This window comes from Spodoptera frugiperda, chromosome 16 (genome assembly GCF_023101765.2).
Source record: "Spodoptera frugiperda isolate SF20-4 chromosome 16, AGI-APGP_CSIRO_Sfru_2.0, whole genome shotgun sequence".
NCBI classification, from domain to species: domain Eukaryota; kingdom Metazoa; phylum Arthropoda; class Insecta; order Lepidoptera; family Noctuidae; genus Spodoptera; species Spodoptera frugiperda.
In genome coordinates, this window is record NC_064227.1 from 282,102 (window position 1) to 426,280 (window position 144,179).

General features: G+C 38.1%; 3 protein-coding genes and 1 long non-coding RNA gene across 4 annotated transcripts in view; 2 read left to right on the top strand and 2 right to left on the bottom strand.

Moving 5' to 3' along the window:
• Positions 1-7,886: 7,886 nt before the first annotated feature.
• Positions 7,887-35,947, bottom strand: LOC118280585 (dual serine/threonine and tyrosine protein kinase). Its single transcript, XM_050699512.1, has 23 exons — positions 35,691-35,947; positions 25,909-26,076; positions 24,899-25,059; positions 24,075-24,197; positions 23,171-23,605; positions 22,715-22,875; positions 22,285-22,406; positions 21,410-21,558; positions 20,798-20,896; positions 20,168-20,284; positions 18,306-18,420; positions 17,651-17,877; positions 17,096-17,258; positions 16,594-16,681; positions 15,813-15,980; positions 15,298-15,427; positions 14,831-14,949; positions 14,434-14,525; positions 13,569-13,701; positions 12,706-12,884; positions 11,850-12,075; positions 11,071-11,156; positions 7,887-10,702 (listed from the first exon to the last, which is right to left on the bottom strand). Exons 2-23 carry the CDS (start codon positions 26,021-26,023, stop codon positions 10,470-10,472), a joined length of 3,441 nt encoding a protein of 1,146 aa, XP_050555469.1. The 5' UTR covers positions 26,024-26,076; positions 35,691-35,947; the 3' UTR covers positions 7,887-10,469.
• A 563-nt stretch (positions 35,948-36,510) lies between these two features.
• Positions 36,511-87,665, top strand: LOC118280650 (protein boule). Its single transcript, XM_035600930.2, has 4 exons — positions 36,511-37,289; positions 79,018-79,080; positions 79,547-79,703; positions 79,901-87,665. The coding sequence occupies exons 1-4, from the start codon at positions 36,918-36,920 to the stop codon at positions 80,047-80,049; spliced, it is 741 nt and encodes a 246-aa protein (XP_035456823.1). The 5' UTR covers positions 36,511-36,917; the 3' UTR covers positions 80,050-87,665.
• A 15,090-nt stretch (positions 87,666-102,755) lies between these two features.
• On the bottom strand, positions 102,756-104,791 carry LOC126911599 (uncharacterized). Its single transcript, XM_050699527.1, has 3 exons — positions 104,779-104,791; positions 102,860-104,042; positions 102,756-102,780 (listed from the first exon to the last, which is right to left on the bottom strand). Exons 1-3 carry the CDS (start codon positions 104,789-104,791, stop codon positions 102,756-102,758), a joined length of 1,221 nt encoding a protein of 406 aa, XP_050555484.1.
• Positions 104,792-110,367: 5,576 nt separating this feature from the next.
• The window catches only part of LOC118280682 (uncharacterized), a 40,219-nt gene continuing 6,407 nt past the window's right edge, over positions 110,368-144,179 (top strand). The window contains exon 1 of the long non-coding RNA XR_004784132.2: positions 110,368-110,670. This is a non-coding gene — a long non-coding RNA (uncharacterized LOC118280682). The remainder of the gene's footprint in view (positions 110,671-144,179) is intronic.

The following is a 144,179-nucleotide window of genomic DNA, read 5'->3' on the forward strand; positions in this document are numbered from 1 at the left end:
AGTCAAACACGGCACCTCAAAACTAGCCAGTGATGGAGAAAGAATTTTCCTGACTAATTCAGAGGTACTGTGGACCGATGAGAGAAATGCTGGTAAGCTAATACTTGAAATTTTGCGGATTTTTTTTTTTGAATTTTCCGTCAGTTAGATAATGAAAAAATATTAGAAACGCATTTTTTTATTTGTCGTCTAAAAATACAATACTTACCATAAAACGAATCAAAGAATAGGAGTGGGAGCTAACTACATCACTTTTTAGTGTAAAATTTATCTAGAAGTGACGTCTCACGATATTTCAAATCGATATAATATCGTCGAAAGAAAGAAAAAAAATACGAAAATAAAATTTTGTAATCTATTCACCGAACGGCTTGTTCACGTAACTGCTCGACAAGGTTACTTGACTAATTTCAAGCCATGCTAGGGTCCTATAAAATTGCACTAGACTACTCGCGCCAAACCTTCCAACACTTAGATTTGACCGGCTATCCAAATATTATTCTAGCATCACATATAACAACATATACATATATATAGTATATAATATATAGCGGTAATAGTGCACAAATTAATAGGGTTTGATCAATTAAGCAGCTCGCACATTATACTAGTCAAATGTTTGTGTTCGCGATTGAGGTACGTGTTTGTACAACAGGCAGGTTATGTCGACTGCGGCAGGTTTACTCGACTACGGCAGCAGTTATCCAAGATTGTGTTTAATTGGCCAAAGTTTGGGGATTTTAGCTGTAGTTTGCGGTACCTTTCTGTTATAGCAATCGTGTTATTTTCTTTATGGAAAATCAGCAGACAGATCACGTAAGCAGCAATCAGCACCATGGGTAGGTATTCGCAATACCAGAGAAGAAACAAAACAGTTCTCTTCACCCTGAAGGTGACTATTAGAGGATCCATTAGGATTTTTTTTTAAACGTTGCCCCACACTATGATTTTATCCTGTGTTGTGGGAGCGTTTACAAACATACAAGTTCACATACACATGACACACAGACCCGAAACAACAATTTGTGGATCACACAAGAGTTGCCCCGTGCGGGAATCGTACCCGCTCCACGTTGCACGGCAACCAGTTGCCCAGCTACCGCGCCAACCGTGCAGTCAAATCCGCCAAGTCCGTCAATCCGTTAAGTCCGTCATTGTAAGATATTTAGGGTGACTGGTAATTAGTGAAGGATATTTAAACACGTGATTGTACTCATAATTACAAATTACTTTCTCATAGAAACTTTTTTTTGTATATTCATTAGTTTAATTTTTATCTCAATAATAACAAAACAACAAAATTTCATTGGCAAGTTCCAAAATACCTACTATAGTCTTCCGAAAACGCGAGCGCGGGTGTTTCGCTGCTAATAGCTGATCATGCCAAGTTTTGTAGGCACATGTTTGAAACAGAATGTTTAGGAATAAGGTCTTATTGCTCACATTTATTTAAAACATCTTTTACTTGAAGGACCAGAAAGTCAAAGCGAAACTCACAAAGTTGTCATTCATCATAATTATTTATTTTATTTGTATTTGCAAAGGTAAGAAGTACCTACAAACAGAAAAAAGGGTAATTATGTCTTACCTTACTTGGAACTGTGAGGCCAATATTTTTTCCAAGAAATAACGGCTAGCTTCCTAGCGCTAGCAATTCATTAATTTGTTACCTTTCTCGTTTTCTTTTGCCCTTTCGTAAGAAATGATGATATTGTATCTTTTTTTTATAAAAAAAGAAAATTATGTCGTTTCGCACATGAGTGCCCATCTTGGGCTAGGTACTACGAGTAGGTAATTTAGTTAGGTAGGTAGGTAGGTATAGAGGTGCTTTCTTAATAGCTCTGAAGAAAATAATAAGAACATTTTCCTGCCCCTATTTAAAAGAATAAAATTTAACATGTTACGCCATTGTTAGTAGTCGAACAGTAAGGCTGTTCGACTACTCAGATATTTAATGATTAAGTACTTAAACAATTCCTTAGTAACGATTTTGTTTCGAAAACAATTCCTAAGAACTGGCCTCTCCTAAGAAGTAACCATTAAATGTGTCTGAGTACGGCGAAAAGTGTTATGGACTGTTTTGTCAGCTGACCAAATGATCAAGATTGAAGACTGGATTACGAAGTCTCAGAATAAATTATTAGGTCTAGTTTTTTTTAAATAGATTACCAGTATTTTCAGTAGGTAAGTAGATTAGATTAGAATCATTATTAACTTAGGAAGCAACAAACAACTATCACATGTATGTAGGTACAAAGTATATAATATATAGGCTCAATAAACAACAACAGAATAAACGGGTCAAACTGTCGATGCCTAAATCACCACTAAATACCAAACAATAGACATTTAAACACGACTTTAATCCCAAAAGTAGTCGAGATTACGGCAGAGAGCTTCTAGGAACCTTTTTTAATTTATTCACTGTTGATTTATGGACCTCCCTCAATTACGTCAACCGTCCCCTTTTACTAAAAAACTAAAATTTTCTTTCCATCAGCTAAATCAACAAGTTGCGAAGTAAAGTAAAACAATAGAAGTTGGGACCACGCCCAGCCTCGTCAACACCAAATTTCTAAGCGAGAGGGAGGATTCTTGAGGGTATTTGCACAAAAATCGCACTGAAAATAATTTCACTTATTGTTTCAACAGAGCTAGTACTTGCCATAGACTAGGTGGCGGTATGAGGGTCCGGTTGGTAGTGTTTTTGCCTATTTTTTAAGAACTTTTGTGAGTGTTGTTTAGAAGTAAATTGTATGTAAATGAAGTTACAGTTAATTCGTAGATACTGAAGAAATTTTGTCCAGCAGCACGTCTTTAGGCTGTTGATGATGATGCTGATGAATGAAGAAATTCAGCACAGCTATTTTTCAAACAATTATATTTGATATTTTATTTTACCAAGTCATTAAACTTATGTAACAATTTTTCTTTAAAACAAGTTTTCCGAAAAAAATCCGTGTATTCCATGAAGGTTTGCATTTTGTTTTAATAGCATCGTGATACTGATCTTTTCACATCAATTCAGGAGTCATTGCAAAATTTAATTTTCCCACCTCACCAAAATCTTTATTCTAGAGTCACATCTGTCCTCTATTCCAAAGTTATTCCGTGGCGCGGGTCTCTAACGAGGGGTCGGCGCAAGGGTTATTTGAACGAGATTTGCCTGATTCTACCCGGCGCCACGGCGCACTGTTTCGTGTTTACTTTTAGACTTTTTTCCCTTTTTATACTTTTATAGGGGCTGTAAAGGACACTAGACATTTGTTTCAGATTAATTTGATGGGGGACATTGAGTGTTAATAGAATAAAAGCGAGTCTCGGGGTTGCGAGCCTATAAAATTATACCCCGGCAAGGGTTGCCAGATTCAAACTGTAAAAGGCCTACGCGGCAAATTCTGGCGTATTATGCGCTCTTATAAAAGTAATGGGTTGCCAGTATTAAAAAGTTTATTACCCATTTTGATTGCCTCGATGATTTAAACTGTTAACCATAAAGAATTGATTCGCAGTTCGCGTTGAATATTTCACAACGTTTTGTTATTACGTATTAAAACTGCGTCAACTTATTGGTAATGTTTTACAAGTGTTTTTTTTAACGTTGCACCTGTTTTCTCCTGTATCATGGTCTCAGGTGCTTATACAAATTCACAAACACATCACTCCCAAACCCGGAACAACAATTTATGGATCACACAACGAGTTGTTTTGTGCGAGAATCAAATCGTCGACACGTTGCGCCGCAGCCAATTGCCCCATCACTGCACCAACTATCCAATCAAATATGTGTCCGATTTTATAAAATGATTGTCATAAAGTGACCATATGTTCTAGTCATTAAACCAGTGTCATCAGAATCAAGAACGAGTATAACACATAGTAACACACTTACTATAGAACGTGTGTGATGCAGTGTCAGACAATAATACGTCCCCGCCGACGTTAGGTGTTTGTCTAAGTTAATTGCAGTTAGGATCTGAGACGCAGACTGACTAGGGGATCCGTAGTCACTTCTCAGCTATAGGTAGGTACTACATTTGGTGGCTCAATGTCATTTAAATTATACATGTCCTTTCATACTTCAATTTATAAATTATTAAATTATGCCCGCTGATTTGTTTGCGCCTTATTAAGGGGTTGGAGGCAGATTTACAAAAAGTAATGATGTACGATTTCTTAGTTAGTCACAAATAGACCGTATACAGACAGTCTTACTGCCATACTTAAATACATTTAAATATTACTTAACTTATTCCTTAGCAATTGTTTTCAGAACAAAATCATTACTAAGAAATAGTTTTAGTAATCATTAAATGCCTCTGAATACGGCTGTTAAAGTACTAAAAGATCTCTTCTCATTAATTTCGTATGCGGGATCCAACTAACTAAAGGACACCCATACTAATCACCGCACCAACCCAGCAATTAAATTGTTATTTAATTTTTTTTAATATATATCATAACGTCCATGGGTAAAAAGCCGACAGTGGGTGGCCAGCGCGCGGTCTCTCGAGTTGTAGGTGACGTGTCCGCCAGGTGCAAGTCAAACATTGTCGCATCGCGTGCTTGTAGCTCGCAGTCGGTGCGCCGTAAGCACGCTGGCAGCTAGGGGCAGCCACAATTCGAAAACACGCCGTAGTTGGTATAGTTATAGAGTTGATCTCTTCTGTAGAATGCACAATTAACATGGTTACAAAAGACTAAAAGCGTAACTCATTCTAAAGATTGTGAAATAGACATTGCCATGAAATCAGGGGCTTATAACATTAATTAACTTATTATTTATACATTCAGTGGACCGAGCCTTTGCAAGGCGTGTCAATTACAGCCCACAGTACAATTTTACAATGTCCACGCCTAACTAGCTGTTCCGAACATGAGTTGCCTAAACATTGTGCCCTGATGCCGGCACAGTCATTAACTCGGCGTGCACGTCATTCGGAATTATGAGGGACACATTATGCTAATCGAATAGAAGCAAATGTACCGCTCTAACACTTCGTTAAAGTCGAGGATACACACATATAGCACACATATACATGGGTAGTGTAATTATATTGGGTGACAGTTTATGATGTCTATGTGAGAATGAGAATGAACGTACTTTGGTTAGGTATTTCGTGTCTCAGCATTGTGCTTACGTACTTAGGTAATAAAGCGATTAAGACACTAGCAGGTGTTCCTTTATGTAAATCACCTTGTGATGTGATTGTATTCAGATTCAATGTAAGTATTTTTAGGGAACAGAGAGTAAAGTTCCTTAAAAAAAGGAGGATCCTCCGACCAGGCGAGGTGATCAGCCTGGCGGGCTTTCTGCCCAACTGTTGTTCGTTGGGATTTTCTATCCGTGTTAATTCACATGTAAACTTCATATGTGCGATGCAGGATATTTATGACGTCATCCATTGATAACCTCGTCGATAGTATATGTGCGACTTCTGTCATCTGTCACTTGTCAGAGTGTCGCAATTTATTCAATGGGAGAGCCATGCTTCGACACGAATGGACCGGCTCGACCGGAGTGAAACAACGCTTGCGTTGTGTTTCGTTGTGTAAGTGAGGTTACCGGAGGCCCAATTACATACCCCCTTTCCAATCTTCCCAACCCTGATGCCCTAACAAACCCTAATTTCCTAACCTCCGGTAAGGCCGGTAACGCACTTGTAAAGCCTCTGATGTTTTGGGTGTCCATGCGCGGCGGCGATTGGCTACCATCAGGTGATCCGTCTGCCCGTTTACCGGCTATGAAATTTAAAAAAAAATCTACTCATAGCAACCGAGTCTCCAATACAATACTGTAGGATGGATGGGTGAACTGAGGTACTGCCAGTGTTGACGGCAGATTATTAAACTTTAACTTTATGTTAGTTGTTAGTAACTGATAGACCAAGTAAACATCTATTTAAGTCATCATCATCATCAACACAGCTTACTTATAAGTGCCTACTGCTCGCCAAATGCCTCTACTCGCACGGGGAAAGTTTTATCACCACGCTAACTTACGGGTTGGCTATTTCAAACTTATAATTAAGAATTATAAGCACAGATTTCCGTACGATGTTTTCCTTCACCGTTTACCAGTGGTGTCTAAATAATCTCAGAAAGTACATACAACTCGGAAAAAGTCACATTGGTACTTGCCGTTGGTAGGTTTCGAACCCCCATGCATGAGAAACAGGGTCTTAATTCTCCGGACCACCATTGCCGCCATGACACTTACTATAATCAATGTACCTACCTATTCTACTCTAGAACAACAACAGCTAACTATATCAAAACACAATTATGTACGCACCTACACGAGTAGGTATAGGTAGGTACAACCGTACTATACTAATAATAATATCTATTTGGAAAACAAAATAATCAGACATGTAACAAAAGTGACAAGCCCATACATGTGCCTCCTCACTTCCGTACCCAGAGAGGGCCGCGGGACCCTCTGTCCTCCAAACGTCACGTTTTTGTCCCTCCCCCAAGGGTCAGCGCTTGAAGATGTAACATAGACGTGTTAATTTTCAACTTTGTGTAACTATTTTCGGCACATTTTGCGTAGTGACTGTATGAGGTAGGGATCTACTGTTAGAGAGTGTACAAATCCCTGGAAAATTTGCGTGGTAATAGTTCTCGGTTACTGTTTTCCGATTTTAGGTTACGAGACAGTCAAACTTCATTAAAAATTCAACTCATTGATAAGTGTGGGAGAGTCATAAACGGGCTGGCTCGACCGGAGTGATAACCATGGCCGAGCAGAAAACCGACTTGAAACAAACGCATGCATTGTATTTCGTTATATGAGTTAGGTCACTAGAGGCCCAATTACCCCCATCTCCAATCTTCCCAATCTCCAATTTCCCAATAACCCTTAAATTCCTACAGATTTTCAGAAAGCGCTGCTACCTACCCAGTTTCTGTTAGGTATCGCTTAATCAATTCTTACGGGCTTTGATGTCATAATTATGGGTTCCATCATGGCTCGAAAGTTGTCGAGTAATCTTGCATAAGAGTTACGAGCAAGCCAAACAACTTATTTATAAGATGCCGTAAAACGGGGTAGAAACGGGGACTAGAATTCAAAGGGTGGTGATACCCCGGCCTCATCTAGCTATTTGAAATATTGACGTGTAAAAGTGTATTATAACCAACTTACAAAAATTAATATCATTTCATCATTTCAATATCATTTCATTTCATTTCACCCCATTTTACCGTAGGTACCTATTAAGTGTACCCGCTAACACTGTGCCCCTACCAAAAGGGTTACTATTTCCATAATAATCATTTAGAGCAGCGTGCCACTAGCGCCAGTACCAGCGCCGGTACTAGTCGTCTCGAATGTCATTAGGTAACGAGGCAGAACACAAATTATGATAATCATTATAATTCTACGTCTCGACTACTCGTTGTATGCAAATTGTAGGCTCGTCGTACGTGCGTTGTGGCGTTTAGTAGAAACTAATGTCGTTTACTAATGTAGTAGTTAGGTATTTTATACATTAATATTTATAACTGTCTCGTTGGCTGAGTGGTTGTAAGTGCAAGGGGTGGGTTTCGGGTTCGATTCCCGAGTCGGGCAAAGTATTGCTGGGTTTTTTTTTCGGTTTTTCCAAAAAATCTCAGCACAGAGTCTGGAAATGTGCCCGGTATAATTATCTCAGTAGTAGTCTGGGAATATTATTATGGCAATAGGCTCACCCCCATTACATGGCACTTATAACATAAACTGTGAAATGTTGGTGTACATTGCACCTCTGCCTACCCCTTCGGGGATTAAAGGCGTGACGTTATATAAAAAAATATTTATGACTGCCTCATTGGCCGAGGGGTCTCGGGTTTGATTTCCAGGACGGGCAAAGTATAAAACTTCAAAAATAAAACCACAAGAATAATATAAAAAGCGTTTATTTCCAGTGTACAATAATATTTATGTTCTTAAAATACACAATCATACGGCTGCAGTAATACTATCATATAGACTGACAGACAGACAGACGGACAGTGCTTGCTGTCACTACTGAAATATTTACAAAGTGTATAAACTCATTATATTATGTTGTAATAGGGTAGATGACTAATTTTTATTTTAATGTCCGTCTTGTAAATAATTTTAAAACATTAGACACGTATTTTTTATTTTCTTAGGGAAACAAATACTTTCAAAGATATTGACGTCACTTCTAGGTACGTTTTATTCGTAGAAATGACGTATTTGCTCTCACTCCTAAACTTTGATTCGTTTTATCTAAGTATTGTTATCTTATATGACAAAATAAAAAAATACGTATTTTTTCATTACCTAACTGACGGACTAAATTGATTTTTATTTTCATGAATGACCATTTAATCAGTGTAACTGTGAATTTGTGACTGGTTTAGCAAACAATTGTGGAAAAATCGTGCTAATATAAAATATAATTGAGAAAAATGTACTTGTATGTTGCTTTAACTTATTTATTTTGATATTTTTCAAATATAAAGTGACTTAGTAGTTTTATGTATATGACTTAGTGTTTAAAAAAGTGTAGTATACACAAATTATTTTACATTTTATTCGAAATTCGTTTTAAAACTTCGTACAAACGTACGATATGATTATATTTCATATAATTTTAAGTTTTTGTTCGCGGTCGCTAAGCGAAAACCATGTTTTTGAATTTTAAAGACCAAAAAAATCAACATTCAGAATTCCATTCAACAATTTAACAAAAAAAAAAAGAAAACATATTTATCATTATAACAATTTGTTGATCACAGACGAATATAAAACCTTATCAACTAGTACTTAAAGTTTAATATTATTTGTCTCGTTACTGGGACATATTACATTTTAAAATTGTTAGCAAAAAATAAATAGTTCAATAATTATGTGTCTACTTACAATGACTCTTATGCTGTTGACATAAGGTTTATATTTATGAAAATACAGTGATGAGTTCAGAATATCGTATGACGTCATAGTTTAGTATACTTTGATACTAATATCAAGACGTGACAAGACCTTACTGTTTAATTTTAATGCATTTTTTCAAAAGTACACAGTAAAAAGTATTTTTTAAAGGCTACTAATTATTAGATCAAAAAATGTATACAAACTTTTTTATATTTGAGAATTTACTTTAATAATATTTCATATGTAATCATAGTATTTCATATCTGAAAATATCACATGTTTTAGATTTAATCCAATTAATTAAAATAAGAAAGTAACAATAGTATAGTTACTTATTTACCTTTATGAGAGTAATTAAATTACAAAAGAATATTATGTACAGTTTTCATTGATTTGATAATGAAAAAGTTTAATTTCAAATCAAAATCGACTACAAAAGAATTCACACACGACCTTCGAACATTACGACGTTCACAAGAAATGAGCGTATTCCTTTTTAAAAGGCCAGCAACACACATATGACTCCTCTGGTGTTGCGGGTGTCCATTGGCGGCGCTGATCGCTTACACCCATTTATTCCATAAAAATAGTATCTTTCATTCTAAATCGATTTTCGAAACGAGACAAGACAGACATCAGCACATCAAAATATCCTGGACAAGCCAAATTTTGCCAAGCAATTTTGAACACTATCACTCGACAGTCACAGTTGAAAATATTCAAACAACGACATTTTTTTTTAAAGTTACAAATCTTTTATTATTTGGGTACTTTGTTATGCTGATAATGTGTGTCTATACAAAATAATATTATGTAACAAAAACATAGAATGTATAAAACTTATATTTCTTCTATTATAGAAGAAATTCATAGATAAGCTCTCTTTTATTACATACTAGCTTCTACCTGCGGCTTCGCTCGGAATAAAAAGTATCCTATCACCCAAGTCAGCTCATACGCTGTCTGTATACCAGCAGTAGTTTCAGCGTGACTGACGGACAAACATCTAAACAAACAAACTTTCACATTTATAATATTAGCGTGATTATTATTGATCAGATTCGCTAAATAAATGGTTTAATGATAGTTGAATAGAATAGAAGAGATAGTGCATGGGATTGACACGTATAAAACTGGATAGTTGTAACTTAAGAGACGACAATGTACTTGTAACTTCTCTGCATAAAGAAAGTTCATAAATTCATTACAACCAAACGACGACTTGCCAAGTTAACAAATTATCCAATTACATTTCACGCCTTGGTTGAGGCGAGAGAAAGTGTCAGACTGTGTAGACTAAACACTACCTAGTTCCTATTTCTCCTTCGAGTCGGAGCACTGATAACCCGCTACGCCGTCTGCAGATCCGAGTTTATTAAGTTTAACGGTTTACTCATGTAGAGATAACTTCAAGCTACGACAGGGGCTCATAGTTATGACCAGCATAGCCCGATACACGACACGGCAAAAATGAGCTTTGTATTCTCAACAACTACTATAACCAATATCAATCCCACACACTAACAATTCTATTCCACCAATTAAACATTTCATTGACTTAGTCCTTCCACCAGACAACTCAAGTCCTATCAATCCCGGTCATGTCCAAACTGTCGTTGTCGGAGTCGTCGTACGCGGGCGTCCCTCCGTCGTCCTGCAGCGACGTGTCGGAGAGGGCGAGAGTGTGGATGTGCTCGAGCTTGGTCTGTATGTCGCCCAGCAGCGCCCTCTGGGAGGGCTCGGAGGCCCAGCACGACTCCATCACCTCCCAGCACTCGTCCGTGAAGTGGGGGAGGCGTTCGGGGCGAAGACCTTGGGAGAAAATTGGTGATTGAAGTAAGTAAATCGATTGACTGATTGTGATGCCTGGCATTTGAAGTTATTCCAATCCGTCGAATTTCTTAAATGGACTATCAACTTAATTATCTAACAATAAGGTTAAAATTAAAGAAAAATGACAAACAATTTTGGGTTAATTTCAACAGTATAAGGTTCTTAGGCTGGTCACAGTTTATCAATGATCTACCAAATTCGGGAAATGTATACTATATATTACTTCCTATTTTGCAAAAGTAAAAAAAATACTCGACAATTTTACCAATTTTGGTAATCTGATACAATTATACTTGCCACTTATTTACTAGACTTATCTACCGGTATATTACGATAAAAATACAAACCTCTTTTCACTTTACTCCACAGCTGTTCTTTATTCTGGAATGTCTCAAACGCTGATGGTAGCTTGATGTTACCAGCACACACGTACCTAAAATGCAAATTGGTATTAGATTATTTGTAAAATTGATTAGAGTTGAGAATTAACCTGATACCTCATACTTTTAATCATGTTATTATATTGAAATTCAAGACATTTTTTTCATGTCAATCAAAGTCAAAATCAAAGTCAAAGCATTTATTTCAATTAATCCTAAATAAGGTACTTTTGAAACGTCAAATTGAATTGTCCGTCAGTCTGTCTGTCAATGAAGCTAGGCTAATCGTTTTTCGATAGCACCACCGTCAAAGATCGCGAAAGACCAAATTTTGAGCGAATAAATAAATAAATATTTGACTTTTGAAGGGAGAAGAAGAAGAGAACCTACAAGTGTGGGACAGCCATGCTTCGGCACGAATGGGCCGGCTCGACCGGAGTAATACCACGGCCTCACAGAAAACCGACGTGAAACAACGCTTGCGTTGTGTTTCGTTGTGTGAGTGAGGTTGCCGGAGGCCCAATTCCCCCCTTCCCAATCTTCCCAATCCCCATTCCCGAACAACAACCCTTAAATTCCTAACTCCCAAAAAGCCGGTAACGCACTTGTAAAGCCTCTGGTGTTTCAAGTGTCCATGGGCGGCGGCGATTGCTTACCATCAGGTAATACGTCTGCTCGATTACCGGCATGTTTCATAAAAAAAAACCTTTTTCCATCTTTATCATTATAATGGTAATGCATCTTACCAGAACAGGATCCCGAAGGCATAGACATCGACGGCGGCGTCATAGTCGCCGGCCAGTAGCTCGGGCGCCATGTGCACGGGCGTGCCGACGACGGAGCCCGACATGAGCGCCTCGGCCGCGCAGAAGCCGAGGTCCGACAGCGCCGCGCGGTCCGACCCGTCCAGCAGGACGTTCTTCATCTTGATGTCGCGGTGCACCAGACCCAGCGAGTGCAGGTAGCGGATACCTGGGATCATAGAATGTACCTCATTCATTATTAGAACTTTGTTCTATATCATGTTATGAAAAAAGGAAATGATAAATGATATTTATTTCTGTAAATAGGTTATAAAATAACACTTTTACACGTCAATATTTCAAATAGCTAGATGAGGCCGGCATTTCCTATCCGACTACTCTGAGAAGAAATGCCGAAACAAACTCAGAGGTCATGGTCTAAATAATGTTGAAAAAGAAAAAAAAAAAATTTGGTAAACACACATTTTTTGGCCAATGGAAAGTAAGCAATCAGTGTCATTCATGGACATTTGCAATAGCGAGGTTTGCTATCGGCTTTTTGGTGGTGAGTGACCCTTAGTGATATCTCTTTATTCGTTGGTTCTGGTGTTTTCATGGTTGTATTTACTGATTGATCCTGGTGTACAGAAGTTGTAGCGGGTTTAGGAAGGGTTATGGCGGATTTGGGTTAAATCCGCCATCGAAGGCCCAATCTGAGATGAATGACTTATCTCTCTGAACCCCCATATCTTCAAAAGACCATGAGTCATGTCTTCATTCATGAAAGACCATGAATGAAGTGTCCATGAGCGACGCGTATTGCTTACTATCAGCATCCATCTACTCGTATCCCCCCTACCTTCCACGATATCCCTGGCGATCCGTATCCTGGCGACAAAGTTAAGCCCTGCCCTGACGGCGGCGTGCAGGTCCCGCACCCTGCGCTCCTGGACCAGCAGTACACACGGGCCCGCGCCGCTGTGGCGCTGTACCACTGAACCGAACAGACGGACTATGCGGGGGTGGGCCGGGATACTCCTGGGGGGACATAATAAAGTCATCATTTTTTTTGCCCCACACTAGGATTTTCTCCTGTGTCGTGGGTGCGTTTACAAACATACAAGTTCACATGCACATGACACCCAGACCCGAAACAACAATTTGTGGATCACACAAAGAGTTGCTCCGTGCGGGAATCGAACCCGCTACCCGTTGCGCGGCAGCCAGTTGCCCAGCCACCGCACCAACCGTGCATTAGTGGCCATTTTCACTGATATCTTTTAACTAAGAGGTACGTGACGAAGTACCTAAACTAATCCCTTGCCTGTACTTTTAGGTGTCCAAAAAATTGTAAAAAAGTTCAAAATTGGTGAAAACGGGTATTATTATGTTTAACGGCTTACTGTGACTATTTGACAAATTATCTTGTTTCAATTAGTTTCAAGTCACGGTAGGGATTCATATTAGTTGAGCATTGAGTTGGCTGCGCAAAACTCGTCACATCGTTCATCACACAATCCTGCTCATGGCTATGACGCCTACTGTGACTGGAAACTAGTCGAGTTACCTCGTCAAACAGTTACTTAAGTAAACCATAAAACATGATTAAGTTACTTTTATCAGTTTTTAATGACTGTAGACTGCTTCTAACAGTACTGGTCATGTAATTCAACCATATTTTTGCTTTCTCTCTCTATCACCAAATCTTCTAATATACGTTACCTGGTATAAAAGAACTCCATGGCAAGCTCCCGGTAGTGCCTGTCATCAGCCGGGAGCACCGACTTCACGGCGACAGGGCTCCGCCCCGCCCAGCTACCGCGGACACTGTACACTACGCCGTATTGACCGCGACCTGCATCAGACAAAACATAATAGTCTTAGATGATATTTTGATAAGATATAAGTAAAAAAAAATATTTGAGAATTATGTCACAGTGCGTTTTAATTTAAACTTAGCATGTAGTTTCAATATTTAAGTAATTTGATAATCATAATAATGGGGTCACTAGGTACTCTAAGTAGGTTTACGAAATACCTGTCTATTTTCGAGCCCGAATTGGAGCCCTTAACCATGAGCTACGCGCTCGAATAATCGTTAATTGGGTATCGTCGGTAAAACAATTTTTAAAAATAAGTAAGGAGAGCAAAATTTTGTAAATATTAACCTCTGTCTCTTTTTTTATGGAACAAGCCGACAATCGAGCAGACGTATTACCTGATAGTAAGCAATCGCCGCCGCCCATGGACACTTGAAACACCAGAGGCGTTACAAGTGCGTTGCCGGCTTTTTGGGAGTTAGGAATTTAAGGGTTGTTGTTCGGGAATCGGGGATGGGGAAGATTGGGAAGTGGGGGAATTGGGCCTCCGGTAACCTCACTCACACAACGAAACACAACGCAAGCGTTGTTTCACGTCGGTTTTCTGTGAGGCCGTGGTATCACTCCGGTCGAGCCGGCCCATTCATGCCGAAGCATGGCTCTCCCACACTTGATATATGATCTGAGACTGTCTGTTGGTATATGAGATACAATAGAAAACAGATTGCCTCACATCTCGCGTACGTCTGCGTTGTATAGTTACTCACCTATCTCCCTGCCCAGCTCCGGAGTCCCGTACATGAGCAGGTCACACATGGACGTACTCTCCAGGCACAGCCGCGCGAATGTAGGCGCGTACCTGCGACAAAGTTTGTGTTATAACATTGAAACATTTATTATACTGTGCAACGTCACGACTTTTATCGTTTGTCGAGTGGTCGCAAGTACGACTACTGGACAAGAGGACATCTCGGACTGGGAATTGTTTCCAGTATATGGCAATAGGGTCATACCCATTTACATGGGACTTATAACACAAATGGTGAAAAGTGCGTGTAGATTGTAAAGCGGGATTACGTACCACAATGTGCACCTCTGCCTACCCCTTGGGGATGAAAGGCGTGACGTTGCTTTTGCTTATAAAAGTAACGATGCAATACTTACTTCTTCCTGATGGCCAGTTTGATATCCTCAGTGTGATGCAGCCTGCCGGCCAGCGCGGTCTCCAGCGCCGTCAGCGCCGACTGGTACTTCTCGTGTGCCATGCTCAGTCTTTCTAGTATCTGATGTAACATATACCTCTATATTATTTCAAATAATTATATTTTTTTGCAATCCGTTAAATCCAAAAATAAGTGAAGGTTTTGGTGTTTGAAAGCTTGACATGTTAGACGAAAATTCGCTTGACATGTCGCGGGACATTGGTCCCTTGGTGTATCCTTGGCTTTATTGAATGTAGTAGTAGTTTGAGAACTATCTAGCGGGATATCGGGGCTCCGGCTCGTAGAGAAGGATTAGAAATAGGAATAAGGTGGTTTTTAGTCAGTAAGAGTTTGACATTCCCTCTCGCCTCACCTAAGGCGGAGAACTTAACCCGAGAAGACATTGGATGATTCCCCTCCTCAAGTTACCTGTGTGGAGATGAGCCGTGCGAGACTATGCGGTGCGAGCTGTGTGAGCGCGGCGCTGGCCACGCGGCGCCGCCACAGCGGGGACAACACGCAGCACGCCTCCTCCGCACCGCCGCCCACCAGCCGCAGTCTGGGGGGAGGGGGTGATTGAATTGGTTGGCCGTACCATACATGCGGGTAGGTGGCAAGTCAAAGTGTGTGCTACTGGTAAGCTAAAATGTACAGTATTGACCAAAATAGGAAATGATACCAATTTTAACAAAACCAATAAAACTTCGACTACTTTCCTTTTTGGTACGTATCGGACATCGAGTCAGAAATTAGAAGAGACAAACAAAACTCGTTCATAAGTTTTTGTTTTCAAACAACCAAACGATTGTTTCCCCAACATCACTCTTATAGAAAGTGTTCACATAATTCCTTAGCAAACAGACTATTTAGAACATCAAGGAATATTAGGACACTATAGTTTTAAGACACACCCGAATCTAAAAACGTCTTTAAATACTACTTACTTATACAGTATCCGCCTTAGAGACTCCAGCAGTGACCGCAGTACTGGGAAGGAGGCACAGGGCGACAGGTCGACAGTCCGGGCGACGCCCAGCAACTGTCGCATGGCCTCGCTGGCCGGACGCCCGCCCAGCTCCTGGCGACACGACGACTCCAGGGAGTCCAGGCATCTGAAACAAATTATATCGTCTTTATTTTGGAAAATGTTTACAGTAAATCTGCATTACACATGAACGTTTCTAGACTTACACTAGTAAACCAAGCGAACTCTATTTCGCCACCAATGTTTTCCCTATTTTCCTGCTTTCCTCTTGAATTTTCTTTGCTATGAACCTCATGGAGCAACCTTTCCAACGAATGCAAAACCGTGGAAATCAGTTCGTGCATTCTGGAGTTATAAAGTCAGGAAGGAAAACCTGACTTATTTTTATATAATAGATGAAATTCCTAAGTTAATAAAAGTTATCTTAGTAAATAGTTAAGCCTAAGTAAAGTTATCATTATTATTTTGCCTAAAGGTAACAATTCGACTAAGGCCAAGCTTCTTTAGGATATAGATTCAGAAATACTTGTTAATTAAGTAATTGTGAGATGGAGCTAGTAAGGTATTCCTAGTAAGGTATGAGACCCTACTGGCCTTGATATTAAGAAATATATTACTTTTGTAACGTTGAAATATTGGAACGTCTTTACTCTTTAACCATCATGCTAAATCACATTATAAACACACCAATAACCAACAATTACTTAAACTATTATTAACTGAACACCATAAATTCTTACCTCTGCAGAGTACCGAAGTACGTGTCCTTGAGGCAGTCCACAAACTTGGCTAGCTTCAAACTGATCTTCTGACTCAGTTTAGAGAGAACTGCAACAAATAATTACATGCTCATAACTAGTTTCCCGCTCAATTTCGTACCCAGTACTCAATTTCTCGATAAACTTTGCAATCTCATACAAAAATTCGTTCAGTAGTTTTTAAGATTATCAATAACAGAAAGATAGATGTAGGTATTTAATGCAGCAATTTGGCTTATTTCTATCTACTGAATCGGGAAATAAGGGACAGTTTCATGGAATAAAACGCCCGGTATTATGTTTATACGTTCAGTTTCGTTATGCGAGTGAAGTGAGAGTCCCAATCTCCCACGCATCCGCAACCCAACCCCAAAGCAACCAACAACTCACTTGTAACTCCTTTGGTGTTGCAAGTGTCTATTGCTTACCATCAGGTAAAGATCCATCTCCTCATTTGCCGACTTATACCATAAAAGCTACAAACCAGTCTGCTGTACATCCAGCGAGGCTTGCTTCATGGACAGATGTCCGCTGTAGGAGCAGGAGTTGAGGCTGGGCGCGGCGGCCAGCGAGGACAGTTCCCCCCTCTCATTCTCCACACGGATGTGGCTGTACTGGGCTGACTCCTCCGCTGACGACTCCGGGGGCTAAAGGGGAATAATATATGGATGTTAATTTGGTTGCAATTGTTGTAGATTTTGGATTTGAATCTTGGAGAAAATGTCAGCTGAGTCGAGAGATATTATATTGTTAACTTTTTTAGCTCTTTTATTGTGACCAACAAAATATATTTGTTGAGAGGTCGAGGCGAAAGTCAAATAAAAGGTCAGGTGTAGATAAATCAGGTACTTAACTTGATTTACAATGAATTTTTGACTTTTTTGGGAAAATACGATGATGCTCGACTATTTTCGAGCCTAACCGGAATTCAAAGTCATGAGACACGCCCATGGGAAAATGATAACACTAACTAATCAAACAAGAGAATCCAATTTTAAGTAAAACTTAAACTAAAAACTCTACATTTATCTCAACCCACCTTACTCTTCCCAAAAGAATCCGAGTAACTCTCATCATTGGCCCGTATGATCTCATAGTCGTCGAAGTTGTAGGTGTCGTAGGAGACGGCCTCCTCCCCGTCGGAGGGCAGGTCGGGCGCCGTGCGCAGGCGCAGCGACACGCGGTCCGGGGAGCTCGCCGACCGGGACGACGAGTAGAAGATCGAGTTGGATACTATGAAGCGGGGGTCCTGGTGCCAAGGGAGGTCTGGAGTGGACAAAAGTTATTAAAGTTAAGCATGTGTAATGGTCATGCTTCGGCATAAATGGGCCGGCTTGACTGGAGTTACGTCGCGACTTGCTGAAAACTCATCTAGTGTTGCGGATGTCTACAATTGCTTACCATCAGGACAGGGAGTTTTTGCCGTTCTATTCCACATAAAAGCTCTATTTAAGGTTGAGCTCGTTCCAACCAAGATCTATGACAGAAACAGCAAGAGAAAAGGCACAAAAATACTGCACAGCTGGGAATAATTGAATTTTTAAGCCGATAAAAGAGCAGACGGATCACCTGATGGTAAGCAATTGCCGCCGCCCATGGACACATGAAACACCAGATGCGGTAAGACAAGTACGCAACCGACCAGGTGTATGCACAAAATGAGTATAAAGTTGCAAACTACCAAAACTGCTCACCATCGACACTCCAGTCCATATTGTTGACCTCGGCCTTCATCTCGTCCAGCACCTCCTGCATGATCTGCAGCAGCTCGCGCTTCTTGTCGCCCTCCGAGAACTTCTCGTTTATCGTCTGTCGGGTGAAACATTGATTACAGAGTGATTCAAGGTTTCCAGTGACACAAGTTCTAATTCCGAGCTCGTTTTTATTCCCCGAAGGGTTTGGGCAAAGTCATGGTCAAAGTTAAAGTCAAAATTATTTATTTCAAATAGACCAGGAAGGCACTTGTGAATATGGGTGCACATATCACAAATTCAAAAGTGACATCCACTTTTAACGAGTTGTGTTATGAATCCCACGTATCACACCTTTTATCCCCGAAGGGGTAGACAGAGGTGCATATTACGGCACAAAATGCCGCTATACAATTTACACCCACTTTTAAAGTCTCATCTAATAGGGGGTGAGAAACCCATGTATTACCTACAAAATAAACCTATTGATAAGTACCGGTTATCATACCCAACTTCATCCTACTACTACTACTGCGAAAACCCGTTAAAACCCCACAGTATTACCCCGATCCGGGAAAATCTAACAAGTTACAACAAAATACTATAATTAGAACTTATGACGGGATATTTACCATGTTTATTGAATTTTGTGAGTTTCCGATATTTCGGCACTGTTGCAAGCGCCATGATCACGGATTAACTGGAGTAAATGCGGGTGGGTGTTCACGAGCAGACAAATCGGTCTACCCGCTTTCTCGTTCGTTTCTTGCTGACATCGCTAACACCACTACCATTGTCACTTGTATCTCGGTTTAACTCTCGACACACAAAACTCACTGTGTCCGCTCGCGAACTTTTTTCTTTCTTGGCACTTTTGCGGGTTTTACACAGTTGGACCACTGGATTCCAAGCCCTCGACAGTTGAAACCCATCCTCCCGGTTGAAGTTTTTGTACTTGGTTATCTCAATCGCTTCTCTTACCAGTCTAGGTATATAGTGGCGTTCTGTCGAGATAACTTGTGGGTTATGTAACTCAATCCAGTGGTTTGATCCAGCCTCCAGGATGTGTTGAGCTATAGCGGATTTTTGTGTGTCGTTGTTTTTCACCGCTCTGATATGCTCAAAAATTCTACAAGCCACAGTACGCTTAGTCTGACCGATATATGATTTGCGACAACTACAGTCCACTTTAGGTATAGACACCAGGTCTTTCTAGAGGGAAGCTATCCTTCGGCGAGCGCAGCATCTGGGAAACTTTCCGGAAAGGAGTGAAGACAGTCTTAATGGCGTATTTGTGGAGAATGTTTGCAACCTTATCTGTCACTCCCTTCACATATGGCATAAATGCTGGTTGCCTCTCAACCTCGCACCTCCGATGTCTATTAGTGGGTTTCTTCTTGTGCTTTGCAATCCTATATCCGTTACTCCGCAGCACCTTCATCACATGTGTCAGCTCCTCCTGTAGATGTTCCTCGTCGCATAAATCATATGCGCGGTTGGTGAGTGAGGTGACTACAGAGTTTAGTTGTCTGGGATGGTGGTGGGAATCAGCTTGTAAATATCGGTCAGTGTGAGTCGATTTCCTGTAAACCGAGTGTCCCAGAGAGCCGTCAGCACGAACTAAAATCTTCACGTCCAGAAATGGCAATGTCCTCTCATTTTCCAACTCGTAAGTGAAGTTAATCTTCTCTTCTAGTTCTAGTTCTAATTATAGTGTTAGTGACCATGTCAGTTTAAAAACTTATACAACAAAATAGTCTGTGATCTTACAAAATGGAACCTAACCGTTTTTCCATTAAACTAATGATCTAATTGATAGGATAAAACATTTATAAGACAATACAAAGAGCACCAATTCTCCCCACCTCATAGAGTTGTTGTTCCTGCGTGGCGACGTACTGTATCTTCCGGGGCACCACCTGCAGCTCCCGCGCCAGGTCGAACGACGCCAGGATGAACCGCTGCAGGAGGCGCACGTGCACCTGGGTACAAACCACAACAATAATGTATCGGTTTTGTGTGCGCCAATGCTTTCATGTGTGAGGTAGAGCCATGCTTCGATATAAATATTTTGGTTAGACCGGAGTGATACGGTCTTACAGAAATCAGGAAAACTACGTCGTGTTTCGTCGTGTGAGTGAAGAGACCCTAATAATTAATTCCTTAATTTCAAATTTCCAGATCCTCAATCCTTAAATCTCCCAAAAGGCTGGCAACACACTTATAACTCCTCTGGTATGGCGGATGTCATAGGTAGCATCGATTGCTTACTTACGCTATTATTAGAACTTATGACGGGATATTTACCACGTTTATTCACTTCGATGAGTTTCCCGTCATAAATTCTAATAATAGTGTTAGTGACCATGTCAGTTTAAAAACTGATATTGCTTACTTACGATTGCTTATCAGGTGATCTGTCTTTTTTATACCGCCTTATCTCATAAAATCCTGTTAGTCTAATAGATTTAACTTGTATTGAAAGTTCCTCTCACCTCGCTAAGCTTGGTACAGTACTCCAGTAGGTAGCTCTGCAGGCAGTCTGCTGCAAACTTCACTACAGTACTAAGCAATGTCAGTCTGGACTTCACCACCTACAGAAAAAAAACATCATCGTCATCTTCTAGACATGACAAAAGTTGCTATAATCTCCACGCTTGGCAACCGCCTTGGGTTGGGGATAGCAGTTTAAAAGATATCAATGAATGGTGCTGCCTAGTCTCTGTTAAATGGGTAATCCCTTAATTGGCTCGTCTTAATAATACAGCACTTTACTGTCTAGCCGCTCACCAACAACTTCACTCTGATCACACTGCAACTACACTCAGAACGGTTAGTTAGAAGCGATTTACATCCAGAGGCACCTTGCGACCTTTATCGGGTCATCTGTACCCTTAGTACAAATTTGCCTTACGTAGAACTAAAACGAAACGCCAGTTCGTTCGATGCTCTAATTGGCCGGCGCGAATTAACCAACCAATCAGGGCGACGAACGCGCTCTCGTTTCGTTTTCGTTCAACGTAAAGCAAACTCGTACTAAGGGTACTGACCACCTAATAGTAGTAATTCGTACTATAATTGATTATGCCACTTAAGAATAAACAAACCTTATCATCCTTGGACCTTGGGGACCCCTCCCCCAACTGCTGGGTAGCGAGCAACGGTGCCAGGGACTTGTGGTCAGCTGTGCGGAGTAAGTCGGAGTCGTCGAGCAGTATGCACTGACTCTTCACATTGTACTTTGGAGGCGGTGTGGCTGTAACGATATAATAATCACGGTTAAGTCAATTTGTATGTTTATTTCTCAATTAAAACACACCCAGGAGGGCCAAACGATAGCATTTTAAAACACATACGCATTGTTTCTCTTTTAACTTCTATTTCTATTTACGACTGCACGGTTGGCGCGGTGGCTGGGCAACAGACTGCCGTGGAACGTGTTGCGGGTTCCATCCCATACGGAGTAATTCTTTGTGTCATCCACAAATTATTGTTCCGGTTCTGGGTGCCACGTGTATGTTTATAAAGGCACCCACGACAGGAGAAATGATACACGACTAAGTTGTCCATACTAACTTGCCCCATAGCAACGTTTGAAAAAAATGCAGAAAGATTACTTTATGATTGACTGGTTTTGAGGGTCTATCAGCGCTTAAGCGCTTAATGTATTACTTTTAGGGGAGGGCAACGAGAGAATCTTGTTTCAAATGTTTAATTAGTAGACGAGGATCCTTTGTACAACATGAAAACCCTTTGCCCGACCTTGTATCGTCTCCTAAACTATATAAGTCTTTTAACTTCTAAGCTATTCTACTCTTCAGGAGAGGAAAAGTCAGTGACTGGTATATCTTAAAAAAGTAAAACTTTATTTAAATAAAATTGGACTTCATTTGCTAGAAGAAAGTGTACGTCAAAGTCATACTAAGCAAACTGTGGTACGAGTACGTCATCAAAGTCATACTAAGTAAACTATGGTACTCACACATGACCTCCCACTGGTCCATCATATCAGTCATGAACGCTCTCTGCTCCTCGTACAGTCTTGTTTCCTCTCCTTTTGCTTTGTTCTCTGTGGACTTCTGTGCCTCCTGGCTTTGTCTGGAACTACATTAAATAACATAAAACATCTTGAAGACACACGAGAGAGCCATGTTTCGGCATGAATGGGCCGACTCAACAAGAGTGATACCACGGCCTCACTGAAAACAGCCGTGAAACAACGCTTGTATAGTTTTGCCGTAAGAGTGTGGTTACCGTAAGCCTAATGCCCCTTTCCCCCAAAAGTCCGGCAACGCACTTGTACCCCCTCCGAGTGTTTGAGCAGCGCCAATAGCTTACCATCAGGTGATCAGTCTGCTGGTTCGTCAGCCTATTCCTTCAAGACCACTACATTATTTTATAAAAGCACCAACCTAAATATCCACTTTAGAGCATCGACATTGATCCTCTTCTCCGGCCTTTTGTTCTCTTCTGCGTCTTCTGTTCGGTTCATGTCTTCGCTGTTTGAGAAGAGAACGAACAGCACTTGTGAGTTCGGGTTGATCTCTTTAATTTGATGGAGATCTAGACAGTTCTGTGGACAATGTTCTGTATGAATGCATTGGATGCAATAAAGTGGTTTGTCAAGTAACTGATGGTTTTCTGTAGATTACATTTTACCAAAAAATATTCAAGAGCATGACGTTTTGAAATCCCCGTACTAATCACATGTATTAAACTACACTACCATTGGCAGCGAGCTAATTGCCAAATACTAGAACTGGCATAGCCTCTGTGCTATTTTTAAGAATTTTGGTATAAGAACACCAATAACAAAATGGTTAAAATCGAATATCTATACGAAATGAAGAAGAAATAAGAAATCTCACCTCACTAGAGAACACAGCCGGCTCTCGACTCTCGTTCCAGACTCTTTTCACTTCACTCTTATCACCATCCCCATCCCCACTGTCCCCCACTTCCCCACTACTCCCCACTCGCGCCATAGAGTACAAATTAAACGTGTTCCAAAAGTCCTCCTCACTTCGAGAAGTAGTTATATTCCCACTTATATTTTCACTAAAAATATTTTTACCGATCCTATCAACTCCAAAAAGGTACACTGGGTTGAAATTTTTCAAAATACTGTCTCTTTTTGAATAGAGGTCTGCGTGTGTTTTCTTGAGGTTCTGAATGCTGGATATCCCTGGGTCTACGTCCAGGTCTGGAGGTAAGATGATCCGGAGACCATCTTTGAGGAACTGGTTGTTGATTTCCACTTCTAATATCGTGGTGAGATCAGTCTTATCTTGTCTTATGAGGTCCTGGAAAAAAAGGGATATTTTGATTAGTAGTTTATGCTTTCCATTGTTTATTCTTTCATCGTTCTATCTATACTGTTATTATTTCCCTATAGGAGTAGTTAGATTTTTATAGGCATTTTGTAGCGCAGTTTCTGGGAATTACAGCGTTTGAGGGGTAGAATATCACCCAATGACTCCTCCCGCCTTGGGTGAGGCGAGAGGGAATGTCAGCGTCTTACTGGCTGAAAACTATCCCGTTTCTACTCCTGTTGTTCGGAGCCCCGATAACCTGTTACGTCTTCCGCTACACCACGATACCTTAGAAAGCGTTTGGATATGAACATCGTTTTGAGTACCACGACAATATAAATAGTTTTCATAGCCTACTCTCGTTTTTGGAAAAAACCTTTGAAGACTCAAAACTCTTCTAAACTGACCCCTACGAAGATAGTCATCGTCACTCACTCAAGGAGTATAGGAATCCCCTCACCTGAGCAGGCAGCGTGTCCCAGGGTCGCTTGTTGCACTCCAGCTCCTCCACCAGCTCGAACTCCGAGTTACCGAGCGACAGGTGCACCTGGCGCTGGGCACCGCTGCCATATTGGATGCGGATCTGAAGACCAGGGTATGGAACCATAAGAACTTTGAGTAATTATGTTACCTATAAAAAAATGTGTTAGTTACTATATATATATATTTTTTTTTGAAGAGTATATGGTCGGTGACATCCGCCGATTATCATTTTTTTGCCGATTATCAGGATATCCTGAGGACACGGTGGTGCTCAGCCCATGCAGGGCCCACCGCCACCGTATCCTCTGGGCGGTCCTCGCAGTGATGACACCCAAGCGTTTCGTCCCGCCCCATTAGAAACAGGTACCTCCCGAAACTCCCAAATCGGGTAAGCACCTGCGTCAGGCGGTAGGTGAGGACACCGTAGCGTCTCTCAAAGCACTCCTCAAAGAGGGGACTTACCGCTGTTATAGCAGCGGTAAGTCCCCTCTCGGATTACTAAAGTCAATATTTACAAGTGATTTGATGTGATTTGATTTGAAGTGATATCACGAGTGTGTTGACAATCAACACGCTGAGTCGAGCAAAAAGTATAAATTCCGGTGAATTATGAGTCGGACAAAATACGATTAGGCTTTTTATTAACTTTTTGATTCAATATTTTTGCAGTAGCTGTAATTTTCATCAGTTCACTTTCATTTAAATTGAGATTTTTAACATTAGTGTTGAAATAGCATGGCTACATGGTACAATGGAAAACTTACTACGTAAGTCTGTAAGACAATTTCTTTTTTGACTCACCCATCGGCACCCCCTAGGCGGGGGATCAGGCAGTAGCTGGTGTCCCAGCAGGCAGTGCAGGAGCCGCGCTCGCGCCGCCGGAGACGTGCCCAGTATAACCAGAGCCGTGCTACGCTGCGAGTGGTTGCCCACATCTTGCACTGTTGAGAATACCTCGGAATCTGGAAATTAATTTGGAAATGGTTAATTAACTTAACCCTACTATTTTAAAAACTGAATTTTCAAGAATAAATGGGAAAGTTAGTATGTTTGTTTGATTCTTTAATACTATTTTACACTTTATCTTGTCTATCTTACAACACAGTGATATTTAATTTTTCTCTGATCTACCTACACACAGAGACAAAAATCCTTACATAACGTACGACGATAAAAAAAACATTGCATAATATTTACTCAGGTAACTGATTTGTCACAAGTCATAACTAGTTAAACCTAAGTTCCATAGCGGTCTGATGACTGCACTATGACGTCAGCAGTGCATCCATAGTAGGTAGGTAATCATTAGGTATATTATTTATTAGATAATAATACAAGTGTTACGGTAATGTTTCTCAACAGTGAACAGAGTAATGACTATTACATTATTATAAAGGCTTGGAAGTAGTTAATTCGTGTATAGAGAAAGATACCTGTATAACTAGAGGTTTTATTACTTCATTGATCGGTATTATGAAGTAGGTATTGGTAGATTTGGTAGTATGACTGTACAGGAAAGTTTGGAATTATTTTCGATTTGTCTTTTCCTTTGCAATAATCGTTATAAGATTGCAACGATTGATTGTAATAAGCAAGTAGGTAGTATGCTAATCTCAGGTCTACCAAGTGGAAAAAGAATTATGATAATAGACCGGTGTAGCGTTGACTGCTTTTTATTGAGGATCCTCCGGCAACCTCACCGCGCTTTCTGTGACGCCGTGGTATCACTCTGGTCGACTCGGCCCCAAAACATGACATTCCTACATGAAAAAAGAAACAGAAATTATGTCATACTGTTTTCCAAAACCTACCGAAGTGCAATATATCAGCAACATCGTGCAACGCGCGCTGTGTGTCGCGGACGAGCCCGCGCAGCGTGCGCGTGCGCGCCGCCACCCGGCGCGACCACACGCTGCCGCCCGCCATCACGCCCCCGCCCCACCTGCGTGGGCGCACCCAGAGATACCATGCGGCGATGTCTGCAACAAGAGAAATCTTGATAAATAATATAAATATACACATAGGTAGGTACATCGCGGTTAGGTCACTTTTTCCACCCACAATAAAGGTAGTACATATACTGACCATCGTTTACAAAAAATACCTAACCGTTGTTTACAAAAAATACCTTACCAAGAGTTTCGCACGTCTCTTAAGTAGTATACCTACTGTGTCTTTTTTCAAGAAGGCAAAATCATCATATTATTATTATTATGACTTCTCCCGTCTTGGGCGAGGCGAAAGAGTGTCTACTCTGTTTGAAGTAACTTAAATACATAGGATAGCGTCCTATGTATTTAAGTTCGAGGGTGTGGGCAGAAATATATTCTGACCGCGAACCTCGAAACATTCACACTAAGTATATCCTTATTAATACAATACTCCTACATCAAAAAGCCGACTCTGTCGTCAGCTGAAGTGCTCCACATATTGATCGCTCGAGTTGTTATCGCCACAGAGGAACACGAGAGTGGGTCACGCCGTGAAAAGATTAGCCAGTCAGCAGTTTTCGTAAATAGTAGCAAAGGTACGGCTGGTACGGCTGAAATGGGTGAAACTAGAAATGGAAGTAGAGGCTTAGAGCCGAAGAATGGTTGTAATAACTATAGATCTTAGCTTTAGTAAGACATTGATATTGAAAAATGAGTGCCATTGCTCTATTCGTTATTAATAAACGTAGTACAATTCGAGTGTATAGTTAAAACTGCTAAATTAAATCGTAAGGTGTATAGCCTCGAGTGCACCGAAATTGTTATTTTCTGTATCGTATGGCTCAAGCAGAGCCCAGTAGCGAGCTATATTCAAAACCTATTGGATAGCACCGGGCTGATGATGACCTCATTGATTTAATATGGTGGCAAGAACCATATTTGACTACAAAATCCTAAATTAAAATTAAGTACATATTTAGTAATGCCGACATACCTACTACAATTTTGACTGCAAAATCCCTATTGTAAGAGTGGGCAAAACACAAACCCACCAACGGGGAAAAACTTGTCAGTAATTACGTATAACGCCATAAAAAGCAGTTGTAAAAATAACTGACCCAAAATTACTGTAACCACACATTACGACATCGTCACATAAACGTTTACAAATAAGTACAATCTAATGATTCGATTCATGACCCACCGTCAAGGTAAAATCGCTTTAAATCGTCAAATATTGTCACCATTGAAATAGTTATGTGACTATGCAATTAATGACCCAGTAACATATTATTTTTTACAACGTCACGCTTTTTATTACCGAAGTGGAAGATAGAGGTGCACATAATGCCACTGTACAATATACACCCACAATTTACAATTTATGTTGTAAGTCTCGTGTAATAGGTGTTAAGCATATTGTCATTCACTATACCGGACACATTTCCAAACTCCGTGTTACTACTAAGAAACGAAAAACGCTCAGCAATACTTCGCCCGGCAGTCACATTTGCAACCACTCGGCAGTCCCCAGCAACTTATAATTTATGAATATTATAAGAAAAACAGTTTAAGGTGGGTCATATTAAAAAAATTTCGATTGTACATAAGTACGTTCAGTACAGTCAGTACAATACAGTTCTGCGCGCACGCATTGTACGCAACATTATCGCGACAGCAAAAGTAATAATACTAATTTGATAACAAGCGGTCAATAAAAAAATAGCAGTTGTGTAATTTATCAACACGATTATGTCAAGAACATGGACTAGTGTGCTAGTGTACAGGTTTTACAGGTCTCTGATTAAGTTATCTGAAAGATAAGTAAGAAATAAGTTTAGTCCTATTTTTTATCTGGAATATCTAGACATTCTAGGTATATTTAGATAAAAGTGTGTGACGAACTATGTATAACTTATCTAGGAGTGTGATCTGTATCTGATTTTAAGATCTAAAGTAATTAGCATTAAATAATACTTTTCCTTGCCTTTATTAAACCATCCAACCGGATTTTAGATAACTACCTAATTTTAATAAAACTGTGGTGGACATTGCAATCCCGTTTAAGTTTTTTTTTGCACTAAATAAATCGTCTCACCACTCACATCACTATTAAATAGTAACTATTCAATGGAATCTATTATTTTTCTGACTTGAAATGAAAATGGTCCTTCGGTACAATTGTTTCGTTTACTATCAGAAGCCCTGTAAACTTTCTAGCTATTTGCTGCAAAAGTAAGTAGTTAGTATAAAACATATACCTATACTTGGTTAAGTAGTTTAGCTACGCTGTTGAATGCTGTAATGACTCGTACGTCGTCTACGCCATATGATTTCACGGACGAAAGGACCAAGTAATCATGTGTTAAACCAAATTAAACTGAATTTATTTACAGATATATATATTTTTAATGAATTGTATATTTTGCATACAGAAACGCCGGCAGCCGGTTGCCCAGCCACCGCGCCAACCATGCAGTCTATACTACAAACTAAACATACACACAATAAATAGTTAAACTTTCTCTTTTAACTTAACAAACCTGTCACATAACAACAGTACAGTCACTATCTAAACAAATAGCTACAGTTACATTAACCTCTAGAAACCCCCGATAACCAATAATCGTCGTGTTTACTTCATTACATTGTAATCTACTAGTTTCTGATTGGCGGCTTGGCAGGTGACGATCCTTCAAACTAAATTAAATAATAGAACAGACCACCATCTTAACTCTTCCCATGGGTGCTGTTAACACTAACTAAAGCCACTAAAGAACTAGGCGGAACAGCAGAAGTGGGTGATTTAAACACGCTTGCTAAGCGTAGTTTACGTGAGAAGGCCCATAGTCAAGCAGTGGACTGTCATAAGTTGTTGATGGCAATGGTCTACTATATCACCTAAGAAAAGCAGCAACCTCGAAAATTTCAGCAACTTAATTGGGACTCCCAAGCCTAAGGTAGACTAGCTATCTGTCCAACACCTTTCTTAAGAAGAATTTGTACAGAAGTTAATGTATTTGTTGATAACAATATACATATTTTAAACGACAGAAACCTGTATAATGCACCAAATGTCCCCATTAATACACTTTAATTTTGAGTAGTAGTTAACTACCATTTTTATGGCTATTGAAATTATATACCTACATGTTGTAAGCAGGTGAAGTCTTATTTGTTGTAAAGTTACATAAAAATAACCAGAGGTATTATGGTGTTATTTAACTATAGACTTTTCTAATTACCTAACTAAAGCAACTAGTGAAAGTGGTAGATCAGACGTTTTTGACGATTTCAAAATAATCGTTCGGTAACATCATCATCATCATCAGCCACGAGACGTCCACTGTTGAACAAAGGCCTCCCCCTTAGACCTCCATGTAGAACGACAAGCCGCCTGCATCCATTGCGTTCGGTAGCAGGAGACAAAAATATCATCCTTTTTCGAAATCGGTTAAAAAAGCATAAAATGATATCAAAACCAGGTCCTTTGGTCCCTTAGTCACAAGTCCTTTAAGACCTTAATAAACTTCTTTAGACATTTATTACGTGGAAACAAAGCAAGGTCAGGCGAGCTGGTGATAACCCTCAGGACAATTACCTTGGGAGGGCTCAGACGTCACTCCTCTCGGGTACAATGTAAACAAATTGTGTAGTAACCTCATTTGTAATCTTTCAAGTAGGTAGCTTACTGGCTGATAGATTATAAAAGGGTTTTATTTAGATTGACCTGTTTGTTTGATTGGGTCAAATTTCGTAATAGGAATTTCTTTCCCTACCTGATGAAAGATCAATCTGATTTTTTGGTACACACTAAGATTCTTGATGATAATACACATTTAAACCCTCTGACACTTATTTTTTTTATCCTACTACCCCAAAAAGGAGGATGTAAATTATTAGATATGTTATCGGCTTACTCACGTAACTGTTTGACGAGGAACTCGACTAGTTTCAAGTCATGCTAGAGGCTCATATTCATGAGCAGCATTCCGCGACACACGACGCAGCGATTGTCGCGCTGCTACTACAAGTTTACTACAGTAATAATTAATTTAGTATGTCTCACGAAAGTTATAATAAAAAGGAGGATGTTCTCAATTTGACTGTAGTGCCGCATTTCTTTAGGTACTTGTTTTAAGATGTGATGTGAGAAAAAAAATGTGGTAACTATCACTACTTATACTAGAAGACTAAATACCCATTATGGTATTATGATCAGGGTACGAAAATCACGGCTTTTATTTTAGGAAGAGGAGTGTAGGCTCTCAAGTAGAGGTGCATGCATTTGTCAGTTTCTAAAGATTCTTTACTGAGCAGGAAACATTTGACGAATAGTTATTCTAAATATTAAAATACTATAGTATCTAGACATTAATGCATATTGGGTATATTAAACTAAAACGGTACTAAAAATAAATGTCTCCGCATAACGTCACCGAATGCCTACTTAATATACCTATTGCGAAATACGTCAATGGATAGAAATGCGGTAGGTTTTTATCTAAATCGGTAAAGTAATTTAAATGAATTTAACTAATTTTTACATAAAATTCCAATATTACTCATATTTCTAATTGAAATATACTAAAATATAATGTATTCAAATACTTACGCGTTTGAATAAATTAGTTAGGACGATCCATTAGACTGTGACGATGAGCCCGACATTGCAAATTCCGAGCAATGGACCTGGTTGGGTTTTATACCAGACTCGGGCTCGGAAAAGGAAGGATACTTATTTAGGCATTTGGCATTTTCAAAATTAGAAATCTTCACCTCATAATTAACTACATACACCTAAGTTCTGCGGATAGTAAAAACTTTTTTTATGGAATAAGAGGCAAATGAGTTGACGTGTGACCTGATGGTAAGTGATCAGCGCCGCCAATGGACGCCGTCAACACCAGAGGAATCACAGATGCGTTGTCGGCCTTTTACGCTATTTTGTTGCTATTTTCTTGTTAGTTATTTATATTGGTAAGTATTAAGACATAGCTTAAGCTTAAACACAAAGGCCGGCAACGCACCTGTGACTCCTCTGGTGTTGCGGGTGTCCATGGGCGGCGCTGATCGCTTACCATCAGGTGACTCGTTTGCTCGTTTGCCTCCTATTCCATAAAAAAAAAAAAAAAAAACATTACAAATATAGAAACCTACTTAAATACTATAATTATGAATAATAATAACTAGAGAGAAACTAAACAGCGCCTGCGAGGACCACTTATGAAAACTTAAGCTAACTAGTTATGCGAAATACATCTATATATTAATACGTGATGCAAAAACTTTGGACCGCTTTTTACGAAAATTGCGCGGACGTAGGAGCATAAAATTTGGTACACTTATAGTTTATGTGTAGGAGAAGTGCACCCCGCTAATATTTTTCAAAAATTATGCTTATAAAGTACATCAAATCAATAAATAAAACATTACACACACATGCATAGTATCTGATCGTATTTGACAAAACGTCAAAATCGATAGACATTGCGATGATATTCTCACGTCTCATATGAATAGAGTTTTATAAAAGAGTTTGTTTGAGTTTGAGTTAAATAAAAATTATCCTTGAACGTATGTTAAGTGGTATTGTAAATTAAATCGTATATGGTTGAATTTCGACCACTAGGCGACCACTAGTATAAACAAACTTGCTAAGAGCTTCGTTAAGTACAATGTTCTCATTAAAGAACAGATTCGTTGAAATACCGTGAGTTCGCGATATTTTGTATCAAAATAGCAAAGAAAAGATAGCTACAGGTAAAGTGGGGATTGAAATAAGAGTGATACAACAATTATAAGACTAAAAATATTATAATTAAGAGGGGTAGTTTTTAGGCCATAGTAACTGATCTAAGTGCTTCAGAAGCACGTCTTTGTGAGATCGACAAATTGTTTCGGGTCTGAGTGTCATGTGCATATGAAATTGTATTTTTGTAAAGGCACCCACGACGCAAGAGGAAATACTAGTGTGGGGCAACGACATTTTTAAATCCGCCGCGGTTTTTTTTATTGTATTAAAATCAGTCATGGGATAAAGCCACAAGCGCGAAGCGATCCAAATCAGCCGCTGTTGCTCCGCAGCCTAGTTATAACTATTCGTTTCAGCTAAGCAGGTTCAATGCTGGTGCATAGAGGTAGTTACAGGCGAACTGATAATCTCCTCCTCTTTTGAAATCGATTAAAATAGTAACAAACTATTGTTTAACGTAGGTACTAACTATAATAACTAGCTAAAAGGCATTATGTGTCAGTAGAGGTAAAACACATTCGTTGATGTGTACCAGTCTTGTCTGTCTTTTGTTACACGGGACAAGGTCGGCCGCTGAAACGCCTTGAATTCACGACGCAGACGCAGCTCGCAGTAACTACCGGCCGGGGAAAAACATACCAAGTTCAACTTAGGTAGTTACTACAGTTTAAGGTAAACGATTATAAACTATATTCATGGTGTTTTAAAGTCGAAATTCTTTAAGCTAAGGTCCATGCGCTGGCGTTTTGGACATACGTACATACATTGTGTTAGTAAGTATATCTAAAAGAAACTTAATTTAGAATGTGATAGGTCACACATTTGCTTAGTATGAAATGTATTTTGTGATAAAGCCTTGTGGCTTGAAGTGGAAGTGGGCTGGTCACGTCTGCCGCATGTCTGACGAGCGGTGGGCAAAACTCACTAGTTACTGAGTTTAGCCCGCTTAATGCTCAAAGATTTAAACAGAGAGGAGTGGAAAGAGGGTATGGAGACCTTTGCCCTGCAGTGGGGCGGTCATGGCTGAAATCTAAATCTAATAATGACAATAGGCAAACCTTTATTACATAGGTCATAGGATACGACCTAATAATACAGGAAATTATACGCACAATAGTTAGGTTCTTCACAGCATACTAGAAAAACCCAGGCATAGCATTTATATCACAATTAAAATTAATTAAATTTATTGTTTTACAACTAATTTTATAGCACTAATGATACGACCATCGTACCAGTCAAATATGAGTCATAAAACCATCAGCAAAAAGTTGAAAATAACCAAATGACTCAGGTATTCATAATGGTCTGAATAGATTTCGTTCATGTAGGTATAGTAAGATTCAATTACTTTCAGTCTCTAGTAGATAGGTAATTGTGACAAATGTCTGCTGCCAAACGTTAGGCCTTGAGTTCTACTCTCAGGTTTAGTAAATTGATATTAGGCATGAATCATTACTTGCGATCGCCACCTGTACTGAGTTATAAAAATATTTAGGTATTTGAAGCAAGTGCATTGGATTTAATATGATGTAAGCAGCTTTTATTTTGGTAATATTGTTTGCCTAGCTTGAGTATACTGTAATGTAAATGTAGAGATACCTATTACTTACATTAACTTTTTAATTTTATCACACTGTTTTGAAACATTAACACTTTGATCATAACATTGATTTCAGTACATATGTACTTACATGTAATGGAGTACCCATAATTATTGGTACTATAGAAACTACCTAGTTATTATTGCCAAGTCATTACCACATTTATTTTCTTAACCATAAAGTTGATTTCAGTATGTACCTAATTAAACATAGGTGCCCATATGTATACTATAAAAATTATTGGTACAATTTCATTGAGTACAATGACTGATATAAACTATTATAGTAGTTATTGGGGAAAACCTGCACTAACAATAGTAAAGATTGCACAACTTCAAGTATGAGTCAGAATAAAATAATATAAACTGCAAACATCAAACCATTTGTTTATTATGTTTGTTGTTTAGTTTAATTAATTTCTGTTGTTTCTAAAGGTGTCTGTAACTGCATCAACTAAGAGAGAGGGACTGAAACTAGGTATTTGATACTCGGATCAGGCAAAGTATTGGGTAAATAGTTATTTTTTTTTTAAATTAACATTGCCTCATAGTTACTAGGACTTTTACTCTGGATTGTGGGTTCATTTACAAACATACAAGTTTATATGATACACACACCCGAAACAATAATATGTGGATCACATAGATTTGTTCCGTGTGCTAATCAAACATGTTGCATGGGAGCCAATTGCCCAGCCACTGCGCAAACCATGCAGTCAAAAAAGTTAATAATATTACATTACCTGTAGCCTGTAGGACAATTTATTATTGTCTAATATTTAATTATGTTTTAATAAGCATTGCAATAATTTTAGATGAGTGTATACCTAACTAGTTATAGAAAATTTGCAATATAATATAATTAGGTAATAAAAACTGTGGTAAACTAAAATCTGGAGTAAAGAACAGAGAAACAAGACAGACAACACCTATTTCACCACCTTCATATTATATTTATATGCCTGATAAACTTATGTGACAGACAGTTCATAAAAATATTCAAAGTTATCCTATTCATAGCAGCTATCCAGACATTGTGCAACAAGTCCTTAGTATTAAAAACAGAAGTAGTAACAAATTAGTAAAATATAATTGCAATTCACTATTTACACAGGAAGATCCAAGGTCCTACAATTAAGTAGGTAGTAAATAAATACAGTATGTTTCATATTGACACAGCTGTTTTGTAGCAATGTTGACATTAAGTAAGGTTACTGTAATTTGAAATTACTGATAACAAAAATAGCAACCAATTACATTAACTAGTATAATAAGCGAACCTGCGACTTTGCAAACAGGCAACCAGTTACCTAGCTACTGTACCAACCATACAATTTAACATATATATCATCTTTACAAGTGCTTCTTAAGTTTTAAGTACAGCCTTAAGATTTGATTGCTCATTTATAAGCCTTTATGGGCTGGTTAACAAGCAGACGGATCACCTGAAGTTAATCAATCACTCCGCCCATGGACACCCAAAACACCAGAGATGTTACAACAGTAATAGTGAAAGTGAATCATTTGAGCCTAAGATAAAGTTTAATTTTAACTGCCATTACAATATAAGAGACAATAGAAAATACATTACATCTTACTATGGTCTACGCTCTAGTAAAATATGAGTTAATAGATTATTTAAAGAGAATCAAATCAAATCATAACATTTTTTTTCAATAACACATAATCATTATTATTATAAAACATGCAAAAAGGTTAACAACACTTTTAAACTTTTTGTTTACAATATAAAGGCACCTTGAGGTCAATGCTCAAATGTACTAAACAATAGTTGATACAGACTAGCTTCATATTCTCTATGATTGACCATAAACAAACATTTATTTCTTAAGATTTTAATGTTTGTGTACAAGCCATTCACTATGTGTACCAATCTATGACAAAATCCAAACATATATGATTCTTATAACAATAAAATTGACAACACAATACTACCACTTTTACTTTTATGTAGGAATTTTAACAAATGTTACATGCAAACATCAATCTTAAGGCAAGTGCATGTGAACTTACTATGCTGTAACAAGTGCGAGTGCCCCCAGAACCAGTTTCCCCGTGTTATTTATACACAATACCGTCAACAAGTATAATAACAACCGGCTTGGAAAGGACACCTTTATATTTTTATCAAAAATTGGAGGTAAACAGGTAAAATGTATTCGAATTCGCGCCAATGAGAATTTTTACCAATTTTAATGCCTAACCAAGTGTAAGATTGTTGTTCGCACTCGTAAATATAATTGAGGATGTAACGGTGAGCTGTTACAACATAAATACACTTACCACGACTGTAGATGTGTTCAGAAAACTTTATAATCCAATTACAAACAAGTCTTGGCACATAACTTGATTATCTCGTGTTCAGAACGCCACAAACTGTAACCGTTATCACTACAGCGAGATGTTTCACCACAGTTTTACTGCTATAGCACTCATTATGTTTTGAAACGAAATTGGCACAAGGAAAGGAAATCCAAACACAAAAAAAAATAGCAAACAGCCTCCTCCACTCGACACGGTGACATTGACATTTCTGTGTTGCCATAGTACGCTTTTAAAACTCCCAGAAATGAAATATGACAAACTAAAAATAATAGGGAGTTTTATACTACTACTTCACTTTATCATCAAAAATTGCTTAACAACTAACTAAGCAATTTTTGTTGGCAAAATTGCTTAGTAATAACTAAGCAATTACTATAAGTATAAGTACTATGTATACTTATGTACAACTAATGATACTTATGTACTATAAGTATAAGTATTTCATTAGTTTTTACCCGAATGTGAGGTAATTTTATACAGTTACAACATTCACAAACGTCACATTACGTTTTGTTATTGCAAATATTATTGCATTATTGAAAAACAGAATTACCGAAAGAATTACAAGTAATAAATAGCTTTAGACTATAAATTATTATATTTAATTTTGTTCTTACCATATTGTGGTATAAGAATAATTTAGTTGGAAATTATAAAATCAACTTGGTGATAAAAATGACAGTGCGAAAAAACTTATCATTACAACTTAAATTATCAATAGATAAACAGCAGAGCAGCTGATTATCTCGATAGTGAGTGCGCCACCTATACTTAACAAATAGAAACTAAACTTAACTTAGATAAGAACCATTAAGAATATTCATCCGCTAGGTGTCAACCGCTGACCTAGTTCCCTCGCCTAGTAAAAATAGCGGTCGACAATAGCTCAAACACTATTTATAGTGCGTATCTAAAAAAATCTTAAATCACACACTGTTATCTCGCTTGTTTTTTTTTTAAACATCACTCGAATACCGTCCGTGTGTCAGTCACGTCGTGGCCCGTAACGCGCAACTCCCAAAACCTACCTATACAACATAAGTGCCACCGTAATCGATAAAACCTCGCGTTACAGACAATCAGTTGTTTTTTCGTGAATACCAGTGCCCTTTTAGTTGCCGCTAGAGATTTTAGTTTAGTAAACAAGGGAACATGTTATATTAGTGTTTTAAAGTGTTAGATACAATGGAAAGTGTTAAGAGGTACATAAGGAGTGAGTCTGCGAGTTGCGCTCATATGGTTGAAGAAAGCACTGCGAATAACAGGAAGACGGCAGACCCGCACGAGAAGCTGAAGGCGCTGCTGAACTCCCCCGAGGATGACACGGACGACACCCTGCCTCCGTCAGACGCCCCCAAGTTCGGGACAGTCATACACAATAGAATCTTCGTGGGAGGCTTCTCTCTGACCACGACTGACGAGGACCTGTGGAAGTTCTTCTCAGGTTTCGCGACGGTCACAGCCGCCAGGGTGATCTACGACCGAGCTGGTGTCTCCAAGTGTTATGGTTTCGTCACATTCGCCAGCCCCAGAGTCGCGAGGCTGATCGTCAAACAGGTTAGTCCTTTATTTCGTGTGTGTAGTATATTGGAAAAGTTTTCAGCAACAATGTGGCGTGTAGCAGAATGTTTAATTAAAAAACTGGCAGTTTTAATTCATGGTGTTGGTTGGGTGTTTCGGTTTGAGGTGGAAACTGGGTCGAAAATTGTATGATCCCATTGTTTCCAGTCAGTGGGTTGGGGACAATGAAGTCCCGAATTTGTGGGGCAGCTCCACGGCAGCTCGATATTTTATATCTGTGCGATCTTTAACAACTCGCTGTATTTCAGGCCCGGTTCAGGTATTTACATACTACAAAGTATGGCCACATTAACCTACGTACATAGGTGCCTATATACATATTCGGCTGGGCGATGTTCTTTGTTTAGCATTTTTCACTCACGTTACGATTTTTTGAAAGCGTTTTATTTTACGAGCAAATAAAGCACATTGTTGTGTAGACCTTTTATGTTGCGGAGAAAATACTACGCTCTGATTTTTTAAATTCAAAGATCGATATTGTTAGTCACGCTGAAATAGTACTGTAAGCGCGATTTTAGTTCGGTTCCCGGGTGGAGTTAACTGGCCATTTAGTTCCGAATTTCTTTCTTTAATACTGAAAGCTTTCTTTAATTCTTTCTTTAATAGTAAATCGACAAAAAGTGGGTGTGTATCGACGTCTCTATCATTTCGGATAAGATATGCCGATAAACTATTATGTTATAATTACACAATGATTATCTTCGAATGATCACAAAACAAAAATCTCATATTAAAAATAATAGTAATCAACTGCATTTTTTAAACTTTCGGCATTGAACTTCACACAGAGTAAGATAATATAATATGTGATAAGAGACATAGTATCTTTATATACTGATACATATACATAGTGTTATATATGTAGCTAGCACTGAGTGACATATGACTTGGTTAGAATTGGATCACAATGGCCGGGGAAGCAAATCATTGGATGCGGTCAACTTATTGTTTATTGTGCACTGGGAAGGGACCTAGGTACTTGTGTCTAGTCTAGTGCATTCAACTGATCATGATTTCCTGGTACGCCGAGTGGATTCTAACGTGATAATGGGTCAAAATATCGTGGGTTTCATTTCGGATTTAGGCACGGTATTTTTTCGGGGATTTCGAATTTCGTAATTGTGAATGAAAATAAGAATGGGATTTGAATCTGTGTTTAGTTTTATACTAACACTAGTTGACCCAGCAAACGTCGCCATTATTATTTTTTTCACGTTTTAAACTGGACTTTACAAATAATTCAAGACCAACATTTGCCAAATCATCCAGCCGTTTTCGAGTGTTAGCGAGACTAACGAACAACAATTGATTTTTATATACCTACTAGCTAACCAGGCAATCTTCGTACCGCCTTAAACATTATTTTCTCACTTTTAAACCATCCCTGGACTGCTACAAATAATTCAAGACTATATTTTATTATATCGGTCCGGTCGTTCTCAAGTTTTGCGAGACTAACGAACAGCTATTGATTTTTATATCTATAGAAGATTATAAGGTATGTGGGTATGTGGGACTTATAACATACTGTCGAATATTTTTTTAAACATTTTATACGCATCTCTTTCTAATCTTTCAGATGATAAAATGCTACATTTTAAGTGACATTTAGTGAGTAAACCTTTTAGAAACATTTCCCTCCGTACTCCCGTGGTTCGCGTGACTATAATGGCCATCCCTGACCTGCATGTTTATGGGACCATGCAGCTGTAGTTTGGCGGAAATTTTTAGGGTGTCGGCTTTTATTATGGCGTATTTCCTTAACCATAAACAGATAAACTGGTTATCAAACGTACCTAATCTAAAAATATGATGTAAAAAATAATCCTGATTTACATTATACTACGTTAAATAACGTTTTATAATTTTTGTGTAGGTAAAATTACATCTTATAACTGCATTTGCTAAACATAAAGTTTACGGGATTACCTACTATTTTTTTCTAAAGAAGGACCCACAGTCTTAGGAGTGTCATTGAGAACCACAATTTATGTTCGAATCAAAATACAATATCCCACTTTTCACACTGATATTATAAATGTTTGTCCGTCAATTACACTGAAACTACTGAACAAATTTTGATGAAATTTGGTATACAGACAGGTTATGAGCTGACTTGGATGATAGGATACTTTTTATTCCACGGAAACGCGGTCGAAGCCGATGGCAGAAGCTAGTATACCTAATGTAAAAGAGTTAAATAATTACATTACCGTCCCATGTTTTGCCATGCACGTCACGTTGTGCTGCCCCTAAATCCCCAATTAATGGTAACTACCAAATAAGCATTACCTGGCTAATCGTGCAAACACGTAGTGGTTCGCCCTCACCCCTTATTGTGAGAGGTAGCTAATTCCTTTTGTAGATCATTAATAATTAACTAATCACGTATCACGTCTTCTCTTAATCTTTGGATTTTTTTTTCTATACACAAGTGCAGAGCTACTTATATATTTTTAAATATTGTATGGTACCTACTTATTTGTATTGGGTAACGTTTCAACCCAATTTATCTGCATTACTGCCGATCATTTTTCTAAAAAGAATATTATCCACTTTTTATACCCTAATTTCAAAAAAGTAATATCACTTCGTACGTGTATAATGTATCTCTACGTATCTTCATTTACCTACGTGTGTAAAATATTTTTAATGAGTGATAAATCTCATGACATTTTCTCATGAAACAGAAGGTAATAAATATGCCTATGATCAGGGTATCCTAACAATACCTACCTATGTCAAGCAAAAATAGACGTAACATAAGAACCCAATTAGGTAGAATATGAGTTGATAGCAATACGTCTACTACATACTACATAGGACACGGATTGATTAGGGTTAGTCCCTGTTGTTAAAATAGGTCTCGCTTTTGTGTCTACCTATTATTTTAATTAACTATCTATAGTCTACGTATTGTGCGCAAAATCGAAGACTGGTCTGCAAACAATGGATTTTATTTTTAGATTTGCTTAGTGTCATAGGTGTAACTATTTGTGGATATAGGTAACAATACAATAACGATTTTTAATATTCTAAAATAGCATGTTTCATTGTACCTAATTGTGCATCACCGTATGTATGGTATTTTTGATTTTTTTAAAGGAGTAAAATCATCCAATTACTTCTCCCGCCTCGGACGAGGCGAGAGGGAGTGTCAGACTCCTGCTTTTCGAGTCGCAGCCCTGGTAAACCCGTTAGGTAGCCTGCAGCTCTGGACCGTATCTATGGCTACAGCTATGTTTTTGGGTACCGTACGCATTGAATCATGAAAATTTAACAATATTCACTTTTTTCCGATGACCTTTGACCTTTTTATTACTTTTAGACAAGTGAAAAAGCTAGACAATAACTATTAGGTTAAATATAAACAGCCTCTTTCAACCAAACCACTAAACTCAACAAAACAGTAATTCACCCAAAACTCTAACTCAAAAAACCACTTCCAATCTTTCCATTCCACCCAAAAACCCAGATCAATAAGCTAAGAGCTCACTCAATGTTTTTAGGTTATTCACAAACCATGAACAATATTTGCATGCGACGGAGCTGAGCGGTGCCCTATCTAGATTCCGATCAATCATATTTTGGATTTGACAGGAGATAACGTGCCTACGTATTGTAGGAACAACGGTCTGATGACACGGTGATAATCTTACAAGGTATTCAGGTTTTAAATTTAGATTTTTCTTTGAGCACCAGTTCTCAGATTATTTTGATTTTTTTCTTTTTGTAATGTTGAGTTAGTAAGCGCCTGTTTCACCACCTTCATATACAGGGTGTCCCTGAAATCGACGTCCAACGGGCGCTAGATGATCAGCAAGGTTCCAACTGTTATCAGAAAAATATAAAAAAATTCTAAGTCCTACAGTTTTTAAATTACAGTGACTTATGTGTTAACCACGAAAAAGTACACCCTGTGCCAGTCTTTTGACTCTTGTTGCTACAAATCTTTATTTTTTCGTCTGCAGTCTTCCTTACATTATCCTGAATAGTACTCCAGTAATATGGAATCATAAATTCCTAGCCAACTGCTTTAGATTGGAAAACATTGTTAGTTTTAGAGGAACCAAATACTCTGAATAAAATTTTCACCTTACTTTAAGTGACTGTACTGAATAAATTATGTATGGCGCTAATAGTGGCAAATTTCGCCAAAGTTGGCGCATTTAATAAGGATTATAAAATGGTATGGCACTTTGCAAATTATTTCTTAAATTCGACACAAAAAAAGATTTTTCAACGAAACTCCGTTTCGATGAATTTATTTGAAGTTACTAAAAATTCTTCTAGTGTACTCAAATCATACATTATAACCTCGTATGCACTAGACAACACTTTTCACGCGATTTGTTATCATCATGTTGAAAATCAGTGAGGATCTCTTGTCAAACAACATTGTCTGTTTACCCGTGATTTCGCTTGCAGCATTCGTCGGCAATATTATCGCTAGACGAACTGGTGTTGTGCATCTCGAGCCATCGTATCCGGGCTTCGGCATTTTAGCTGAGCACTGGCTTTTTTGCGCCGTATTGATTATTTATTTTTTAAATATTTTTTTTGCTTTACCTGCAATTCCTTGTAACGGTGAAAATAATTATTTCTCGACAAACTAAAGAATATTTGATGCTTCATCCCGCATTTGATCACAAGGCATGAACACGTAACTTAATCGGAGGATTCACCCATTTCTTTTTTTTTTTTTTGATGTGGATATGACGAGTAATTGTACGTAACGGATCATGTACACCATACCACTACCGCGTCGATATGCTGTGTACATGAATCTGCCGCGTCCGTTCCTTTTGATTTTACTACACATTTGATAATGTGTTTGATGCACTATGAACATCATATTGCAATCATTCAATATTATTTAGTGAAACATGATACTCAACATCAGTTCCTCTTGTAAGTCTAGTAATATTGCCGACGAAAGCTGCAAGCGAAATCATGAGTAGACATACAAAGTTGTTTGACAAGAGATCCTCGCTGATTTTAAACATGATGATAACAAATCGCGTGAAAAGTGTTGTCTAGTGCATACGAGGTTATAACGTATGATTTGAGTACACTAGAAGAATTTTTAGTAACTTCAAATAAATTCATCGAAACGGAGTTTCGTTGAAAAATCTTTTTTTGTGTCGAATTTAAGAAATAATTTGCTAAGTGCCATACCATTTTATAATCCTTATTAAATGCGCCAACTTTGGCGAAATTTGCCACTATTAGCGCCATACATAATTTATTCAGTACAGTCACTTAAAGTAAGGTGAAAATTTTAGTCAGAGTATTTGGTTCCTCTAAAACTAACAATGTTTTCCAATCTAAAGCAGTTGGCAAGGAATTTATGATTCCATATTACTGGAGTACTATTCAGGATAATGTAAGGAAGACTGCAGACGAAAAAATAAAGATTTGTAGCAACAAGAGTCAAAAGACTGGCACAGGGTGTACTTTTTCGTGGATAACACATAAGTCACTGTAATTTAAAAACTGTAGGACTTAGAATTTTTTTATATTTTTCTGATAACAGTTGGAAGCTTGCTGATTATCTAGTGCCCGTTGGACGTCGAGTTCAGGGACACCCTGTATGTATGAGTAAGTGCTCGATAAACTTATGTTACAAATTACGTTCTTAATTCAAAGTTATCTGATACATAGCGGCTATCCAGACAATGTGAAATAAGTCCTAAGTCTCGTATTTGATTATCGCTTTGAGTAGATATAATACCAATCAGGTACTAAGTAGTTGTAGGTCTAACCAACGAAACAAGGAAGCCTATAATATGACGGTCCAGCATCTTAACTATGTCAATAAAAACTAAAAACTCAAAATAATGGCAAAACACTCGTCATTATCGCCTTTATAATATTAGTATGGATGCATAGTAAAGATTAGATTTTAGGATAAGGGACAACAAACAGAAGAATAGTTTCGATTCAGTAAAAAACTCTAGATAGATAAAAACAACGTAACTAAATACCTACATAGAGTGAGTCAAATCGTTAACCAATTTCGACGAGTACTTATTTACTCACTTGTAATTTTAGTTAAAAAACAATCGCGATAAATTAATTGTTGATCACTACCGGATAATCAACTTTCAAGGCAAATCTCTCGTATAAAAAATATTCTTAAACAAGATCTGCAGATTTCTATCAATAGATAAATAATTACTCTTACTGACTAAAAACCACCCCGTTCTTACTCTTCCTTTTTGAGCCGGAGCCCCGGTAATCCGCTAGGTAGTCCGTAGTTTCGGGTATCAGCCCTGCTGGGCCCCATCTGTGGTGGTCTGGTGGATATTTGAGCGGACTGACGTACGATGCGTCGTACGTACGGGTCTGGTTACTGGTTCAGGTCGGGCGGCGAGCTTGCCAGGCTCACTGCAAATATATTTATTTTTGTTTATTTAAACTTAATGCACAATCACGGTACAAAGGCACACAATGACACAGGCATTCTTTCTTGTCAACCTAGGACAAGAAAAAATGCCTAGGTGTTGCAGGGACAGGGCCCAGTAGGGCTGATGCCTGCTCCGGAGCTGCGGACTACCTAGCGGGTTTACCGGGGCTCCGGTTTGACAAGCAGGAGTAGGAACGGGGTGGTTTTTAGTCAGTAAGAGTCTGACACTCCCTCTTGCCTCGCCCAGGGCGAGAGAAGTCATTGGATGATTTCCCCCCTCAAAAAAACTGCCCAATTAAACTTAGCCCGACCCAGGAAACAAACCCAAGACTCTTTGTCCGGCAGTCGCACTTGTGATCACTCGACCACCGAGGCAGTCGAGATGTACTAGATCTATGCTATAAATAGCTAGCTAACATACGCACCTACACACATACACACACGGAGACGTGCCATCAATACAAGTAACTAACTTACACAATTAAACTTAGCTGTTAACATTGCTTCGTTAAGTTCCCACTGTTTGACAGCCCGATGTAACTGGATTCTGTCACTTACCTGACATTTATTACAAGTAGGTACGTACAATAATTAATTACCTATACTAATTATTTATTGAGCTGATGGTTTTCCTTATAATAAAATTGTTTAAGTAGTTATTAGAGCCTCATAAAATAAATAATGAATTTGTTAATAGGTTAAGGAAAAATCGACCGTGTAATTGTCTGTTATTATTAAAAACAAATTAAGGTGGGATAGTCATCCAATGACTTCTCACCAGGCTGTAGCCTGGAAACTAAGCCTAGAATTTGATTAGTAGGAAACTAGCTTGACTAGTAAAAAATTCAAATTCAATATCTACTTTTTTCGAAACGTCAAAGATGATATTTTGCATGAAAATGTTTGTTATGACGTCATCAGATTTTTACATCAAATAACAGACTTATTTTAGCAGAAAAAAACTAAACATAAATGAAAATGATAAATTAACGAAGTATCATCAAATATGAATGAAAGTGTGAATATTTTATTGTATTGGAAAGTCGAAATAATGTATTATTGACTTAACAAAACATGCATCACTACAATCACATTTAGCAAGCAACAATAATATTAAAGTAACACACACACACACAAATCTACATACAAAATACTACCCCAAACAGCTCAATACGAAGCATGTAATTTGTACAGACACATTTTCATTTTAATCGCAGTATCCAGCCTCCACTCGCTGTTATCAAAATGAAAATCGTCGGCGCCCGAAATATGCCGAACGCTCCCGATGATTGACGAACCGTATCAACGCTGAAGGCTTTTGTTCAGGGACTGTAGTTTCATTTCAGAAACGAGATATTACGTTCCGTTTTAATTAGTCGATATGGTTCGGTGGTTTTGAGGGAGGCTGGTTATGTTGGGGTTGTAGGTTCGTTTTTTATAAGCAGGTGAAATGTTGTGATATCTTGATTTGGGATTAGGTGAATGATGTTTAAATTTAACTGTTACGTCTGGAGTTCCACAAGGATCCATTTTGGGTCCTCTTCTCTTTATTTTATTTATAAATGACATTAAACAATGTTTCATCAACTCTCGTTTTCTAATGTACGCAGATGACATTAAAATCTATACTCCTTGCAAAACGATAGAGGATTGTTTACACTTTGATGTTCACCATAATGCAATAATAAATAAAGCATTTCAAATGTTCGGTTTCGTCATGAGATCCTCTCGTGACTTTGTGCGTCCCTCTACGTTCTTACTGCTTTACAAAACATTAATCAGATCTCAGTTAGAGTACGCTTCTCCCATCTGGAATCCTTTATACGAAAAGTATATTTCTGGTTTAGAAATGGTGCACAAAAAGTTTCTGCGTTCTATGAACTATAAGTGTTATCACTCAAAAGCTCCATACACACAATTGTTAGAAAAGTATAATATATTGAGCCTACAGCACAGACGAATGCTATTATCGGTTATGATGCTACATGGTTTGTGTAACAATAGATTTGACTGTACTGACTTAACCAATAAATTATGTTATACGGTACCCAGAACTGTCATCCGGCGAGAGGTGCGCGCCTCTCATCTGTTTTATATTGAGTCCTGCAAAACGAATGCTGGAGTGCGTGTGCCTCTTCGCCGTATTGCGGACATATATAACTCGCATTTCACACAACTCGACATATTTAATCTAACTAATAATCAGTTTAAAATGAAAGCTGTTAAACTTTTGTCTGAAATTGTAATTAGAGGCTAATCAGCCGCGAATCTATTACCTTTATATATTTTATTTATTTTCTGTAATGTGTTTTCATACTTTCTTTGTCATTTCTTTTGTTAACTTGTGGACAATGGTATGGGTTGCATGATTGTTACTTAGTTTTAATACTTTATTTGTTATGTTTAATTATGCAACTGTTTTTTGTCCCTTAATAAATAAATAAATAAATAAATACATTGAAAAGTCGAACGACTGTATGTATGTAACATGCTGCTCATAAATATGAGCCTCTAGCATGGCTTGAAACTAGTCGAGTTCCTTGTCAAACAGTAATTACCTACGTGAGTAAGCCGATAACATAAAAATTAATTAAGTATGTCTCACGAAAGTTATGATACAATTAAAGATCTTATTTAAGTAATAATAAAGTTTTTGCATTATTTTACTGGGTCAATTTACCTATCTGTCCATGGGTTCCACTGATTATATTACTCGAGAAAAGTCAGGTAGCATCAGGTACCATAAAAATCCAGGGTCCCATTTGAATATACAAAAAGGCAAAGGTACTAGCTTAGATGTCTTAAGTACTTATTAGTTCAGAAGGCTTAAAAAATAATTGAACCATATTACATTTGTAAGAAAAACAGTTAAAAATAAGAACAAAACCTGACCTGCTCTTTGTTACAAAAGATAAAGCAACTCTTTTCTTCCATGACCTTTGGGAACGTTGGCAATATTCCGAAAAGTCCAAGGTTGTAAGCCGGGCTGAAGTAAAGAGCGACACAAACAAAGTGTCGCATTTCTTACATACTGCCAGTTGTTTGACAATTGAGCACTTTTGTTAAATAAATACATTATTGCTATTTACTATTACTTTTCACAACTTCCTCTTCCGCTTTTGATAAAAAGGTTGTATATGTCATCCAGCTCGGGGTCTCGGGTTCGATTCCATGGGCGATCAATTATTCTTTGAATTTAATTGTAAACAAATTCCGTTATTGGGGACTACTGGAATAGCTACTATGTCAATACATAGGTTTCCTGATAGGGTGTCTTCAAGGCCAGAGTGAACAGGTTGCTTATGGGCAGACGTACTCCATCGTAGGCCGCATCATCACTTACCATCAGGTGAGATAGCGGAAAAACGTCGAACCATCAAACGTAAAAAAAATTGGTGATATTCAATTTTACCTTTTTTTCAGCCATTGTCGTCCCACTGCAGGCCAAAGGCCTACCCTCCTTCCACTCTCCACGTCTCTCTCTTATTAGATTATTTTCTAAAAAATATAGTTATTCCTTTAAAAAAAACAGATATAAATAGGTACGGTACAACAACATTATCACAATCAAGTTTAAGTCTCACAAAGTTCAAACATTATAAACTAAAGGTCCTAACATAAGCTATTTCAAGACACGCGACATACTGCCATAATCTTAGAATTTAATGGAGACCATATTAATAAAGATTAGCTAAATTATTCCTCTACATATAACATAACAGTTACTTGTCCATGGTTTTAATGGTTAGTGCTTGAAAAGGGTGAGATATGAACCTACGACCTTTTGAGTCGGCAACTTGTATGGGGCTTTAGTTAGGTATGATTCGGCGATTTCGTGTATTCAATGGCAATACTACATTAATTCATGGTTTATGTTAATGAGTCTACCTAATAGGTGGTAAGCCCTGATCCGCACTGCTTAGAAAGGCAGGAACTGCGTACTACCTAGCGGGTTTACCGGGGCCCCGGCTCGAAAAGCAGAAGTTGGAAAGCCAGTAAGAGTCTCACACTCCCTGTCACCTCTCCCAAGACGGGAGAAGTCATTGGATGATTTTTCTTCCCTCGAAAAAAAGGGGTGAGCCAATTGCCATAGATCGAACATAACTAAACTCCATGCTACTACGAGAATTTTGACATTTAATTGCTTTACCCAACTAGGGAATCGAAATTGATATCCTGACTAAAATCTTTGATAAAAAAGTACTTTTATTCAATCCTATAAATGTTTTTGAAATAAATCTCCCTTTAACATAGTTTCGTGTCAGGTATCGGTAGTGGGAGTGTCGGTGTTGCCAGCCTTCTGAACACGTTTCCGGTTGCCAGTTAACTAAATATTTTCCTGAGCGAAATGTTATTTTTTGTGTTAAAGGATTCTTTTTTTTTGGCTTTTTGAGAATATTTTGATATTTATTTTACGTTTTACAAAAACATGTAGGTAGTCTTCACATAATTATTTGATTAAATAAATTAAAATCTCTCAACATATTTTTTAGAATAAAAAAGATCCATTAGGATTATTAAGTTTTTGGGGCCCAGTAGGGTTGATGCTCGATCCGGAGCTGCGGACAACGTAAAAGGTTACCGGGGCTCCGGCTCAAAGCAGGAGAAGGAACGGGGTGGTTTTTAGTCAGTAAGAGTCTGACACTCCCTCCCGCCTCACCCAAGGCGGGAGAAGTCATTGGATGATTTTCCCCCTCAAAAAAAAAAAGGATTATTAAGTTTAAGCTTAGTTAAGTCAATTTTGTACTTATTTTAAATATTATTTTTTATTAAAGAGATTTCCCCCTTTGCGTAAGAGCGTCATCACATCATCACACTCTTATTGACTAAAAATAAACCGTTTTTTTAAACCTCAAAATCGAACAATACCTACTTTGATCAACCCGGTATTAGACCAAACGGTAGCCATTAGGAATATTTGTTACTTATTCGATATTAGACACGCAGATAACAATAGCGGGTAATACCGCAGTAATACTGACCAGTTATTAGGCTTCCAACACAATATTACTAATTACACTGCCCAATATGAACACTGATACAGTGGACTGTGGATATTTTCTGGATACTACTGGGTTTGTAACTGTTTATGTAGGTAGGTTATACTATAGCATGATTAATGCAACGTCTCGCCTTTTATCCCCGAAGGTAAAGGCTGAGGTGTACATTACGGCTATACAATGTACACCCACTATTCACCATTTATGTTGTTATAAGTCCCATGTAATAGGGGTGTGAGCGTAAATTAATGTTAGAGGTTATTGAACATAATTATCATCATCAACATCAACGGCAAGGGACAATCCACTGACTAGCCTTTTCTCTTGGGCTCCGGCACAGTAGTAGGAACAAAGTGGTTTTTAGTCAGTAACAGTCTTAACTCCCTCTCGCCTCGCCCAAGGGTGGAGAAGTCATTGGATGATTTACCTCCTCAAAAAGAAAAAAGACTGAGCCTCTTCGGTTGGCTACGGCTCGAAAAGCAGGAATTGGAACGGGGTGGATTTTGTCAGTAAGAGTCTTACACTCCCTTTTGCCTCGCCCAAGGCAAGAGAATACATGAGATGACTTAGCCCTTAAAAAAAAGACTGAGCCTCTTCTACATAAAACACTACAGAAGAGTTTTCGTGCCACCAAAAATAAGTTTTCCAAAATCGGTTTATAAACTCCTGGTAAAAAATATGAACATAGAAAAGTGCTTAGAGCCAAAAAATGTAGCGACATTTTTAACTCCGATGATCTAGTACAAAGTTTAGACGGATTCGTTGAGTTCTTGCTCCTTATTTTAAAGTACTACGTAGATATTTTAATAATAACAAAATTACTCGAATTTCTCCTGAAGACGGAATTTCTATTTTGCTGTTAATTAATTTTTAACCTACTTAGAAAAAAGGAGGTGCTTAGTATGCACATATGAATGTTTGTGCGTGATAATCTCGCGTTTGGCTGAACAGATTGTAATGCGGTTTTCAAACTTAGGAGAAGGATTTACGTATATTATCCGACTTAATAAATTTCGGACTTTAACACGTATTTTACATATCGTAATTGAAACGGCTTTTTTAAAGCAAACAATATTGAGTGAATACGTGCATTACATCCAGTTTTAGTCGTGTTTTAGTCTGTTTATTTGGAAGCAAAAAGCGTTGTTTGTTCTTTATATTAAAGGCTAAAACTATAATGTAAAGTTTTTTACATATTTAAAATGGTATTACGCTATTTACCTAGGCTAGACAGCGGCAGCGTTGAACAGTATTTACATAGGTAATACCTACGAATAAGCGCATGTAATTTAGTTTGAGAAAGTTTGTTTGTTTCAATGTTTATCCGGCAATCACGCTGAGACCACTGAACAGATTTTGATAAAATTTGGTATACAGAATAGGGTATGAACGGACTTCGGCGATAAGATACTTTTTATCCCACTGGAACGCTGGTAGAAGCCGGTTAAGTATAATTGTTTTACATTTTAGTTTTATATTTTTTATTTTAGGTGATATTAAAGCACGGTGCGTATAATGACAATAGGTACTGCTTTAGCATATTAGGAGTATTTTGATTATTTCAATATTAGTTTGTCGTACCTACTAGAAAACGAAATAATCAACGTATAACAGCAATCACACGCAAAACCAAAAGAAAATCTCTTTAAAAAGCATCTTAAAAATATCACATCACAGATATTTTTACCCCAGAAAGGGGGAGAAAATGTCAGTCAGGTGGCAAGTGGCAACCCACGTCATTGTCAACGTTGACGTCATATTAAAAAAAAAAGTACACAACTTTTTACGAAATGAGGTTGAACATGTATTCTGAGGCTGTGCCGGCTGCCCCGAGCAGAAGTTTTTTTTTAAAAGGTCACTCAGTGATTATATGGAGAAAACGTTTCCTATAACATATTATTATGTATAAGTATCTACACTTATCAATAAAATTTGAGTGTGTCTGTTTGTAATATAACCATTTCTTACTATATTCATATGAATATACATACGAAAAAGCGTGGACCAATGTTGACGATACTTTTATTGGTAGGTAGCTGATATACTGAAAAGCGGGAGTAACTTAGCTTACTTTTATGTAAGAACATAATAAATACTAAGAAGTAATTATAAATATTTCAGACAGAATTTATTCTAATAATTATTCTAAACTGGCCGAAGTCGCGGACAACAGCTAGTATTTGTACGTAGTCATAGGAAACTTTTATTTATTTGTTTAGAAGACTATACAAATAAATATCCATTTAATGAAATAAAAATAGAGTTTATACAAAGAATCATAAAAGTATTTGTTATTTGGTATATTATAAGGTTTTAATGTCTTGGTAAATAAAGATTCTTATGGTAATTTTACACGCAAACTTTATTTGCTGTTACTTGATATTTCTAAGTAAATATTTTTGGGAAGCAATTAAACCAGTACTTAATTGTGTACTATAAATACCGACAGTAGTAGACAACATCTATATTTATGAGAAACCAATATCTAAATTCGTAAGGTTATCTACTCTACACGTGACCAGAAGGCTGGCTATTTCTTCGCTCAGAAGATAAGCTTTGCCATTCAACGTGGCAATGCGGCCAGTCTTCTGGGAACGTTCCCCAGTGACAGCGATGCGGACGAATACTTCGACGTCTAAAGGAGATAAATATAATTTTATTTATTTTTATTTATTTTAGTTTTAAGTTATAGTAATTTGTATATATTTATTAGTTACGAATAAACCTAGTCCTCCTTACCGATTTCGGTAACCGCGACCCAGATAAGCTATCTCCTGTATTAAGGCCAGAACAAATTTAGTTTTCAAAATCCGATCTCAACTACAGCAGTAAAGCTAGTTGGAAAAGTTATATGTGTAAGAAAAAGAGGATTAAAAACCATATCACATAAATGGCTCCACTTTAACCCAGCAAGAGCCGTGCCGTACCCCCTATTACATGGGACTTGTAACATAAATGGTGAAAAGTGGGTTATACAAAGTACAGTGGCATTATGCGCCATGATCTGCTCCTCGATACTTTAATATGTATACTATAGCTATACCTTCTTACTCCCAATAACAGTTTCGCCATTATAACGTGACAATTTCCCCATCCACTACAAAAACCGATAAATATCACAATATCACAATATATCGCCACAAAACATAAGATCAAACACCACTCAGTCAAAGGGGGGATCATGAAAAATGCCTGAAAAGCTGTAAGTACCTCTCCAGCGGCCTCTGAGAGGGAAGGCCCTCAGAGTGGAGAGGAATGTCTACAGCACTCCACACAAAAGATGACTTATACATTTTGTATTTATTTATCGGAAAAGTTTTTCAAGGAGTTTTCACCCTTATTCCTAAGACGATATTGATTGATCCGAAAAATATTCCGTGAGGATTTTCTCCCAATTTTGGTTGGTTTTTGAGAGGTTGTATAATATTTTGTAGATATATATTTGTATGTGTGATACGATTGGTTTGTTAGTTTTCATCTAGTGGGTATGGGTTGAACGAGTAATATTATATTTTTCTGATATCCAAAACTCTTGTCGTGGTAATTGTGACAATCCCTCTTATGTAGAGGAAACTACTCAGAAGAGGACTGCATGGGCTCTTGAAGATGGTGACCTATTATTATTCCCATTTCCTTTATGATTTTAGTAGAAAGTGATGACATACTAACAAGAAACATCCAATACCATTATTATTTCATCCAGCAAATAACGGAAATTGATTTGGATGATGATAACACAAACTAATTATTTCACAACGATCAAGACTTTCTTTTTGTTTGCCCTGGGAAGATTATTTTATGTATCGCTCTCCCTTTGGGGGACGAGATGGATATGTGGGAGCCCAGCATAGCCACTAAAAATCCAGGATCTGGGAGGCCGCCTGCCACTAATGACGGATTGTGACAGCATCACCATGATTTAACATACACCACTATTTATCTCTTTTTTTTCTTGAGGGGATCATCAAATGACCTCTCTCACCTTGGGCGAGGCAAGAGGGAGTGTCAAACTCTTACTGACTAAAAAACACCCCGTTCCTACTCCTGCTTTTCAAACCGGAGCCCTGGTAAACCCGCTAGGTAGTCTGCAGGTCCGGATCAGGCATCAGCCCTACTGGGCCCCATCTGTGGTGGTCTGATGGCCCTTTGAGGCGCGCGCAGAACGCGACGCGCCCCACGTACGGGTCTGGTTCTATTCGGGCGGCGAACTACCCTTGCTCGCCGTCACTACTTATCCCATAAGTTGATGTTTTAATACATCATTACTGTACATTACCTACTTATAAAATGCATTTATATTTTTCAAAGTAGAGGTACATTTGCGTTACTTTTACAGAGACAAGACTGAAGTGCTCATGAAACTGAAATTACTCCGCGTTTATACTCTTGAAACAACTCAGATGTTTCTGTTTTCAGCTTTAAAGAAATTTCAGGATATAAAAATGTAAAAAGCGTTTTCTACGTCCGTTACGTAACATCACACTTTTATATATATCCTAGTAGGATAGACAGAGATGGTCATAATTAACTGCAACAGTTTTCTTTGGTACAGTAATAATTGTGATTTTATTATAATTTTCGTGAGACATACTAAATTAATTATTATGTTATCGGCTTACGTATATTAGTGTAGCAGCACGACAATCGCCGCGGAATGCTGCTCATGAATATGAGCCTCTAGCATGGCTTGAAACTAGTCGAGTTCCACATCAAACAGTTACGTGAGTAAGCCGATAACATAATAAATAAAATTATGATAACAGCAAACTCCACACTATGACCGAAAAGAACAAAAAGAAAATTTCAATAACACATTACTTGCTTAGGTATCAAATCCCAGAATTCTTATTGTAGTCACACTTAAAATCACCCCAAACAATCAGCTACCATCAAAAAAAAAAAAAATGTTTCTACAAATGCCCATTGCAGTTTGCATGCCTTCACAAAACTTCCCAACCGCCATTAATCACAATAAAAGGACCATAACAGACCGCGCCCCGCCATATATTAATATTAAAAAGAAAAAAATGCTAAATAATTTTCGTGGCCGAACACTTACGAGCGTAGATGTGGCTCCCGATATCGTACGAAATGAAATCCATTTGTTACCGGTCGCGTGCTACGAGTAAATAATATAGGTGCGTTTGGTGTGGTGCTAGTGACGGCGGGTAGCGGGTAGCGAGGAGCGGAAAGCGGGTGGCAAGACTTATTAAAAGAAATCACAATACTGTTATGTCTCCTCGTCAAATCTCATGTACTTTCATTTTAGTACACCACGAGAACATATTCTTCTTTTTTGTCTCCTTTGGTAAAAAAAGAAATGAGACCTATTTCATTTGGAATATAGTAGCATTTACCTAATTAATTAATGTTTAAGACACTATATGCCGTCGAAAGATGGATATTGAATATAATTGACTTGAATTGACTTGCACGGTTGGCGTGGTGGCCGTGTCACATGTAACGGGTTCGATTCTCTCACAGAGTAAATCTTTGTGTGATCCGCAAATTGTTGTTTCGTATCTGGGTGCTATGTGTGAACTTTGTATGTTTGTAACCGCACTCACGAAAAAGTAAAAAATCTTAGTATAGCAACGTTTGAAATAAACCATACTTACCTAAAATATCCTCAAAGCCAATGGGTATATAAAATATAGCGCCTTGTATATACAAAACCGCTGGAAAGGCAGAAATAAATCACTTTTTTAATTGGTTTTGATATCGTGTCGGTCGATCATTTGTTGAAAGAGGTGTATGATGACAGCGTACCTAAATCATATTTATAAGGTTGGCTTTCCTAATAAAATACTACGCTAGGTACAATTTTTGTTTATGATATTTAAATCTCACTAAGTCGATGTTTCGAAAATCTTCGTACTTCTATGGGATCTAAGACGGTGTCTGCTACATATGGTAAATACGGCTTCCCCATATTACACTGTGCTATTTGCAGTCTAATAATACATGCAGAAGCTAGTAATATATAGGTAATGTGCCCCTCAATCTACCCCTTTAGGGATAAGATAAGGTTCATCTTAAAATCAATCAGATATTGCAACGCTAGCGAATTTAAATACAGGATTATAACATTTCTTATACCATTTTTAAAAATAAAATATCGCTGACACTAGCACCAAACCCCAACAGCCCCAGATAGAAAGGTCGGTAAACCAGCTTAGTTAAATGAAATCTCCGATTTGTTTTATTGACATTGTAAAAAATGTTTCAGCAGGTACCGGGAGGCTACGTTTGTGTCTGCCTCATATTTCAGGAGGCTTTTTGGCTGAGTAAGAAGGGGAAGAGGAATTACATTGAACCTATTTGTCTTTGCAAAATTATTTATTTGTTGAGTCGCGATTTTGACTTTACTGATCGAAGTATATGTATAAGTTATTGCTGATCTCTTTTGTGAGTTTTTTCTTAAATAAGTTTGGAAATGTAGTTTGGTGTAGTTTCAGAATTTCTTTCGTTTTTATCTTCACAAACTTGTAGTAATTTTTCCGTTTAAGTCAGAGTTTTAAACGGATTCAACATACAACTCGGTAGATACAGTACATAAATACATCCATAGCCTTACGCTTGTCTCTCATGGAGGTAGGCAGGGTGGATATGAATGGGACCATCGGAATGGGGGGGGCGCCCTCTAGATGGCTATCGACTAGTTTTGCGATATGTTAAAGAAGAATCAAATTAAAAGTACCCTTTATCGACGTGCACGCATGAAAAGACTGATGACTGTTGATAAAACGAAAGAGATATGTAAGAATGATAGCAATCGTGCAGATTTTTATGATATTTAAGATTATACAATACCTTTATTTATGGACTTCGGCAAGTACAAACAACACAACTGAAGATTAAAAACTATTTAGAATGTTAAGGATCATCTACATATATAACAAACCTATCTATCGAACTCAGTAATTTAATGTTTTACGCGACAAAATTTAAAACATTCTTAACAAAATATCTTCTGAATCCAAGCGGAATATTCGCCATTTTTAAATTTACTTTCCTTATACGATCATTCTTTTCTGATCGACTCCGAATGACTCTCAACATTCCTCTCCCAGTTATGTGTTCAATATAAAAATTAAAAGAAGTAACTTCACGCCTCTTATCTCCGAAGGGGTAGGCAGAGGTGTACATTACGACGTGTAATGCCGTTACGCAATGTACAAGTACATTTCACCATTTGTGTTATAAGTCCCATATAATAGGGGGTGAGCCTATTGCCATATACTGGCCACAATTCCAGACTCCGTGCTACTACTGAATTTTTTTCGAAAAACCATCAAAAGTCCACTAATACTTTGCTCGACCCCACAATCGAACCAGAAACCCCTTGCCTGACAGTCGCCCTTGCAACCACTCAACCAACGACACAGTCAAAAGGTACGAGTCAGATAAAAATTAAAAGATGGAGTATTTCACTTTTAATGCTGCGTTGAGTACCTGCTTTAAAAGAGGGGGGAGGAGATCCATTAAATGCAACAAAAGGTTCATCATCTCGTCATTATGTGGAAGGAGAGGCTCTTTGTAAAGAACTCGCCCGGGAAAGTACCTACTACCGCTTGCAACTATGTTACTAGAGTATGTCGTATGGAGTATCAAAGACCTTTCATGATATTACCTACTGCAATTTACGTTTATGATAAAAAATGGTTTAATGTGTTGTCAAAGAATACGGATTGATGTCCTTTAAAAAATATTATTATTCTCCCAATACTATGAGGGTATTATTTTATTAATCAATAGTTTTTGTCAGCGGTTTCGCCCGCTTTCCCGTGGGATATAAAGTAGCCAGACCATAATCTACCCCTGTCCGTAATTTCACCTCGATCCCTTTACCCGTTTTGACATGACGGAGTAACAAAGACAAACTTTCGTATCTATAATATTAGTAGGAAAATTAATTTATTCACCAAGGATTCCATTTTATTTGCTATAGCAAGAATGACTTATGGACTGTCAATGGTCGAGGACAGTCCAAGTTTATTTTTTACAATGTGACTGTATACTTCGAAGGTCTCAGTGGTATCAGGGAGTATTGAAGTCAAAGAGTTTGGTGTTTACCTCCTTTGAAAGAACTCCTACCCAAAATATGATCACAAATAATGTTTCGAATAAAACATACTCACGATACACGAATCACCTCGCCCAAAGTTCCATACACACTTTAACAAAGATTTTCTATCGTGTCCTAATTATTTTTCCAATACAAAGGTGACTGGCAAAACGTTTTATTGCCAGGCATTGCCACGCTTTGCCAGGCATTGCCAGTATCGATCTGATGACCTTCTTGTTTAGTTGAGTCATGGTTGATGTTATCTGGCTGTGTAGTTAGGTGGTATCCTGATAGATCTATCAATGTAGCCTAGGTCTTAAAGATTACCTATATGTATAGATGAGAATGTTTGGTTAGGTCATGTGATAAATGATAGCTAGGTGAAATTGTGTATTAATATTCGGATTTTCATCTCTTTAACAAGACGCTGTTTTGACTACGTCGTTTCAAAGTCAAAGTCAAAGCATTTATTTCAATTAAACTATAAATGATATTATTAAAATGTCTACAAATAATTATCTATTTATAACATTTCAATAAATAATAGTCTGTTAGTCTGTCCGTCAGTGAAGCTAGGTGCTCGTTCCAAAGTGTAGCTTCGAATGGAGAAAAACGAGCAAGAAACTCCATTCGAAATTACTCTTTTCGAAAATATGTTTACAATTTCTCTGATACATTGTATGTGAGAACAATACAGAGCTATTGCGACCCGCAACTCTATTCAACGAGTTAGGGTCTCAGGTTAGATTTCCGAGTTGGGCAAACTATTACAAAGCGGGTGTTACATTTAATGCTCTGCTGATCCTGTCGGGGATCAAAAGGCGTGAAGTCATGTTTTGTTATGTTAATTAGCCACAGTTTCGGGCGCCCGACTCACCATAATAGAAGACAAAGTAAAGTTTACACAGTAACCTTAACCGGCCGACCTAAACCCACAACAATTATATTATTAGATACAAATAGCCCGGTAGGGTACATCATGCACGTGAACAGCGTGATCAACGTGATAAAACACTGCACCACGTATATGTACGCAGACGACATGTGCCTGTTATACTCATCCACTAGCGCGGCGGACGCGCAACACCACATGCAGGCAGATTTTGAAAATATAATAAGGTGGGCTCATGATAACGGGATAATTCTAAATTTTGCTAAAACTAAGTTGATGTTGATATATTCCCCCTATAGTGGCTATAAAAACCAAATACAGATACACTTAACAGGTCATACATACGAATGTTTGCATAATAAAAAAAATAGATGCCAATGTACTAATATAGACAAAGTAGATAAATATAAATATTTAGGTTTAAAGGTGGATTGTAATTTAAATTGGAAGCTACAAGTCAATGATGTGTGTTCCAAACTACAGTCGATCCTGGGTAAATTCTTTCACCTCAGTAAGTTTGTAAGTAAAAAAGTACTGTATGTATTGTATTTCGCACTTGCCGACTCACTAATTAGTTATGGCTTGAGTAGTTATGGGCTTACATTTAAAACACAATTAGATTTAATTAAACAACTACAGATTAGATTGTGTAAACATCTTGTTAGCAAAAAGGTGAAATTAAAATATAAACAGAATTACGACGAATTGCTAAAATACCGAAAGATAATACCAGTGCATGAAAAAGTGGAATATTTAATAGCTGTAGAACAATACAATATAGATAAATACAAAGAAGCTGTAAATCATAAATATAAAACTAGGAATGCTGCTCAACGAAAACTTGTAATACCGAATGTAAAAAACTATTATGGCAAAAGAACCAGGCAATATTTAACACCAACAATATTTAATAAGATAGATATTTTAAGGGACTCGAACAAAATTAGTAATATGTGTAGTTTGAAAAAAAGACTGAAGAAATACTACTTAAAGGATATAAAAATGTAATGTACCTAAGAATATATAGATATGGAGATATATATATATATATATATATAAGATAAATATATATATTTTTAGGAATCAGAAGTTTGGATATTTAAAAAAAAACGCAACACACAACCAAAATTATACAACTCTTCATTTTTTTATTTAGGAACAAAATAACAAACACGAAAAGTAACCTTATCTACCGCAAATCACTACACATTGAATTAGCACATAAATTATCAAAGAAATAATAAGAAAGTACATAAGAATACAAAAATATAAGTCTCACGATCCTTGAGCGATGTAACCTCTTCGACGACTCTCGAGCAAATGGGCTTGAGAACGGTGTGAAGTTTGCTTTTATAGACTATTAAAAGCTGTTATTCCTTGACTTCTAACACGGCCTCTCCTGACAGCAAGTCGTCCTCGACTTGAACTTCTTGGGATGCGCCTGCACTGGGATGCTGTTCTGTTCCCACCTCCTCATCTAAGCTCGGCATGGATAACCCAATCGAAGCTGGTGCCGGGTTGTCGCCTTCCAAGTGATCTGACCTATTTTCAGCCTCGTCAGTATCGTCATCTGAAAGAGCTTGCTATGGTTATTCACAAAATTAACACAAGTATACTGATCGCTTAATAATTACATAAATAGGAAAATGGCTAACGATATAAGATAGTAGGCGTCCCAACCATTTCATATCATTGCCTTATACGTTACCACAGCGACTGACGCTACATGGGTGACGATCACCGACGTTGGGCGACACACGCCTTCGCAGTGGGGCGTATCCCATGGTTAGGCGACACACGCCTCTGGGGCGTCCGTCTATATGCGATTAACACCATTGATGGGGAACACATCCCATTGTTGGGCGACTAACGCCATTGGGACTAACCCGGTGGGACTAACCCGGTGGGACTAACCCGGTGGGACTAACCCGGTGGGACTAACCCGGTGGGACTAACCCGGTGGGACTAACCCAGTGGGACTAACCCGGTGGGACTAACCCGTATGTTCGGCGACTAACGCCGTTGGGACTAACCCGTATGTTTGGCGACAAACGCCATTGGTGACGTCCCATTGTAGGGCGACTAACGCCCTAGGGACTAACACTTCTGAAACCAAAAAAAAACAACAGGATCAGTTCATCATACTCACTTTCAAAGAAAGCGGCACAACTTTCTGGGCACCATTCTCCTTTCCAAGGCACCATGTATTGGGAGGCTGCTTGAGTGGTTTTCCCGCAGCTTCCGCTGAGAAGTTTAAGTTCATAGCGCCCATTAGGTAAGACTTTGGTCACTCTATATGGTCCTCGCATTCCAGGGTCTAATTTTCCCGTTGATTGCGAGTACTTTATTACAAAAACTAGGTCATCCACCTTGTATTCGCGCGGTGGACGTCTAAACTGGTTGGCTGAAGCATCTTGCTGTTCCTGGTTCTTTTTCATCAGTTCGCTAGCGCGACTTCGACGCATCTCCCGCAGAGCTTCTCTGTTGGTATCTGGAGTACTTGTAGCTAGGTCCCGTATCAACGATCGTATAGCTGGGGTAGAGGCGTCCGTACCAATCATTAAATTTATGGCTGAGGATTGGGTAGTTTTCTGCTTGCTGATATTTAGTACCAGTTGTAACTTCCAAAGTGTGGTCGACCAGGAGGCGTTCTTATGTCCCACTTCGATACGAAGCATGTTAAGAACGGTTCTTATATACCGTTCCACTTGCCCGTTCGCGCCGTGCATTTCAGGAGTTATATAGTGCAGGTCTGAACCAAGTTCGGATATCCACTGCACGAAGTCCGTAGACTCAAACATCCTACCCCTGTCAGTAACTAACAGTCTGGGAACTCCAAATAAAGAAATGGCTTGAGACATGACGCGTTTCAACTCACTGGTGTCTTGGCGGTAAATAGGGTACAACATACAAAACTTTGTAAAAGCATCAACTAGTATTAAGATAAATTTGTAACCCTCCGATTCTGGCAGTGGTCCCAGGGCATCGACATGAACGGTGTCGAAAGGGGTTTCGGGTTTTGACCAGGATGAGATATTCTGAAGCGGTGCCCGGGGCACTCGCTTTTTAGAAATACATACTAAACAATGGGAGATGTATTTAGACACAAATTGGCGGAGCCCGGGGAACCAGAAATGTTTTAGGATGAGATGTAGAGTTTTATCAGCACCCACGTGCTCATGCTCATCGTGGAAAATTCGTAAAAGACTGAGTCGATGGCCCTTGGGTATAAAACAAAGAAGGCGTGCTTCTTCACCGACTGGCGTGTATTTGTAATGCAATAGGTCATTTTTCAAGACATAACGACTAGAGTCGAGCTGACCTTCTGAGAGTTTCTGTATAAGGTCTTTAGTTTCATGGTCCGCGTTTTGCGCTATTTGCGCCCAGTTACGAGGTCTCGTTATTTGATTTATGGTGGTAACGGGGTTTCTACTGAGGTAGTCGGCATGCGGAAGCATAACCCCTTTTCTGTACTCGAGAGAAAAATTAAAATCCTGGAGGTAAATCCACCATCGAGCTACGCGAGGAAGCAGATCTTTTTACGTTCCGTAGACTTGAGAGCGTTGCAGTCTGTGACGACCTTGAATTGCAAGCCCACCAAATAATGGCGAAAATGCTGCAAGGCCTTCACGACCGCTAACGTCTCCAATTCGTAGCTATGGTATTTGCTTTCTGCTCCTTGCGTAACCTTACTGAAGTATGCCACCACATGCCTTCCACCATCAGTGTCCATTTGTAAAAGCACTGCCCCATAACCGGCAGAGCTCGCATCTGTGTGAACTTCGGTTTTTAGCTCAGGGTTGAAAATGGTGAGGACAGGCTCACTAGTCAAGCATTGTATTAAATCTTGCCGAACTTGTTCCTGTTCCTGACCCCAATGAAAATCTACCCCCTTTCGAGTTAAATGGGCGATGCACGCGGTCTTGGTTGCGTAGTTTTTAATATATTTGCGGAAGTATCCTGCCAGTCCTAATAATTGACGGACCTGCCTGACATTTTTGGGAGCTGGGGAGTTTTTTAACGCCGCTATTTTCCTAGAGCTCGGTCGTACCTGACCAAAACTTATCGACCTACCCAAGTATTCGACTTCGGTTGTCAAGAAAGAGCATTTCTTTAAATTTATCGAAAAGCCTGATTTAGTGAGTGTTTGCAGGACTCTCTCGAGCAAAGCGATGCCATCCTCTGCGGTATTACTTAGCAAGAGGACGTCATCGATATAAACTAGCGCGTTTCCGGCGTCGATAAATTCGCGAAGGGTGTGATTTATTATCCGTTGGTATACGATCGGGGAGTTCGTCAAACCATACGGCATTTTCAGGAATTCGTAGTGCCCTTCTGGTGTGACGAATCCCGTCACGTGAACGGAGCTCTCTTTGATTCGAATCTGGTGGAAACCAGTAGCCATGTCTAAGCTGCTGAAGAAGGTGTAGCGACCCAGCCGATCAATGTGGTCGTCTATCAGGGGAGAGGATATCTCTCCTTTTCAGTGATACGATTGAGCGCCCTGTAGTCGACACACATTCGGTCGGACCCATCCTTCTTCTTCACCAGTATTATGGGGCTGGCGTACTCTGATCGTGATTCCCTGATGATGCCTTTATCCAATAAATCTCTAATTATTTCGCGTACTACGAGTTTCTCGTTATAAGAGAGCTTGTACGGTCGGTATACGATGGGAGTGGTATTAGTTAGTTTGATCTCCATGTAACCAGTTGTAACTGTACTCGTCGCGGTACCAGTGATAAGAAAGTTTGAAAATTTGTTAATCACAGACATCAGAGAATCACGCAGAGCGCCTTGCAAAGGGGTATTGACCAACGTTTGGTCAAGACGTAGAACTTCGTTCACACAAGCAGGAGTATCGCTAGCTCGAGTGATGTACTGTCTGTCTTTGGTGCGTACGTACGTTACCCCGTCGCGGTTAAGGACGTCTGTTCCAATAATAAGAGAAGTGTTCATACATGACTTTGGCACTACCACTAGGTCAGTTTCTATAGAAATGTCACTAAGCTCAATAGTTGCCGTAATGAACGAAGAAGCTACGATTTCCCGCTCGCTTATACCCTTGAGAACGCAGTGTGTTGGTTTAACTTGGCAAGAAAGGTGCTTCAGAACATCTGAAGAAATCAGCGACACGTTTTGGGCTCCACTATCTATGAGCGCGTCCATGGGGATACCCTGGACAACGGCCGTTACAATATCTGTCTTGTTATTTGCGTGACTCGCGCACAAATTAACATTTCGCTGGTTCCTTTGTTCTGAGCGGTTCTTGGCGAAGCACTTTTCTTCTGTGTGCCCCCTTTTCTTACAAAACGAGCATAGCAATTCGGATTTGCTAGCAGCAGTGGTATCGTTAACAGAGCCTTGTGTCCCAGATTTTACGGTAGACCTATCACTGGATTCTTTGCGAGTCTTTTTAATACAATTGCGACCCACATGTCCACGCTGGTTGCATATGTAACACTTGGGTCCGCGATCAAAAGATGAGTTCGAAGACGAATGTTTATTTGTCGCGGTACCACGAGAATCAGGTTTAGCGCGGTTCGGTTTCACGTAAATTGAAAGGAACGAGACTATATCTTCGGTTGCTAGGTTTGCATTCGCCGCGGCCGCTCTAATTTGTGGGTTATCAATACCACGTATGACGATAAGAGTTCGTAACTCATCGCTAAGACCCTTAACTATCCTTAAGCGTAACAAAGTACGGCGAGCGTATTCCGCATATGTCGTGTATTTGTCGGATGTCGTGTTCATTGCTTCGAATAAAATATTTGCGTAATCTAACTTCCGTGGACAAAGGGGTTTAAACTCAAGCTTAAAATTTGACCATGTTCGATCATTGGTGACCCATTCGTTGAGCCAAACTTTAGCATCGCCTTTAAGGCAGGAAGCTACTCGCGACAAACATTCATGGTCCCTCCAAGCGTTCGCGATCGCGGCTCGGTCCACTTCCTCGCACCATGCGTCAATATCGTGTATGTTCGGATCGAAATTAGATACGTAATAATTGTGCGACCTAGTAGGCTGCAAAGATCTCAAGGCTTCCGCGAGCATGGTCACAGTGGACACGGCTTCGGATCCGCGAGCGCTTGAGTTGTCCGCATGAACTGTCGTTGAAGAACCCTCGGAATTATTAATGCGGACTTGTTGCGGAACATCGCTCAAGACGTCGAGACTACGCGAACGCGAAGCGGCTTCACGAACCGGATCCTGCAGGTTTCCTTCAGTGTGAGAATTTGGCAAATTATTAGGCGTGGATATCGCGTTCGCACCGTTATGCTCGATAGCATCAAGCCTTGTCATAATATTACTGAGAGTGTCTTGTAACGAGTTATTAGTACGTGGAGTCACTGACGGGTACCTTGCACGCGGGGGTGTATGTGGAGATCGAGATCTAGAATGGCGGTGGTCCCGAGCCTCGCGGCGGCGACAATACGTGCTTTCCTCGGAGTCGCTACGCTCCCGACGACGGTTCCGTCGTGATCTACGGCGCGACCTACATTCGGTTTCACTGCTAGGGGACTCGTCTCGCGAAACGCGTTGAGATCGACCTCGTGAACGACGACGTTCATGGCTTCCCGGCATGATGAGCACAAAGATTCGGTATTAAATCACAATCACACACGTAAAATATCAAAATGATAAGCGAAAACCAAAAGTGAAATTTGCGGGTAGAAAAATATTTTGATATTTTGTTCCTTGAATGTTTTTACTGGTAATCTAGTGGGCAATTAAAGCTGTTCTTTATCCCACTTCTGATTTTAGGAATCAGAAGTTTGGATATTTAAAAAAAAACGCAACACACGACCAAAATTATACAACTCTTCATTTTTTTATTTAGGAACAAAATAACAAACACGAAAAGTAACCTTATCTACCGCAAATCACTACACATTGAATTAGCACATAAATTATCAAAGAAATAATAAGAAAGTACATAAGAATACAAAAATATAAGTCTCACGATCCTTGAGCGATGTAACCTCTTCGACGACTCTCGAGCAAATGGGCTTGAGAACGGTGTGAAGTTTGCTTTTATAGACTATTAAAAGCTGTTATTCCTTGACTTCTAACAATATATATATATAAGATAAATATGAATATTAACAATATGTATGTGATAAGTTCTTGTTTTATATAAAAAAAGTATTAAAGTACATAATAACATAAAAGATATAAGAATAAGAATTGTAAATTAAAGAGCGCCATTATCGCCAACAAACTGACTTACAGTTTGGCGATTTTTGTATGTATTTTTATATGTATGATTTAAGTGAAAAAACGATATAAAAAAAAAAAAAATAATTGTAAACACTACCTTAACTCACAAATTCACTACATTAGTGTACAATGATAAACCAAATTAAAACATGGTAGGTATGGTATGGTAGGATACTGGTAGGCTGTGGCGACGTTACCTCATATTGGATTTGGAATCTCGTCCCCTTAGGACTCGTCGCCCAGTCCCCATATTTTTTAGGGGGCAAAATCATCCCATGACTTCTTTTGCTTTGGGCGAGACGAGAGGGCGTGTCAGACTCATACTGAATAAAAACCACCCCGTTCTTATTACTGCTTTTCGAGCGGGAGCCCAGTAAACCCGCTAGGTAGTCCGCAGCTCCGATAGCCCGACTATAATATTATTCTGTAACTTTCAATCGCATTCTTACCCATAATTTTTCTAGATTATTCTCACAACAAATGACAAGGCTATTCCGAAATTTCATCTCGTAAGACACACTTTAGAAAACCAGTTAAAATTGATGTCAATGTTAAATACTCACCAAATGGCGTAATTTTACATTATAATATGATGAACTATTTATATAATATTTACGGTAATAAATAAATTTCGATTTCTTTTATTTTAATATATTCACTTCTGTCACCACCTGATCGCGCTAATGTCGAATTTACTTACATATTTTCAAAATACGAAACTTTCATCTCACCATGGATTCAGTAGTGCCTTTGCAAAATGAACGTTCCGATTAGCGCGGCTGGAATTCGTCGCCTAGGTCTCGTGTCCTTGAGACTAGACGGGGAAACGAACCCTTGGAGAAAATAACATAAATCTCCGGGCAGGCGCCGACGGGCCTCACTCTAAGCATTATTTCCCTTTATTTTACTGTGTGTCGGTTACTTTTACTACTGTTTCAAAATAAATCCATCATTCTAGGAGTCTAGGTTTTATAGGTTTTTGGTTATATTGTCAAGTTTGTTTTTTTTTGTTATATTTTTATAACGTACTCTAAGATCAAAGAGCTATCAAACCACAACAAATGGGGCCCAGTAGGGCTGATGCCGACCCGGAGCTACGGACTGCCTAGCGGGTTGAAAAGCAGGAGTAGGAACGGGGTGGTTTTTAGTCAGTAAGAGTCTGACTAGCCTCGCCCAAGACGGGAGAAGTCATTCGATTATTTTTCTCCCTCAAAAACAAAGTACCCTAAGATGGAAATTAAAAGTATACAAGTTTTAGCCCAGTCATAGTTGAATAAAAAATATCAATAACATCTCAAGCTGTTACAAATGTCGAAGATGTCGTTGGCACGGTGGCTGGGCAACTGGCTGCCGTGCAACGTACAGCGATTTCCTTCCCGCACGGAGCAACTCTTTGTGTGATCCACAAATTGTTGTTTCAGGTCTGGCAATCAGGTGTATGTGAACTTGTATGTTTGTAAACGCATCTACAATACAGGAGAAACACCTAGTGTGGGGCAACGTTTTGCTAAGATATAAAAAAAAAACTTCATAAATCATAATATATTTTTTTAGGAAAGTATTTGATTTTGTATATTATTACCTAATTGTGTTAACATCCGTAAACAAGCCTATATCCTACCTACAATGTCTCTGACAATTCCACACATCTGAAAATCATGAAAAGTACAGAAAACAGCCACGCCCACACTCAGCTGAAGCAAATATTTGTTCATGCCAAACTGTTTGTTATGGCTGTAGGCAATACGTGTTATATTCCCCTGTGGACTGTGATACGGAGTCTATGGATATTAGGTTTACTTTTCGTAATGTATCACTTTATTTTATGTAGACAAAGTGTCTCCTAAAGGCCACGTAGTTACAACTAGTAAACATTTTTGATCTCAGGTTCGATATCCAGCTAGATCAGACAGAGGGTTTACAATTTTGACATAATATATTATGAAAAGTATCTATAAAAATGTGATATCTTTTTTTTGAGTGGGGAAAATCATCCAATCACTTCTCCCGTCTTGGGCGAGGCGAGAAGGAGTGTCAGACTCTTACTGACTAAAAACAAATCCGTTCGTACCCTGCTTTTCGAGCTGGAGCCTCGGTACTCGATCAATGACTACTTGTGCCTACCCTGTAAGTGATGTCTACAAGTTGGATTACTTTTAATATAAATGTCCTTTTTAACTGACTTCAGAAACAAAGAGGTTCTCAGTTTGACCTGTATTCATGTATTATCTCACGTTTGTGCGCGATTATCTCACGTTTGGCGGAACTGATTCTGATGCGGTTATATACTCGTTTTTGGACTTAGGAGAAAGGTTTAGGGATATTATCTGACTCAAAAAGAATGGAGGCGGTAAAGAAATATTAAGGCAGTTCCCTTTTTTAAAGTTCTTTAGACAGGGATCAGGGATATGAAATACGAGGCAAACGCCAAAACTAAACAATAAGCAACCATCCTTTAATCACGTCTAGCTTCAAAACCTGAAAGTAGTCGTTACCTGAAAATTCAGACTTAAATAGTCATCATTAGGCTATATTTTTCAACAGCAGCTGTATAAAAATACACCTCTCACCTTTGAAGCTTAACCTTTTCGAGACCGTTTGACATTTTAAGAGTCGGTTTAAAATACCATCGGGTTTGCCTAAATACTGTTGTATTAGTTACTCGTTACGGATCTTTGTTGAAAAGTAGAGGGTTTGTACCCTCACATCACATACATCAACGGCCTATTAAGTGACTACTGCTGACCAAATGCCTCTTCTCGCACGGAGAAGGTTTGAGCATTAATCACCACGCTTGCTCAATGTGAAAAATGAAATCATAAGCCCAGGTTTCCTCATGATATTTTGCTTCACCATTTGTGAATGGTGTCTAAATAATATATTCTCGGAAAAAGTCATTCATTATATTATGAGTCATATATTATCATTGTTACTTGCTGGCACCGTAATAATAGTAACTGATCACTGATTAACAGCACACCTCTACAATAGTGATAAAAAAACATATTTAAAACGTACTTAAACGTACAACCCATACCAACGGTATTAAAAACAGAATTCGACAGAAATAACTCTAAACAATTGAATTGTTGACCTAATTTATTTGTTTCTAGATTTATTTATACCTATCAGAATTCATCCACCATCTTTGTAAACCAAAAGACGCGCGTCTTTGTCCCTGTGTACGGACCCGTATGATGTGTTTATAATGAGCAATGTTCTTAGAACGCGTCGCGTACAACGCGCGTTTTTGCGATACGAATAAAGTACTTTACAACGTATTTTTATCGCGATACATGTAATGAGCGATTTGCGTGCACCGGTAAATACGTTCGTCGGATTAATGGGCACGCACCCTTATGTTAAAACTTGCTTTTAAGTTTAACTAGTAGTTAATCGCTTTATTTTTTTTAGTTGACATACATAGCTGTAGTATTTGTGTTCAATTCTTGCTTTAAGCAAAGGATCTATGAGATTTTGTAACTTAAAGTTGGTCCTGGAGCGTAAATAAAAGTTCGCAGGCATTAATTCCAAAAGCGGAATCTAGAATATTCAATTCTTTTTTTTTGGTAAATAAACGTAAATGAGCAGACGGACCTGATAGTAAGCAGTCGCCGTCGCCCAGGGACACCCGAAACACCAGATGCATTACAAGTCCGTTGCCGGCCTTTTGGAAGTTAGGAATCGAATTGTTCGGAAGATTGGTAAGGGGTGTAACTGGCGGGGTCTAACACACAACGCAAGCTGTTTGTTTCACGTCGGTTTTCCGTAAGGCCGTGGTATCACTCCGGTCGAGCCGGCCCATTAGTACCGAAGCATGGCTCTCTCACACTTAAAAATTCCAACAAAATATAAGGCCTATATAAAAAATATGTTCATAAAACGGGCCTCTAATATGTTTAGGGGCTCGATCACTTGGGCAAAGTAATCGCAAAGTTAAACTAATACCCTCCTGGACCCTTCGCCCAACATATTCCTATATGAGTGGGTTTCGTGATAAATCTGCCCTCTCGTCTTTCTAAAGGATTTTTACCAAGTTTACAAAAGCTAAATATTTGGTAAGCCTTTTGTTGCTAACTAATTTTGGGGTATTTGAGTTTGAGAATTGAAGTCGACTTGTTCGGTAAGCCTTTTATGTTTTAGCGGTTATAGTTAGTGAGTGAGTTTGTTAGTTAGTGTTATAGGTTCGATTTGTTGATAAATGCTGAGGTGCGGTAAAACCGTATGCGTTATATTATTGCGTTTTAATTTTAATATAAAAATATATAATCTATAGTTTGATAGTCTTCTATTTATAATACATGTCTGATTTTTAACTGAGGTAATTCTTCACTCTGATTTAATTATTTTGTGTATGCTATTGTAATATATCATTGTAAATTGAATTATAAAGTCAAATTAACTCAAAGTAAAAATTAAAAGTACTCTTAACAAGCATGCATGAAAAGACTGATAATTGTTGATGAAGCGAAAGAGGTATGTTAGATTTGTAGCAATTAGCTTTCCATCTCTGCCTACCCCCATAGGAGACAGGTGTGAGGTTAAGTATGTATGTTTAAATGTTTAATACACAAATCAACTTTATCAACTTAACCACCAGGTATTTTCAAACAACAGTAATATACTTAAAACATTTCCTCGTTATAAAATATCATATTTCTAAAAGTCAGTTCCATTTATATTAAACACGTAGAGAAATAAAAGTGGCGCTGTTGTTAATAAAAATAAAAATAAAAAAGTATGAAAAGCTAGCCATTTAGTACCGCTGTAAAAGCTTTCAGAAACAAAGCAAATACTTCAGCCCTGATGTAGTGGCCGGCTGAAAAATGTACACTTTTAACTGTGAACATCTTGCATTACTGAAATGTGTTTTTAGTTTATTTTTTAACTGTAAAACATTGTTAGGTGTTTATGTACGGTAGTTATTAATTAGAATTTAAAATGTGATTTTGGGATCACTTATGGATTTTTCGTTATGGAGTTTCACAATTACAGTAACTGAAATTTATTTTAATATGGATAAAATGTAGCCTATGAGTTAATCTACTCCTGTTCCAAATTTTATCCCGATCCCTTGAGCTGTTTTGACATGATTGATTATTAAACACACACTCATTGAGAAACTTTCGCATTTATTATAGTAGTAAGAATTTCTCACAGAATACTATTATTTAAATCCTAAGCTCTGGTGATAAAACGTTGCTTTCGACTCAAAAAGTGGATTCTTTTTCAGTCCTGAATATAATTAGGTACTTGTAAGATCTTGTAACGGACTTCAATGTCCATTAAAATTAGGTCAGCAGTCCACTCAGTGGCTGGGGCTCAACAAGAAATAAAAAAACATCTGGGTGCTTTAGTAAGAGAGGCTACTTTCAAATTAAGGTCTGTTGCCGTGTCGGTACAAATATTTAGATGGTTTCATTAATCATTTCGTGTCAATTATTCTACACTAATAGGATAGTTTTTATTCAGCTTGTAAACGTATATTCAGCATGTTGTGCGTTTTCGGCACACCCACGAGCTGCAACAAAACACTGAGAGTGTAGATCAAGTGTTTCGTTGCGTGTGTTTCTGTGTGTGTGTGTTTTTGTGTTGGTCTCTGCTACGTGAGCATTTATTTGCGGGCGGGAGGGTGCTGCTGCACACCGCATGCTGAAAATACATCTACAAATGGAATAAAAACTAAAAATATATTGTATTGTTGGTGTAGCATAGATTTCCGCAAAGGAACACCTGATTCTATTCTTTATATCAATCTTCTTTAAATTAAATCAATTTATACCTAAAAAGTCAATTAAATATATTTATATAAATATTAAATCTAATAATATCAGCATCTATCCATTGAGCTCAATATTTATCTCTCTGTGGTTTAGGATATATTTCTTGGAATATCATTCATGTACAGTTCAGATTTTTAATTTTTACAAGTAGTCATGTAACATAATATCCCATAAACGCACTAAACCGTCTCTCTTTTTATATCACTACATAACAAACAAGTACATTACACGCCTCAGCCTACCCCCAGGGTAAGAACAGGGACAATGTTATGATATTATTCTTCCATTCCAAGATATATAAGTTGACAAACATTATTGTTGGCTCCAGGCCTGTGTGCCCAATAACTTGACTTAACTTATTCATATAATATAATGTTTATGCGGGAACATACAACCAATATACTCACGACACAAAACTTAGAGATTATCTCTAGAAAATATGAGATTATTGGAACGTATTAGAAAAGTAATACGTACTAGAAATAAGTAGGTAAGCATTTTTTTTATGGTATAAGCCGGTAAACGGGCTGATGAATCACCTGATGGTAAGCAATCGCCGCCCTTGGACACCCGAAATACCAGAGGTATTACAAGTTATGTATGTTGCTAGTTAGTATGATTAGTATTAGTGAGTATGTTGCTTTTGGGGGTTAGGAATTTAAGGGTTGTTCTAGAATCGAGGATTGGGAAGGAATTGGGCCTCTGGTAACCTCACTCGAACAATGAAATACAACGCAAGCGTTGTTTCACGTCGGTTTACTGTGAGGCTATGGTATGACTCCGGTCGAGCCAACCCATTCGTGCCGAAGTATGGCTCTACTAATAATTTTAAAGTCTCTCTCTAAGGAAATTAGGTAAACTTAATTAAGATAAATACAAAATATTTTTTGTCTCAAGAAGAGAAATGAATGCCACGAAACCATAATAAATTACTTTACTATTATTTTGTAAACTGTAACAGCAAGGAATATAGCAAAATATGTTCCAATTGAGTCCTGCAAATTCTCGCAGAAAATAAAAAAAAAACACATCAAGAATTATTAATATCACACCTAACGAAATTCAACCCTCAACTAAGATACAGCCTATTTATTCTAGCACTAAAACACAAATCTGGGCCAACAAATAATCAAAGTCGAGAGAGAGCAACATTTGCAATTTGTTATTAAAACAACCGGCGACGGTGGTGCCATCTCTAATTTAGGTACAAAGGTACTTGCTGTCATTGTCTCTCGGCTTTCATAGACTCACCGCTGTATTTGTCCCAAGGTTTATATTTTGTTTTATTGTAAAAGATATTTTTTAATTTGGAATTGTGTGATTACTTTCTATTCAGGTATTTTTTAAAGGTGGTGTTTTAATAACCACAATGAAGTGGTTGTTATTGGTATTGTTGGGTCGCAAGCAAAAGGGTCGCGTGTTCGATCAAGTCTGTACCTGGGGTATGGCAATAGTTACTTAGTCACCCCTAATGACATGGGCATCAAAAGATAACTAGTGAAAAGTGAGTGTTGTCCTCTGATTCCTTCTAAGATTGAAATATGAATATTATACCAAATACTACGCATCTAGCCTTTAGTATAATTCACCATAACACAATAATCTCATAATCATAACACTGATCAATTTCCTCGATACAAAATTTGCACCAAAATTGTGGTTAAGGTATGAAACAAGCCTGATCTGTCCTCTCTCTCACTCCTATTATAAACCAGTGCTCTATCTCCCTCGCGAATATAGACGCCATTAGAAAATATTTTTGTCTCTCCCCTGTGGCATTCAGTGGGACCACAAAACCAAACTTCGTGTCGTACATAATTTAGTGGCTGTGAGAATGTTATATTTCCAATACCTATTTATGGTATTGTGCTGGATTTTGATAATAATTTGTTTGATCCTCCTCCTCCTTGATTGAATCTCATAATTGGCACTATTGGAGGTATAAGCCAGTGAACGAGCAGAAGGATGACCTGATGGTCAGCAATCGCTGCCGCCCATGGACACCTGAAATACAACAGGCATTGCCAAAGCGTGCGGCCTTTTAGGAGTTAGAAATTAAGGGTCGTTGGGTAATCGGGGATTGGGAAAATTGGGAAACACAAGGCAAGCGTTGTTTCACGTTGGTTTTTTGTGAGGCCGTGGTATCACTCCGGTCGAGCTGGCCCATTCATGCGGAGCATAAACAGATTGAGGTAGAAACTAAACAACTGATAGATCTCCTGTGGTTTCAGCTTTCTGCCAGCCTGATAGAACAATAGCACAAGTTTTTACACTATACTCAAAAATTAAAAACCTAGCCAAATATTATTTATTTACCCAGAATTGATAATCAGCAGACTTTCAATATAGGTACAATATGAACCACTATGTTGATTTTAAGTAAGCCAAACATGGAGCTGTATTAATTTAATTCACTCAAGAATGATACGAGAGATACTTCACGAAATACTTTCATTTATGTTTGATGAGAAATAAAACAAGTAGCGAGAGCAATCGCGGAGAGTTTATATGAAAACTTTATGTTGTTCCAACGTGGCCAGCCCTGGTTTATATTGGGATCAATAACTTGTAAAAATAAGACTGCTATTGGTCGACTTTCGAACAAGGAGTTTTATTTTTTCTTGGTATAGGCCATTAGCAGAGTTTGACTTTCTAGAAAATCTCAGAAGCTGAAAGATTGATTTTTTCATAAAAACGTTATCCCACACAAGGATTTTCTGCTGTGTCTTGGGTGCGTTTACAAACATACACTTGACACCCAGACCCGAAACAACAATTTGTGGATGCAACAAAGAGTTGCTCTGCAAGAATCGAACCCGCTACACGTAGCGTGGCAGCCGGTTGCCCATCCACCGCACTAATCGTGCAGGCGAATTGTTTGAGATAAGATATACCCGATGTAAAAAACAATAGACTCGCCAATTAATTATTATATTTTTCAGCTTACTCTCGTAAAGGCTCGCTCTTTATCAAATAAGATCCATAAATAGAAGCATAGGAAATTATTTTATATGCCTATATGCATATTATGCATTTCTGTCCACCTCTTCTAGTCATAGAAAGGCGTGATGTTATCATATGTCATAACTTGTAAGCTAGCGAATATCTCACGCTCATCCTAACTGGAGCTAAGACATGACTGAGACAAATTACATGTCATATGTTTAAGGCATAGCATATCTATAGAGATTCTATGTTACGGAAGGGGTTAAATCTAGGTTATACTTTTGCTATTCAATAGTCATATATAATAGTTGATCGTGGTACCTATAACGGAACCTCTTAAGGTTCCAATGTCCTAACTTCTTTGGTGTTGCGAGTGTCCAGGGATGGCATTATCATCACTCATCAATAGCCTATACGTGGAATGGCCACTGCTGACCAAAGGCTTCTTCTCACATGAAAAAGATTTGAGTATTAATCACCACACTTGTTCAATGCGGGTTGCCGATTTCAAGCTTATAATAAGAAATTAAAACCACAGGTTTCCTCACGATGCTTGCATTCACCGTTTGTCAGTGGTGTCTAAATAATCTTCGATAGTACATATAATTTGGAATAGGTCACCATACTACACCGTTATACAGCATCCTCATGCATGAGAAGCGGGCGTTTTAAATCTCCGGGTCACCACGACACGTAATCATTCACCATTGGGTAAACAGTCCACTTTTTGCCATAAAAACGACATTATAAAAGGATTTAAAAACCCGCCCTTTTATCGAAGCAGCTTAAAATAAACATTACATAACACAATAATAGGCATTAGGCAGAAGCCTTTGACCCGAAACCAGTACCAATGTAATAATAACATTACGGGCGAATATTTCAGTATTTTCACGACATCGTTTCAATAACAAAGTAAAGTATTATCTTTATAAGTATCAAGAATCCTTTCCGTGAAATTGTAAGAAAAAAATACAATTTTTGTAAAGACTTTCTCTCGAATATTCTCGTGACAATGGAAAGCGTTGACCTTTTCGCGGCGAGCCGTTCGGAGGATCCGTTCTAAAAAATAATGTAACGATAATTTTAATAGGTATTCTGTGGTGGGTAGGCAGGTAGGTGTTTATTTATAAATATGTTTGACATAGGACTTTTACCTTTATATAGGTACAACGTCACGCCTCTTATCCCCCAATGAGCAGGCAAAGGTGCACATTACGGCACGTACTACGACTGCCTTGATTTTAGTGTCGCAAATGCGACAGACCCTTTATCCGGGTCTCGGGTTTAATTCCCGGGTCGAGCAAAGTATTACTGGGTTTTTTCGGTTTTTCAAAAATTTCTCAGTAGTAGCACGGAGTCTGGTATTGTGTCCAGTATAATATGACAATAGGCTCACCCCCTATTACATGGGACTTATAGCACAAATGTTGAAAAGTGGGTGTACATTGTATAGCGGCATTACGTGCCGTAATGTGCACCTCTGCCTACATAAAAGGCGTGACGACTTTTACCTTTAAATCCTTGAAATTAAAGATTGATTTTGATTGCGTACCTGTTTCTGAGTTCATTGATTTTATATACAAAGTCGGCGCAATAGGCTCATTCATTATTATGCTGGGACTAACCAAGGCTGTAAACACCACAGGGGAATACAACTCTCTACTTCTGAAATTAGCAACCAGATTGAATCATTATACGCCTGTACGATTTCAGACTCTAGAGATTTGGCATAAAGAACGTCTTTCTACGATAATTAAAATTACGTAATTGAAATAAGGGTACACAATATTGAGCTATATACAGGCATAATAGGTTAGATAAAGGTATTTGTTTTAATTTTAAAGCATGGCGAGTTATGTTCTGATCAATAACTTTCTGCCAGTTCATATGCATGGAATTTAAAGGATTTATCTCAGTGGTTGCTGAAACTCTAATGGCTTTTCAATGAATTTCAATTTCATTTTGAAAATCAATCTTCAAGAAAAGTGCGTATTCCTTTTTTAAAGGCCGGCAACGCATGTGTAACTCCTCTGGTGTTGTAGGTGTCCATTGGCGGCGCTGATCACCTACCATCAGGTGATCCGTGCCCTGTTTGCCTCCTATAACATAAACTCATACTAAACCAGTGGATAACTCTTATTAAAAAAACAAAATATTTTCGACTATCTAAATTATTATTGTACAACTAAAACCAAATCACCCACTTTCCTCCCCGTTTTTAAATAACAAAATCAGTGCCCGACGTACAAAAGTCCCATGGATTTATGGCTCAGTGACTCATTGTTACATAGCTTCAGCAAACATTCCCAGGGTATATTATATATATTACATATAACACAATGTAACATACAAGTACCTTGGCATTTGACGCCATACTTCATATTCACATGAATATTACTTGTAAAAGTTTTTTAGGATCGTCTAAAGAATTCTTTTCTTTTTGTTATGGTATTTCTTTGGGAGTTTTTGGTTTGAGAATCTTCCGGTCATTTGTTGATTTTTGGGAGTATTTATTCTAATATAAAAGTTTGTTTATTTATTTGTTTCTTACACGTGTTTCGTTGTTATTAAGTTGAGCATGAATTTGGGCAACAGAATAAATGACACAATTTTGTTTTTAATAATAATTTGAAAATTTACGTAAAATTGCAGTTGTGTACTGCAAGGACCCTGTTATACAAACTATAAAACTATAGTCTTTGATTATATATTATATCAGTTAGGTTAACAGAATCTTAATTAAGATAGACAATTAAAATCAATCTGCTTTTAGGTGCTAATGACCCATTTGTATCGTCATTTACGAATACAAAAATACAATAGTAATCTTTATCAATACGAAATTACTAAAAATCATATTATAATTAATGAGACTAAATGTAAAAACATTGTCACTCACTAACGAATCTGACGACACAAGCGCCCTCTTAAAATCAAACCCAAACAAATGAAAATTAAAAACAGGAGATACGTTTATATTTCCTCGCTGTATAATTGTGGAGGTTCTTAAGAAATCGTTCGTTACAATATCTTACAGAACAAATCATCGAAAATGAGGTCAGATATTATTGAAGAGTATCTTAATCAAAATCAATACTCCGCCACCGTTATTTGTGCCCTTGTTATTTCTCAGAATAAGTTATGAACGTAAGCCGAAACTTCCGAAATTCCCAAATAATCTCCGAAATAGACATCGTCGGAAATTTCGGAGATTCTCTCTCCGCGATTGTTTAATTACGTTTAAGTCTAATTGAATATCTGTTCAAAGTGAAGGTATAAATGATGGCGATGTTGCCGACATCCCAATTTTACGCTTAATCTATGGGTCAATTAATTAAAAGGGGGATTGCGCCAAATCTTTTGTGATTTGGGGTCGACATCTACACTTTTGTGCAGACGTTTCTGTTGATTAGGGAGGAAAACACTTTCATTATAGAATAAATCTTGCTATTTTTTTTTTTGTTTTATATGGCGCATAAAACTTCAAACTGCTATTTTATTTTTCTTTAAAAACGTTAGTTTTTCTTCTGTATCTTAGGTGCGTTTACTAACGTACAAGTTCACATATACATGACACCCAAACACGTAACAACAATTTGTGGACCACACAAAGAGTTGCTCCGTACGGGAATCGAACCTTCTACCCGTTGCTGCAACCAGTTGCCCAGCTACCCCATCAAACGTCTTGAAGTTTTTACTCATCATCTAACTTACATATCTATAAACCTTTAAACTATAATCCAATAACAAAGCAATAGCTGAGCTATTTATGACATTCGCGAGAACTATAATAACAAGGCACTTACATTTAAACAAACATAAAAATAATAAATGTTTATGTGTTACTCTCACTCCGTACATTGTTCCCGAGCCCAAACTGCCAATAAATAATGTTTCTTTTCCATCTACGTGGCACTCAATAAAAACAATTCAGGGTCCAATATCAGCCCATCACAGTCGTTACATTGCGCCCCTAAATTTCGCGGGGTATAACGGTAACCTCTCTCCATTTCCCACTAAAATGGAACAAAAAATATCGACACAGGCTTTATTTATCGTTCCACGTTCATATTATACCTGGTGGCCTTGGGTGGCGTGACAAAGGGGTGGAAACTGGTGGAAGTGCTTTCCCCTGTCCATGATTTGCCATTTTCGATCATGAGTTTCGTTGACCGGAACTGTGCGAATGGTTTTCGACCTAAATAGTAGATTTCGAGGGCTTCTAATGGTATAAGGCACGGTGTACTTGACGCCAATAATGGAGTATAAAGAGGTGTGTGGGCTGTCGGCCCAGTAAATGGGTTCCGCTTGATGTTATGAATTTTGATGCGTTTGCTTTCATGGGTTTTTGAACGACAATAGATTTTATTGGATGTCAATGATATGGTGATTGTGATTTCCATCGTGGTAGAAATATGTGCTTTTATGTTGTGTTGATGGAAGCAAATTAACAGAATCGATTGGTTATGAGCCTAGATACATTATTTATCGTCATGATTGTTATGAACTAATGATAGCATCTACCAATAACTAGATGATATCAGTATAATTGCCATTAAAACTCCGCACCGAAATGAAATGAACTCACGACCTTTCAATAACCCTAATGACTGAACTTTGGAACTAGGCAGAACTTTCTTTGTTCAATCCGAGTCCGATTAGCATGAGGTACGCCTTCATCTGTTTCTGAGATAATGCCAATTACCGGCCATAGTTCAGGAAAGGTCTTGTAGACAATGTTTTTGTAACAAATTATACTTGCAAAGCGTCTGTGGGACCTCAGACCCCAAACATTTGGGAGGTCCCTAATTTTAGGCGAACCCTATTTATTTATGGATGGCGTTTATCCGGAACTGCACGGTCGTCCATCTTAAAAGGGTAGAGTTTTGTCATCCTTTTGGGGCAGTATGTCACGAACCATCTAATCATGGTCTTGCAGACCTTGTTATTTCAATAATGGGTCCTGATCCAGAGCCCTCAGACCTTTTCGGGATTTTAACAAAACATTTCGGATACCTTTTGTCTGTGTTTGTTTGCTTGTTATAGGGAGAATGTAAAGGTTACTTTGATGGTATAAATAAATGAATGGTGGGCAACAAAGACACCCATTGATGGTTCTAATTATGTCCTTTGTACTATTTTGGGATTGTGTTTGTGCAAAATTAGAAGTTCATTCTTGTTCTTTAGTAAAAAGAACACAAAAATATCCTTTAATCCTCGTGACACTAAAACTTCAGCCACAGCAATAACACAAGATTAAAAATGCTTAATCCATCACACTCTTCTACATGTCATAGGATACGACATAATCCCGTCTCCTGGAGGAGTGATTAATAACAATTCTTAAGAGATTACGTTATAATCCCTCGTGTCTCGTTGCAGAGTGGTGGAGTGATGTTCTCGCCGCTGGGACGACTTCGGGTGGCGCAGGCTGTCAGGAAACAGGTGAATATTAATTACTTGCGAAGATAATTAGCACGAACGAGCGATATTACTTTCAAAGGAAAAATGACGTTGATGACCCAATTGTTGAAATTTAGTGCAAGGGGTGTCGTTTTGAGTGAGGCGTTTGAATCATTTGGTTCATTGATTTAGTTGAATGGTCAGTGCAATTACTGAACTGTTTTACATACCTCTGACTAAAATTTTTATGTGTTTTCAATGTATTTTAAAATTATTCTTAGTCTAGTTATTATGGGTTTAAGTAAAGTGATGTTAATTTTAATGGTGTAAAAAATAGAGAACACTACAGCAACGACCACGTCAATCACAATTCTTCTTTATTGGTTGTAGTCTATAGCACAACTATTGATGTTTTTTCTTTCACGTCTCTTTAAAAGTTTTGACTATTTCCTGAAATTGTATTACTTACTAAGGTCTCTATCTCCATATACGTATACTGGTGTTCCAGATGAGCCAGCTCCCGGTGCTGGGTACAGAAGCAGCTCCCCTGCAGGCTCCGCTCTGCTACCAGCTGCTGTGCGCCCCTCCCCTGGCACCCCTCCAGCCCTGCGCCCCCTGCGAGCTGCCCCCGCCCCCATACGCCGTCTATCCCCTGCCATTTGACAGTAAGTATGAGTTATGGCCACAGAATTGGTCAGTTGAACGTAATCTAGATTGCTACTGTGACTTATTGTATTGGCAAGATTGTGTCGTGAATTCAAGGATGACTGTCGATGATTAGATTTTTGGTTCGATCCTGATCCGATTTATTGTGAGTATTTTTTATTTTAGCACTATTATCATGATGACTATCATCTTCCAGCCACACCAGCGATCTACGGCCCCCCAGCTCAGTACGCCCTGGTACCAGCTCCGTACAGCACCCCGTGCTGCGAGCCCTCATGCTGTGCCCCCCTGGACAAGCAGCCCAGGGTACCACCGCCGCCGCTGCACCCCGCGTTCATCTACTAAACTCACTCACTCACGAAATATCTCGAAGACATTCAAATTCAAGGTAACCATTTCATACTAGATAGATGTCGAGTAAGTGACAAAAATGTATTGTGAAGCTAATATAGCAAGAATCGAACAGAAAATAGTTGAAATTAGTAAAACAGATAGAGTTAATATGTGTACCAATGATGTAACTAGTCAGGTGTAAGTCAATACAATAATGGCAATAATTGCGGACAACGAATGTAATGCACTAACGTAAGTACTGAGTTTTGTTTGTAGCACTGATCGTGTACATAGATGTAATGGGATGACGCGCTGATAACGACGGAGTACCGAGCGATCTAAAGATAAAGCGAGATATCAACTCGAAGCAAGATAAGACGAGAGTGATGCAGCTCCTTACAAATACATTTCACCACGTCTGTTTGTTCTATCTCGTTCCTCTCATAAATAATTCATATTTCAATGTCTTCGATATATTTCCACACGACACCATTCGCGAAGAAGATTACTTTACTAATTATATTCAGCTTCTTCGTATGTATTCCATCTTGATTGCTCAAGTCTTCCAATCCAGTTCATAGTCATCTGTCTTCAATACATTACTTCCCTATAATGAAACTATTTGTGAGAGATTGTCTGTGACTATTCAATGGACATCAAAGCTGAGAGAAGGCGATGTATGTGTTCAAGTTAGCTCTCGGGTTTGTTTAGATTTTTCTGAATGTCTGTCTTGTCGCTTTTATTTATAGATTTAAGATATTTAGCTTGAAACTGGTATATTTAAGAGACCGTGGATTCGTGTGCTATGGTTATTATTATAGTGAATTATATCGATGTATCAAATTGATGTTTGAATAAAAGTCGTGCGATGTTCCGTGGAATTACTTTAACCACAAATATTTAATGTCATCTGCATGTATAAATCCAATTATCATAATGTGTATATTCATATATCTATTTACACAGTCTTGTATTTGAATGCGAAAAGTAATTCAACACTTTTATCAAAGTTATCGCTCTATAGTAATATTGTAACGCGCCCAAGGGAAATCAATTTGATACATCTTTAGTTGTTCTCATGATAAGTGTGAAAATACCGAATATAAAATAACTCTAGTGCGGATATTTCTACAAAATATTTAACTGAATCATATTTACAGAATGTATGTTAGAGCAGTCCACAGCCTCGGTCTAAGTCATTGTAATAATGTTCACGTAATGTATGCTAATGAAATTATTCAAATATGTACCGTACCTAGTTTCCATATATCCGCACTCGAGTCAAGTATTTACAAACACAGTTCAAAAATGTGCGTTATAAGCACAACGAATTAAGCACAAAATCGAATAGCAGCTAGTTTTAGATGACGTTACCTCTGATAAAAGACAGATTTGTTATTGCTTGTTATCCTTGAAAAGGATTTTTGTTTATCCTTAGTGTAAGATTGTTTTGTGAAACCCCACTGTTGGTTGGCGGACGTCTTGGGGCTGGTGGGAGACACGATTTTGATAGAAGACAATTTGTAGAATAATCATAACTTGTAATTGAGTAAGAAGATATTGGTAAGAGAGATATATCGCTTGTACGAGCTGTAGATGTGGAGGTAGGTAGACAATTAGAGATCTTTGGCGGTTGGCTGCTTGCCTACTTAACGAGGGACCTAGTTTGAAGATAATAATAGTACTTTTAGAGCCAGATTTTAGAACCAACCTCAAGACGTCAGACAACGCGTGACTAGAACAGAGAGAAACAAAAATATTTTTTAATATTATTTAGTTTTTACATGTTGCTGTTGAAATACACTGGGGTCCAATATGTGATAAGGAAATGTGAAATTCAAAGTTGAATGAACATTTTGGAAATCACATTTCTATACCCGTTATTGTTGCGTTGGAAATAAGAATCGAATCAGTTTTTATGATGCACACATTAACTTGCTAAGACGTGACGTGTTTCAGTAAGATCAACTTAAAGTTACCGGAGAATGTTGTCAAAGTATTTATGAGGAACGAAATGAAGTATAGATGTTACTGAGACACGTCAATGATGCAATCACGAATAGTATTTGTTTTGTAATTGTTAACATTGATTGAACAGCCGCTGTTCGCTTCGAAGTGATCAACAATAGACTTGACAAACGGATCCATAAAGCAATAATGTCGTCAAGATGTGATATGGGATAATTTGTTGACTAGCAATAGTTTTATTTAGATACATTAGAGAGTAGATTGTTTTAAAATCCTTCATTTTACGGCCCGTTGCATCGTATTTAACATAAATATTGAAGAATTTAAATAATTATTGTATAAGGTCTCTAGCACATGTGATAACTTCCATGTCCTCGTTCTTCGTCCTATGGCGTATATGTGGCTTGTCTAAGCTAGAATTTCCCCTGATGCAATTGGGTTCTCACTTAGTACCAGATTATTTATAGGACCAAACAAAGATTCCCTTACATCACGACTAACGCAGAGATCTTCGCATCTATTCTGTCTAGACTAGTATACCTATCACAAATCTCTATACGTAAAATTGTTGTATTAATATTAATCATTTTGATATTATATTCTATCACTTTTTATGGCTGCTAGTTGTGTGATGCTACGGTGAATGAATTTGCGTTTATATCAAGGTCTTCCTTGTTGTTTTTTATATCACTGGTTAAGACAACTTCACTGTTATTGTTATTTTTTATTTTCATGTTTACTGTCCCATTGTTTGTAGGTAATGGTTCTTTAAGATCAAATTCTAGTACTGTCGTGTTACTATCTCATAGGTTTGAGGTAATGTCTACATGATTCTTCCACTAGTCAGATCGATATATTGTCAGCAGAGTAAGGAACTGTTAGATAACTAAAGGTTCCATTCGTTTCTTCGTCCAAATGTTAAGTTATTTCTACTCTATCAGCAAGTTCATTCACCCAAGCACGTTCGATGTGGTCTTCTGCCTTTAGATGTAAGGCTTTCGTCTCAATTACTATTGTACATCATAATTATACGATTAGTGTTATTGAAAATGCTGTCAATTTATCGTCTTGGATTTTTATAATGTATGTATTTATTGTTAGTTGTAAGTATAGTACTTATGCGATGCTTCGCTCGAGTATCATTTATGTCTGTATCTTCGTGTGCTTATAACTTAAGTTCCTTGGATTTGTGTTACCTCAGACTAAAGTTTATATCTAAAATATTATTGTTATATCATATTCTATCTATGTTGGTTCATGCGGTGGAAGTTTTATTGTGAATTTGGGAAAAATGGGCCATGTTTGTGAAATGTCGTTGTTGTCCGAAACGTCTAAAGATACTAACTTTAATTCAAAGTCACTGGAAGTATGGTTCAATCTACCGAAGATCTTAATCATGATCAAGTTTAAGAGCAGCTAATGAGTTCGCAAAAAATCTTGTGACGAAATATGAAAATGTCTAAGAGATGGCTGTTGCTCGGGTTGCTTCACTGTTTGTCAGCAATGACCATTTTCTCCAACATCAAATCATCGCGTGAACCAGATTAGCACTCATCGTATACATTTCGATGTTGCACTATCGATGTTTCGAGTACAAGGAATCTATATCCAAGCTAAACTTAAGTCTAATAACTATCACTTTCATTGCTTCTAAGGTTTCTCACGTAAATACATATTATGCATTCAAAAACGCATTTAATGAAGTTGAAACACCCATAAAAAATTGTGAAAAATGTCTTAAACTGTGAGTTTTTGTTCCAAATTATGAATGCCAGTACTATGAAGTGATTAAATAGCAATTTTTGATGACAAAAACGAGTTTATGTCTTTTGTAGATAAGTATTTACGTGAGAAACATACTACGAACATAATAAGTGGCCTAGAGACATACTGCCTAACATATCGGATAACGAATCACTACGCTATAGTTAGTTATTTTTTTTATAACTGTATATAATCTCTCGCTAGGTGGTCATAGTTGTGTGGACGAATATAATGTTAGACAATATTAATGTAATTATAGGTTAGGAAGATTAACGTGTATTTATTGAAATTGTCACTTATCTTAGGATTGGCTTAGTATTGTGAATTGTTTTGCATAGGACTGACTTTAGTATGGAAAGCGGTGATGGTAATGAGTAATTTAGAGGAGATAAGGATGTGTTAAGAAAGGATCAACATCTAATTAGTGATCAAGTAGAAAAAATGTCTGTTTGAAGATTTCTATGTAAAGCGGAGGTTCGATTCACCCTTGGAATAAATATGGGAATGCAAAAAATAACTAACAATGAAATTAAAAGAAAGGGCCACACACATTCTCGTGAGATTTTAAAGTTCTGTAATGTAAAGTGAACTTTATGTGAGAAAATATTAGAGTCAGTTCTATAAAAAACACTATCTGTCGCCATGTGAACTGTAGTTATAATTAATTTTAGTGTGAAAGCTATCAATAGCAGTAGTGACACTCACTGTATCACTGTCGGTCACTTTCTCATCATCCTGATTGGTAACTGGTTCGATATTTATATTCTTTTATAATTATATATGTACCCTTAGTACGAGTTTGCTTTACGTTTAACGAAATCGATTCGATAGCGCGTTCGACGCTCTGATTGGTCGGTTGGAATGAATCCACTAATCAGAGCCCCAAACGCGCTCTCGTTTCGGTCTCGTAAAACGAAAAACAAACTCGTACTAAGTCTTCTGAAGCTTTTACTATAACACTTTCTTGATCAACAACTTCTTCCTCTATATTTACATTCAATCCTAATTTATCTTTATTGATATCTATTGCAGATGAAGTATTTATAACGAGTGCTTATGCTACAGCACCTAAATTGAAAATATCTAATTCAACATCTATTTCGTCTGCCTCTACTGTTGTTCCTTCAACATTTTGTGTTGTTATTTCTCCTATACTAACATGTTGAGTTATTTTTTCTTCTTTATCAAGATCAAACCTTGGCCCTTCCACACCGTGTCCACTTCATTGACTCATGACATACAGGGACAAAGACAATACACTTTGTTTTTCGTCGTAGTTACCTTTTTTTGTAGAAGATTTTTCATCACGATGATGTGTATCGTTACGTCCACTTATCATTTGCTTTAGCGAGCAGACAGGATTAGTAGTTATGCTAAAATAAGTCTTAAGTTTAGCTCGATTACGTACATTTTGCTTGAGAATTGTTTCGCCTTTTGTACCTTTTGTGACTTTTAGAACATTTTCCACTGTGATTGGCATTTTTTTTCTGATAAACTTAATCTTATAAAATAATTTTCTTCTGTGTCGTGGGTGCGATTACAAACACATTTATTTGCATTTTACTGCTTTAATGTATTTAATTTATGAAACATAAATTCTTATCAAAATCTGCGTAATCGAGCAAAACGTAATCTTCTATAGAAAACTCTCGATGTTGACAAAATACTGAAATATCCAAAAAAATAAATAAATATAATAAAATTAAAGTGTTATTATAATAATTATAACGATAAAAAAGAAATAATGTTAAAGTTTTCTCAGATCCAGTGTCCGCTGCAAAATGCTTAATTAATAACTTTAAGTAATAACTTCTAGAGATTGTTTAAGGATTGTCCAAAACAATACATCTATGAACTTTTGTTGTTTTTGTCCAATTTTCGAATTGTATATGATGTTTGTTTTGTATAGTGGCGTTATGATAGGAAGGAAATATTTACAAAACATAATATTTACAAAGAGTTTTATTATAAATTGTTGTCTTCAGGAAAATGGAGTATATTTTATTTGTTGCTTCATCAAAAGATTATTTATGAAAGAGAGGTATAAAAAACAACACCCTGTGTTTAAATATATTAATCATAAATATATTTATTATTAAATAAATTAAATACTGACTGAAGAATTGTTGTTCTTAGTAAAAAAATGCATATTATTAAAATGAAATAAATAATAATAATGATGTTGAATATAATAAAAAAAATATTTCAGGACTGAAATTTTTGAAAAAAAAAACGGCAATCGTGGCGTCACTGTTCAAACGAACACATTTTTGATAAAAACCTTTACAAATTTGTAGTCCAACGTTTTTTGTTACGATAGTTTTACCCTTTTTAGAGATACGTATAAAGCGAAATAAATGAATATTATTTGTTGAATATAGATACTATTTCATAGCAATATTTTTATTGTTAACTACTTTTAAGCAACTCTCTTAAAGCTATGCGTCATAGTAAACAGCTTTTTATATATCGACCAGTGTTTAGTGTGTATGGCACATTATTATATTATATATATAATAATAATAATAGAGTCTAGAATTATTAAAGTCACTTTATCAAGCTATCTTTATATACTGTATGTAGCAGAAATATATATAACTCTATCTATCCTATCTATATACTATACATGTTAGAATGTGACTCTGTATATTTCCTAATAACTATTAAGCGTGGACAAATTTTAATGTCGTTATTAATTTCTATGTTTAATAATAATAATAGAGTATCTTCAAATAATAATTATTATAATAAGTTACGCGCGCTATCGTGATCATTATTCAATCATTACGCACATAAGTATAATATTATACGAATTAATTATAAGTAATGATAATAATTACAGCATTGTATCATCGAATGTAATTGTTGATTGTTATATTACTATAATTATTATAATAAAACAATTATTGTCTAGTTATTATGTATGTGATATTGTTATTGGAATAATAGATATTTTAATGCTAATAAAGTAATTTCTATTACCCTTCTTGTTGACTTGTGTGTGTAATAAATAATAAATAAATAGTTATTATAAAATAAGACATTAGTTTGTAAGTGAGAATTTTAATGGTAATTTCGAACCTGGTCAAGTATTCGTGGTAAAATTAAATATCAACATTAATTACTGCTTGATGTGTTCTCGTAGGGGTAAACCAATATCTACATTATTCAAAATACATCCTTTTGTCATTCACAGCAAAATAGACCACACTAAAAATCTGATAACACCATCGATTTTAAATATTTATTTAATAACTTATTCGAAAAATAATATCTCGATGTTTTAAATCCGTGTAGAATTTACCAATATTACAAATCATCTCTGGAAATAATAATTGCTTTATTATAATCGATATAATAACAATAATTATTAATACCAGAGAATATCATTTCAAAAATGCTTACAAAATGTAAAACTTAGTATGATCTCACAAAGAAATAATAAAAAATATTATAGACGAACTATTTTCCAAAAAAACTATCTTTCCTGTGAAAAATGTAATAGTTTTTTTTTCAAAAACTTAATCTAGAAATTCTCATATCACTTGCAATCTGCGAATCACTGTGAGGAGGTTAGCTATGAGCACCATATTATAAATTATACAAGTTATCTTATATTTATTTATGAAATAATATATAAAATTAAAATAATTATATAAAATATCACATATTATTATAGTAAATTATTTCTTATTGTTATATATAATTCTAAATGTTATATATATTTGTGTTATATAATATATGTATATGAAAATAATAAAGAAATCAGGAGTTATATTTATAAATAAGTGCTCATGGCTGCTCCTGTATAGCTAAGTACAATAATTAATATAATAATGAAGCAATAACGAATAAATTAATTTAAGTCACGTGTAATAAATTTAATTAATGTACAATATCGTTGTTTTTTTTAAACCTTGTTTTTATCCCAGTACACTTTAAAAGACTAGGCAGAGGTATACTTCGGAGCTGCGGACAACGTAAAAGGTTACCGGTGCTCCGGCTCAAAGCAGGAGAAGGAACGGGGTGATTTTTAGTCAATAAGAATCTGAAACTCTCTACCGCCTCACCCAAAGCGGGAGAAGTCAATGGATGAATATCCCCCTCAAAAAAAAAGCCAGCGGTATAATCATACTGTGACGTCAGATCTTAACATGTTATGTTATAAGTCCCATGTAATAAAGGACGAGGCTATTGCCAAGTATACCGGGAATTATTACTGAGAAATTTTCGAAAATTTTAAGAATCCCCAATAATAATTTTACCCGTGCTTGGCAGTTGGACGTGTGACTCGAAAGACGGGACACCTTTTGTCCCGTTTTCACAATCACAATCAAAAAAAGGAATCGCAATGAATGGAATGAATTAATTATTGGTAATGATAATTGATATCGTAGTAGACTTAGTATAGGTCTATACATATATACCCGTCGTATGCTGAAGCACTAATCAGTGCGAGATACAATGTGTATGAGTTTCTTGGTCGTTCTTCTCCATTAGAAGCTACACTTTGGAACGAGCACCTAGCTTCACTGACAGACAGACTAGACGTTTAAAAAATGCCTCATTTAGGAATAATTGACATAAATGCTTATGACTTTGACTTTATTGTATTTTTATCTTATATACTCGCAGACGAAAGGTTAATCTCACACCTGTAGTAAAAAAAAAACAGCTTACATTTATTTCAATCACACTATCACAAATGTGAAAGTTTGGATGTTTGTCCGTCAATCACACTGAAACTACTGAAAGGATTGTGATGAAATTTGGTATACAGACAGGGTATGAGCTGACTTGGGTGATAAGACTTTTTATCTCACGGGAATGTGAGCAAAGCCGCTGAAATAAGCTACTTAACAATATTAATATACCAAATATTATTGAAATATAGCCTAAATCCTTTTTTACCTCAAAACAGGTACTAAAGTCACTTTTACCAAAAATAATATTATCTAATCATTACCATTATCTTACCTTATAAAATAAATAGAATAAAAAGCTCAGCGATATAAATAAAATAGATCCTTGAACCACGTGGCCCAGGTCATTGACCCGGTTCACTGATACCCTGATAGCCTGTAGGTTCAGACGGCTAAATTAGGCACTAGACCTAAGCTGACACCTCATTACCATTAGCCAGACGATGTAGTAAAAGAATACAGGTTCACAGACTAATCGATACGTCTGTAACCTAATTTAGGTGTTTTTATTAATAATGATCATGTTTTTTTTTTTCTAAAGGGTTAGGTGTAATTGTGGTAGTTGTCTCTCTAGTTTTTTTTCTGTATTTAGAGCTATATGAAAGGAAGCTTCGTAGATTCGGTACTAGTTGACTTAAAATAGGCATGATGACGGAGTATAAAAATTAAAAATCTGTTAGTTCGTCAGTTTGGTTAAAAAAAATATTAGACACGTATTTTTTACGTAGAAGTGACGTCAAGCTATATTTCAAATCGATATATCGTCGGAACTATTAGTTTCTGTAAGAAAATAAAAATAGGTACGAGTCCAATATTTTAAAATAATGTACAAAACGGAAAAAATTGTCATCTATCCTATAACAATGAGATTTACATTAATAAAATTCTATAAATCTAGTTTTACAAGATTACGTAGATGTGAAGATATATTAATTAATAATACATAATTGCTAAAGCGAAGAGTTTTTTTCATTATTATTTAAAAAAATAAACACCCCTATTAATTCCATTTCGTTACAAATAGAATTCTACATTCATAAACGCCTTTCCAAACACCACCCCGTCATATATATTTGGCCACATTTAGTACAATATCGTAAAAACAGTTGTATACTAGTGTATGTTTGTATGTTAGGCGTTTATCCTAGGACATACGCGCTACGAGTGTAGTGTTTGATCCGGTTTTATCCGGTTAGAACGGGTACAAACCGGTTGTTGGTCGTCGTACGTCGCCCCGAATTACCACTGCTGCTACCCCCCATTTGACTATTCATTGGCCGCAATCCAGTTATGGGGATGTGGCAAGATTTTGATGCGGTACTTTTTGACTTAGATACATTTACATATATTTGTGTGAAGTGTGACGGTTTAAATAGTGACCCATGTTGGAATATCAGAGTAATAACAATTATTGTTTTTAATTTGAATACGTTACTATAGGTTTCTGAAATATCAATTACTTTTGATTGCGTGATTGGCGCAATGACTCAAGCGCCTGATGTGCAATATAAATTATTATTGTACCAAGTCCAGAGTGAGATGTGCGCAGTTATATGTAAAATTTGTATTTGAAATTTGTGGGTTACAAAGCAAAACGTGAGTCACGTTTAAAAAAATAGAAATACATTTTTGTAAATACCGTATCCAAACGGAATTGCTACTCACTGGCAACTCCATGCGGCCTTGTGTAAGGCGTCTTCCTCATTGCCATTATAGATATGGAGTTTCTTTTCTATTTTAAAATAACAATCTTTGATTTAATAAAGCTAAATAATATCTTGTTAGAAACACAGTTAGTTAGAATTCTGCCTACAATCTCACGCGTTCAGGTTTAAAAAAGATTCTGTCATATTGGGCATACATTTATAATAACTAACCAATCAGCTCCTTCACCAATCAGTCAAATGATTGCTTGCATACATGCCATTTATTATTTTATTTTATTTAACTTTTTGCAACTTAATGTACAACGGTGGGCTTAATGCCATAGGCATTCTTGCTAGCCAACCTTTAGGTGATGCAGTGAGAATGTGGTCGGTGCAACAAAGTGGTCTACAAGAATAAAATACAGTGTAACAAATTATATACTATCATGAGTATCATGATATTGATCTGAGTCAAACCTCGTCCCTATTAGGAACATTTGTCGAGCGACATGGGTTCTTGTCGCACAGTCAACAATTTCGCGGCGATGTCGACCGACGTCGCCCAACATCGTCGCGACATCGCCCGATGTCTCTGGGGACACATGTCGCTCGACAAATGTTCCTAGTAGAGACGAGGCTACAATCACATCGCTTAAAACTTCGCGACACATATGAACGCACCCCTAGAGTGGTAAGGCAACCGCGCAAGCTATGTAAATTGTCAAAAATATTATTTTTAATTTATCGTGGTCAAGTTGACTTTATTATCTCTCTGCTTTATGATCCAAGGGATGTTTCTGCAAGTTTTATTTTTACTGGCAATGTATGCTACTGTTTCTTCCATTACTTTGCTTATGTACAGCCGAAATGGTGTCAAGCAATTGTTAGCTTGTCGACTGAATTTATTTCTCTAATAATACAGATATTCTTATTTCTCTGTGGGTAAAGGGGTGTTGTGAGAATATAGCAAACTCGGTTTTAACCTTCGACTTTTGTGTTCGGCTAATACTATTTGGGTATAGACCAACTACATAGCTTCATCCAGCGGCTTCGCCCGCGTTCCTGGGTATAAAATGTACCTACTCCAGATAAACAATTTCATTCCGATACAGCCGTTTTGAGATTAACATACTACACAAACTTTCGCATTTATAATATTAGTAGGATTATAAACCTCTTAAAAGTTGTTACAAGACATAGTGGTCCATATTAAAAAATGGCAAATACATCTGTAGCAATATAAAAACTATAAAAACAAATCATTTGTATGTAGTTACAATTGGAACACTTGATCATATTCAGGCTTAATCATCCAGGAACCTGAATCATACGTTTATGACTAGATCTTCGACGTAAGACTAGTCTAGTTTAGTTAGACATTAATGTTCCAACGTTTAGACTCCTCGTCTGGACGGAATTCCGCGAATTTTGCCGGCAGTATGATGTCAGTATTGAAACTATTGAGCAAGGTTTCAAAGAAAACTTACTTTTTGCAAAACCGCAAGCAAGTGTGGTGATTAATACTCAAATTTCATGTGAAAAGAGGCCTCTGGTCTGTAGTGACCACTTACTGTTGATGTGTGTGTGTGTGTACGTTTTAATAATAATATTAAAAATAGTCAACAACAACAAACAAAAACATCAACAGTCTGTAAGTAGCCACTACTGACCAATGGCATAACAGATAATGTTTGAGCATTCATAACCATCCTTGCTCAATGCGGTTAGGCGACTTCAAATATGATATTTTCCTTCATCATTTATTATCAGTTGTGTCTAAATAATCTTAGAAAGTTACACATAATTGAAAAAGTTACATTGGTACTTGCCGTTGGTAGGTTTCGAACCGTCAGCCTCATACATGAGAATCGGGCGTCTTAAAACTCTAGGCCACCACTACACCTCTGCTAGAAATAGTACCATCATAAGAAAAATATGATTAGTTCAAGATTATAAGGACAATTTCTATTACAGGGTTTAAACAATAATTTTACCTGTAGATTCATTAATTCACTTCAATTTAAAACAAAAACATGAGAAATTATTTTCCATCTATCTAAGAAAACTCGTAAAGCAATGCATTCTTGTCACTGAAATTTGATGCAGTTTGATTTTAAAATACTCTAAAGTTATACGTGAGTATTTTCATTTATTGCTTAAGACCCAGTCCTCTTTAAGAATAAACTTTAGTTGGATGACTTACAGTTCAAGTGAATAACTGATTTCAATTCAACTTCTGTGGTTTCTGTCAAAAACAGAGAATGCGTTCCAGAGATTAAGATCCCACAAAAACATTTCATGTTAAATGTTGCCAAGACGAGACTATATAGCTCGCACTGTCAAAAAGTAATCAGATCCCGTGTAGAGCCAAGTTTCTAACCCTACATGCCCAGACCTAAATATAAGCCCTAATTTCACACTCAAGTTACGGGGAAACACAGCCAAGCTCGTAGCGTAGTTCGTAGCGCGTAGCAGAGTTTTTACGCTATAATCTCGTAGGCTGCAAACCTTGGACGTAATGGCGAGTCGGCCGGGATATTCGTCATACTTGAGCTTAAAAATCTATTCAATTCTAAACTCTTTCCGTGCAACTCGCCAGTTACGTCCAAGGTTTGCACGCCTACGAGATTATAGCGTAAAAACTCTGCTACGCGCTACGAACTACGCAGTACGAGCTATGGCTGTAGAATTTACCCGTAACTTGAGTGTGAAATTAGGGCTTATCGATTTAGGTCTGGGCATGTGGGGTTAGAAACTTGGCTACACGGGATCTGATCACTTTCTACAGTGCGAGCTATATGGTCTCGTCTGGCAACATTTAACATGAAATGTTTATGTGGATTTCCTTTTTGTAGGTTGCTTATGATAGAAAGATAAAATGAGCGACAAATACAAGTATTTTTTTGTCGCTCATTTTTTCTTTCTTTTTTTTTGGGGTATACTACTTAATTGCAAATACCTACTTATGCAATCTTTGAATTTCTTAATTAAATTTGTGAGAAAATTGCAAATGTAATGCTAATACTTTTTATCAATGAAAATTAAAACACTAGTACCTAACTAAACCTTCACCTACTAAACTACTAACAATTAAATATTAGGCAAATGGTTTTTTTCTCCGCGATAGCAAACTTTTAAATCACCGAAATATTCCGAAAATTTTTCATTCAACGAGACAACCGTCAACGACGTCTGCCCTCGCGCGTCTGCCCGCGTTCGGGTGCCGCGCTCGCTGACGGGCCGATTATTTTTAGCTACTGCGCGGGGACGAGGGGGCAGGCGGCGGGCGTTGGCGTATACTATACTTACGATGCTTATGTTCAAAAGTATAGGTTGACGTACACTTACCGAAGTGAAGTGTAGTAAATATTCATATCTAAGTACTTATGGGTAATAATGATTTGATGAAAAGTTTGTGGCTATGTACTTGTGTATAATTTTCAGATGTCAAGCAGGAAAAGGGAATTAAGTTTCCCTATTTCAGATTTTTACCCCTCCGCGGCCGCATTCAGACCTCTAGCGTCAAAAGTTGCGGAAGTCTCGAACAAACTTTCACCCCCTAGTTTAAGGGGTTGGGGGTGAAGTTCCAAGTTTTAATTTTTTTGTTGTTTTACTAATGTTAGCTGACATACCAAATTTCAAGACTTCAGGAATACCTTAAGAACTGTTGATCATCAGTTTGAGTGATGAGTGACGAAATCGGGGTATTTTAGATATCAATAAAATCTAAAGTATAAGAGCTATGCAATTAAAACTTTTTCTGTTAAGTCTACCACTGACAATATCCTGAAAATATCTGGATAACCCAAACTCAAGTTTAAGGTTCAAAAATACGACGAAGCGCTTCAAGAAAAGGTAGGTAGTGCCCTTGCGCTTGCGCTTAGCTTGGCTATCTTGGCGGGGGCACTACCGTGCCCCCAGATCGATTATGGATATCGGGTGTTAAGCAACACATATCTAATATTAATGACCGATGTAAACACAAATTCGTAGCTCTTTAAACATCACAGCTATTGTATGCTACAATAGGGATTATGACGGGATATGAACATTAAAAACTATTTAATCTGCCTGTTAAGTAATGAAAAAATAATAGCCACGTCAACTTTATTTTGTCATACACGTAAGATTGAATCAAAGTTTAGGAGTGAGAGCAAAGACGTCATTTCTACGTATAAAACGTACCTATCATCGAAAGTATTTGTTTCCGTGAGAAAATAAAAAATACGTGTCTAATATTTTAAAATAATCTACAAGGCGGGCATTAAAATAAAAATTAGTCATCTAACCTATTACAATACCAATAAATACTGAAACCAATACACAAGTACTACAAAAATTCCTTCGTACAACCCCAGACTGGCACATCGGAACGCAATTTGCCGCCGCCCATACAAGTGCCGCGGCCATACATTACTCCATGACGTACACACATAAATACAGTACACAGTAATATATGTAAAAGTGTGGCCAAAACTGTCCACAGTGTGCAAAGGTCATTAAACTCGAAGATCGGGTTAATGACCTCTGAGGAAAGGGATGATGTGGCGGCCATGTTTATAGTTTCACAATCGACTAATGAAGGTTATAATTGTATTTAAATGTTAGGTGAAAAACGAATTTAAGTTAGATAACAGAAACTGTAACCCTTTCTATGTCAAAACGCATATCCACACGAGACACAATGTGTTTTCTGTTGTGTCTCATATACTGACAGACAAGAGGTTAAAGGTAACATACTTCACTGTTTTAGTTACCAATTTATTTGTCCCATTGACTAAAGTTAGACTACAATTGCCCAAAGCCATGCTGTATCATAGCTTATCTAACCCATGTATAGTTTGTCGAACCAGGAATCAAGCCCGAGACCACATGCTCTGCTATGTTTGTGACCAGTAAGCTGACAAAACTATACAAATCAACAGTGGAATAGAATAATTATACCAACTTTATAATCAGTCAAAAAAGTCAAATGTGTCAAAATATCTATTTCAACTAAACCATACACATAAAAATATGGAATAGTCCGTCTGTCTGTTCGTCAGTAAGTAGGTACTGTAGTTACCTAAAACCATACATAACATTATACTTATTTTAATTCAAAATCAAAGTCAAAAAAATTAAAACTGTTAGTGTACGGTTAACCAAGGAGCTGTGTTAAATTATAGATCAAGTATTAATTTAAATAATAGTAATAATTTCTGTCAATATGTTTAATGGTATGTTGTATTTTTTAATCTACGTTGCATAATAAAGGCCCTATGGCCGTATCATTGTGGAAGGGTAAACTTTCTAATTAATGATGCTTCAAGAGTTACATTTGAATACCTCGATATGTTGGTTGTTTTGCCAGTACAACAAATGGCTCCAAATATAGAGTTTAAAAATAATCTTCTTAAGTACGAAACAAATGTAATAAAGCTACCAGATTGTACTAGGCTGACCAACTAGTCTCAGATCTCTGTACTAAAGGGACAATAAGAGAGTAACAACCACGAACCAAGAACCACTAACTACAATTTACTCAGGACAAAATGAAGCCCGCCTTCTGTCGATGAAACCCATTCACGATTCAGTTTAAGAAGCAATACGAACATACTTTGAAACTATACAAAAAACACCACAACGACACTGATAAATAAACATTGAAAACCTACTTGGACCCCTGCCCGGTACCAGAGCAAAAAGGGCGTGAAGTCGCCATTTTAAAATAAGCGTACGCAATGCGTATTTTATTGAAGTTGGTCGCATTCGACAAAATAAAAGTACTAAATGATTCTAGCGTTCGAAACGACATCTATCGTAGGGTTGCACTCAACTTACAACCCCCCTCCACCCCCTGCGACCCTCCCCCCTCCGTCTATCAATCAGTACTGTAGCACAAATGTGAAAAATCGAAAAAAAAACGTCGTGAAATCCTGCCTCCAGACTGGTTTAGAACGGGACAAAAGATCTGTTCGAGGAACGAGTGAGAGAGAGGAAGAGAGGATAGTCTAAATTATTGTATTATACATAATAATATTCGGGCGGTTTTGTGTATATGTTGGGTTTTGAGACGCGAATTGTGTGGATTGATAAGAATCGGTTCGGTTTCCGAGAACGGAACTTTTAAATTATAATGTTGCCTTGAGTAAAAACTTACAAACACAGCCTCATTTTTTGTTTTTTAAGGGGCAAATTAAAGATAAATGCCGTACTTGATTAAAAAAAATAATTAAAGTACACATACAAGAAGAACAAGAATACAAAATCGGATCACACGGTATCGAAGGTACAAAAAACTCCTCCTAAGGTTGCGCGCCGTATCAAATAAGGCAGTACGCCTTTGATCCAGACCCTTAATCCATTCACCTACCGCCAGCCTCCTGGGATGGTTATCGAGGCTTTTGCGTATTAACCAATTGATTAACACAATTATCAGTGTCTGGACATGATGGTCAAATGTTTCCACGACACAATATAAGATCTAGGTATAAATCACATAAAATACCGGTAAACTATGGCAACTTTACCAGACCCTTGGCAACTTTACCATACTATAGGTATTCGGTATAAACTCATTTATCTAAAAATCTACCCACTAGAATTCTGTTTTGAATTGTATTTTTTAGACTTTAAAAGGAAATATTTACTATATTTTGCGTAGACGTAAGACTGCTATTATGCCAGTAATGGCCGTTACAGTGTAGTGCGTGAAAATGTGCTAAAAGTTAGTAGTTCCTAAATTGTGCTCACAGAGCCTAAATTATTTGTCACAGGTGAGTGAAATTTTGATCTTGTATGTATAATATAGTTGGGATTACTGTTGTAATGTCAGCAATTGCTTTTTCTTTTATTTATTGATAAATAATCGCTTCGGTAATGTTGACACAGGTTAGGTAAAGTTGCCACGGCCTGCTTTGTGGCAACTTTACCTACAGTTAGGGTTGGCAATAAATGTTTTTTTCCTTGTTTGTGTGTATGTAACCATTTTCGAATACCTAAATTTCCCAGCATAATAGTGAATATCCTGGATGATAAGTTATAATGTATTTAATAATACCTTTTGTTTTAGAGCCAAAATGGCTCACATGAAACAAAACCGCAGAAAACTCGGAGCTAGACAATATAAAAAGTATACGAAAGTAATGTTAAAATTAGCTATGGAGATAGTGAAGTCAAAAAATTAAAAAGTCAAAAGATTAAACATTATTTTGTAGCCTTTTTTTACAATTTTAAACATAAATACTTAAAATTTTAGAACTTAATTTAGTTTAAAAGGGAACAATATTTTTGTCAGATATTTATGCTTTTTTTTACTTTAGGTTTAAGGTTTATAATTTTTTTTTAAATATACATGTCATAAAAAAATTTCTCATTTTTTGACAACCCCGAGCGTAACAAATTATTTGTATGTAAATTACGATGAAACCCGTGGCAACTATACCTACTGTCTGTGTAGCCGTTATCTTTATAGATTTCCTCATATTGTTTGCATTATAATACGAAGAGGTCCTAGATGAAGCCCTCTGTACCTCAACAACTCTTTAATATGCAATACACGATGAATACGGCGCGTAGGTAAAGTTGCCAAAAATTTGGTATCTTTACCCATGTTGTTTTTTCTTTACTACGGCTAAAGTTAGCGTTTGTATATAATGACGATTACAGTAAAGTGAGCCAGATAGACTACAATTCTAAATATACAGTTTTGGTTTCTATGCGTCTAATGGTTAAAAATATATTTTGATTTTTGTTCCATAATATGGTAAAGTTGCCATGTTTTACGGTACGTATTTAGTTAGTAGTAAACCCACAGAAAATTCCCCAAAACTAAATAATTTTCTTTACCATCTGAAACCCAACCATATACTGCAATACTATAATCGTATTGTCTCCATTTTCTTAGAGGACGCTTCGAGCGAGCCCACTACACACCCCTGCAACCGATCCCACTCATTCTCCAAAACCAACCTTCCTATCTCACAAATACGGTTAAAAATCGTACATCAGATTTTGGTTCATAAGACTTTTTTACTTAACCCGTCGTTCGCCGAGACCCGACGGCGCGGGCGGTCGAAGAAAACCTCACCACTTAATTTAGGGTTAAAATATACTTCACCCGGTTCTATAAGTGGGGGGAGGGGGGCTCAAGGTCACTCGGGGCTCGTCACGACACATGTCATTGGACTGGGTCTTTTTTTTTTTTTTTTTTTTTTGAGGGTGGAAAATCATCCAATGACTTCTCCCGCCTTGGCGAGGCGAGAGGGAGTGTCAGACTCTTACTGACTAAAAACCACCCCGTTCCTACTCCTGCCCGTCGAGCCGGAGCCCCGGTAAACCCGCTAGGTAGTCCGCAGCTCCGGATTAGGCATCAGCCCTACTGGGCCCCATCTGTGGTGGTCTGATGGCTCTTTGAGGCGCGCGCAGAACGCGACGCGCCGCACGCACGGGTCTGGTTCTGGTCGGGCGGCGAGCTACCCTTGCTCACCGTCCGCAGACCCGCACTTACGGTGGCCGGAGATCGTCGCGCGATCCCCGACGCCCGGAGTGTCTCTCGCGACGGCTGGGGCGTGAGGAGGTTCGTTCTCTCACGCGCCCCGCCTCCTCCTTAGCTAGCATGACTGCTTCGCAGAAGGAGGAGACGGCATCCCAGTCCCCCTCGCTCCGCACCATGGCTTGTATCAGTGCCGGACGCGAGAGGGCGCCGTCGCCGACCACATCCCTGAGGACACGGCGGTGCTCAGCCCACGCAGGGCAGACCGCAAGCGTATGTTCTACCGTGTCCTCCGGGCGGTCTTCGCAGTGATGACACCCGGGCGTTTCCTCCCGCCCAATCAGAAACAGGAACCTACCGAAGCTTCCATGTCCGGTAAGCACCTGCGTCAGGCGGTAGGTGAGGACGCCGTGGCGCCTCTCTAGCCACTCCTCAAAGAGGGGACTTACCGCTGCAATGACAGCGAGCCCAGCCCTTGGTTGCGACAGTCGCTGCTGCCATTCCGCCATGAGATCGCGCCGGAGCTCATCCCGCCACGCATTAATCTGGCGCGGCAGTGGAGTTTCGCCCCGGCGACGCGCGTCGGCGCGCAAACTAAAGACGCGCGCGAGCACCTTCGCCTCCAGATCCCACGGCGGGAGTCCGGCAAGGAGGTTGGCCGCCTCTCCGGAGATCGTGCGATATCCGCGGATCACTCGAATGGCCATGACCCTCTGGGACGTGAGCAGCGCCCGAGCTGGCCGCCGCATCAGGTTCGGCGCCCACACAGGGGCGCCGTAGAGGGCCATGGACCGCACGATCCCCGCGTACAACCTCCGGCAGGAGGCATTTGGCCCCCGAGGTTGGGCAGGAGCCGCTTAAGCGCAGCCCCCGTCCGTTCCAACTTAGGAGCCAAACGTCGGAAATGCTCCACGAAGTTCCATCGACTGTCGAGGACGAGTCCTAGGTACTTCATCGTCGTCTCGACGCCGATGGTAACCCCTCCTGCCGTTATTTGGGACCCATCCGGAGGTGGCGCGTTTCCGCGGCCATGAAAACACATGGCCTCGGACTTGTGGAGCGCCACCTCGAGTCCCAGTTGCCGGATCCTTGCAACGACTGTCGCAACCGCTCTCGCCATTAAATTGGCCGCCGCCTGGTGCGACCTCCCGTGCGCTAGCACCAGCGTGTCGTCGGCGTAGCAGACTACGCTGACACCGTTCGGGAGGTCGGTGCGCAGCACCCAGTCGTAACCGATGTTCCACAGGAGCGGCCCCAAAACCGAACCCTGTGGAACACCGCGCGACATCTCTCGCCGGTTCCACTCACCTTGGTGACCGGGGTAGGTGACGAACCTATCCGTCAGGTAGGCCTCGATAACACGACGGAGATAGGTAGGCACCCGATGGTACCGGAGTGCCTCCAGTATGCAGCTCCAGGGTAGGGAATTGAAAGCGTTGGCGATGTCCAGAGACACCGCCACAACGACCTTACCCCTGGACACTGCATTCCCCGTCGTGAGGTCTCTTACGCGCATGATGGCGTCCACCGTGGAGCGCCCTCTACGGAAGCCGAACTGTCCATCCGCGAGGTCCGGCCCAAATCCAGACAGGTGCGCGACGAGGCGGTTTGAAATGATCCTTTCGAAGACTTTTCCCACCTCGTCGAGCAGCACAATGGGCCGGTATGCGGACGGAGAGTCCGCAGGGCGCCCCGGCTTCTTCACGAGGACCAGTTTTCCCGTCTTCCACTGAAGTGGGAACTGGCCCCTCTCCAAGCATGCGCTGTAGAGACCTAATAATCGAGGCCCGAGAGCCTCTGAGGCCAGGACCCACGCCTTGCCATGCAGGCCATCGGGTCCTGGGGCGGTGTTCTTGGCGCCCATCCGGCGCACCGCCGCTCTCATTTCTGCCTCGGTCACTTCCGGAACGATGTCGTCGTCGTCGTCGCTGTGGCCCACATTGGGCACCGCAGGGGGCGGAGTCATGGATGGAGGGGTGAAGCCCCTCCATAGTCGGGGGAACAAGGCGCCGACCACCTCTTCCACGATTTCTGGCCGGAGACTCTGAGTCAGCGGGGGAGCCCAGGTGCGGAGCTTATCGCGCACCATCCGATAGGGGCGCCCCCATGGATCTCTGTTCAGAGTCTCCAGCATCTCCCGGCGGGCTTCCTCTTTAGCCCGCCAAATCTCCGCTTTTAGGGCGGCCTTTGCCGCCTTGTACCCCTCGTACAACTCCGCCTCTCTTACCTCCGCGTCTGGAGCGCGGATACGGAGCCTGCGGTGCCTGGTGTACCGGCGTCGCGCAGTAACGCACGTACTGCGTAGAGCAGCCAACTCTTGCGACCACCAGTACACCTGGCGCTTGCGCTGACCTGGCCGGACCCGGGGCATCGCCACGTCACATATTTTGGACATGGCGTCCTGGAGCCATCTTGCTTCCTCATCGATGTCGGCAGGCCTGTCTGGTGGTATCACCCAGGCCTGCACGATTGCGGCTTCCAGGAAAAGCTCCCGGTCCAGCTGTCTTAGCGCCCAACGCGGGCCACATGGGGCCTGTCTGACTGGCGGGTCCGCGGACTCGGCGGAGACGTTGAACCGGATGTACCGGTGGTCAGAAAACGTCTCCACCTCCTCCATAACGCGCCAGTCAACAACACGCGGTGACAGAGCGGGGCTGGCGAACGAGATATCCACCACCGACTCACCCTGCATCCGCACACACGTGGGGACAGAACCCCGGTTCAGGACGACTAGGCCTGTCTCCAGAGCCCAGTCTTCCACCATCCTACCCCGAACGTCGGTCAACCGGGAACCCCAAGCCAAGTTCTTGGCATTGAAGTCCCCGAGGACAAGCACGGGGAGGGAACGGAACCCGACGACGACGTCAACCAACTCCCTCAGGGAGTTGTGGAACTCGACGAGAGTTCGGTTCGGAGAGAAATACACGCCCACCACAGCGATCTCTCCGAACCGTGCTGCGACACAACCCCGGCCTCTCTGAGCGCTCTCGAGAGTCGGGGTCCCGGCGGCGGCCGACGAGATGATGGTCACCGAGCCGTCCAAGTCCGCAACCCAGTGATCCCTGGGCGGGACGAAATACGGCTCGGAGACCACAGCGACATTTATTGACCACTGCGCCATGCTCTGGAGTAGAAGGTCCTGAGCGGCGGCGCAGTGGTTGATATTCGCCTGGAGGAGGCGGAATGGAGTCATTACTGACAATCCATCACGACCTCCTCCCTGGCGGCATTACGGCTGGCGGTGGCCGCGGCGGCGGTAGCAGTGGCGACTGCGGCGGCGGCGGTGGCGGAAACGACGGGGGCGGCGGAGGGCCTGCCCTTACCCCTGGGTTTGGTAGGCGGGGAGCAGGCCTTGCTCCCGACCCGGTGATTGGCCGGCTTGCCAGCCGCCGCACTGCGTCGCAGTGCAGCGGGGCGGTGCACGTACCGGCCTTGTGACCGGGCTGACCGCAGCGGAAGCAGCGGTCGGGGCGGCGGAGGGCCTACCCTTACCCCTGGGTTTGGTAGGCGGGGAGCAGGCCTTGCTCCCGACCCGGTGATTGGCCGGCTTGCCAGCCGCCGCACATGCGTCGCAGTGCAGCGGGGCGGTGCACGTACCGGCCTTGTGACCGGGCTGACCGCAGCGGAAGCAGCGGTCGCTGCGGTCAACCTCCGAGGTGCATTTAACGCTCACGTGGTGGCCCACGTGGCAGCGGTAGCACCTCAGAGGCCGGGCCTCGAGCAGCTTGACCTGCGCCGAGACCCACCCCACCAGGAGCCTTCTGCCCTCCTTAATCTTTTTGGCCGCTGTCACGGGGCAACTTACCACCACCGTGCGCAGCCCCGAGTTGTCCGGACGGATGGTGCCTGCCTTGACCTGGTCAACAGGGCACCCTCCCGTCCTGGCGACAGCGGCCACCACTTCGTGCTCCGTCACAGAGTCGTCCAGGCCCATTATTCGTAAGTCAAGGCACTTGATGGGCCTGGACACGCGAACCTCTTCCGCACCGAGACACGCCCTAATCCTTTCGGCTAGGGCGTCGGCGGATGAACCGCTGGCCGCGCCGGGGACCTCAAGTAGACGGGCTCCAGTTGCCGTCACCTTCATTGAGAACCCGTCAGGGGCCCCGAACTCCGCGGGAGTCACCGCCCCCTTCAATTTGGCGAGGACGTCGCCATACGTTACGCCCCTTTGGACCGCATCGGGCTGTAGCGTAATAACTACAGCCGCGGTCTTAGGGGCGAGAAGCAAGGCCGCAGCGCGCTTCTCCTTGCGCTGCTGTTGCCGCCGCTGCCGCTGCGCCTTCTTGCGGCGCTTCCTCGCCTCTTTGGCGGCTCTCTTCGCCTCGCCAACCACTTGCCAGTCACCACTTGCCGGCAGGGTGGGCTCGCCTGTGGGTGGGGCAGCTTGCTGAGCCGCTGCGCCCCTCCTCCCTCTTTTGCGTCCAGTAGACGCATTTACCGCCTGCCCGCCAGCCGGAGCCTGCACCACTGGGGGAGCTGGGGCCCTTGCTGGAGGAGCCGCTCGTGGCCTTGCCACCGGTTGAGTACCGCGGCCAGTTCGACTAGAGGAGGTCGATGGCCTGGCCGCAACAGCCGCGTATGACCTCGAGGTTGCTGAGCTCGAGGCCGCTAGCGGGGGACGAAGGAGTTTGCTTTCCAGCACATTAAAACGTTGCTGGAAAGCAGCCATCTCCCTGCGCAGTAGCTCCACCAAATCAGGCTCCGCCGGAGGTTGAGGTTGACGTCCTCGGCAAACGGCAAGCTCTGCCTTGGTGGCCCGGAGCTCGGCCTCCAGCGCCGCATTGGAGGCCGACAAGCGCGTTAGCTCCCGCCGCATTTCGGCCAGCTCCCGGTGGACTTTTCCCGCCGAGGGAACCCTACATATATCAAAGGCCGCCGCCATAATTTCGGCCTCCACCGACTTCAGCTGAGCGGCTCCGGCAGGCTGGGACTTCTTCCCTGCTATCTGGCGGAGCCCCTCCCTGACAGCTTGCCGAAGGGTCTCGGAGCCACGCTCACCTTTCAAGCCCTCGGCGTCCACAACCTCCATCACGGAGGAGTCCGAGTGGACGGCACTGATCAGGGCGTCACCCTCTGCGGCAGGATGCTCAGCTGGCTTGGGCCGGGCAGAAACTGCCAACCTCTTGCCCTTCCCCCTGCCTCCACCCCGCGCGGCCGTGGGGATTTTAGGGGGGGCCGGGGCCTCCTGCGCGTTGGAGGACGAGGACAATCCCCGACCCTCCTCCGTCCTGGGGCGCTTGAAAGCCGCCCTTGTCTGTCGCTGAGAGCTCACGCTCGCAGCAAACACTGATGAGGAGTCGGACTCCGAGTCCGACGCCTTCCAGCTTGGGACCCGTGTGTGGGACTTGCTGGACGAGTCCAGCGCCTCCCCACGGGTATCAGAGCCATTAAGGCTCTCTGCCACAACAACTGCAGGCGAGCTTAGCTCACCTGCCCTCTCCTCCTCTGATTGTTTTTTTGAATTATTTTTCTTTCCCATACAGTTCCCACGAGTGTGGGGGAAATATTCAGTCCACCCAGGCAGTGCCCCCTGTACCTGGGTAAGTGTATATTTGTATCCCAACTAGAGGGTCCACCGGTCCCCTAGCTGGGGGTGCGCTCGAGACTGACACTACTCCTCAGCCACGCATACCCTCGCCGCGCACCAGAACTTGATATTGGAGGAATTTTTTATAGAGGTTATCTTCCTCGCGGTCCGGGCGATCAAGCCAAGACCCTCGTCCCGTTCAGAGTCATAAAACATGACCATGACCTCTTCCCGGATTACGATATCAACGGTTGCAATCGAGGACAACTTGTGCCCCGATGCTGCTCGTTGGCAGGGTGAGTGCACAACGAGCACCGTCCTTGCCTCTCCGCCACGCTCTCTGCTAAGTCAGAGAGACGGGCGGAAAGACGCTCCCTCGGAGGCGCAGGCCATGTGCCAGCACAAAGCCTGCCGCCTTTGGAACCCATCTCGGGTCCTTCCGCTCCGTCCAGAAGTTCGCTACAGGCAATAGTCACTCCAACCCTATCACCCCCGTTAGGGGGACTATTACCTGTACCCAGGGTGCACCGCGGGGAGGTCTTCTGGGACGAGTGTTGAAAACTGCAACAATTTCAAACACAAACCTGGGTGTCTTTTAATCTCCAGTGTGTAGGTTAGTTATAGCCAGGCATTCTCACTTGTAGGCTTGGTTACTTGCTGCATGCATGCTGCATGTATATGCTTGTGTGCATCCTTCTTACAGCAAAAAATTTCTAAATGATATGTTTTAGAACGTTATGCGTGATTTTTCGGGGAAAATTAATCCAAAATCACTTTCATGACTAGCGAAAATATGTTTAAATATTATTAAAATTTTCAAAATATTTGTATACTATTATGCTTAGGTCTTAAATTTTTATACAAATGCATAGAAAAACCATAAAAGAGAAAATCACAGTGTGGGGGCTACAATTGGACAAATCACCACAACTTTACCATCCCCCTTTTCCTTGACGAATAGTGTGATGTTATCTTATATAATTTATTTACACGTGCCGCTGTAGTAACTAGTAGGTCACTGGTCACCGTGCCAATCTGCTGTGATTAAACTCAACTAAGCGTGGACGGAATAATGTCTGTCTTGTAGTTTTAGATCCGGCGGTTACTAGGAGACAAGACTCTTTAGGACTAGCAAACATAATATTAAGTATTTCCTTCCTCAATAGTTTAGCCAGAGGTTGTTCACCTCTAATGTAATACTCACTTGTCACTGTTATGTTATTACATAGTGATACAATTCCAAATATTGTGCTTCTACGATAATTTCCCGATAGATCTAATTATGGTTGCTTTTGCCTGACTAGGGAATCGAACCTAAAATCTTGTTTACCTCCTACAGCGTTCACCTCGACCAATCATTATGAACTTAAGTTTATTTTTATGTAAAGTACATAAGACAATATTACTCGACCCAGGTATGGAATCCTAGTCTCTTTACTCGACAGTCTTACTTAAATGACTCAAATGTCAAGATGAACACAAATCTTATTAAAAATGATTGAAACAATTAATGAACATTAATAGAGCACTATATTATTTTAACGGGTGTTATTATATTAAGCAGGAATAAAATATGGTAATACGAATGTTAATAAAGCGAGCGGCGCCAGAGGATGAAATATAGTTCGCGACATGTGGACCAAGTCCAATGCTCTAGCGTCTTGTACTGTTGCTAAGCAAACTTTTATAAGATTACCACGAAATAAGTGTTCACATATGAAATATATGTTTTTTGATGAAATAATATAACGTCACACCTTAAATTTGCAGGAGTGTCAGTACTCCTGCATTGTGTGATTTTTTTTTATTTAAAAACTTTCTTGCATTCAATTGCTCATTAGGGTAGACTTAATGCCATGGGCATTATCTAACAGTCTAACTTTGAGGTGATGCAGAGAGTAGTGTACAATGGGTGCACGGAGCTATCAGTAAATAAAAGAAGTTGCCCTGCACTAGTATCTTCTCCTGAGACATGTCCCTTCACTTTTAATCTAACTATAAGTTTAGTAAACCTGAGAATGTTGGTGAATATACATAGGCGATATATTAAAGAAGGGCCAAATTAAATTTACCAGCGAGAATGCATGAAAAGATTGATGACTGTAGAAGTGAAATGGGTATGAAAGATTCGTAGCAATTGGCGTTTTAAATGATAAATGATATTTATTTCTGTAAATAGGTCATAAAATAACACTTTTACACGTCAATATTTCAAATAGCTAGATGAGGCCGGCATTTCCTATCTGACTACTCTGAGAAGAAATGCCGAAACAAACTCAGAGGTCATAGTCTCTTTTAAAGTCCAGACAATGAAATAGAGGATAATGTGAGAGAACCGTGCAAGTTGGTTCTGTAGTGGTCTTTAGAGGAAAGAACCACAACAGTATGAGCGGACCTGTTCAGATGGCCGTACGCATGTGTCAGTTTACAATCAGCTCAGCTAACGGCTGTTGGTGAATGATCCGACGAACATTACCAACCAAAAGAACATTTGGGTAGGTCTCGTAAATGCTCACACTGTCAGAATATAATTAACTAAAAGTGAAATAACTAAGCAAACTCTCACACGGTCCTCAGACTAACAATTTTAAAAATAATATGTTAAAAATAAAAATAAAAAATATCGAATGATATTAATGTATATCATGTCAAATTGTATAAAAATGTAACTTGTGTTACAAACATGTCAACATGACCTGTGTGGACATTATAACGGCTCACTCCCAAGCCTGACTATCATCTAAGTAGTCTTTAATTTTATAAAAAGCTTTACTATACAGTTTTTCTTAAATAACATTTTTAAATTTATTCAGGCTCAAACTTTGAATATCGCTGGGAATTTTATTGTAAAAGCGTATGCATTGACATCTGAACGACCCACTTATTTTCTTAAGTCTAGTAGTGGGAACTATATATTTGTTTTTACTTCTAGTGTTTATATTATGTATATCACAATACTTTTTGAATAAATTAATGTTTTTGTGAGCATACACTACATTTTCATAAATGTATTGAGAGGGAACAGTCAATATATTAATTTCTTTAAATAGTTCCCTAAGAGAGTGCCTCGGACTAAGATTATAAATTGATCGAATGGCTCTTTTCTGCAGCACAAAGACAGACTGAATGTCAGCAGCATTTCCCCACAGGAGAATACCATATGACATGATACTATGAAAATAACTAAAGTATACTAATCGCGCTGTATTTACATCGGTCAAATTTCTAATTTTTTTAACGGCATATGCTGCAGAGCTGAGCCTTTTCGATAACTTATCTACGTGTGGAGCCCACTGTAGCTTAGCGTCCAGGGTTATACCTAAAAAGACAGTTGAATCTACAGGGTCCAACTCCTCGCCCTTGATTAGCACGCTGGTTTTCACATGTCTAACATTTGGTGTTGTGAATCTAATGCATTTAGTTTTTGATTCATTAAGTAACAAATTATTGGCACCAAACCAGCGTACTATTTTTGAGAGAGCACTATTTACATCGTCTCTGCCTACCCCCATGGGAGACAGGCGTGAGGCGTTTGTATGAGTGTCTTTAAGTATAATCTTAAATTATGTCCAGCATATGGCTAAAGGCTCTTCTCAAATTACTTACAACTTATAGTAAATGCTGAAAAGCATTTCTAGAAGAGATAAATAAATTACTGCTTACACCAACTAAGTACCCAGACTATATCCAATGTTCTAGCAACTTCTACAGTTGCTGTACTAACTTTTATACTTTCAATACCAATATAGTCAAGTTGGTTAAGCTTTTCCAAGTGTGGTTTAGCATACTTAAGTCTCTTGGCCTCACTTAAACTCCTTAGTTTGGGGTTCAATTCCCAGATTGGCTGATATTTTATAATATAGTGAGATGATAACAATAAGCTTACCCCCTGTTATCTCGGATACATATACTGGTGATAAGTAAGTATTACAATATTTATGGGCACTTCTGTCAGTACACGGTCTTCGAACTTCAAACATTTGCAGCTATTCGACCAATAGCACAGCTGAAATTATTTGGTTCTAAAATAACCATATCAATATGACATATATTATACTACTAAAACAACTTTACTATTAAAACAATACTACAACATAATATTTACAATTAAACGCACGAGTAGCCGTATATTCTCTAACCATTTTGTTCAATTAAAGTAAGGTCGATCAGATCTTACTTTAATTCATAGGTCTATGTTCAAGTTCAATTAAACTAAAAATGAAAGAAAACTTAAAATATTTATTAAGAAATTTATCCGCATCGACGTCAATAGGAAAAGTGCCCCAAAGGCACCAAAGGCAGCTTTACCACGTTATACATATAGCAAGCTTATCCTCTGACTGAGGAACAGACCACCCTCTGTTCGGGAGGTACGTCGACTAGGCGTTTGCAGATATTTTTGAATAAACTTAATGACATTAAATTAAATAAGATTTGTTAATGACATTAAATTAAATAAGATTAAAATTAAGTAAGTTATTTCTACCACGTTTACAAGTCAATATTTTAAACCTAAACTAGATGAGGCGGGCATTTCATATTATGCAATCACTGCACAGTTGTATACTGAAATACAACGTCCTGAAAGACAGAACCTTCACGTCATTCAGCAAACTACTGACCATTAATCAAATAGCTTGCATTGTGTGTATTTATGTCTGCTCGTGTGTGCATGTATGTGTGTGTGTGTTGTTAGAAAATATGGCGTTGAATAGGTTTGATTTTTTTACATGGTGGATTTGATGGTTGAATGGTTGCGATTGTAAACTCCTGGGTTTTATTACCCGAATACAAACCTATGATTTCGCATTTCAGGATTCATAAGTTTAGTAATAAATACGGCCTATAAATACCCAGAAGTATCTGAATCTGCGTTAAAATTAAATGAAGTAAAATAGATTTTCGAATAAAGTTTGATTTGACAATTAATTAAAGTATTCTTATTAAGACGAGTTATGTTTTGAGAATATCATCAATTAAAAACTCTACTATACATTTTAAAGTACAAAAATACTATATACTCACTTAAGATGCATAGAACCCATTCATACAATATGACCAGAGTATCATACAATCCCATGCAGTTTGTTTTATTTATGGTACTAAAATACTTAACAGACTTAAATTATTACACACACATTAAGTCTACGAATGTGCTACGAGACCAATAGCCGCGTAGCGCGTAGCTCGTAGCGCGGCGTAGAGGGTCTACGGCGTAGCGAGCTTATGGTGTACAATCGTTTTGCTTTCTAATTAAAACAATTGAAAGGGCGAACTTATGTTCGTTTGTTTATTATTTTGAATTTATATTGTATTGTCAATATGAAGTATGACAATAATACTTATACGCAATTTCTTAGTTGAAAATGTGTTTGAACGTCTAGTAAAGTTTCCAAAATTTCACCCCAGTCTGCAATAAACTCATGTAAATGATCTCTAAAATATACGCTTTCATAAAACCAATGAATCACGTCCTTATCTATGATGGTATGTAGTAACCCTTTCCCTAAGTCAAATTTTATGAGAGCGACATGATAACTGGCTGGAGCTCTGCTTGCACCCACAGAGAGCACTACATCTGCTGATATAGTTTATGTATTGTGTAAGTGCGTGATATAGGAGCTCGCTTCATTTTCCGGGTGGAGGGGAAACGGTTTTACTTGATTAGCATACGTCGGGTAATGTGGCATCTTACTACAATCATCTCATGATTTAAACGATCGAGTTATAGATAGGAGAGGTCACACAGACAACCTTTGCTATAAAACCCAAATATGTACATCGTAAAATGATCCGCAGATGTATGATAATGTATTCCGTCAAAAAACTTTGTTTAAATAAAAAAAAAATGAAATTACGTTTTTTCATGTAAAACCAACGAAAATGAAATGGTTTCAATTAAATAGATGATATCTAAGATCTCGCTGCCATTCGACATAGCAAACATAGTTTTTTCTCTGTCTCGTCTCAAATACTCATAATTTAACATGAAATCGTGCTCGTCGACGAAATGAAACATCTATATTCAGGCCCTATACTCTATAGTCTTCTAAAATACGAGGACGACTGAGCCCGTCACGATCGACACGAAACACGAAAATACACAAATGATCTGATTACATTCTTTGAGCGGAAATCTTTTTGAGTAAATTGCATTCGACGAGTGGCGAGTCAAGCGAGCAGCCAATGAGGGCTGATGCGATTACTGGCTGAGTCATAGCCAAAAAAGAAGACGATGCGGCATTCCAATTGCAACTGTGTGTAGTATTTTCTCCCGATTATCAGGGAGCGTTTGAAGGATGCAACTGGGGTGGCGGGGCGGGCGCCGGCGGGGGCCGTGCGCGGCCCAGTCGAGCCGTGGCCACCGCGCACCACGCACGTCGGTGCCGCGCCAGGAACTACAAATGAGTGCTCCGCGAGACCAAACGCGAACCCCGTGCACCACGACACGACCGGCCAGAGACTGTTGACTGTGTTGCACTATAGTTCACGTTAATTAATCGCCTAGGATAAGAGTGTTTCGAACTGTACCGGTTTGTGGCTAATGTGAGTTCTGATCTTGAGGCGTGTGGCTGCGGATCACGTGCCCTAGATTTGGGGTGTCGTCGCCGGAACGCTCAAATGCTGCATTTTTACGTTTATTTACAATCAGGCAATGCTTCTGTAGTAATAGTCGTGTAGCCTAGCTTAATACGTAGTTAAGTAGACATAGTGTTATGACTGTCATTAAAGTGTATCGTCTCGTAAAATTTTTATGTCATCTGTATTGAACGCATGCGATCTCGCAAAGCATTTGCGATTTGGACTATGTAGTTGTTCATGTATCGGCTTGATGCGATTATTGTGATCAATAAATCATTCAAACACTGGTTCCATGTTTTAGTATCACCCCCGACCGTTTACCGAAGACCAGCCAGTCTTTTGCACTGAGTGTCTTTGCGTATATTTATGTGGTGTAGCCGGTAGCGACGTAGTTTGAGCCCTATCACTAGTGTTTAGAGTCTAGATTTGAGTGCGGAGCACTGAATAGAAACATTAAACCCGAATGTCTGTAAATTCACCATCTTATTTCTTCATTTTTAGTTAGCTCCTCCGCAATGCTTCGCTAGTAGCTATATAGATCCCATGTATGTAGTATTCGGACGGTAGTCGGTGGCATCCGAGGTCGGCGCGGCGTTGTATCGGAGTAATGTGAGCGATGCACGTGGTTACCTGGAGGTAAATAATTGCTCCCACGTGGCTGTGAGCTCAATTAACCTCCCCGTGGGGCCGGCACGCACACTCTCACTCATGGAAAACCTGTACAACTAACTGTTGTTATAAATACAACCATTTACTGACGTCACCCTCCATTCGGTGTCACTAATTACTGATTCGGCCACTGATTAGATCGCCTATTAGAGTCTTGGCATTAGATTAGATTGACTTTAATTAGAACTACTGTTATTAACATTTACATGTTTGTTAATCGGGCACTATCAGTATAACTGATATTTAGATTCTTAGGCAAGAGTTACCTAATATTATCTCAGACTGAAACCTAGAAAACCTTGAATAATTGTCGAAATCAGATGATTTAGAACCAGTAGGAGTTGAACGAGAGCTATGACTATCAGCTTTATATACGTAGATGAATTAATATTCTATTCGGATCATTTGGTAGAACACATTAGATACGTGGTGTGTGTGCGTCTGTGCGTGAGGGTGTTTGTGTCTGGCGGGGTGGATGGGTGCGCGGTGCCCCCCCTCGCCCCCTGGAGTTCGGCGACGCGGAGGGGGGGAGGGGTTGCGGGCCGGCACATGGGCGAATGGGCGATCGATGCGGGGCGCGTTGCCCGCGTATCATTTGCGTGCCACAGCGCTACTCCCCTCTCCCGGGTTCCTGCGATGACCTACAGAGTCCTGACGACGGGCCCCGTCTGTCGGCTGATCATTTGTATTATATTGTAGGGTACACGTGATCGTCACATGGTTTTATGGAGAGGTTACTTTCGAGACATGTTGGATACCAACCACATTGTAGTTGTTTGAGTGATCAGGATCTGATGATTGTTTCTATGAAGTTCCATTCATGATGATGATTCTTGATTCCTGTGACACTAAAAAATCTTGATTTCATTCACAACTTTAACTTACTTTACTCTGAACTGAAACTTATTCATTTAAAACGTCTACATACATACGCAGATAAAAAACTAAATAGTTGAAGCGAACTTTCTTAAGAAATACTTCGTGAGTAAATTTATCGCTTAGGGTAGAATGCATATATTTAGCTGAGGGGGACGACAGGAGATAAATCGGTTGATCAGATGCAGCATCTTAGCATCTAAGTATGTGCTGGATTGCACGTACGCATGATACATACAAACAAACGTACATGACATATAATATATTAGAGGGATAGTAGTGATAGATATATTCTATACTAGACTGTCTGACAGCAAAAACAGGGTGTATCATTTTTGACGCCCTGAAAAGGTTAAGCATTCATGCTAAATAACTAGAATGTAGACAAAATACACAACGTAACAGTTGCTTATTCAAACCAATCTAGACTGAGCTGATATGTTCAGTTGAATTGCACCCGAATTAGTTTCGATTCGAACTGCTAGGGAGTGGAATTCTTTATCGGTGTCTATGTTTCCTGATGGGTATAACCTGGGTGTCTTCAAAGCCCGATTGAATAGGTTGCTCATGGGCAGACGTGCTCCATCGTAGGCCGCATCATCACTTACCATAGACGAAACATCGACTCATCAAATGTAAAAAAGAATGATTCTCTCAGATGGAATTTATATACAAAAAAATAAGATATAATATACTATTTCTATAATATCAAAGAATCTATCAGTTTCAGTTAAAATCATCACACCATACATTGAACAATATGTCTGACAGTATAAAATTGTCTTCCATGACCACCCTTCCAAATAAACAATAATTTTTCAACCTAACGTTTTGACCTCAGTAAATCCAAGTAGATTAACCAAACCGAGCCAGTTCTAAGCAAATCGTACGAAATCAAGTTTCCCCAAACAAACGATAAGTAGATTGGCTTTCATTGAATTACATGCTTTATATTCTGCTGTCACGGTCCTTTTTCCTTTCTACGTATTTTTTGATTAATGCTTAGACTGAAGACTGGAAGAAATAGGTGAGTAATTCTATTGGAAGTTGCATCATAGATTACGAAATGTGTGATTACAATAACACAATTTGTGCTGAGAAACATTTTCTTTAGCAGGACTGCTGTTTAGATTTCTATTCAAATAGCTTCACTAGAAGATTGGTCGACAGACAGATATTTTTAATATTATTATATTTGCTTTGACGTTCAAAAGTGTCTTTCTGGTCTATTTGTGATAAATCATTTAGACTTTTGACTATGACTTTCTTTATTTAGGACTTCTCAAAGTAAAAGTCAGCAAAAAATCCTAGAACTCGTTTCTCTGGAATTAAACAGAATTTTAAAGAAGTAATTTTGATAGGAGTAATGATTAAGAATAAAGTTATTAATTAATACAAAATGGACATCAACACACAACAGCTTCGCTTGTAACAATATTCCAATATTATAGAATCGTCACTGCCCCACTGCCGAACAAAAGCGTCTTCTCACACGGAGAAAATTTACAAAATCAATTCCGAAATACTATCACATACTACACATAACCCTATCTTACACAAAATCGTTAATAGTTCAACATCCCTTCATAGAAATGAAAAGACGATCTCATTTACTTAATTTAAAGGGTCACTCGCCATTGATGGGGTATTAATGGCCTCATCAACAACCTCCACTTCCTTCCCCGTATTATTCAGCTCCTGAACAGTTTCAGCAAATTATTTGCTTGAAATTTTCACGGCCTTACACTTCCGTAGCGTTATGAGGGTTAAGTTAAATGCAATGGGGGGATAGATAGAGTTGTGTAAAGGAATGTTTGATTCTAATGTTGTGTCTTTTCAGTTAAACAGTTGTATATTTAAAGTTTATATATTTAACTGCCGTACTCAGAGACATTTCAAGATTAAATTATTCCTTAGTAACGTTTTTGTTTTGAAAACAATTGTTAGGACTAGGTTAAGTAACCATTAAACTACTCTGAGTACAGCGGTTAGACTATTAATTCTTACTACAACTATTAGAAGAGTAGAAGTGATGGCAAAGGTATACATTCCACTTTACTGAAACTTAAATGATCTAATGAACTAACATAATACGTACCTAAGTAGTCTTGATTTTCACGATTTTATATAAAAAAATCTTACTCCTGCGAAAAACACAAACATGTTTAAATAGTGAGACCAATTTTATAAAGTAACCCTTTCCACATACAGTTTTGACTACGGCGTAGCATAAATATTGCTACGCCGTAGCTTGTATGTGTGAAACTTTCAACGCAGTTACATTTTACTGTACTAAGCATGTAAAACAAACTGCACACGTTAATTATACTTAAATAATGTTTTATTCAATGTACACAATATAGGTAATACTACTAATTAAAAAAAACTACTTACTTACCTTATTGGCTCTGTACATAATTGTGTAGTTTTAAATGTGCCGGAAAGCATTAAGTTTAATATTACGTTATGTCGCACGTCTGCGTACGCTGCACACGATGAAGACTCCTTCTGTGACTCGAAACTAGTAGAGCTTTTATCCGTTAATTTGCGTGAGTAAACCGTGAATTTAACTAAAAATCAGAATCTAACCCCAATCAATACCCTGAAACCTATAACCCTGAACCTCCCAAATAATACCAAGCTATTACTGAAAAACTTAATCAAATCCTGCTTACCTAGTCCTGAAGTTATCAGTCATATTTTATGACTGAGGCAGCAATAAACGCAATGAAGAGCAAAACAAATAACAGCGTATAGAACTAAACGACAATTATAATGTCGTCAGCAGAAGTCACGATCGTAACTCACGATCGATTGCTTTACACGCTTGTTTAATGGTACAGGGTAGAGAGGTGAGAGTGGGGAAGATAGGCATAGGTATAGTTTTTCAAGAGTAGAATATTAGATTTTTAGGTTGGGTAACTACCTAATTGCTAGGTGAATTGCTATTGATATAGATGTATTGATAGATAGTAAAACAATATTAGATATGGATTTGGATATTATGTTTGAGATTAACATAGTTAAAAAAATACTAACATTATATTATTATGAAACTAAAATCATCATTGATCCTTAGTCACAGGGTTCAACTTCGATTGCAGTTTAATGCTTTCTTTCACTAATTAAACGTAGTTTTATCATAGATCTTTTTATCAATTAGTTCAACTCAAATATTTTGAAATATTTTATCGATATAATTTATAGCTTTATTACAATCAAAAATTACTTTTCAAAAACAAACCGAACCTTAAAATCTATATCTTATTTCACACTCATTAAAAATCTCCCGATCACCGTGGCTAGTCTGTCTAACTAGACTAGTTTAATTACTATCGTACTACACAGGACTTATTACAGTGTATAACTGTCTGCGCAAATACAGCTGTGAACTCTCTGTTCTCTCACTCTCTAAACCCGATGGGACGACAGACCGACAGGACTGGAGAGTGGTCAAGCCGCAGGATCAACGGCTTTGGGTACTTTCCGAGGCTAATCGTGGTCATTTTACTTAAAAAATGCCATTTTCACTAATTGGCCGGCGTAAGAATTAAACGCAATCACGCAGTCATTATATTATGTTAACACCATTAAAACTATACAAATTACAATTTCCCTAACAAGACGTATAAAATACCATCTATCTATCTTAAAAAGTCGGCCACAAAGCCTCCCCATAAGTTCCTCTAATGCCTCTAATAGTCGTCTTTGCCAAAATTCATATTAACATGAATATCTTAAGAATTAGTGGCTGGAGTCTGACCTGATTACAACGTCTAGACTAGTAGATCGATGGAGTCACACTGGCTTCCTTATAGTTCAGCCTAAATCATAATTTCTAGACATTTAGCCTGTTTTTTTGTCTGTAGGGTGAATAGCCGATGTATGGCTGTATTTTGTCTGGTCATCCTAGACGTATTGTGTCTTTTAAAGTCTGTGTATGTGTGTGTACGTGTGTGTATGTAATGTCAGTTACAGTCTTGTTCAAAGATATTATCGAAACCAGATTGGCGATATATTAGAGCAAGCGAGCTGATTAATGCTCAAACCTTCTCTGTGAGAAAAGAAGCTTTCGGTCGGCAGGTACAACTTATAGGCTGTTGATGTACACATGGAGACAGGAGAGTTAATAACACATTTCCCACTCATCACTCACTACAGTAATAATTTAATTATGCAGACAGAAGGGTCTCCAAGTTAAAAAAGACACATAAGATATTTCATAGAACTATCTAAATAGTATTCAATAAACGGACCTAAGCCTTAAACCTCACCCTCACCCTTCATTGTCACTCCAGTCACTTTTTACTCAAATTATGACAGTATCTCCTCTGAAGGAATTTTATGTAACTCCTTCACGGATACATTTCCCCCTCGAAAAATACACACAAATACACTCCGACACAACCAAGTTATATCACGTTATGTAACAAGTACATTTTACTCGCTGTATTATTGACGTACTTGCTTCTCTGCCCACCCCTTCACAGGTGATCTCACCTCTGCATACCTTCGAGACTGATCTCATTAAATTAACAAAGTTGAGAACTCGTGAGCCACTGGTTCTCAAAGTTTGTGAAAGTTTGCAAACTTTATGTTAACTATTTTCAATGTCAACAAATTGTACGGAGTAGTGTTCCCTCAGGTTTAATGTTGTGCTTGTTTTTTCGTGAGGGGTTGGTCAGAGGTGTGAATAAATGTCATTTGTTGAAAGTGTTTTTTAGTGGCGTAATGTAAATGGATTATAGTTGAATTAGTTATTACTTTTACTTTGATTGAACGTAAAGCAAACTCGTATTAAGGGTATAGTCAAATAGTTCATCTACCTTTACGGATGTGAGAAAGCCATGCTTCGGCACGAATGAGCCGGTTCGACCAGAATAATACCACGGCCTCATAAAAAGCCGACGTGAACCAATGCTTACATTGTGTTTCGTCGTATGAGTGTCCTCACTCATACGACGAAACAGGATCCCCAAATCTCCAAATCCCTATGGGCCTGTGTCTATGGGCAGTACCGATTGCTTACCATCAGTTGTTCCATCCGCTCGTTTACCAGCTTATCTCATAACAAAAATCGGTTATATTACCAAGTCTATTACTGTAGTACAAAACGATACTTTGCAATACAAACTGAACAAAATTCTATACTCCATCTTATTACTGTAGATATCGTAATAGAAAAAAACATAATTATAATACCTTACTTGCACCCTCGCAAGGATTAACAAACATTAAAGTAAATATGAACACACACACAACACCATAGACATAACCTTGAAACATCACACTATCACGGGTTCGATTCTGGGCGTGAACTCGTGAGCTGTAAACATCTGCAGGTTATTTATGGCTGCCGATAAGCATCGTACGTGGAAGAAAAACATCGCAGTAACACATGACGCTGATTAATTCAAATGCGTGTAAGCAGAATTACTGATATCCTTATTTTGTACGTAATAACTTACTTTTTGTTAGTTACGTTTCTTATTACAAATAGTAATGCCATATTTATGTCAGGTACAAATCAATTTACAGTACCTACCATAATAGGTACATGCATACATAACATTACTGTTCTGTCTCATATGGGTAGGTAGTTCTGCGGACTACCTAGCGGGTTTATCGGGGCTCCGTATCAAAAAGCAGGAGTAGGAACGGGTTAGTTTTAGTCAGTCAGAGTCTGACATTCCTTCTCGCCTCGCCCGAGGCGGGAGAAGTCATTGAATGATTTTCCCCTCTTAAAAAAAGTTAGGTAGGAAGGTAGGGTCCAGCCTGGCCATGTTGTGAAATGAAAGCAATAATGTTGCTTAGTTAGTCAGAACTTGGTTCTACGTTCCAATCACATAGCAATTTTAATAATAAGTCAGTCAATTTGAAGTCAGTTACCAATTTCCATGCACAAATCTGTGAATATTTTCATTTTTTTCCCAAAATATTTACGCAACTGAATAAAAACACGCACCGATTCATTTTCATGAAAAAATAAAAGACATTTCTTCGTATTCTAAACCATCATCCATGTTTAGTATACAGTTGAACAAATTCCAGATTCACAAACAAAAATGATCCTATAGTATTATGTTCCAAAAAATATCTAAAAAGTCTTCATTTACGAGAATCATTTCGTTCAATACAATTTATTTTACTGAAAATAATCTCGCTATTTACTCCTCAATACAAACTTAATCCCGCTTATCAAAAAACTCTATGCAATCAGGGATTTTACCAATTTTCTCAGATTTCAGCGAAAATACAAACAAAATAAGATTATTTTGTGCGAAACAGCGACACAAGGTGACCTCTGTGACTTTGTCAGGCATCGTCAAACGATTCCAACTAAAATATATAGATAACACTAAAATGGTACTTTTGGTTTGTGACAAAAATTGACTATTTATAGTCTTGATAGTTCATATTTTATTGGTCATAAATATATATTTGATACTTAGTAATATTCATTGGAACTAGACGAAACGTAAAAATGTTTAATGTGTGAAATAATAAATTAATGATAATGTTTGAAGTTGATTATGTATTGTAAGTCCGGTTAATAATCGAATATAATGATTAGTTAATAAGTCAATTAATTAGAAATACACCACTTTTTTTTTAAACGTTCCCCGACTCTCGGATTTTGTCCGGTGTTGTGGCTGCTTTTACAAACATACAATTTCACATCCTCATGAGTTTTCATGAGGATGTGAAATTGTATGTTTCGACTCACTCGAGACTCGACAGACTCGACACCCGAAATAACAATTTGTGCTTCACAAAAATAGTTGCTTTGTGCGAGAATCGAACACGCGACACGTAAAGTAGGGTTCATAAACATTATTCATTTTATGCTCTTGCATTTTAAAATTCCACAAGAGAATACTTCTACTATAATTTCTAAAGTATTGGTACATAAACCATACTGGAAAATTGAGAAAGAATTCTAGAACTAAAAAATATAATAATACTTGACCCCACAAGGAAATCAAGACCTAGATCTCACATTCAACGCTCAAAGAAAAAGAAATAGTACATTTATTTCAAAACAGCTTGAATTTCTATCCCCAAGGTGACCTCCACGACATTGTCTCATCATGTTTCTGCCACGGTCCTCACGTAACACTTCGCTTTTTTCACAATTTTTTGATATTCCAAGATCATTTTGATAGATGGAAAGTAATTGAATTTCTTATGAGACAGATATCTTCAAAGAGACTGAATTTATAAAGGAAAGAAAAATATGATGAATTTGTACAATATAAGGTATTTTGAAAAAACATGTTTTTGTTTTTGTCTTATATCTTTTATCTAAGAGGAACGGAGGGTCAGTCAGCCTCTTGATATAAACCATGCGTTGCTTCAACGTTGTGAGGGCAACAGGATCGATGCCTTACTCAGCCATTTTGGCGCAATCTCATGGCGAACTGTTATGTGGAATGAAAAGAGAGAGAGAGAGCAAAGACCGATTTTTTTATATCGTACAAAAATGTTATGGTGTTCTGTTATTAGCAATCTGAAATTATTAAGAAGAAACTTTATAATTATTAGCCACTTCTTTTAATTAAAAGTAATTCCACTCATTGATACTCCAACATACTTCAAAATACATCATCATCATCATCAAACTTCACAAAAGCCTCATCTCCAGTACCCTTACTCTAAACAACTCCTTGCATGTACCACTTGCATCCACCACCTCCCCACCATATCGTTACAAAAATAAATCGAGTTCGGTAAACCCAGACGTATTAAGTCTCACATCCCTCAATCGGAGTCTAAAACCCTTATAACGATGTTTACTCATTCGTTACGAGCCACAAAATAACTTTGACAATGGGAAGAGATACGCAGACTGGTACCGATAGTGACAACTGACGTATATATGTACGTTTGTCCGAAGGCCATTAAATTCGCAATAATGCGATGCAATTGCAGCGCTGAGTCGTTGTGATTTCAGACGGGTAGGGTTGTCGCTTGTGGTTTGTATATTTTTTTATCAATTTCTTCTCGATTTTTAGTGTTTGAAATTTTGATTTGGAAAGGCATAACATCCTATCTTATTCCTGAGAGAATAAGTAAGCGTAGATCTGCTGTGTAACATTTTTTTATTTAACTTATTCTATGGAATTGTTACTGGAATGACTAAGAATTTCTTTTTATATTTTTTGACCTGCAAAATTGAGCCCGAGATATCCTATTTGGCAGTTAAATTGACATTGGACTTAGCTCTACTAGTTTTTTTGACATCGACAGTAATGTATCTTGTAACAAGAGTTAAAAGCTTACATTCTGAAACTAAAAATAAATGAAAAACGAGTATATGCACTATACAGTCTTTACATGACATTTGTAGAAAATTGCTGAACAAATTCAACTGTAAAACTACGTACGTGTATACTTATCATATTACGTTATTCAGGCAATCAAGCTGTGCATTTCATTTACAATCTGAATCACGAATTCCCGTCACATAAATATGACGTCATCTTCACTGAGCCTTCAAACTTTACAGGTGGTTGTTACGTGTACCACGTGATATAATTTCCAAACTATATAATGCTTACTAGACTAAAATAATGACACTAAAACACTAATTAGCTAGAAAGAGAAATTAACTACAAAGTCAAGTAAATAATTAAATAAATTCCAAAACTTAACCTAAAACTGTCAACCCTAGCCTCATCTATGTGAGTTAATATCTACAAAATGCGGTTGTGTGCGTGGCGCCCTCCCCCTCCACCCCCACTCCCCCCTTGGCACGTTCCTCAGAGTACATACTGGTTATATACTACTCTATGTACAGTATACGCATTTTAACACCAGTTCTATGTACTGAAATTCAGTGTTTCAGTATTTGACCGATTTGGCTGCCAGTCTGTGGTATAATGCGTTTGAGTGCCTACACGATTTATGTTTAGCGCGGCTAAAGATTTATATTTATATCTTAGTGGTTTATTTAATTGGTTTTGGTTTTTTGGTAAAGCGTCACTTTGAGAATTAAACGAACCAGTTCCTACTTGTTAATATTTCTCTGTCATAAGTTTCCAATTCCTAATATACTCGTACAATTGATTTTGGCAACTAATGTAGTTATAAACTTAATAAACGGACATATAGTAATGTATGTCTCTATTTATTAAGTAGGTTTTTTTTATATTCTTATTATATAGACATATGTATAAACGAATATTATATTTGTTGCTTCAACTAATCTAAATAAATGTAGTCCCTTTTACAAGAAAAGATAACAACATCAGATGTACAAATTTCAGGCAAATACATGTGTATTTGTGTGGAATTTTTGCATTTGAAAATAAATTCAATTTATTTTAATGAAAAAAGAAATTTCATGCACCATGACAAGCGTAAGTTATATGCAGTAAATTTCTCAGTTTTTGGAACTATCCACAAAACCACCAAAGCCTTGAATCTGGTCTGGCCTTGTTAGTATGATATACTGCATAAATAAATATTCACGATTACCCAACACGTTTGGTGCATTTCTAAATGGATGATCCAAATACTTTGGATATAAATGCATTTGGTTAAACAAAATGCTGAAAACATTAAACGCAAGGTCGTTTAATTGGAACTACATTAAATTAGAAGCCTTGTCTACAAAAACTCCGTAGCCATCACTAAAATAACCTTCAACGTAGCCGATACTACGACGTAGATTCGACTACGGCGTAGCAATTTTCGTAGCACCATGCTACGATAGTTACAATACCTTTTATTAATAACGTAAGGCATTTTTTATGTAATAAATATGTAAATAATACTGGTCGGCTATTTTGTATGTGTAGTGTTTAAAAATGTAAATTTAGAGAATTTTAAATAAATATAGTTATGTAAATAATAGTTTACAGATGTTCTCGTTGGTAGATTGCGTCAATCGAGCAAAAGATTTCAAGTTCAATTCCCGGATTGAACAAAGCATTATTGTTTTTTTTTTATATCGCTCGAAAATCTTTCTTACTGCCAGTACTTAGAGTCTTAATGGTTACTTTACCCCAGTCCTTAGCAAAATTTTGCTTAAATATCTCTGAGGTGGCAGTAAGTTCAAAATTATGCCTAGTGTGAAGCAATGGGCTAGTCCCTATTATTGTATAAAACTCTTTAATATAATTTGTGCGCCTCTATCGACTCCTTAGAGGATTAAAGGACGAATAACAGTTTACTTAAACTACGGCGTAACTTAATCTTAACTTACAAAAGTTAAAACGGTAAAGTTTAAGTTAATTCAGTTTCCCACGAGAGTTGCCCAGCGTTGGGCAATTAACCCACTTTCTTATAAAAATGACATCGTCCCATTTCATAAACCGCTTTACATAGCTTTATTTTTTAATATAAATGCAAGTTTTCAGTTTAATATGCGGTTTTTTATTAAAAAAATATTGCTTATTGTTGTTTTTATGATCGGATAAACTGAGTTTTATTGAGGTTTAATTTTGTTCTAAAAATCTTCATTTCAGTATTTTTTTGAACTGAGATTTTTTAAAATCTGTGTAAACTTGTACAGTTAATACTAAATTGAATACTTTTATTAACCTTTAAAGTCTGGTTTGGTGGTGAATCAAATACTATAATATTAATCGTCATGCTATTTCTATTTGTGAATCTGATTGAAAAAGAGTAACCTATGGATTTTCTTGCTTATTTTTTTCCATAGATAACTTTGGAACGAACATATAGCTTCACTTAGAAGACTGACAGATTAGTCTCATTAAAATAGAAATAAAACTTTTTTTAAATAAGGTTTAGTTCTGTAAAATCTTACAATACTACATGAGAAAAGTCAAAGTCAAAATTATTTATTTCAAATAGACCGGGAAGGCACTTTTGAACATCAAAGCAAAAATTAAATAGTATCCATGTTACTAACAAAAAGACGTTAAAACTCAACTAATTACATAACATAACACAGCACAGAGCACACACACACATACACAGCTACATGCACATTACTCATACAACGAGTAAAACTTAAAATTTGGGTCAAACTTCCAAGTGTCTGCCGCCCATTAGGGTCGACATTTTTAATCTGTTCACACTACATCTATCTTCTCGTCTCTTCAACTTTTCTTATTGTTTTTCTGTTAAAGGAAAGACCGTGATTTTTAGTTTTTAAATATTTTTAACGTATAATACGAATGATAGTTGTCGTGATCAAAAGTGCCTAATTTAGGATTAATTGAATTAATGGTTTGACTTTGATAGATGTATAAAAAGATCGTGGTGGCTTGTTATAGATGCCCGCTTCTCATGCATAAAGGCAAGGTTTCGATAGCTACCTAGCAAGCACCAATCTGGCATTTTCCGAATTATATTATATGCTTTCTGAGATTATTTAGACCCCACTGACAAACGGTGAAATAAAACATGTAAATTTTACATACACTTTTGAAACGCATTAATAACATTAATATTACTTTCATAAATACTCTACTGCTACTCTCACGCAGTTTTACCTGCTCTGTTCGGCTTTTATTGATTGTAGCCTGATATTTTATAGTCTATAGCCTTTCTCGATAAATGGACTATCCAATATAAAAATAATTGTTAAAATCGAACGAATAGTTCGGAGAAACGCATTCAAACAAACTAATAAACTCTTCAGATTTATATGCTGAAAAAAATTATAAAGAAATATTACCTACTGTTTTAAAATTACACAATCCTATTATATAGGCAAATTCAGCCTCACATTGCGAAACATTTCTACTGAACCCCTAAGTAAACTCTCAATGTCTCTATACATAGAACTATAAAAGTTTTGGTTTCCTCGCAGTTTTCCCTAACCGTTTGGTTTAGTCATAACCGTTGTGCATATTATATGGGTACTATATACCATCGTAAACTATGACACACTGACTTAGTTCTGGGTCTTAGTATATCCTGAAATACATAGCTTTCAAGATTTTTGTACCACAAACACTGTTAGCTTTGACTTAGCTTGTAAACTAAAATGTATAAAATATTGTATAGTTGGCATTCTAAAGTAATATCTGTGTTAATTCACTTTGACTATGGTCTATCTTATATATCTATTTATAACGCTGAAGAGTTTATTCGAGCGCGCAAATCTCAAGAACTAATGGTTTGATTTGAAAAATTCTCTTTTTAATGAATAGTCCATTTATCTAGGAAGTCTATAGTCTATGAAACATCACGCTACGATCAATAGGAATGCGGGTGAAACTGCGCGAGAGTAGCTAGTAATAAAATGACTCGAAAATTAATGTCGAACTCAAAAGTAAGAAATGATGAGGCTAACAAGCAATAAATATCTTTAGACTAGAAATTACGATGATCGTAAATATTGTATCGTAAAAAAAGTAATCGAAGAACAGTTTTATTGTGTAAAACAAAGTCAGCAATAAATGAGTTTACGACTTTAAAAGTCACCAAACTACACCCTGTACCTCAAGTAATGATCACTACACTACCACTGAAGTAAAAACTAGGGTAATATTTACTACCAATTACGTCATAAAAGACCCCCAAATGAGACCAATTTCCCCAAAAGCCACCAGGTGGCGACACAATCGAAATCGTTTTTTTATACCCGATTACCCATTTCTGCTACACCCCTCGTGTGCCCAACTAAAATAATCCACTAAAAAAATTGACAACAGTTATAAAAGAGGAATTTTTAGCAACTTTACCATATTAGAAATATATATTTTTTTTCCCCCGTGGCATAGGAGTTTACGACGCCGGTTTACGACCGAAGGTTTTACGATTTTTTTATATATTCCCAGACGGAGTTATGAGGGGGGTAATGATAGCTGTTATCAGAGTATGGACAATCGAGAAATTATTATCGATTCTTCGGGAGAATGCGAGTGATACCGGCCTGAAACGTGATGGTAGACCATCATCATTTTATGATTAACAGCATATGGGACCCGCTACGTGTTTTTCATGGTGAGGTAACATATTTTATGTGGTCTCTCGCCCTCTCGCTTGTGTATTGTGTTTCTGTCTTGTTTGTACTTTATTTTTGTTTTTTCTGTGAGAAAACCTGATAATGTTACTTGATACTGAGATATATCTTTCGCTGAAGATGTCAGTCTACATGTTTTTACTTATGTTTTTGTTCTATCGCGAAAGTAGATTTCTATTCTAATTTAAAAATTGATGTGACATGAGGTATTAATAACTAAACAGATCATGGGAAAGGCATTGTTCACAAAATTTCAAACTTGTATTTTAATTTATATGCAAGTTAAATGAGTTCTAAACTAAAATATCCCCCTCTATTACATGACACTTATAACACAAATGGTGAAAATGGGTGTACATTGTATAGCGACTTTACGTGCCGTAATGTGCACCTCTGCCTACTCCTTCGGGGATAAAAAGCGTGACGTTGTGAATGTGTATGTTTACACTACTAATAAATAACTACGTTTCCTGACAAATGTACCAAAATCAATCTTCATAGAGCCACAAATCTAATCTCAAGGTCAACCAAAAACGTACTATAATAAAGAAATATCACATTACCAAACAATTACATAATAACTGCCTCAATTACCTAGAACTCCACTGAAGCAGTTAGCCAGGTGTTCAGCCGTGATACATTAGCCTACTCCCCTCCATTCCCCCCTACTTACAAACATGCGTGGGAGTCACACAGATGTACAGATGCTAGCAAGTCAACCTATACCAATCTGTCATTGGATTTTCGACTCTATGTGAAAGTGATAAGGTTGAAAATCTAATAGATATAAAAGGAGTAGTTTGATCTGCAGTTGCCTGTACTTTACTACGTTTCTTGTGATTTGATTGCATTGAAGAAATTATATTGTACCTGAATGTCTACTTACTTTGAATTTGCTTTGTATATATAATTATGTTATATATTAGTTTTGATTTTTAGTTAGCAGTCGTAATTAATGATATTTTTCTGAAAATCCTTTTCATAACTCAGTATGAATTTCAAATAGCATGTAGTCTCCCTCATATTAATACGGTAATTAAAAATATTTGTTTTTTAATTTTGCCCCACACTACGAATTATCTCCTGTACCGTGGACGCGTTTACAAACATACAAAATCACATACTCATGACACCCAGACCCGGAATAACAATTTGTCGATCACAGAAAAAGTTGCTCAGTGCGGGAATTGAACCCACTATCCGGTGCACTTCAGACGGTTGCCCAACCACAGCGTCCAAAAACAAAAGCAATTCAGCTCCAAAATCAAATAATTTATTTCAATGAATCCTTAATTAGGCACTTTTGATACGTCAAACTGAATTGTCCGTCAGTCTGCCAGTAAAGTTATATGCTCGACCACCATTCACTTAACAAATACTACAAAAGTAATAAAAGTAATTAGAAATGAGACACCTAAAGAAAATATAAAGATAATTCTCCTCTTGAGAGTAATAAATACGATTTCATTTACAAAGCCAGTTAGGTCACACGAGGCTGGCATAATAATTAGCTCACATCTAGCTGCCGACCCCAAATCTCTATTTTGAGTTCATCTCGTGACGTCATACCTACCCGCGGGGTCAAACGAGGTCACATTACCTGTCTGACTGAAATATCTAAATAAAGTAAAGTAGGTGCTTAGATGGTGGATTTTTGAAGAGTTGTATTATATATTTGGCTGGGTTAAACATTTTTTAGGATTGTTCTCATTTTTTTACAGAATTCTGTGCTTTTAGGGCAAAAGGGAGGAGTCTTAAATATTAGCTTCCACCAGCGGCTTCGCCCGCGTTCCCATCAGATAAAGATAAAGTAGCCCACAAACATTCTCATTTATAATCTTATTAAGATGTTGCTTGATTGAATTATTCAAACTAATTTATTTTTAAACTTTGTTGATTTTACACACAACAGACCTCACGCTTGTCTCCCATGGGGGTAGGCAGAGAAAATGGAACGCCAATTGCTACGAATCTTACATACTTCTTTCGCTTTATCAACAGTCATCAGTCTTTTCATGCATGTTCGTCGGTTAAGGGTACTTTTAATTTGGCCCTTCTTTTAATATATCGCCAATCTGGTCGATATATTATGTCTAGGGCTCCTTCTACCGACGGTCCCATTTATATCATATATCCATTCCTATCTATTTTTGTACACTTTATAATAACCTTACATATTTAATTTTCCCCAAAATTACTGGAAAATAACCCTTATTCGGATGAAATACTTCCTATAAACGCTTGTCGCTACATTATCAGCATTTGAACAAGAGACAGGATGTTTTCAAGTAACACAGACTGCAGACTGAAGTAATCTGTGCTGTATCACTGTATCTATATATGTATACTTATATATGTATGTGTTCCGATTGCTGATCGCTTTCTATGTACATATAAACGTACTAGCTTCCACCAGTGGCTTTGCCCGTTTCCATGGGATAAAAAGTAGTAGTGTTATTCCGTATCTTTTTTACTTTATTTTGACTGCATTGTTGACTGGTTGGTGCGGCTGCCGCGGAACATCTAGCGGGTTCAATTCCCTCACGGAACAATTCTTAGTGTGATCTATAAATTGTTGTTTCGGGTCAGGGTTCCATGTGTATCTGAACTTGTATGTTTGTAAACGCAACTACGACACAGGAAAAAGTCCTAGTATTGCAACAAGAGAAAAAAACCATAATCTTGATGTTAAGTTGTACACGATTGTGTGGTGCATTGTTTACTTAAGTTTTAAGTATTAAACAACTGTTTGAATACTTTTTTGGTCGATGAAATCTTTAAGCTTTTTCTTTTTTTAGTCTTTCAGTTTAATATAATGCTCATGAGTGTTTAAGTTCAGACATTTCAGCGTTTTGAATGTTTCTTATATTTGCATTTTGCATACGTTTATTTACTCTTTTTCTCCGTTATTGAGTTTTACTTTTCGTAAATGAGTATCCGAATTGTATAAGTTGGTCTAAGCATTTGGGAATCTGTTTTGTTGTTTTTAAAATGGGAAAATAGAGGTCATACTATCAATGTACGTTCACCTCTCCTATATTTTGATAATGTTTCTTGGTGGCTCACTTCTCATGCAGGATTCAAAACCTGGCAAATATCAATATGACATTATCCAAGCTATGAATATTTTCAAAGATTATTTAGCCACCACTTACACACAGTGAAAGGAATTATCGTGAGGAAACCTTGGCTTTTTTAAAGTTTGAAATCGGCGATCCATCTTGAGCAACCATGCAGATTAATGCTTCTCCATGAAATAAGAGGTCCTACTATCTTTTGGTAGTTATCTCTATGACTCCGTAGTCAACATACCACAACATGTATTATAGTACTCATTGTAGAATGTACTTATTTTGAATCCTAATATACAATGAGGCTGAGGTTTTTCTATTACGAAAAAAGCTCTTCTTATAAATGAAGATAAAAAATATATATAGTACTCCGAAATCTCCCTAGAAACAACATTGTTACCATCAGCTTGAGCCAAAAAGAATTCCTCCTGGCTATTTATTGTGGGTGTGACTAGAGACTAAAGTTATTTCCTAGCAATTTATGATACACGTGGCCATGTTTATAGGTTATTCACTCCATTTGTTGAGGCTAATAGTCGCGCGGGAGTCATTCAGTTTAGGTGTAGAATTAGGAAGTCGTTTCCTAATTCCTAATAAATGGAAGTCGTCATCTGGGTTTAAGGTATGTTCGGGAGATGTCTTCTGGATGATGGGATGATGATGATGTTAGTTAGGTCTACTATCATTTTTGCTTTTGATTATACTATACTTTGACTTCTAATTTACAAAAGCCTAGCTTAGATTTCTAAAATACCTTTCATACATCTAATAAATAGCAGCGGAATTAAAGAGTTTTCAAGTGAAGATAGAATTCTGTTATAATAACTGCATAAACTTGAATTTTTCTAAGTATATATTTTTCCTCTAAAGAAAGCGTTTAATTTAGAAAATCAGAATATTGTTAGATTTAATGTCATATGTTTTATTTCCTGAGGCAGAAATGCACTATATATTTACAATTCCCCAGTAATATAAGCCCATTGCCATATACCGGGTATAATCCTCACTCCGTGCCGTTACTGAAATAAATATTAAAACCTTTACTAAATGCCTTTACAACACCCATAGTAACAAGAAAATAAGAAACCTAGGATCCCTAAATCCCTAAAAAAAGGCATGTAAGTAAAAACTTTTTGGAAGACATCATTAGGGCGGACACCCAAACACAAGTTTCCATAGGCTGGAGTTGGGGCGCGTCGCGTCGGTTCCCTCCCCCCCTCTGCCGCCGCCCACCCCGCTAGTATCCAGACCGGCTGGCGCCTCCCAAGGCTGTCTGCTTCTAAGGTTAAGGACTGACCAGCCAGCAGATTGATTAGGCTTATAGGTCCTCGCGGGTTTTTCATTAAAATTCCTCCGATGACTTTTTTTGTTCGATGATCGATTGTAGTTTGTGAACTTTTTTTAACGTGATTTTTCTTGTGGTTCGTAATTATTATATGTTGTTAAGAGTGAACAAGTGACTAATTTGCATATGAATTTTATTTACGAGTGCGCTGTGAGTTAACATTAATAGTTCTTTGATTTTTTTTATTGTTACTTAGTTTGTGCATATTTACTTTGATTTTTCAAGGTAAGTGTTAGTAGTATAATATTTTTTTACCGCTTATTTATATTTCAAGGAACAATCTTGTTGATTGCAGTGTCAATGTTCAATTCGAATCTCAACATTTTCTAGACTTTCTTCAAATCTTAAAACTGTGTGTTATTTATACATTTCCCGCGTGTTTTAATTACTTTACTGTTAATGATAAAGAGTACAGTAATTCTAGTTTTTTAACTAGCAAGATCCCAGACAAAATTAACTAGCAAGATCCCGCGTCTTGGCAAATTCTTTACGAGAGAAACACTGCTTTTCCACCAAAGATGTGCTATGCTACGTTGTTATGAATGCGTTTAACTCGGCTAAACAATGTTTTTTATAAGGAATGATGTGAAGCGTACTATATATGCCTGTTATGGATGTGTGCTATGAATGCGTGCTATAGATGTGTGCTATGGATGGCTTTCCTATCGATACATCGCATACTCGAGCTGCGCATCTACCTCGCACAGCTATATAGCTTAGTATCAGTGGAAACGGTCACATAGTTTCACAGCTTAGCCATTACATCTTCGTAGCAAAGCTACATAGCATACTTCTGGTGGAAAAGCACCCAAAGCCGCGAGAAAAAGACTATAATATATGTATATTCACTTGTATATCACAATATATCTTACACGACACAACCTCCTGAAATTGTGTAGTAAATACAATACAATACTATGGTGGCAAGATATGACTCACTTCACAAATAGTACAGAGCTCTAGGTATTTGTAGTGACAATTACAATGTTCACACTTTATCGTAAATAATGTGCTATGGGCATTTTGTTATTGTAATTTTGGAGTAAACATCTATCGTGGTACTATCACAGTTAGTTCTTATTAATAACATGGGTTAAGGCATCTTTAAAAATACTATATACCTTTTTACCTATTATAATAAGCTCACTCCCTATTACATGGGACTTATAACACAAATGGTGAAAAGTGGGTGTACATTGACATACATGCTGAAATGTGCACCTCTGTAGGCAGAGGTGCACATTTCAGCATGTCGGAATACCCCTTCGGGGATAAAGGGCGTGACGTTGTTATTGTACTACCTATTTACAACTTTTGGTTTTCGTTAATTTGATCTTTTTGGCAAGTGACTATACATCTTATGATTTAACTGTACAGTTTTAACTATATAGTTAAATCGTATGGTATGTAGAGCAAGTAATTGAATTGTATAGATATTTTTAATGGAATCGAATCAAGAATAGATAAAACTATACAGTTAAAACTGTACAGATTCTTTTTTCTTTAATTAAGTCACATCACATCAACAGCTTATAAATGGACGTTTGTAATTGGTGTCTAAATAATCTTAGAAAGTACATATAACTAGAAAACATGACATTGGTACTTGCCATTGGTAGGTTACGAACCAGCACTCTCATGCACGAGAAGCGGGCGTCAATCTCAAAAGAATCAGTTTTGAACACAACCAGTCTTCAAGAAATCGAACCTAAACTTGTATTAACAAACTTATACAGTTCTCTATTCCCCTTCAAATTATCAAGCGAAGACATTTGCAAACTTATATAAAACTAGCAAAACATACATGCAAAAACGAGCCCTGTGCAACAAAGTTTAAGGTATGAATTGCAGTAACATACAAGTTGAGAGACCACGTGGTTTCCTTGAAGTAATTTTCTTCTATTGATATTTTCTGGTTGATATAATATTTGATGATGAGCAGTATCTTTATATATACGTTGTTTATGAAGATTGTGTATATAAAGGCATATGGGAGAAGTTTTCCAATGTTTGGTGAAGGGTAGCCTGAATTAGATGCATAATTTCTAGTAAAATATGACTGTTGGTTGTTATAAGGGACTGAGGGGAATAGTATTGAGCTGACCTTTGTTATTAATTGGGTTTCAAGTAATGTACGAAATGTATTTTAGTGAAGTTTTCTTGTTCGTTTCTTTAGTTAAGTACTAATCTCTCTTTTAGTTGATTGTAGCCAAAATGTGTCATTAACAATTTTAATTATCTTATCTATCGATGCTTTTCCACCAGATATATTAATTGATACACGTACGTCAGCACTGGTGGAAACGGACTCAGCTAAGCTATGTATTTTATATGGAAAGATGGATGCTATGAATGGCTTATCTACTATCGATACATAGCATACGAGCTGCGCATCTTCCTTGCATTGCTACATAGCTTAGTTTCAGTGGTAATGGTTATACAGTTTCACAGCTCAGCTATTAAATGTTCGCAGTATAGCTACTTAGTAGTAGTACAACTCTGGTAGAAAAAAACTCTAAAACTAAAAAAGTAAAGCCAACAAAACGTAAACCGCAAATTCGAAAAACAAATAAAAAAGCAAATCGCCAAATCGCTGATCTAGTCCTTACAAATATACAAATTCTAGAACATTCATGACCTAGATAACCTAAAAATTATAACCACACACACATTTAAAAAAAGCGTAAGACCTAAAAAACTTCGACAGACATTTACCAGACACAATACCTAAATCATTTTGGAAAGTTCCCAAAGCTTAGTTTTTTTATGAAAAACGGTCCAATTATCATGACAATAGCTGGGTTTTGGTACCGAAACTACAAATGCCCAGACATTATTGGGCAGAATGGATATAAGTCCATTAATTGGTAGAATATGCCCATTCTCATCTGTCCCTTTGTGGAAGAAAAGCGATGTATTGTAGTTTAGAGGTCACAGTTTAAGGTTAAAATTATATTTAATGGATTCTGTTTTTTTTATAGTTTAATCCACACACACAACACCAGATGCGTTACAAGTGCGTTGCCGGCCTTTTGGGGGTTAGGAATTTATTTAGGGTTGATGGGAAATCGCGGATTAGGAAGAATGAGAACACAACGCAAGCGTTGTTTCACGTCGGTTTTCTGTGAGGCCGTGGTATCACTCCGGTCGAGCCGACCCTTAAGTACTAAAGCATGGCTCTCTCACACTAGTCTAGTTTTTCATAGTTTTGAGATTATAATTATTATATTTATCTATAAAGTATGGCAATAGGTTTACTCCTTATTAAACTGGACTTTTAAAATGTGAACTTTATATATTAAATATTTGATGCGATCGAACCTTCATTATCTTGCATGGACAAAAAGGCCTGATATTATGTCACTTATAAAGATTCAACGATTTCTAATTATGAAATTATTAAAAGTTTTAATAAAGTTAAGTCTTAATTTTAACCTATCATCTTACCCAAAGCTTAACAGCAATCCCTACAAACTCACGGTACCAAGACCCTAAGTCCAAAAATAACTAGTACCTAATAAGTCTAAGTAACCAACCCCGAGCCTATATGTCTACAGACCCCAGTATATCATGTTAATAGCCCCAGTAAAGAATGGCCAACCCTCCAATGCAGTTGGAACATTAATCCACGGAATTTGGCATCAACTTTGTAAATTTTAATAGGACATCTTTCAAAAGGGTTATTTTAACTGTTTCGGTTTATTTTGTGGTTTATTTAAGTTGTTGTTCTGGGAGATTTCTGATGGGATCTGTGATGGATTTTAGAGTATTTTATTATTTATCCCTAGAAAGAATTATTGATCCTAGTAATGTCTAATTATAGTGTATAGGAAATGATTCGTATAGTCTGTAGACTTAGTACGAGTTTGCTTTACGTTTAACGACATCAAACTGAGACCTCGTTCAACGTTCTGATTGGTCATGGTTCATTCGATTTTACTGATCAAACAGAAAGTGCCTAGAACATGCTGACGTTAGAAATCGACTAATTATTGTGTAACCTAAAGCAAACTCGATACTAAGGATACTGATATTCTGTTCTGTTGTGTATGTGTGCGCGATAGTAAGATTTTTAGAATAGTCTTCTTAGGATTTGGTTAACCGTTTTTGCCAGTCTTAAGTGCAAATAACGAGGGAAAAGTCTCGGGTCTCGGTTCAATTTGTTTCTTATTTTTCTCGTATATTTCTCAGTAGAAATACGTAGTCTGAAATTGTGACTTTTGATAATAGATGGACCTCCACTTCCCATTATCCTCAACACTAGCGACAATTTCCTTACTCTTCAGTCAGCTCTTAACTCGCAATATTCAAAATAAAACGCCAACAAACTAATAACAGCTTAGTGTTACCACACATCAAAATCACCGTCCAGGGTTGCCAGTCCAACAAATCAAAAAAATAAGATTTATTCCAACAATAAATCAACAATACTGCTTACCTCCAAAGATTATAAGCACGATAAATGTAATTTGCGTAACAGTCTGGACCTAGGTCTTGTTAAGACCTGTTTACCTAGACTTTATGTAAACACTAAGAGTGACGTCACAACAACCTTGGAGGAAAAATTATAGTGATGGACTCATTTATGTTTAATAAGGAGACAGATCAACTATTGTAATATGAACTTTATTAAAAGAATACGAAAGTTGATTTTTGATCAATGATTTTGTTATAAAGTCGAAAACATTGTGTATTATTCTGTAAATTATTGTGAACTTTAAGGTCATTGGTATTAGGTTACAATTTGATTGAGTAAACTGTCTGAAAGACGGATTAGTTGCAATTGAAATCGTATATTTTTGATTGATCTGAAATGGTCACGCAACTTAGTAATCGATGTCATTATTTATTTCTTTATGAATCGAATTTACTACTACACGTTTAATAATGGTAATTTTATATTGTAATGTGTTTTAAAAAACGTTGCTCCATCTAGAAATTACTCCATTCATTAACCATGAATCAAAAATGACTACGATTAATCTTTAAACTAACTATTATCCGTTCCACTTTCACACGACCGAATAGCAATTCAGCTAATTTCTAAGAAGCCTCATTTCGATATTATAGCGTGATATCGATCTGTGTCGTAGTACGAGTAAGCCTTTACGTTTGATGAGATCTAAACGACAGCGTGTTCGGCAAATCTTAACCCTGGCTCGAAAAATCGAACCTAAGACCTCAATGCTTGACAGTAACCATCTCAACTAAATACAAGAAAGCCATCAAATAGTCTTTAAAATTAAATAAAACATATGGTGACTGCACAAGTGGCATTCGGTAGTCGGGCAACTGGTTGCCGTGCAACCTGCAGCAACCACAATTAAGTCTTCTTTCGAATCAGGGTGTCAATGTGTATTTGAACTTATACATATGTATGTTTGTAAACGAAACTTCTCACAGGAGAAAATTTACTGTGATGCAATGTTTAGGTATCGAAACAAAGAGGCAATTGCTTAAGCAAACCTTTGTATCTACATTAAAAGTTTTACAAGTTGACTGTGTCATAATAAAACCCCTACAAGTTCTAACTTAAGTATTGACCAACAGCGACCAAGTTATAATTAAGTGTCGCTAAGTAGCAATTACTCATGTTTCAGGAAACACGGTTTCAGGAAAACGGTGTTATTATTATTTCAGGAAAGTGTGATTGTATGGTGCGGGCGACACGTGTACCTTACACGTGTTACACGTTGTACAACAAGTATTCATTTTTTAAACGGTTTTATTTCTAGCTTGACCTGTTAGTTTATTTGGGTGAAATTTAGTAATTGGAATTTCTACTCTTTCCTGTTGTTTTACGGTTTTATTTAACTTGGCCTGTTTGTTTGGGTCAAATTTAGTAGTTAATAGGAATTTCTTCCCCTTACCTGATGATAGATCAGTCTGATTCTCAATACACAATCCTAGGGTGTTTTTCTACCAGAGATGTGCTATGCTACGTTGCTGTGCGTTTGGCTTCCATGTGTCATATTCATTGGTACACACATAGCTTAGCATTGGTGGAAACGGATTTTGGTAAGCTATGTTTTTTATGGAGAGATGCATGCCATGAATGGCTTCCCTACTATTGATACGCATCTTCCCTTCAGGTACATAGTATCAGTGAACTTTTTCTTAGCATAGCTACATAGAAACTTTCTGGTGAAAAGCATCCTAAGAGTTAAAATAAAACGATTGGTAACACAATATCTGATATCCCGAACCCGGTACTTTCCGTGCAGGTACACGATGTTGTCTTCAATTAACAAACGATCCATCACTCAAGTCCCAATCTAGATCCATGGGGTTCATAGTTCAATGAACTTTTGTCTTCCATAGTTTTGCCAAAACGTGTTCATGAAAAGATGTTTCCTATATATCACTATACTTATATTGTACGCAGACGGATCATCTTATACATTGCCGGCCTTTTGGGGCTTAGAAATTAAAAGGGGTGTTGGGGAATCGGGGATTGGGAAGATTAAGGAGGGAGTAATTGGGCCTCCGTTAACTTCAATCACACAACGATACATAACGCAAGCATTGTTTTACGATAGTTTTCTGTAAGGCCTTGGTATGACTCCGGTCTAGCCCGTTCATATTTAAATTATATCCAATAAATGATTACTTATCTGCTGATAGCTTTATCAATTAGTAATCGGTTCTAATTTCTAATTCGAATCCCATTGCAACTAAACCATTGCATTTACTTTAAAAGGCCCAATTCTTCTACCCCTACCTCTACAGCATAGCTAAAGGGAAAAGTTTCAGAGCGAATTACAAAGATATAACAAGTTTATGAGTAGCACGAATAATGGTGCACTTATTTTGAGTTACTATGGTGGAAAAACCTTTATTTCTTTGTTTCCCCTCCAGATAGTAAGAGCCTGATAAGGATGTCGTGCAAAAATTTTGACTACGTGTCGTGTGCGTTGAAATTTTCGTGGAATTTTTGGAAATGAAATGAAATTTTTGTGAAAGGAAATTAAAAACAATGCCATGAATTCTAATGTAAATTAAAAGAAACTTTAAACTGTGATATGTAAGAGAATGATTAATGTTTATACACTTTCGAATTAGTAAAATCTAAGCTTCTGCCAGCGTTTCGCCCGCATTCCCGTAAGATAAAAATATATCCTATCACCCAATATCCAGCTGATGATTATAGCTCATCATCATCAGCCGGAAGACGTCCACTGTTGACCAAGGTCTCCCCTTAGTCCTCCACGTAGAACGACCAGCCGCCTCCCGCATTCACTGAAGCTTATACCAAATTTCATCAAAATCCATATAGTAGTTTCATCGTGATAGACAGACAAACATCCAAATATAAAAACTTTCACATTTATAATATTAGTGTAAAGTGTATTAGAATTAACATTTCTTTAAAAACCCACCAAGTAAAGTAAATAGAAGGTACCCCAAAACAAAGTTAAACAAATAACATTAAAACTAAAGTCGCCCCCATTCCACCCCCCTCCCCCCAACCTTCAAAGTCTGTGCAAACGTTGGAAACTTGACAATTAAACGAGAAACAATAAACAAATATATATAGTCCATTACAACTGAAAGTACAACAATCCATTATTTAAGAAAACAATCAAACGGTTTTGACAATTTTTCCATTCGTTTGTGTGTTTCTGGCGACCTCAAAAGTTTTATTGACATAAAATTAAATATTTTCGTGGCAATAAATTAATGTTTGAAGTTGATTTTGAATTAAGACCTTAGTGGTGTTGGCCCTCTTATATAGAAAAGGTCTATATAGACCAGTATATTGATGTAAACTGAAACTATATTTTAACCGACTACAAAAAAGGTTCTCCGTTTGACCTGTATGTTTGTGCGCGATTATCTCACGATTGGCCGAACCGCTTTTGATGCTGTTTTCCAATAAGTGCTTTTTCTTTGTGGGGGAAAGTCATCTAATGACTTCTTCCGCCTTGGGTTAGGCAAAAGCGAGTGTCAGACTCTTATGACCAAGAACCACCCCGTTCCTACTCCTGCTTTTTAAGCTGGAGCCCCGGTAAACCCGCTAGATAGTCCGCAGCTCAGGCATCAGCCCTACTGGGCCCCATCTGTGGTGATCTGATGGTTCTGGTCCCGCACTTATGGAGGCCGGAGATCATGGAGCAGGTTTTAGTATATTAATCGACGTAAGAAAGAGGAGGTTGAAGTTTTTTTTTTAGAATAATTTACTGAAAATTATTTATTTTAGTTACCATCTAGTCTACAGGCACTATCACTTACTGTTATTATACACCGTAAACAGGCATTTTCCTTTACTTTTTATGCAGGGTTAACATGTAATATTCGCCAAAAAATTTCATCCCTAAATGAGCGAATATTTTTTAAAACGAAACCCAAAGTTATTGAACTCTCATTGGCCCACTTTGCAGTCAAAACTTTCCACTCCATGAATAACGTTCCGAGTTCGATTCCCTTGCAGTGCACCGAGCTGATTCAACGTTATTGTGTTGTAAATCATATTATAGTTTCGTTCGCTTTGTACAGAGATATTTTAATGTAAGCAAGAGTTTCTTACAGTTGGGGTATTTTACTAAAATTTTGGACGAATTCGAATTTTAGTTTGTGGTCGGTATACTCGTATCTGTTGTTTAGATTTTGGTTAGTTTATTCGTATTATTCTTCAGTTTTCTCTTTGGAAATGGATCAGATGGGTTTTGGAATGAAAGATACTTGATGTAGATTTGTACTTGAGCAATTTTTTTTACCCTGCTCATTCATATACTTGTAAAAGTCCAGAAAGCTGACTTAGTACGAGTTTGCTTTATATTCAACGAAACGAGAGTGTTCGGCGCTCTGATTGGATCGATCATTAGAACCGACTAATCAGAGGGCCGAATGTGCTATCGTTTCGATCTCTTTCAACTTAAAGCAAACACATACTAAGGTTACTGTAGTGTGACGTAGTCAACAGTCTTTTCATGCATGCTCGTCTATTAGAGGTACTTTTCATTCCTTCTTTAATATATCGCCGATCTGGTCGTTATATGTCCGTCTAGAGCGTCCTCTACCGACGGCCTCATATCCGCCTAGTATATTTCTTATATAAATCTGCATTCATCTACCATCATAACAAGAAGAATTAGAATTGGAATTTAGAATTTAGAAAAGGGAATGATCCTTTTTTCAACCCTTGTTACTACATGAGCTTTCAAGCCACACCTTTTCTCTAATAACACTATTAAAATACAGATTACCCTCTAGAGATCTTGAGATTAAATGCTAAATTTTCACCGTAGCGTGGGTGTGAAATACGCCCAGCTGAACACAATATTCTGATTAAAGCGATATTCCTAGAAGTTATCATTATCTGCTCCCTGAGGCACACGCAGTGTAGGCGTCCTCTTATACTACTTCACAGTAATGAGTTTTGTAACACTAAGTTTGTAACGCGGATTTGCTTGAGAAATCCTTGTTGCTATGCTAGATTTTCTTTGAGGGATTTTTGTTCTCATTATCAGCCTATGAGTGGGTGGCCGCTGACGAAAGGCCTCTTCTCATAGGAAGACTGTAACAGCATTAAACACCACGCTCGCTCAAGGCGGGTTACGATTTTAAACTTCTCTATAATTATCCTCACGGGGCTCCAGTTCAAAGCAAGAGTAGGAACGGGGTATTTTTTGTCACTAAAAGTCTGATACTCCCTCGCCTTACCAAAGGTGGGAGATGAAATTGGCCGATTATCCCCGATCAAAAAAAAAAATGTTTTACTCACGATGTTTTCTCTCCTCCCCGTATGTCGGTAGTATCTAGATAATTGTAAAAAATATATAGAGAGAGAAAGGTCGCACTTTCCTCTTACCCAAAAATATCTGGTTAAGAAAAAAATCATAATAAAAATATAGTCAAAATATATGTTCATGGTGCCAATAAGAATATTTTTATATATCATAGATCTCGATTTTTATACCACATTATCTGAACAAACGAAAAAAAAACAAGGAATTAATACTGAAATACGCAATATCATTCGCAACCAACATGGCCGACCTAGTTTGAAAATTACAGTTCGCAAACTTACGATCATAACTATATCAAGTTAAATTGCTAAACATGACTTATGGCGCTTCCAGAATTTGTTCGCCGTTGAAATGAAAAATCGAATTTTCCGTTTCCATGCTAGAAATATGTTTGAAACCAACTTCTATTATGCTACGTCAACGGTTTTAACCGAAAAACTATTTTATTGGAATAAATTCTTGGTGATACAGATTTTAATTTTGTGATTGATAACAAACAAATCCTGCTTCCTATTTTAAGACATGTTTTATTATTTCTATTAAGAAAAGTGAACAATAAGCTTATGGGTTTTCAAACATAAATAAACGGCACGACACCGGCACGGCGTTTTTGCTTTGAAAACAATACAAAAAGGCTTCAAGCGCGCGGCCAGCGCACGGACGGCTGGCTTACAGCTTTTTGTATTGACGTTACGAAATATATCATATGACATAAGATTTAATGTTCATATTTAAATGACAAGGTTTACCGTTAAAGTATGATATGTCCTTCTATAAAAGCTCTTTTCAACGTTTTTTTTTTCGTCTAAAATCACCAAAATATTCTTCAAGTACAGACCCTATTCACAAAAGATTCTTTACAAATCAAAATAAAACACAAACAAAACCTTGCAAAAAGAAACAAAATGAATTAATGTGAAAGCCCACACAGAGAGAAACGAGGCTCATTCATAAATGAAAGATTCACTTCAAATAGAAATTTAATTCGTCTCTTTTATACAGTCTTGATCTTTTTATATACGTAAGATCAAATATAATATAATGGCAAAATGTTAAAGGTAGGCCCTAAATAAGCATCGCCCACGGCGCTTGGTATTATTATCCTTTACACTGATATCAAGTTACTGGATGTGACATCGTAACAGGTCTGGGAGTGAGCGTACTTGCTTTGAGAGAGTGAGCGTACTTGACTTGCTGGTTAGATAAGACTTCTTATATGGTATCTAATGTTATAGAAAAAGGTACCATAGTGAACATTGATTAAAATTGACGTTCCTTATTTATTTTTGTGGCAACAGGTTTATTTATTATTCATAAGAGTTTTAGCTTTGACAAGAAAACTGAAAAGAAAAGGATTCAAGTAATTCCTTTGGGTACTCCATACCCAAAAAACTTAGTATCAAAGACACGTACAAAAAAACTAACTTTTTCATCTAGTGACTTCCATTTTCCAGTATCCAATTATCTAACTCGGTATCTCCCGTTGGTTTCAAAGGAGCCACTTCCAGTATCTTTTATCTTAGGCAAGAAGAGTTTCCATTAATAGACAATTTGATACAAGTATATATAAATATATATATACCTTGTACAGAGGAGTATATATAGAAGGTCTCAAAGGTTTTTCTTTAGTCGTCTTCTCAATTTGATGAAGATCACTAGTGTTCCTGAAGTTTCAGTAGAATTTATTTTCAATAAGTTACTTATAAAGTGGTTGCTTCAATTGAAAGTGTGTTTTATTAAGTGGTGAGTAAGGTTCTTAATTAAAATTTTAGTTGAATGGGTCGAGTTTAGAATGGGGCTTTTGAATCTATATTAGTTGTCAATTGGCTATAGTACTTATATTTAAAGTGGTTTGTATTTTAGAAGTGGTTTAGTTAGAAACTTTAGGTTATAATTAACTGAATTCAATAACCTTTTAATGTAAAGTTTGACTGCTAATTGCCAAGTTAAATTTCGTCCGAGATAATTAGGTAAAATATAATTAAGTACGTTATTCAGATGTAGATTTAATGTGGGATTTTTCACGTGTTTAACAAAAGGATTTAAAAGATTTAACTGGTGATAAGTGAGTTCATTGACATGCACCTTTTTCTCATACCATGTGAATTAAATTAATTTTTATGTATTAATCAGTGACATTCAGAGTTTCGGATGCCCAACTTAGCTATTGTTTGATAACTCCATCATTTTTGCGAATCCGTCCTCTTTAATAACGATGGCATAAGTAAACAGTTCACAACACATTTATGATAGTGTTACAAGTGCACTTAAGTTACCATGAGGTACACTTACCATCAGCCAGGCTATAAGTTCTGTCGGTACCCAAAAAGTATTCCACAAACATGGTGGCCCGGAGGTTTAAGACGCCCGCTTCTCATACATGAGAGTGGTTCGAAATCTACCAACGGTACAAAAAACTAAAGTTTCTTTTGTCGTGTTATATGTATTTTCTAAGATTATTTAGATACCACTGACAAACGGTGAAGGAAAACATCGTGAGGAAACTTGGGTTTAAAATTTATAATTATAAGTTGGAAATCGCCAACCGCATTGAGCCAGCGTGGTGATTAATGCTCAAACCTTCTTAGAAGTGGCGCTTTGGTCAGCAGTGACCATTTATAGGCTGTTGGTATGATTTGAAAACAGTTTAACACATTGAACGCCGTGGTGGTCACCGGTGACCGACGTTAGCGGAAGATTTGCCTTCAACAGTTTTCTATTGGCAGTCAAAGACTTAAAGTATAAGTATACAATCATAGTGTAAATCAAGACTGTTTCACACATAAAATGGCTGCATTTCTACCAAGCCCACTAACCCAAATATTGTATTTAACATAAACTGACTTGACGTAACTTCAGACAACATTTACATACAATCCTGCCCCCCTTAACATCGTAAAACATAATAGTAGGAAACACAACTCTATATAAATATCCATAAGACATCATTTTGTGTATCGGCAGAAATGTTTTTTGATAATCATTGGGATGACTGTAACGATGCATAGTTGTATGTATCACGCCATTTTCCTTATGGGGTTTGGCTTAAAGAGCTGTAGCTACCGATATTTTTGTAAATGTATCTTAATCTTTCAATTCTAATTCTTCTTGTTACATTACTTTGGACATGTAGAAAGGATGGGTGAAAGCAGATTTACGAAAGAAGTATACAGATCGTCGATAGAATAAAGAACGACCAAAAGTACCCTTAACTCTACCTACCCAAATGGGAGATAGACGTGAGGTTATATATTTAAATATGTATTATGGGCGTCGCCCATGTACACCCGCAATACCAAAAGAGTCATAGGTGCGTTGCCGGCCTTTTAAAAAGGGATACGCTCTTTTCTTAAAAGTTTGGTGGTCGTATTAGTTCGAAAATACCGCTGACGACGGATCATTCCACAGTTTTGCTGTGCGAGGCAGAAAGTTGCGCGAGAAGCGCACAGTTGTGACCTCCCAACCATCTATATGATGGGGATGGAAATGCTGTCGTGTGGGTCGATGGCGTAAAGACGCGACAAGTTTACACTTACTCATCTTCATTACACGGGTATCTTAAAATAATGAGAGAATAATGTGTGTTAGGTACATTTAATACTTCTGCCTGATAGTGCTTTACCAATAGATATGTGCTATGTAGCTATGCTACGAAGATGTAATAGTTAAGCTGTAAAACTATGTGACCGTTTCCTCTGATACTATGTAGCTGTGCGAGGAAGACGTGCAGTTCGAGTAAACAATGTATCGATAGTAGTGAAAGCCATCCATAGTACGTATCCATAGCACGCATCTTTCCACATAAAAACCATAGCTTACTCATAGCTGAGTCGGTTTCCACAGCTATGCGTACCAATGAATATGATTGATGGAAGCCAAACGCATCTACAGCAACGTAGCATAACACATCTCTGGTGGAAGATCACCTCTTCTCCATCAAAGAGCAACAAAAGTCTAATTAACATGACAGGCATAAGATAGAATGGAAACCGACATTTTGAAAATTAATACATTGCAACATTTTAACAACTGTAGTAATTCACTGACATTTTCTAGGAGATCAATATGTTATATCTTTAGTTAGTATTCTTCTCGTAAAACGAAGGCAAACACGTTACATTGTACACCACATATTACAGTTCATATCACATTTGGGGGAAGTTAAATTTTTACGTTCACTTACGATTTTAACTGGTTTTGTTACTATTTTACTATAGCTATGTTTTTACTATACAGGGTGTAACAAAATACCCATATACATCAAGAAGCCCTGATGAATACAGGTTGAATAGAATCTCTACACAAAGTTTCAGCTTAAAATACGTTAAAAAAAATTGTACCAAATACTTGGTATCGCATATTTCTTGATTTCAAATCATACAAACGTGTCACAACACTACAGGGATCACTCGCTAATATCACGAAACATTTCTTCTGTCAATCTAATCGCCTAGTACCTGTCTACCTAATTTTGAATCGCGCGCCGGCGCGATTTGAAAAATTCATAACTTGGTACCATGAAAACATGAGTTTAAAAAACCCTTCCCGTATCGTTTGTTATGTTATCTAGAAACCGTGCACTTGATATGTATACCCCTTTTTGTTACACGTTGTATATATGACATAATTCCCGATATACACATAACAAAATATAACAACTGACAAATAGTGAAGGAAAAATCGTGAGGAAATCTGGGCTTTATAATTCCTAGTTATAAGTTTGCCAACCCGCAATGAGCTAGCGTGGTGATTAATGCTCAAACCTTCTCCGTGCGAAAAGAAGCTGTTGGTCAGTAGTGGCCAATTATAGGCTTATG

Excerpts from the sequence above, each read along its gene's own strand:
- LOC126911599 (XM_050699527.1), bottom strand. Across the intron at positions 102,781-102,859 it reads AAGGCGCAGCGGCAGCGGCG|CCCGATGCGGTCCAAAGGGG; the intron begins GCAACAGCAGCG and ends ATTACGCTACAG.
- LOC118280650 (XM_035600930.2), top strand. The coding sequence starts at position 36,918 with ATGGAAAGTGTTAAGAGGTACATAAGGAGTGAGTCTGCGAGTTGCGCT. Across the intron at positions 37,290-79,017 it reads CGAGGCTGATCGTCAAACAG|AGTGGTGGAGTGATGTTCTC; the intron begins GTTAGTCCTTTA and ends GTCTCGTTGCAG. Across the intron at positions 79,081-79,546 it reads CGCAGGCTGTCAGGAAACAG|ATGAGCCAGCTCCCGGTGCT; the intron begins GTGAATATTAAT and ends CTGGTGTTCCAG.
- LOC118280585 (XM_050699512.1), bottom strand. The coding sequence starts at position 26,023 with ATGGCGGGCGGCAGCGTGTGGTCGCGCCGGGTGGCGGCGCGCACGCGC. Across the intron at positions 22,407-22,714 it reads GCTCTAAAGTGGATATTTAG|TTCCAGACAAAGCCAGGAGG; the intron begins GTTGGTGCTTTT and ends TATTTAATGTAG. Across the intron at positions 20,285-20,797 it reads ACTGTACCAAGCTTAGCGAG|GTGCACGTGCGCCTCCTGCA; the intron begins GTGAGAGGAACT and ends GTTTGTACCCAG.